The 121,841-nt window shown below is 41.2% G+C and overlaps 5 protein-coding genes and 1 long non-coding RNA gene across 8 annotated transcripts; 1 reads left to right on the top strand and 5 right to left on the bottom strand.

The window, feature by feature from the left end:
- The first annotated feature begins 4,820 nt into the window (after window positions 1–4,820).
- LOC308101215 (uncharacterized protein) lies at window positions 4,821–63,254 on the top strand. 3 transcript variants are annotated; one of them, XR_013934513.1, is made up of 17 exons: window positions 4,821–4,960; window positions 19,647–20,112; window positions 20,397–20,558; window positions 20,807–20,868; window positions 23,504–23,606; window positions 23,863–23,948; window positions 24,116–24,216; window positions 25,480–25,550; window positions 25,961–26,068; window positions 26,264–26,334; window positions 26,933–27,050; window positions 29,018–29,182; window positions 29,860–29,952; window positions 30,157–30,722; window positions 31,786–34,130; window positions 35,214–37,221; window positions 63,183–63,254. XR_013934513.1 is itself a non-coding variant. In XM_080450602.1 (17 exons), exons 3-17 carry the CDS (start codon window positions 19,846–19,848, stop codon window positions 35,858–35,860), a joined length of 4,965 nt encoding a protein of 1,654 aa, XP_080306728.1. In that variant the 5' UTR covers window positions 4,832–4,960; window positions 14,018–14,079; window positions 19,647–19,845; the 3' UTR covers window positions 35,861–38,950. The 3 variants fall into 3 exon arrangements, 2 of the variants coding, with proteins under 2 accessions (XP_080306727.1, XP_080306728.1); XM_080450602.1 differs by lacking the exon at window positions 63,183–63,254 and adding an exon at window positions 14,018–14,079 and having other exon boundaries at window positions 4,832–4,960; window positions 35,214–38,950; XM_080450601.1 differs by lacking the exon at window positions 63,183–63,254 and having other exon boundaries at window positions 35,214–38,950.
- Window positions 45,727–46,958, bottom strand: LOC308101930 (kelch-like ECH-associated protein 1; the record flags this gene model as incomplete). Its single annotated transcript, XM_080451480.1, has 3 exons — window positions 46,842–46,958; window positions 45,985–46,192; window positions 45,727–45,886 (listed from the first exon to the last, which is right to left on the bottom strand). Exons 1-3 carry the CDS (start codon window positions 46,900–46,902, stop codon window positions 45,727–45,729), a joined length of 429 nt encoding a protein of 142 aa, XP_080307606.1. The 5' UTR covers window positions 46,903–46,958.
- On the bottom strand, window positions 49,282–62,182 carry LOC308101502 (kelch-like protein 24; the record flags this gene model as incomplete). Its single annotated transcript, XM_080450921.1, has 11 exons — window positions 62,032–62,182; window positions 60,385–60,498; window positions 58,399–58,578; window positions 57,892–58,026; window positions 57,600–57,791; window positions 57,201–57,344; window positions 56,819–56,987; window positions 55,399–55,524; window positions 51,170–51,301; window positions 50,698–50,839; window positions 49,282–49,306 (listed from the first exon to the last, which is right to left on the bottom strand). Exons 2-11 carry the CDS (start codon window positions 60,463–60,465, stop codon window positions 49,282–49,284), a joined length of 1,326 nt encoding a protein of 441 aa, XP_080307047.1. The 5' UTR covers window positions 60,466–60,498; window positions 62,032–62,182.
- Window positions 63,255–64,196: 942 nt separating the features above from the next.
- Window positions 64,197–82,904, bottom strand: LOC308101216 (kelch-like protein 23). Its single transcript, XM_080450603.1, has 13 exons — window positions 82,824–82,904; window positions 81,513–81,626; window positions 80,708–80,887; window positions 80,191–80,325; window positions 79,899–80,090; window positions 79,497–79,640; window positions 79,119–79,287; window positions 77,769–77,897; window positions 75,916–76,044; window positions 75,404–75,592; window positions 66,106–66,252; window positions 65,243–65,459; window positions 64,197–65,144 (listed from the first exon to the last, which is right to left on the bottom strand). Exons 2-13 carry the CDS (start codon window positions 81,591–81,593, stop codon window positions 64,985–64,987), a joined length of 1,872 nt encoding a protein of 623 aa, XP_080306729.1. The 5' UTR covers window positions 81,594–81,626; window positions 82,824–82,904; the 3' UTR covers window positions 64,197–64,984.
- A 5,435-nt stretch (window positions 82,905–88,339) lies between these two features.
- On the bottom strand, window positions 88,340–90,904 carry LOC308101219. The gene is made up of 3 exons (XR_013934514.1): window positions 90,313–90,904; window positions 89,423–89,651; window positions 88,340–89,324 (listed from the first exon to the last, which is right to left on the bottom strand). It is a non-coding gene; the product is annotated as an uncharacterized lncRNA (long non-coding RNA).
- Window positions 90,905–90,974: 70 nt separating this feature from the next.
- On the bottom strand, window positions 90,975–118,372 carry LOC308101501 (kelch-like protein 36; the record flags this gene model as incomplete). The annotated part of the gene is made up of 21 exons (XM_080450920.1): window positions 118,280–118,372; window positions 117,657–117,770; window positions 116,841–117,020; window positions 116,322–116,456; window positions 116,048–116,239; window positions 115,157–115,300; window positions 114,775–114,943; window positions 113,108–113,236; window positions 111,244–111,375; window positions 110,716–110,913; window positions 108,162–108,308; window positions 107,315–107,546; window positions 98,328–98,441; window positions 97,534–97,738; window positions 97,026–97,160; window positions 96,734–96,925; window positions 96,337–96,480; window positions 95,964–96,132; window positions 93,814–93,945; window positions 91,570–91,704; window positions 90,975–91,237 (listed from the first exon to the last, which is right to left on the bottom strand). The coding sequence occupies exons 2-21, from the start codon at window positions 117,735–117,737 to the stop codon at window positions 90,975–90,977; spliced, it is 3,228 nt and encodes a 1,075-aa protein (XP_080307046.1). The 5' UTR covers window positions 117,738–117,770; window positions 118,280–118,372.
- Window positions 118,373–121,841: the final 3,469 nt, after the last annotated feature.

Raw genomic sequence — 121,841 nt, 5'->3', positions numbered from 1 at the left:
TGTTCCATTGGAAGACAGGTTATTTTTTCCATTTCCTGAAAAGTAACAGTTATGGACGTACAGTACAAGGTTTCCGCCCAACAGCGACAATATACACAAATAGATGTAAAGTATCTCGGTTTGTGCGTCCGGCACTAATCTCACAAACCGCTGGTGCCAAGCCTTTTGTGCACACTGCCAGCAGGCCAAAGACGTTTTATACCTTTTGAGATATTATTTAACTTTAATTTTTCAATGGAAGTTATTGGGCCTCTGTCTGGTTGGGCCTAGACCTTGCCCAAATACGTCATACGTCATAGATGCATCATAAATGACTGACACGTGAAGTCAGAGATCCACATTGGATCCACGCCGGTCCCAAGTGGATCTCGAGATCCATATAATTATATCCTATAATAATTGGTTATTACATCTATTATACTGTTGTATTAGGTGATAATGTCCATTTAGTTGATGGATTATAAATAATTTACCAAGAGAGGGACCAACATATGCAAATGAAATATGTCACAAATATGTCATGTCTATATCTATATACACAAAGATTGACTGTAGAAATAACATCCATAACTTCTGTGGTATCCAGCAGAGTGAAACGATATCAACATACCAGCTAGGGAACATGAATATATTATTTACTAAAGTGATGAAAGCAGATGGTAGAATAGTGATAGAAACATTGCAATATGACGTTACTAATGGAAATATGAGCCAACATGTAGATGGGAGAACACTCGTCTCCTTACAACAGCAGCGTAGATAAATGTTCGTTAAAATGCATCGTGGATTTGAGCTTTGTTTTCAGGTCTGGAAACATATTTTCCCATACTTATATATATATATTATAGATATTATCATCAGATCAAAATATGCTTCCTGCCATATTTCCTGTATATATGGACACATGAGTGGCTAGCAGGCTGTGGCTAGCAGGCTGTGGCAGGATCAGGCCTTTGTTCCCTCAGTTTAGCATTAGGGTTAGAGTTAGGGTAGAAACATAGACATGCTCCCACTGTGGCTGGCAGTAGCCAAGTGACCATTCAGTTCGCTAGCCCATCTCTATTCTTCTCCTCTGTCTCTCTCCTCTACTCCCTCCCTGTGCCCTACATATATGACATGACCTTCAACACACACACACACACACACACACACACACCCAACACACACCCAACACACACACACACCCCTACCTATCTTTTGTCCACAAATCACTTCTCATGTATCTAGCAGAGAAAGTGTGTGCGTGTGCACGTAGTTATGTGTCTACACATGCACACACCACGCATCCACATTTACATACACACATTTACAATTCACACACAGGTTTTGCTGTATAGTCCCCTGTGTGTGTGTGCGTGCTTGTGTGTTTGTACGTGCATGTGCAGGAGTAAAGTCATGTAATCCTCTGTAAAGGGCATTAAGCCTTTCTTTGAAGTTTAAAGCCTGAACTGCCATCAGCCACCTAACTGCTACTCCACCTAATGCCACATGAATGAAAAACAAATTTGAAAAGATACTTAACAAGTATCTTAGGAGTAAAACAAATGCTCAAAAGGTTATGCCATAAAATGTTCTCAACTGACAATGCATCTATGTCCAGATACACTGTAGAAACCCATAGGGTCATAATACATCTCTTCAGTGCAGTCCGGCATTAGGCCTTGGCGATATGACTGAAAAAAGTTTTTTTGCCTCGTTTACAATTAATGATTGAGGAGGCACGTCTGAAGCCTGTCCTGTACAGGAGTCTCCAGACATAAAAACGGCTGATGATGATTAAAAACGTCGTGAGCTTGTAGATTTTGCGCTGTTTTTGTATGCCACCATTATACAACAAATTAAAATGCAGGGTTAAGTGGTTAATCAGATGGGCCGATTTGTTTGTAAGACATTTTAAAAGAAAAAATAGCTATTTTTTGATTAACCTACATGAGCAAGATTAAGTCGGTTATTGGTTCAAAAACACTGCTGCATCATCAGACAGCCTTTATGAATGAATTTAATGAATCAGGTGTCATGTTCATGTAAACTCTTACGGTCTTGTAGGAGTACATGTCATGTGAGGAATGATTCTGAATGGCGTATTTTGAGATATTCTGTCCTCACACTACCAAAAAATTACTTTTCAGTCGAGAAATGCCAAAAACTAATCTAAAACAAATGTATTGCGTGGGTTCGGCTGTAACCACGGATAGGACCAAAGATGTTGCATTTTTGCGTCACATTTAAGCTGTTTATGATCAAAGGGGTTATTTCATGTTTTCGTTGCCATAGTTAAGTCCGTGAATTTGTCATGGGAGCTTCACTGCAATGACAGCTTGTCATATTTATGTTTATGCACTTTTATTGATGTTAAAAAGTTTTTGCCCCAAATCGCAACTGCACCATAAAATCCTTAAGTTAATGTTTTAATTTGTAACTGAGAGTAGTCTCTGAGAGTAGTCAGATTTGTCCACGCTCAGAGTTAAAGTGCGTGATATGCTTCTGTTCAAAAGTTAAAGCTATATTCTGATAGAAATCATTGCTATAGAGTGTTCAGTAACAGGGGTCTCCCCATCTCTCTAGCTCTTTAATAAACAGAAAATACATTTTCAGGGGGGATGCAATTGTTCAGCCAATCAGGAGAGAGTGCTCATTTACCAGCTTTAAATGTATACTGTTCCACTTCCAATTTTGTCTGCTCATTTCTTCCAATTTCCCGAAAATGCCGTTTCTGTTTGCTAAAGAGCTGGAGAGACATGAGACCCCCATTACTGAACAAACACACTATAGCAATGAGGACTATCAAATATAGAGCTATTTAATACTTATTTTAACAAAAAAAAGCACTTACCCTACCTTTTAATAAACATTCAGTTCAATACATCTTCAGGTCGGGATACCAATTGCATCCAGTCAAGAGAGAGAACCCATTTGTCAGCTTCAATTTTATAATAATCTAGTTCTTTTGTCTCCCTGTTCTTTTTTGTTTTTGTTTCATCACTTCCAATTTCACTTGTTTATCCTGTATCCTCATCCCTGATTGGATTAAATCGGTATCCCAATCTGAAAATGTATTTCCTGTTTACTAAAGAGCTGGAGAGACGGGGAGACCCCTGTTACTGAACAAACACTATACAGTAGTGGTGATTATCAGAATATAAAACTATTAACTAATACGTTCTGACTGAGGTAATGTTTTGTCACGTACACAGCAAAATCCTCTGTGTTTACTTAACCCTGTGAGTAACATTGGCCTATATATTTTACACTCTCAAGGTTTAATTAACACCATGCACCAACATTCGTCGCACACAGACATTTAGCGACCATCCCCATGTTTGGAAAGTGTGATTAAAAGCTACAATGTGTATGTTTTATAATTATTTCTCTGCCAACGAAGAGTAATTGCTACAATGTCTGAATTACCATAAAGATGGTGCCACCTCGCATCTAGTGTCCAATCCAGTGCACCTTCTGCTTCACATAACTTTTAAATTGTCCAGCAGTAGATGTCCTACCTGACACCAGGGTCTAAATGTAGGGAGACCACCTCCAACCACTGCAGATGTACTGGTTATATTGTAATAATATGCTTTATCATACAGATTGGTTAAAATAATGTTTATCCTTTAAAGCCCAGGATCGTAACTTTTGCGGGTATAATAATGTGATCATTTTGACTAATAATTTGACTTGTGATTAGTTTTGGGGGGCCGAGATGAGTGTGAATAAAGAATACTGTACAGCATACTGTTTTATTGTGTAATGAATGTCCACTCAGCTTGATGAGCAAAATAAATGTGTTGAAATGTGTGCATTGGTTTATTAAACGTATTGGAATAAAACCAATGAAACGAAGAAAGAAATGTATTCTTGTTTGAGAAAAACAGAGTCAGGCGCTACATCTGTAGACTGACGTCCTATTTGTTTATTTGCATTTACTGTAGGCTATCTTGTGTGTGTGGCCAAGATAAGAGCTGCTGCCAGCCCCTCCCTTGGCATGAATATGCCAAGGGAGGCCCCCCCCCACACACACACACACACACACACACACACACACACACACACACACACACACACACACACACACACACACACACACACACACAAACTCACTCATATTCCTTCACTTCAGTGAACTAACATTCACTCTTCTCCCTCCACTCATCACATGTAATATTCATAACCTCCCCATTCAATCCGTGTGTGTGTGTGTGTGTGTGTGTGTGTGTGTGTGTGTGTGTGTGTGTGTGTGTGTGTGTGTGTGTGTGATGACAGGTGGGCGGATCCTAAAGGAAGAGCCTTTATTTCCACCTGAACGATCACGCATGCGCAGGCTGGTGGCTCCCCACTGTCCCTCTCACGCCTATGTTGCCATGTCCGCTTATTATAAGCGACCTTGGGCTTATTTTTCTGTGAAGTTTACTTGTAAATATTTGTTAGCTGCGGCCGGGTTGCGGGTTTTCGGTTTTGGGCTTGTTTCTAAAGTGTAGTTGCTTATTTGGGCTTGTTTCCAATTCCTAATGTTGTTTAAACCAGTGGTTCTCAAACATTTTTTTTTTTTTTAATAAGTCCACGTATCACCATCTGAAAACATTTTGTGCCAGGGACCCCCGTACCAGATTTGTGTTGTTAAATTAGCAGATCTACAAGCTCACAACGCGTTGCATGCATTCGCGACGCGTTGTGAGCTTGTAGGTCTGCTATTTTCAAATAGACGCTTCTCTTAGGCGTGTTTTCATAGACCTGGTTGCATATTTCTCTCACTAACCTGGCAACACTATCCATGAGTCGCTTTGCCTTTTACACCAGCAGACAGCAGTGAGTGAGTCGGTGCGTGTGTGTGGATGGATGGTGTATATTTGTGCGTGTGATGTTTATGTGTGTGGTGGTGATGTTGTTGCGTGTTTATTTAGATTTGAGATGTTAAACGGGCTGATAGAAGCTGGAAGTAGGCCTAACTGACAGTCTTCTAACGGTAAGTTTGTCTATTAAAACGGTAACAGGATAGGTGGGCTCTTAATAGGGACATCTGGGCGCCTCTATGTAAAATTGGCTATTTTGTCCAAAATGTTAAAAGATAAAATATTTGGAAAATGTTTTTTAAGTAAAGTATAGTAGGCTATACACAGTGGTGGAAAGTAACTAAGTACATTTACTTAAATACTGTACTGTGGAAATAAGAAAAAATTAAAAAAAAAATTAACATTGCAAAAAAATTTAACATTGCAAAAAAATTAACATTGCAAATTACACCATGATGAGTCATCACAGTGTAATTTGCAATGTTAATTTTTTTGCAATGTTACATTTTTTTGCAATGTTAATTTTTTTTTTAATTTTTTCTTATTTCCACACAACTCCTTTATGCTATATTAATGACATAGTTAAATATTGAAAATGGGTGGATTTCCCCTTTAAGTACAATTTTGAGGTATTTGTACTTTACTTGAGTATTTCCAATTTCCAATATTTTTACTTCTACTCCACTACATCTCAGAGGCAAATGTTGTACTTTTACTCCACTACAATTATTTGAAAACTTTAGTTACTAGTTACTTTTCAGATATAAACTATGATATTATGAAAGCCCTATTTTATACATAGGCTATTTGAAAATAGCAGATCTACAAGCTCACAATGCGTCGCATCGCGACGCGTTGTGAGCTTGTAGATCGGCTATTTTCAAATATTTAGTACTTTTACTTTTGGTACTTTAACTACATTTTTATGCCAATACCTTTGTACTTTTACTCAAGTACATTTTTTATTCTGGACTTTTACTTGTAACAGAGTATTTTTATATTGCAGTATTGGTACTTTTACTTGAATTTGAGTACTTTTTCCACCACTATACATGATTAGAACAGGCGACAAATTAAGGTCTAATATTTCTTCAATTGCTACAAATGGCTACAAAACCTGTATATCCAGTCATTTTTGGGGCATAGACAAGAAGTTGAAGGATAACATTGTCTGATAATGATGTACCGTGCATGTTCACATCATGTATAGCCTACTTTACATTACTTATTTTTTTTACATTTTGGACAGAATAGCCAATTTTACATAGAGGTTCCCAGATGTCCACAGTCCATCTATCCTGTTACCGTTAAAACATCTTTAAGCTTTATTATGTGTGTATTCTGTCTGGTCTGAAACCAGAGAGCAAGGAGAGAGAAAGGGAGACCAAAGGAGAGAGAAAGGGAGACCAGTGGTCTCCCTTTCTCTCTTCTAAGATTCATAAAACTTTGGAAAAAAAATTCCATTGTGGTCCTATATTTTCATGTCATTTTAGACATGATGTGAAACGGGACATTCTTCATAATGAGTATTGAGTACTTTTACTTTTGGTACTCAAAAAAAGGTAAGGGTATTTTGATTACTTTTACTCATATATCTTTTTAATGCATGACTTTTACTTAAACAGAGTACTTAATTTCTATATTGCAGTATACTCTTACATATTATGTACTATTTCCACCACTGATTAGACACAGACAGTCTGTTGCTGTTGCAGTCCTTGCATAATATATGACAGTGTAGTCCTTGCATGAGACACAGACAGACTGTAGTCCTTGCATGGGACACAGTCTGTAGTCCTTGCATGGGACACACAGTCTGTAGTCCTTGCATGGGACACAGTCTGTAGTCCTTGCATGGGACACAGTCTGTAGTCCTTGCATGGGACACACAGTCTGTAGTCCTTGCATGGGACACAGTCTGTAGTCCTTGCATGGGACACATTCTGTAGTCCTTGCATGGGACACAGTCTGTAGTCCTTGCATGGGACACAGACCCAGCCATAGAAAGTCTCTTGGTGATGAAATGGTAAAAAAAACTTTCCTTGTGAACTCTCACCTTGTAAACATTTAAATAATTGCAGGCAAGGCAAGTTTTATTTGTATAGCTGAAAGTTTTATATACACAAAGACAAATACTAAGTGCTTCAGGCACACAAAAGCAATAATAGACATAACACAGGCATTTAAAAACACAATAGAACAAAGGTACCGTTACCGTACCTCACAATCTGTCTTCCTTCCTACAATGTCAAGGAACCAAAACCTAAGGACTGTATACTCTTGCATACTGTAACAAATTCAATCTAGAAGGAATAAATAGAGCAAAAAAATTAATAAACATGAAATAGAATTGTTAGGTAAACTTACATGAGAGGGTGGTGTTTGTAGAACAGTATTATATGTGTCGGTTTGGACGCTTACAGGTCCAACGCTGAGAGGGTACAAATAGAACCAAATGGACCCTTATGAACCTCATTTGAATCTGAAAATAGCAGATCTACAAGCTCACAACGCGTCGCGACGCGTTGTGAGCCTTGTGAGCTTATGTACTATTTTCAAATAGCCTAAGCATAAAACAGGGCTAACGTGGTTAATATATGTTTTGTAATGTAATCATTGATATCTACAAAGTAACTCAAGTTTTCAAATAATTGTAGTGGAGTAAAAGTACAATATTTGCCTCTGAGATGTACTGTAGTGGAGTAGTAAAAGTATACAGTACTTAGTTACTTTACAACACTGCATAAGAGCAATACAAAAATGGAAATAGAATAAAGGCAAAATTACCTGAATGGGTGTTTGTGAACAACAGCATTATTTAGTGATGTACCAGGTTTTGTAGGTTCGACCTCCTGACCTTTCACTCAACATTATAAATCCGTCACTCCCAGCTGCATCCTGGGTAGAAATACATGGCGTGCTTTTAAAAAAACGCAAGAGAGGAAAGATCATTCAGGTGTTCATGGAGGTTTCTGGTGAGAGGGCCGGGACCACCCCTGACCTTCTCTGTTATTCCTGCATGTTGTGGTCTGACATTTACCTCTCTCTCTCTCTCTCTCTCTCTCTCTCTCTCTCTCTCTCTCTCTCTCTCTCTCTCTCTCTCTCTCTCTCTCTCTCTCTCTCTCTCTCTCTCTCTTTCTCTTGCTTTACTCCACGTATACCTGTCTCATCCTATTTCTCATTTTCTCCCCCCCCCCCTTCCTCACTCTCTCCTCATCCTCAGCTCTTCCCGCTGTCTGTTAGTGATGGGTCGTTCATGATCGATTTGTTCAAAAGAACTAGTTCATTGCCGCGAACGTGAACTAGCTCGTTCACGTTCTGAAACTGTTACGTTCACACTATCGTTCATGCCCCCCATCCCCTCCCCCCGTACACAGGACGTAATAATAACGCTCCCGCGATAGTGTTTTTCACTAGAAAATAGCTCTACTGAACGAGAACGTGAACGAATAATTTGAACGAATCATTGCCGTGAACGAAATCGTTTGTTCACTGAAATTAACGTTTTTTCCCACCACACCACTACTGTCTGTCTGTCTGTCTCCCTCCCTTCCTCTAACCCCCTAACCTGACTCTGTCAAATGGAAGAAGCTTTGCGACACATTTTGTTTCACTCAAATGCAAATGAGATTTCCGGAGGGAGGGGGGTTTACCAGGCTACTAACCCCCCCCCCCTCCTCCTCTCCCTTTCCCTCCATAAAGTTCAGGTCAGAGGAATAAGTCAGGGGGTATTGCCTGGGGGTCCTGTATCCATGGTGACCACAGAGATGACTTTTAGGGGTCTGAAATGTTGCCTTTTAAAACACACGTAATGGGACTCCCAGTTCCGATGAGCCGCCTTTAACTGCACAACGACAGCTGTAAAAGTTTATTTCTTTACCTTACTTGATTGAAAGGGGACATTTACTTGTAGATTAGCCCTGCTAGCTGCATTTATTGGTCCCCTGAATATACCACTGAGGATCAATAAAGTTTTCTCTCTTCTCTTCTCTTCTCTTCTCTTCTCTTCTCTTCTCTTCTCTTCTCTTCTCTTCTCTTCTCTTCTCTTCTCTTCACCAAAGTGCTTTTAGCCGACTACATATTGCCATTCTTAGAGCCTTGCACTCTCATATGTGGATTAAAACATTTATAAAAAAGGAAATAATAATAATAATAATTATGATGTATTTTGTTCCATTTGTTCACTCTCAGAGTTACAGACCTCTAAGGATCCATTTGGTTCCTAACTATCAATCATTTACATGGGGGACCCCCCGGACTCCCCTCAAAGACCCCTGGGGCTCCCCCAGCTAAAACATGGAGGTTCTAATGTTTTATTCAACAAGAACTGTGTGTGGCAGTTCATCAAGTTCAGCGAGACATTAGATCAAGTTCATTTAAATGCTCAATATTATTAAGCCGCTTTCAGCACTGTGAAACCTCAGTGTGTGTGAAACCTCAGTGTGGGGGGTCTGACACACACACACACACACACACACACACACACACACACACACACACACACACACACACACACACACACACACACACACACACACACACACACACACACACACACACACACACACACACACACACACACACACACACACACTGTTTATGGCTGTTTGTCTTGTAAATAGGGTTCAGGCCCCCTTTTCACCCTCGGTGCTCTTAAAGAGCTTCTTTAGTGTGTGTGTGTGTGTGTGTGTGTGTGTGTGTGTGTGTGTGTGTGTGTGTGTGTGTGTGTGTGTGTGTGTGTGTGTGTGTGTGTGATTAGATAGACCTGGTTGTTCTGCCAGTCTACACACGCACACACATCTTTTGAGATGAAGACTGGTGCTTTTACTGTGCACAGATCAGACCTCATTATCCTCGCTGTCAGGCAGAAACCTTGTATCTCCATGTATCATCTTTTCATGTTTTTCTTTTTCATAAATTAATGTCCTACTTCGTCGCACTGCGACTCGCACAAGAGCGTTGTGCAAAAGTAGCAAAAATAGCCGAACTACGCGTTGTGAGCTTGTAGATCCCATAGAGTTGTATAAAAACTAGAGGGCAGACGGCCCCGCCCCCACCTATTAATCTTCTTCCGGGATTTGCTGCAAGTAGGGATGCAAATTATCGATTAATTCTTTCATTGATAGTTGATAACCTATACCGATCGATTGACCGATTAATTGATAAGTGGCGTTTTTTAGGACCAAAAGGAAAATTTGTGTCCAAAACCGAAAACGAGTGCAGAAACACAATTGCCTTGATGTATATGACATTAACGAGCATCAACGAGCATCAGCTGGACAGAGACACACACACACCTCCCCTCTCCAGTGCTCTATGGAGTCTGTCTCATTTCTCTCCAAAAGCCCTTGAATATGATGATTACTGTGATTGTGGTAAGCTCACATTTGTTATATCACACACACCATGCCTGTGACTTTCACTAGCCCAAAATTGCTCTAGCTAATAGAGCAGGCGCACTATAGCGTTTCAGACGATAGAAGCATGCACAGTAGGCGTTCTAAACGCGGAAGTCTTGCAACACCGGATTTGGCCACCGGGCGTCTATGGCTTCAATAATTTCCATTTCCTCAAAAGTAACAGTTATTTGGACATACAAGGTTTCCACCCGACAGAGACGATATACAGACAGAGCCACCGACGCAGAGAGCACTGACTAGGTCAAAGGTCATGATGGGTAGGGTTCATTATGTGCCAACAGTTACGTCGTTGGGGACTGAAGTCATCTGATGATCTTCACGGATCATCTTCACAGACAGTCTAGTCAGTTGACCCGGGTTCAACTGCTCCACGTAAATCCTTTAATTGAGCAGTTCATCTGTGGAATTTGTGTTTTTGTTTTGTTTGTTTGTTTTGATCATTCACTTTAAAAGGACAATTACATGGTTGCAACACCAATGTAGAGTATGTGTGCAATTAAAAGTGCATGAAGGATAACGGTAAAACCCCCCGGGTCTTATTTCCATTGTGGTCCTTGTCAAAAGTGGATTTGAGTGCTTAGCGTTTAATAATGCCATGGACCAACTGTAACATCCTCATACCAACCGTATAAACCTGAGTTATGCTAGGCTAGTTATGCCGAAAACATCAGATCTACAAGGTCACAACGTGTCGCGCTGCGACACGTTGTGAGCTTGTAGATCTGATGTTTTTGGCGTGCGATACCGGTGCGCAACTAAATATGAAACGCCCTTGAACCCATCAGAATTCTGTTAAGTTGTGTATTACCACCAAACTGGCAAAACAATATCATCACAACGCATGGGTTATGATTCAAACGTGGCAATATATTGCAGTACTGTAAGCAAAGTCATATATTGCGAAAACACACCAAGCTGAATTCTACGTATTGAAAGTTGTACACAAATAAATATTAGTTTCATAATCTATACTGTAGAAACGTATCTAATAATAATAATAATAATAATAATAATAATAATAATAATAATATTAATATTAATATTAATATTAATATTAATAATAACAATAATATCACAGCCTCACCTGAATGATTCCATTGTAAGAGAGGTCTGTGTTTATGAGAATAGTTTTGGTATAGTTCTCAGATTAAACAACAGGCTATACATCACTCACTATAGTTAGTACTTAATTATCAGATTATTAATTATGATTCATATCGTTGGTGACACATAGCATGAGTCATCAATTTCACATTTTTCATCAGGGTGTGTGTGTGTGTGTGTGTGTGTGTGTGTGTGTGTGTGTGTGTGTGTGTGTGTGTGTGTGTGTGTGTGTGTGTGTGTGTGTGTGCGTGTCTGTCTGTGGGCTAATTTATGTAATGTTCCTATGTGTGTGTTGTGCCAGCAGGTGCATGCTGTACTGTGTGTGTGTGTGTGTGTGTGTGTGTGTGTGTGTGTGTGTGTGTGTGTGTGTGTGTGTGTGTGTGTGTGTGTGTGTGTGTGTAGGTCAAATGAATTTATAGTGTAAATATTTGCCTTTGCATTATTTCTCAAGCAGGTTTGGAATATTGCGTGTGTGTGTGTGTGTGTGTGTGTGTGTGTGTGTGTGTGTGTACGTGTGCACGCACATGTGCATGTGTGTGTGCGTAATTTTTTTTGTCAAAGAATGCAAAACATTTTTCATTGGTTGCCACAGTCCTGCTTCATTGAGGTCGCTAAGCAACCGGCTCCATAGCTCACTGTTCCTCAACGTCCAAATGTACCCTTATGGGTCTGTAACTCTGAGAGTGTAGACATGGGACCATTTGTTTTTTCCATTTTTGGGACCCCAGTCTACACTGTAAAATTCTCAGTGTTAATTTAGCTCTCTGAGTTACAGACCCGCAAGGGTCCATTTGGACCCCCTGGTGGTCGCCGGACCGCACATTGCTAATGGCTGGTGTTTATAATGCTGTTTCCCTGTCACCATGGCGACGGGGTGGGGGACACTATGAAGGACATGGTTCCATATTTACAGCCAACACTTCTCAGAGTGAGTCCCTGGTGGTCACACGGAGCAACGTCACTACACAAAACACCTTGACACGAGGTCTTCATGGGGCGAGAGGCCACCTGGGAAACAGAAGGTCCCAGGTTTGATTCCTGGGCCCGGCAATGTGTCGAGGTGTCCCTGAGCAAGACACTTAACCCCTAACGACCCCCCCCCCCCCCCTGCGTTCACTTGGGCAGCAATCAGCTGGGTGAAGCTGAAAACTGAATTCCTCCCGTGAGATGAGAAATTAGATTAATTTCATACTTTCACCAGCGACAACACAAAAGCTACAAAACCGCCTGGTCAGCTACACTGTCGTCAAGTCGCTGTTGAAGTGTTGCACAACACGCTCGTTGACGTGGGCAAGAATTCCCCCAGGAAATGTGTGGAGAGAGACGAGGTGAAATGATGAAACAAAGACATACAGTATGAATGATTGACACTTTACCCCGTCACTGAAGCACTGACAAAGGTTGAAGCCTGCTCAACGTCTTTTGATGTAGCTTGTGTAGCTCGTCACGTAGCGACAAATGTCAGGCGTCAAGTTTGTAGCCTCAGGTCGCTGGCTTTGAAGTGGCTTCCATTGAAAATAACTTAGTAGTTATAAACCATATACAGTAATGTCATATAATGCACAAGACAAGTACACCCCAAGTACAAGTACACCCATGTGGACATGTCACAGGGACTTAGCCCCAATCCGTCCCTTGATGCCGACTTCCGAGTGCCATGCAGGGAGGCATTGGGTCCCGTTTTCATAGTTTTTGGTATGACTCAGTCGGGGACTGAACCCCCGACCTCCCATTCTCCACTGAGGTTGTCCTTGAAAATGCTTGTAGCCTGCCACTTTGTTGCTAGTGTGAATGCAGCATGAGATCACAAACATGACCACAAGGTAAATGAGGTGATAAAGCAGGCTGATAGAACCTTGCCTAGTCTCGCTGTCTGGTCCTACTGTAGTGGGACATTGGCACGCGGTGCTGACTTAATGCCTTGGCTTGCAGCCAAAAAACCTGTAGCAATATTTACGGGCCTTGAACATGCAAGCAGGTATTACATTTTCCTTTCTTCTCGTCGATTACAGTGCTTGAAGAGAAGAAGGGCAGTCTCATCAAGTGTACACGTATTGTTGTCTAGCCAGCACCTGTGCCAACTTATTTTTGGATGTGCGTGCTTCGCCTTGGACTCTATTTCTGATTTACAGCTCTTCTCAGGGCTGTGTTGAGCGTGCTCAAATAGGTTTGATTGACAGCTCCCTCACACTGTTGTTAGTTTTGTTGGACCTCGAAGGACAGGACACTTTACCTTGTTATCATTCATTTTGCCCCGGGGGGGATGGTGACATCATAAAAGTGTCCTCATAGCTCCACCCAGCTTCAATCTGACTACTAGAGGTGTAATCAGCAAGATTAACTGAAGACACCTGTATGAGGATGTTTTTAACTTTTATGTTCACCTACAAATCGGCTGAAAAACACGAAACATGTCACGCTTTTCACTGTGATTCCTGTGTGAAGGCCACTTTTCCTCAAATACACATTGTTTGCATAATTTATAGGGGGAAAAATTTTAAACATATAGAGGTTATATTTAAAAACAGCAAATCTTGTATGAAGATTGTTATTACTAGGCTATATTTCATCTTGGAACAAAGAGAGGGAGAGGAGGAATGAAAAAAGGAGAAGTCGAGAAGTTGTCATGTTTCTCTAGCTCCTCCTGTCACATCATTTCATTTCATTTCAGTTTTCACTGTTACTCCTCTCCTCTCCTCTTGTTAGTATTTAGGTCAGGACCCAAATATGCAGAGATAGATGGCTGACAACTGGGTCAGTAAATGGAGGTAAACTAACAAGAGTGTGATCAGTTCAGAAAGAATGTCACTTCACAGCAACGTCTCACACACACACACACACACACACACACACACACACACACACACACACACACACACACACACACACACACACACACACACACACACACACACACACACACAGTGCCAATGCTGGGGTGCGGGGGCTTCATTTCAGTGCTTGTTGAAGTTGAGTTGTCTGCTGTGTTCGCATCAATGATTTTCCCAGCATGCAACTGAGACTGGGGCTTGGTACTTCCTGTACTGTGTTCTACTGACCCACCACAGTTCCCATGTTTACGACACCGAGCTGAAGAATAAAAGAGTTTTTAGCACTCGTAGCTGCCGATGCCAAAAATGTATTGTGGACACAGAGTTTTAAAAACACGCCAACGTGTCCACAACACATTTTTGGCATAGCTACGAGTGTGCGGCAACTCTTTTATTCTTCAGTGTTTATTTTGTTGGCTGGCACCTCGCGGAGGACTGGTGTGCGTTGCACTCTTGGTAACTGTGTACAACACCGAGCTAAAAGCATCAACAAGATAATGATGTAACTAGTCTGCTAACTAAGTAACACAACTTGTCTCGGGGTGCAATGGTTAATCGAACACATTTATTTAACCCGTAACACTTTGAGCATGTCAATATAGGAGAAAACTAAGTGGAAAAAAATCTGAATATGTACAAATTGTGAAAATAGCATGACACAATATTGTGTTGCGAATCAAAAAAGATTTAAAAAACTAGTCTTTATCAGATTATAACAAGACGTAGTGTAGTCTCATATGTTGGCTTTAAAAGGGGTGCAAGTGATATTTGTTTGTAAGTGTTCAGTAACAGGAGTTTCCCCGTTTCTCAAGATCTCAGGTCAGGATATCAATTGTACCCATGAGGAGAGAGAACTCATACAGGATAAACAAGTGAAATTGGAAGTGATGAAACAAATGAAAGAGTAAACTAAATCTGAACTGGAACACAAGCTTTGTGGGGGTGCTCTCTCCTGATTGGCTGAAATTGGCAACCTACCTGAATATTTTTTTGGTTTATGTTTATTAAAGAGCTGGAGAGATGGGGAGACCCCTGTTACTGAACAAACACTCTAACTGGGGTCTGGGACCTTCGGGGTTAATTGATGGGTTTCCAAATGGACCTCAGAGTGTATAAATGGAACCAAATGCACCCTTACCAGTCCATTTGGTTCCATTTGTACGCTCTCAGAGTTATGGGAATCCTCGAAATTAAAAAGCTTGAGAACCACTGCACTATCAAAAACCTTTTGTTTTGACCAAAATCACTGATCATAACACCTTTTAATGTGTCTGTCATTTGAGTCTATCATGTGACATGTACACAGTGACAGCGTGTGAAACCCTGAGATCCGGTCAGCCAATCAGGGCACCGCGTGTGAACGGGGTCACCGGGTTGGGTCTATTTTAGCATATTATTGCTGTGTAATTGGATGATGTCATCACCGCTCTGGAGTCCCCTTTTAAAAGCTTTTACACACACACACACACACACACACACACACACACACGCACACGCACACGCACACACGCACACGCACACGCACACGCACACACACACACACACAATTGTGTTGTGTTATACTTGTGAGGACATCAACATTTTAAGATGGCGACATTATGAATGTAATTTTTACTATTTCGTTGCCATTTTTATCCCTAACCCAAAAGCCAATAATAGCAGATCTACAAGCTCACATCTGCTATTTTCGGTGTGTAGCACCAACTAAACGATACAAAAAAGCGAAGCGATTATTTCACATCAAACTTTTATTGCCTCTTTCATGCAGGTTGATGATTGTATTTGTGCTTAAAACTAAAGTCAACCTTGTTTCGAAATGTCGCTTCATCGCCTCGTCATTTAAATCAATGCGAATGAGTTGCTCCCAGTGTGTACGGATCTTAACTCTAAATATCATTGTTCAACTATGAAACAACTATTTCTCTTGTGAGGACCAGGAAATCTATTTCTCAACTTCTACAGGGACATTTGAGCCCTCACAAGTATAGTAATACAAATACAAATATACACACACACACACACACACACACACACACACACACACACACACACACACACACACACACACACACACACACACACACACACACACACACACACACACACACACACACACACACACACACACACACACACACACACACACACACACTGACCCCAATACAATCTATTTCCTAGTAAACAAACTGGCATTGTGTGGAATGCAGCCTGTTGCTCAGTGCTGAGAACAGTTGCCACGGCAGCGCATGGCATTTCCAGCCCGGGCATCTGACAGACACACACACACGCACACACACACACACACACACACACACACACACTAACGCCCAGTTCTCACCAACAGCGATAGTGTTCTTCCATTAATTATGTTTACAAAATCATTAAATCAATAAAAAAAAAGATTAGATTAATGTTTCTATTGGAGAACATTAAAACGCAAGTATGAGGTCTTAAACTTCATTAAACTCTACGATTTTTTTAAGTCAGTGAGTCACTGTACTTTATTCAGTGTGATATCAAACTTCCTCAAGCTTCCTCTTTCTATGTCTGAATCTCTCTCCTATATGTCTGCTCTCTCCCTTTCTCTCTCTCTCACTCACACGCACACACGCACACGTACGCACACACACACACACACACACACACACACACACACACACACACACACACACACACACACACACACTTGTGCGCGCGCACACGCACACACACACACACACATGCACACGAGTACATACACGCACACGCACACACACATACACACACACAGTGAGGAAGGATGGGTAGTTAGTACGATTACTTCGAAACTTTGACTGAAGAAACCAGATTCACACAGACCTGTGGTTATGTAACATGCACACACACACACACACACACACACACACACAGTGTATACACACACACATTCCTTCATTTTTAATTCATTGTTATGAAGTTTATATCGTTGGTGACGCATCCATTATCCTCACGCCAGGGACTGTGTGTTTCTGTCTGTCTGTCTGTCTGTCTGTCTGTCTGTCTGTCTGTCTGTCTGTCTGTCTGTCTGTCTGTCTGTCTGTCTGTCTGTCTGTCTGTCTGTCTGTCTGTCTGTCTCTCTTTGTCTGTTTGCCCCTCTTTATGCTTCATTCTCTTTCTCTATAACTTCCTGTCATTTCATCCAGCCTGCGTGAGATAGATAGATAGATAGATAAATACATAATGAATCAGGTGAATTAAAATATATATTAATATTCTCTGTCCAACAATAGTTTGTTTGTTCAGCAAATTCACTCTGCTGTACAAATACTGGCTTTGAATGTCCATAAGGCACAGCAAATAGTAACACACACACACACACACACACGCGCGTGTGTGTGTAATGTGTGTGTAATAAATCATTTCGTTGAATTTAAGGTACGTTCAAAGACACCGCGCTTGTGAAACACACAATGCTAGGCTAGTACAACCTACAGTACATCTACATAGTAAAACTAGTATCTATCAGAATATGCAACAAGTGATAGAACCAACGAGGAACGGATCATGTCCTGAAGGTCCCACAACCTTAATTGCCTTGTAGGCAAACATCAGTGTTTTGTACTGGGAGCGGACAGCAGCCAGAAGCCAATGAAGGGAACGCGAAAGAGGAAAATGTATAGAGGTTGAAGGTAGGGGTGGGACGATATATCGATATATCGATATATCGCGATACTTTCTCCCGCGATAAATAATCGATACACTGCCGAAAAATATCGATATTAAAAAAAAAATTGTGATACGTTGTTTTTCCTACTCTGTATTTGTGTAATGATGATTTTGAACTGTTTGGTGCTATTTTATGTGTTTATGAATTGAATACAATGGCTATCGTGATATATCGTTGGTGAATTTTCATGCAATATATCGTGATATCGCAATATATCGATATTTTCAGATATCGTGATATATCGTTGGTGAAATTTCTTGCAATATATATCGAATATCGTGATATCGCAATATATCGAACATCGTCGAATATCGTGATATATATTGTTATCGTGGGCCTAATATCGTGATATATATCGTATCGTGAGGTACCCATATCGTCCCACCCCTAGTTGAAGGCATGCTGCAGCATTGTGGATGGGGCTTAACCAAGCCCCCAGAACCCAGTGGTTGCATTGAAGCGAAATGGACATGCTGGCCATTCGTACGTACTGCAGCTTAAACGGACGGGGCCACTGCACAATGTACGAGCGAAAACTGTTTCGACCAATGGGCTCGACTCACGAGCTTGCGCACAAGCTTGCGCACAAGCTTGCGCACGGGGCCGCGCACCTCTGTGACGTAAAACACGTCACTTCTGTGAAGCAGAACGTATCACAGTGGCCCCAAATAGGCTACGCCCATCACACTTTCCAACCCGGAAGAAGGGGTGAATTCGCTTCATGCGCTGGGTGAGCAACTCAATGCAAGTGGATGGGAGGGGATTTCGGGTGCCCTCTCTATTATTTTTAACTCTATGGGCTTAACCCATTAAAGACCGGGAAAGCATCTGTCATTTTTGATTTTAACCACTTTAACCATTATCTTATACTTTGGCTATTCAAAAACAGCAGATAATACAGTATGTATGAGCTTGTAGATCTGATTCTTTTTTGCAAATCTTTGAATATAGGATCTCTTTAAGTGAGCATGCAAGTTGTCCAGTAAGGAGGGAGTTACTGTTGTCAAGCTTTGAGATGACCGAGGCCTGGATAAGGTGGACACACTCCTTGGTGAGGACAGGTCTGATCCTCTGGATGTTGTGTAAACCTACTGAATGGATTGGTCACTGCAATGTGTGACTGGAAGGACAGCTATTATTAACCACTTAAGCCCTGTATACTTTGCTGTAGTACAGTTTGAAAAAAATTAAAATACTTTCAAAAGACTATATTTCGTGTCATACTGTACCTTTGGACCATCACAAAGTCACTTTACAAACTATTTTATTTAACTACAGTGCAATATCAATTGTGTTTTGTTGGCAGTGTAGCCAAATGTAAGAACAAAACAAAAATGTTGTGCCTTTTTTCATATGCATGCAGATCCACATGAGGAGAATGAAACAACACAAGGAAGTAGTTAGAAAACTGAAAAATAGCCAATCTGCCATGGTTAATTTTGAAACACTGTGAAACAGCAATGTATGAATTTCACATGATTAGATATACTGGCGGTATTTTAGGAAAGAAAAACCTGCCATATAAAATCTGCCCTCGTGCTACGATTGGCCCCCGAGCCGGACTTTGGACATGTCTGCCATATGATGAACAGTGAAAAGAGCAGATCTAACTATTTGTACTATGTTTGAATCATTTTGTTTTATTTTATTGCATTATCTTTTATTTTTGAAAAGTTTTGGATTGTGTAAATATATTTACAATTTATATTTAATATTTTCACTATTATTTTATATTATTATTATAATAGTAATAAAAGGAACGGTTTTGGACATACAAGGTTATCAAACATTAACCTGTTTGTTTGTGTATTATTTTCAGATCTCTTTTCCTTGACCTCTCACCCCTGAGTCCTGGCTTTGACCTTTGATCCCTCAGATGTAACCGTGGCGATGACCACTCTCTGCACCAGTCGTCATCATCTCCATCACAACCATCGTCATCATCATCATAATCATCATCATCCACACTCTGGTCACCGTGGCAACCCCGTAGCGCTCTCGTCCAATCAGCGGCAGCAATGCACGTGATGGGCAGCGTCTCGCCGGCCAATGAGATCGAAAGCTTCAGGGAAGTGGGCGCGGCTGTCGATGTCCCCGTGTCTCCGCCCACTCCTCCCTCCAACCCCCCCGCTATCGTGGAGGGTAACCCTGCCCCCCCGCCACCCCCTCCCCCTCCTCCTCCCCCCCCTCTGCCCCTGGGCCTGGGCCTGGGAAACCCTGTATTTACAGAGAAGAAGAAGAGGAGGGTGAGGAGTTTCTTCTGGAAGACCATTCCAGAGGAACAGGTGAGACACGTTTAGGTCATATTTACGCTACATCTGTCGGCTGGAAACCTTGTATCTCCAGTTTTCAACTTTTTATGTTTTGTTTTAGTTTTTTCCCGCAAATGAACGCCCTACTTTGTTTGAATAACCTGTTCCAATGGATCCAGTGTAGTTATTATTAAGTCACAAGAACTTGTGACTTAATAATAACTACATTGGATCCATTGGAACAGGTTATTCTTTCCATTTCCTGAAAAGTACCGGTCAAAAAATCTAACATAATGTAATGTGTGTGTGTCTCCTAGGTGAAGGGGCGGTCCAACCTGTGGACAATGGGGCGTGGCCAGCAGCAGCAGTACCAGATAGATGTGAGGAGTGTTGAGGAGCTGTTTGGTCACAATGACTGTCAATCACACGCTGTGGCCACGCCCATCAGGGGGCTCAAAGTTAGAACGTCCGTCAGAGAGGTGAGATGTGTGTGTGTGTGTGTGTGTGTGTGTGTGTGTGTGTGTGTGTGTGTGTGTGTGTGTGTGTGTGTGTGTGTGTGTGTGTGTGTGTGTGTGTGTGTGTGTGTGTGTGTGTGTGTGTGTGTGTGTGGTGTACCTCTGATACTCAACTCCTTCTGTCTCTCCATCTCTCTGTCTGTCTGTCTCTCTCTCTCTATGTGCCTCTCTGTCTGTCTGTCTCTCTCTCTCTCTCTATGTGTCTCTCTCAGATCTCCATCTTGGACTCAAAGCGAGGGATGAACGTGGGGATCTTCCTCAAACAGTTCAAGAGGTAAGACCCCCCCCCCACTCTCTCTCTCTCACACATACACACACACACACACACACACACACACACACACGCACACGCACACGCACACGCACACGCACACGCACACGCACACGCACACACTGCCATATACATTAGACATACCATCGCCACACGTAGCTCTCTCAATTCCAGTCCGCTTAAGGAAGGAATTTCAATAAACAGGTCAACTTTGTGACAGCGTAGCTACTCTCCACCTGCAGCAAGAACCCTCTTCGCCATGGTTACCTAATAGGCATCATGTGCTATTTAGGAGTTTACACCAGTTTTACAGTTTTATCTTCACATTCAGTGGTTTCATTTAAAGCCACTATGAAATGATATTTGTGACATTTGTCACAGTTTATGAGCCTGTAAAAAGTATTTGACAAACTGTGTGCGTGCGTATGGGCTAAGTTTACAGAATATTCAAGGTTCAAGTTTGTGCTTTATTGTTACATCTTGTGTACCGGTACATAAGAGTAAAACTTATTTTTGTTTGGCTTCCTTCAGACAATGCAGCAGCATAGGTAATAATAATAACAATAATAACAATAAAACCGTTAAAAGATTTTAAAAGAAAGAGAGAGAGTACAAAACAAAAGCATATGTACACGTGCATATACACCAACAGCATTTTTTCAACTTTCTAACTTTATGTAAACCTCACAGTTTCTTCTATATATAGCAGATTAGGTAGGAACAGTTCAAGCATATAAGAGTGCAAGAAAAGGATAGGAGAGGGGAGAGGTGGATGGGGGGGGGGGTGTGTTAGCGTTTCCCTTTGTCCTGGTTCATTCTAGTTCTTGTCAGTTCGTTCATGTGCCTGATTGTACGGGGAAAGAAGCTTTTTTCGCAGTCTGTTGCCAATGGCTCTGATACCGCGTAGCCGTTTTCCATGAGGCAACATCTCAAACGGTCTGTGGTTGGGATGGCTTGGATCCTTGATGATTCCGCGAGCTTTGCATACACAGTGTCCGTCGTACAGGGCTTGGATGGGAGGGGGGGGGGGGGTCACATCCACTGATGCGGTTGGTGCAGCTGCCATACCAGCCAGTGAAGCAGCCAGTCAGGATGCTCTCGGTGGTGCCTCTATAGAAAGCTCTTAGGACTTTGGGACCCATGCCAGCTTTCTTCAGTCGTCTGAGAAAGCAGAGGCGTTGTTGTGCTTTCTTCACCACCCGCTCTGTCTGCACATCCCAGCTGAGGTCCTCAGTGATGTGCACCGATGGGGATGCTAGGGTTCATGTGGCTAATGACTTGTTGCCACGCACATGCTGCGTTCATAGAGGTGTCATGTTGAATAACAGCCTTATTTCACCCTCTAAAATCGCCCTGATAATTGCTAGTGAGAAAGTCTAGATACTGTATGCAGATCCACAGGTGTCTGGTGAAATTATGTAAATCATAATTAATTTCATATTGTAATACATAGTGTAAAAAACGAAAGAATATTGCAGTGTCATTGTTTTCCAATAAAGTTCAGCTGTTAGTATTATGTGTAAACAGAGTGGATGATGGTGGCGTCTGGCGTTGGAATGTTACAGACAGACAGAATCCTGGTAGAGTAACACAATCTGTCATGTCACATGACTCCCACATTATGGTTAAAAACGACTGTTTATCACTTTAAACACAGTTTGAACTGGTGTTTTTTTAACTGTTGCAACTTGTAATGTATGGGATGCAAAATGGTTTTGCCTTGATACAGTATAATGAAATGTTTCTTGAGTATATTTTAACATTGGAATGTGTCCTGCAGTCTTGAATATACCTTCATGTAATACTTTGTAAACACACTGACAGAGGGGTGTGTACAGTATACTAGAGGTTCGGGTCGATACGAGTCAGAGTGACGTGGTCGCGGTCCGTCCGCCCGCCCATTAGCTAATTTGAATATAATATACACACACACACACACACACACACACACACACACACACACACACACACACACACACACACACACACACACACACACACACACACACACACACACACGTTACATACTGTACAGAAGCACATGAATGTATGTACAAGAATGTTCTCTCTCTCTCTCTCTCATTACTTTATAATCTTGTACTTTCTGTACTGAACCTCCGGTCTCTTAAATGGATTATCAGTTGGGAGCCTTCCAGTGTGTGTGTGTGTGTGTGTGTGTGTGTGTGTGTGTGTGTGTGTGTGTGTGTGTGTGTGTGTGTGTGTGTGTGTGTGTGTGTGTGTGTGTGTGTGTGTGTGTGTGTGTGTGTGTGTGTGTGTGTGTGTGTGCGCGTGTGTGCGTGTGTGCATGTGTGTATGTGTATGTGTTTGATTGTTGATCCAGCCAAATGAAGAATTTAGAATATCATTAATAAAAACTGACAGAGTTACATAAGACAGAGTGAGTAACAGAGCGCGCGCACACACACACACACACACACACACACACACACACACACACACACACACACACACACACACACACACACACACACACACACACACACACACACACACACACACACACACACACACACACACACACACAGAGGGAGGGGGAAAAGCCACTCCTGTGGGTTTTGGGTTCCGTCCATCCATCCATCCATCCATCCATCCACTCTTTCTCTTACTCCATCCTCAGGTCCAACCAGACCATAATAGATGACATTCGTCATGGCAACAGTGAGCACTACGGGGCGGAGCCACTTAGAGAACTCCTTAAACTGCTTCCTGACACAGAGGAGGTAATACACACACACACACACACACACACACACACACACACACACACACACACACACACACACATCACGGTCACGGCCTGAAAGGGTGGAGAACCACTGCTCTACGTCATTGAAGTCGCTGACCCCTTGTTTAAGCGGTTAACAATATTAGAATGATTAATATTAGTATATTAAGTAAAGTCACTGCGTGCAGTGTTGTGACAGCTGTATGGTGGTCATGTGACGATAAAACCTCTTTGTTCCCATCATGCCTCAGGTGAAGAAGCTGAGGTCATTCCGTGGTGACACCGCTAAGCTCTCATTGGCTGATTCCTTCATGTACCTGCTGACTCAGCTGCCCAGGTGAGAGGTCATGACATCAGGCTCACATAATGTGACCTTTCTCACTTGTTCTTATGTCACATCATATTTAATTCTATCCCTCTGTCTGTCTGTCTGTCTGTCTGTCTGTCTGTCTGTCTGTCTGTCTGTCTGTCTGTCTGTCTGTCTGTCTGTCTGTCTCTCTCTAGTTATCCAGTACGTATAGAGTCGATGTTGTTAAAAGAGGAGTTTCCTTCGGCTTCTGAGTCCATGAAACGAGACATCCGCACTCTACACACTGCTGCCACAGGTGACACACACACACACACGCACACACACGCACACACACACACACACACACACACACGCACACGCACACGCACACGCACACGCACACGCACACGCACACACACACACACACACACACTGACTGACTTGTAAGTCCAAACAAGACAGGGTCTAACAACGGCTATCTGTATCTGTGGATAGCATGAAGTTAGGTGACCTCATCCTTACATCAGTCTTGCCCAAATATGGAGGACAGACATTCTGTACTAGTGTACTAGTCTCCAAGTACGACTCCAGACTGGTTATAGCCCGGAGGGACAGTGGTTCTGAGTTTATATATTCACACACACACACACACACACGCACACACACACACACACACACACACACACACACACACACACACACACACACAAATGTTGTCGTCGATGGAATTTAGAAATATTGGTGTATTGAGTTCCTTGGCAGCGTGCACAAAATGGTAATTGGTAAATGGTGCATTTATATAGCATCTTTATCCAAAACGCCTTACAATAAGCATTACATTCACCCATTCACACACATTTACACCAACGGCGATGGAAACCATGCAAGACACCAACCTCTCTCTCCTCTGTTTATAGTACAGTTGTTCTGATACTATACTCTCTCTCTCTCTCTCTCTCTCTCTCTCTCTCTCTCTCTCTCTCTCTCTCTCTCTCTCTCTCTCTCTCTCTCTCTCTCTCTTTATTATGGACCATCACCCCCCTGATTTGACTGTCTTTCTTGCACACACGCACACACACACACGCGCACACACACACACCACTCTTTCACACCACTGTCTATCTTTATCTGAGCTGTTAACTTCATGCATGTTACAGTAATTGGGTTTCACACTTATATTGCTGCACACAAGCTCTCGCACACACACACACACACACACACACACACACACACACACACACACACACACACACACACACACACACACACACACACACACACACACACACACACACACACACACACACACACAGAGGGATTAAAGCTGCAATCCAGTATGTTAATACAATATAAACTAGCACATCTGGAGTGGTTGGAGGGGCTCTCCCTACTCACCCACTCTGGTTGAGTAGTAGTACTGGTTGCCTTAAGCTCATAAGCCCAATATCCTCCCAGGCCAAGCAGGGATTCCCTCTTCTCCACGCAGGCCCGGGGTTTGAATCCTTACAGTTACATAAAACTTATGGATTTCAGCTTTAAGGTTTATGAGAGATGTGATTTTCTTCTCTTGTCTCTTCAGAGCTGTTAACGTGTGAAGAGCTGCATGCTGTTTTACATCTGGTGCTGCAGGCTGGAAACATACTGAATGATGTGAGTCTCACACACACACACACGCACACACACACACACACACACACACACACACACACACACACACACCCACGAAGACCTGAGGCCGATTTTACAAATGTCATCTAGATCCTAACAGTTTTCTGAAACACTTATGTTGTTATAATATCAGTGATTCTCAAACTTGTTCATGTCAAGGACCCCTAAAATTATATGTGTTTGGCCGCGGAGACCCATCTCAAAATATGTAGTTCCAGGGAACCCCAGAAGCAAAGATCTGTGTATGACTCTGTGTGTGTGTGTGTGTGTGTGTGTGTGTGTGTGTGTGTGTGTGTGTGTGTGTGTGTGTGTGTGTGTGTGTGTGTGTGTGTGTGTGTGTGTGTGTGTGTGTGTGTGTGTGTGTGTGTGTGTGTGTGTGTGTGTGTGTTCAGGGTGGTTATTCAGGCAACGCTGCAGGTTTCAAACTCGCATCTCTGCTCTCTTTGGCCGACACCAAATCCAACAAGCCGGGAATGAACCTGCTGCACTTCGTAGCTCTGGTAAGTTGTGTGTGTGTGCTTACGTGAGTGTGTGTGTGTGCGTGCGTGCGTACAGTATGTGCATGCATGTGTGTAGTTCATCCATTTAACCGAAGAGTGAACATTTCTCTCTCTCTCTCTCTCTCTCTCTCTCTCTCTCTCTCTCTCTCTCTCTCTCTCTCTCTCTCTCTCTCTCTCTCTCCCTCTCTCCTACAGGAGGCTCAGAAGAAGGATCAGAGGTTGTTAGAATTTTCAACCCGGCTGCAACACGTCCAGACTGCTGCCCGGTCAGACCATATTTATATTTATATTATACAGTACATTACTATTCATAACTTTAACATGTCTTATGAATTATTCATCTTTTTTTTTGTTGTCGGGTGGAAACTTTACTTACTTTCCAGGAAATAGAAAAAAATCCAATGTAGTTGTTTTTTTAGTCACAAGCTCCTGTTAATACTTTTCATTAGTTTGATATTTATAAAACCCACAGACACTCTTAACCACTGTAGCTTTAAAAAAAAATCTAAACTATAAATGGCAGATCTACACACTCTCACCACACGTTGCGTTGGCAGCGTTTATAGATTGGCTTGTAGAACGACAACATGTATTTACCAAAAAACAAAGTTTCAATATGGCAATACAAGGTTTCTGCCCGACAGCGCCAGTATAATATATTGCATGATTATAACTTTAATAAAATTATGTTAAGTACTGTATCTGATTTATTGATTAGATGTAATTTATTATATGATTATTATATTATTATATTTAATAATTTCCAGTGATTTGAATCCTTAGAACTAAAATAATAAGTTAAACTTTGACTTTCATTGTGTTTGTTGATGTAGTTTGACGTGTTGTTACTTCCTGTTCCTGTAGAATCTCCATGGAAACGCTGGATGCTGAACTTAATTCGCTGACATCTCGCACACGCTCAGTAGAGAAGAGCATCAAGTGGGACACTGAACTACTGACGCAACTAGACACCTTTCTGCAGGTAAAATACACACACACACACACACACACACACACACACACACACACACACACACACACACACACACACTATGGGTGGGTCGTTCAAACAGTTAATGTGTACATGAAAGAAATCACCAATCGTGTAGGAATAATTAACAGAAAATCTTCTTTATATTAAAATTGCCTTGTGGGTGGGTGGACAGTAGGCGGGCATCACGTAAACATCCTGATTTGATTGGCCAAGAGGAGATGACAAACGTAACATCCAGATTCGACTGGCCCAGCAGAGGTCACAGAACATAATATCCGGATTCGATTGGCCAAGCTTAGTTTAGCGCGAAGTGGCCTGAAAATCTAGTAATATAAATTATTCAAATACTGTATATAAATAAACGCTTGTTCTGTTCAAAGTGGCCGTCAGCAGTTCTCACAATGGATTTAACACATGAATTAGTTACTGCAAGTGCTTCTTTCTAGTGACACAGCGTCTACACAGTGCGGTGGCCGTTGTGCACGAAATGCAGCTTTGTATTCTACTTAAAAAACCCACGTCATGTTTCACTTTTGTCAATGGCTTGTCTTTTAAAAGGCTTAACGGAATGCTTCACCAGGTGTCCGTTGCGGTAGGAGACCAAAATTGGTCTCTTACCGCAACAGACACCCTGTGAAGTATTCCTTTAATTCAGGGGTCTTCAACGTTTTTCAGGTCAAGGACCCCTTTGCTGAGAGAGAGATGAAGCAGGGACCCCCACTAGATATTGCATAACATTATGTTGCAGATTAAAGTTTTTCACAGATAGCTTCATAGACTTGTTTCACAGCAGTTTCATCAATGTTGTGTGAATTGATGTGTTTTGTGTTTTTTTTTTTACACATTAGCTTCTCTATTAATTCATGTTAATGTGTATTTTCAGACTTTATTTAACCACTTAAAGCCTCAATACTTTGTAAACTTGACCGTTGGCTCTGTACTCTGGGTCTGCTCTTTCCCTCTATACCTCTTTGGTATAGAGGGATGGCGTTGTGAGCTTGTAGATCTGCTATTTTTGGCTAATGTTCCCCTCAGAATAGGGATGCTAGGGTTGAAGGGGTTAATGTAAAAAAATTAAAAGTGGGAGAAAAAAAGTTCCTATCACAAAAGATTTAGCGGCCCTCCTGTAGTAACTCTGAGGACCCCCTAGGGGTCCCGGACCCCCGTTTGAAGACACCTGCTTTAGTTTACTTAAACAGTAGCTTATAAAGAGACATCTGGGAAGCCACACGGCAGTGGAAAACATTTCCATGAAGACATGTGACTGTTTATGTTTATTTGAACGATGTTCACCCTGTATGCTCACAATTAGATTGCTTCGCTGTGTTCAAGTACTGACACTGTCAGCTGCTACATCAGTATACGGTATGATGCAGCATGCTATGTCTAACACTTATGATGTGCCCTGCTATGTTCATTTGTATAAATATGACGTCAGGCTAAGTTTAATTTGTGTAAATATGACGTTGGGCTACGTTTAACCATGTTTAACCGCTAACACTCCCAAGTGCACACGTTTACAAAAGCCCATCCCTAACACACAGGGTCTCATTTCCTAGATCTACAATCAGAAGTAGGGCTGCACGATATTAGGAAAACATACAACGATATGCGATAATGTTGTTGAATATTGCAATGGCGATATGACTCACGATAACTAAACAAATACTGAAGTGTATAGTTTGCCTTAGGTTTGCTGCAAACATAGAACCCGGCCAATGTATAGCCTACTACTGTATGCACACACAAGAAAAAGAAGAAATAAATGAATTATATTATATTTCCATTCCAATAACATGGTTTTACTGAAAACATTGCACCTGGCTACAGCTGCTATTTATTGTGTTGAGGATACATTTTCGATATATTTCCATTAGTCAGAAGTAATAATACATAAGGAATTCTCCTTATATTTGTGTGTGATCGTGTGTGTGTGTGCATGTGTTGTGTCCCAGCGTGCGGTGTCGTGTGTGTGTGTGTTGCGTGTGAACAGAGAGCAGCTGAGCGGTGTGGTGGGAGAGTTGACGGACTTCTTCTGTGAAGACGCACTGACCTTCAGACTGGACGAGTGCTTCAACATCTTCAAAGACTTCTGCACCAAGTTTAACACTGCTGCTAAGGTATACACACGCACGCACGCACGCACGCACGCACGCACGCACGCACGCACGCACGCACGCACGCACGCACGCACGCACGCACACGCGCACACACACACACACACACACACACACACACACACACACACACACACACACACACACACACACACACACACACACACACACACACACACACACACACACACACACACACACACACACACACACACACACACACACACCCCTCATTCATACAGGTATGAATTCAGTTACACAACTCCAGTGTGAAGACAATGTGAACTGTTGGTGCCATCTTCTGGTCAGATGGTGAAAATGCAAAGCACACCTTATCTCTCAATTCATTTGAATTTAATACAATTCAAAGGGTCTTTATCAACATGGGAAACGTACATTTTTATTGCCAAAGCAAGTGTGAGGATGGTGACGATTCTGTCCTTATCGGGACGTAACTTGAACAGTGCTGAGTCGGTTGAAGCAGACTTCACCACATTCAGAACAGCGACTCAGTGAGTCAAGTATGTGTATCAGAGACAAGTATCAGAGACAAGTATGTGTCTCTGATGTCTTGGTACACTGGGCAATTAAAAAGTACAACTCTCTGTCTGTCTGTCTGTCTGTCTGTCTGTCTGTCTGTGTCTCTCTCTCTCTATCTCTCTGTCTGTCTCTCTCTCTAGGAAAACATCGAGAGGGAGGCGAAGGAGGGGGCTCGTCGCCGTCGGTTACGTGAGCTGGAGGAGAAAAGACACTCCTGGTCTGGAGGAGAAGAGGTGACACACACACACACACACACACACACACACACACACACACACACACACACACACACACACACACACACACACACACACACACACACACACACACACACACACACACACACACACACACACACGCAGATCTTACACTAGTGTAAAGAACAGCCACATTCTCACCATTTGACTATTTCATTGCTCTGCCTCCTTTGTTTCTAGGTGGGCGGTGCTTTTGGGATGCGCTGCAGCAGTGAGGCGGACCTTGAATCCGCCCTATCACGGCACGACGAGGCGGGGCTCCTCGTGCCCCGCTCGCCTCTCGCCAACCCCACCTTCAACTCCCACAATCCTCTGGGGCGTTCGGTTAGCTTGCGGCGTTCGCGGAACTCTCCGTCCGGCTCTCCCTCCGCAGCCACCGAGCGCCAACTGAGCGCGCTCCTGGGCATGACCCCGCCCCCCGAGCCCAAGACCAGTGCCGGCAGCGAGGCGTCGCTGAGTCCCGCACATGCTCTGTGGAGATCAGGAAGCCCCGCCTCCTCGCCTGAAGCAGGGCCCAGGAGTCCTGGGGTTTCCCCTTGGATGAGGCCGATGAGCCCGGGACTCGCCCTGCGCCTCAAACACCACACCCTGCTGCCTGCTCTGTGGCCTCCGCCGCAGACTCCGCCTACAGCAGCCACGCCTCTTCAGACCTCGCCTCCGCAGGCCCCGCCTCCACAGACCACGCCTCCTCCAGAGACCAGGCCTCCACAGACTCCGCCTCCACAGACCATGCCTCCAACACTCAAGTAAGCCTGTCACAATTATTACATAATCGTAATTATATGAGCTATAAGCAAAATTCCAATTGTTTCCATTCATCAGTATAAAAACTGCAGGATAAGATGAACATAATTATTTACCATATTTCATCATTATTTAGTTGTCATCCACACTCTTTTAGCAACTCTCACTGGCCTCCCTATTCTCGGGGACCCCAGCTTACTATTTAAAGATGGGGTGCCATGATATTTTTCAACCCTAAAACCTGATCATAAGGTATTATTATTATGTAAGGATTTAAAAAAAAAAAAAAGTGTACAGTAAGTGTTAAAATGTTGTTTTTATGTGGACACGCCTCCAGTTCATTAAGTATACCTGGTTCTCACCTTAGCACCTCCTCCACCACCTTAGCACCACCCACCTGTCCTAGTCCCTCCTCCTCCTCATGCCCACACCTGTTGTGTTATGATAATGAGGGGGAGGGTATGGCTTTGTGATGTCACTAAAGCGCTGTTTCTCTATTGGCACGTTTGACCCTCAAGGTTTCAGCCTCCAGGAAGAAACTCCAAATAGTCAGAGAAGATATAAAACACCATAAAAACACCACCGGGGGGCTTAATGAAGTTCTATCAACCTCATAGACACATGAAAAACAGAAAAAGTGCAAAAACATGGCACCAGCTCTTTAACAATGTTCATACATTTTTGAACATTTTGAAAACAAAACAAAACATTAAAAAAAATATCTGATCTGGATCTTTTCAAAAATAGCTGATCTTCATGCTCAACAATGAATGTAGATTAGCTCATTTTGAAACATTTTTTAAAGTATAAAATTATTATCTATTCGGCCTGTTTTGAGTTGACCATAGTACGTTATTTATTTTGATTATTCATGTTGGTCATTGTCAGTAATTTATTTTGATATTTTATGTTATTTTTCATATCTGTCCTGTGCAAACTGAAATGTTATTTTTATATAATACTGTACATGTTCCAATGTTCAATGCCAAAAACACAATTAAATCATAAATCGCAATTAATTGTATGACAATTAATTGTCAACTAACATGTCATGATCATGTACAGCCCTACCTCCGAGACGTGCAGAAGTCCGACAGGGACCCCCGCACAGCCTGAAGCAGAGACCAGCCCTTCTACCTCAGAATCCAACCAGCCGTGTTCGGAAGCGTGGACAACGACACAGCATGACGCTAGCTCTCACACCACGGGTCAGACAGAGAACAATGACAGACTGACCCCAGAACAGGCCATGTCTGTCACTTTAGAGAGACACACGCTGGTCCCCGAGCTACAGGCCTTTGACGACGTCGACACCCCCGGCGAGGAGCTTCTCCGCCGCCACCCCTGTGACGACGGCCACGACCGTCTCCACGAAAACTGCCAGGACGATGTAGAGGTCGTAGAGCGAGAAGGGGAGGCGGGAGGTTCCAGATCCCAGATCAGCGATGGGGAGAAACGTTCTGAACCCGAGTCAGACATCTCTTCCGCCATCCCTCCATCACACAGAGAAGGAGAGGGGCATGAAGAGGAGGAGGGAGAGGAGGAGAGGAAAGAGGAGGAGAACAAGGTGGTTGTTTGGTGTGTGACGGGTGTGCGTGAGACGGAGGGAGAGAGAGCGGACACACACACACCCGCACACACTCCAACACAACCTGAGGACTCACACACACCCGCACACACTCCAACACACCCTGAAGACTCACACACACCCGCGCACACTCCAACACAACCTGAGGACTCACACACACACGCACACACTCCAACACAACCTGAGGACTCACACACACCCGCACACACTCCAACACAACCTGAGGACTCACACACACCCGCGCACACTCCAACACAACCTGAAGACTCACACACACCCGCGCACACTCCAACACAACCTGAAGACTCACACACACCCGCGCACACTACAACACAACCTGAAGACTCACACACACCCGTGCACACTCCAACACAACCTGATCAGGACTCACACACACACGCGCACACTCCAACACAACCTGAAGACTCACACACACCCGCGCACACTACAACACAACCTGAAGACTCACACACACCCGTGCACACTCCAACACAACCTGATCAGGACTCACACACACACGCGCACACTCCAACACAACCTGAAGACTCACACACACCCGCGCACACTCCAACACAACCTGATCAGGACTCACACACACACGCGCACACTCCAACACAACCTGAAGACTCACACACACCCGCACACACTCCAACACAACCTGAAGACTCACACACACCCGCGCACACTCCAACACAACCTGAAGACTCACACACACCCGCGCACACTACAACACAACCTGAAGACTCACACACACCCGTGCACACTCCAACACAACCTGATCAGGACTCACACACACACGCGCACACTCCAACACAACCTGAAGACTCACACACACCCGCGCACACTCCAACACAACCTGAAGACTCACACACACCCACGCACACTCCAACACAACCTGAAGACTCACACACACCCGCACACACTCCAACACAACCTGAAGACTCACACACACCCGCGCACACTCCAACACAAACGGAGGACACACACTCAACCGCACACACTCCAACACAACCTGAGGACTCACACTCAACCCCCCACACACCTGTTAATGATTGTCAGAGTCCCTCCCACTACCAGGAACTCGTGAAGGACACTTCCTGTATTCCTGCCAATCACACGCCTCCCGAGCCTCATCTGGACGCTGAGCAGCCAATCCCTGTAGCCACACAGTCACTTCCTGCGCCTTTCACCGATCAGACAACAGCCGAGTCCGCGGAGTCCACCAATGAAATGTCTGCTCCCACTACCGAGGGAACGAAACAGTCGGCCAATGAGAAGGAAGAGAAAGAGGTGTCAGCCAATGAAAAGAGAGTGTTGGTGACTGCTCCGGAACACCTGACCAATGAGACGAAACAGACAGAGGGCTCCACCATTGTAAGGCGAGAAACAGAGCGCCCTCCCCTCCTCCTGGCCAATGAGAAGCAAGAATCCCGTTCCTCCTCCAATGAAAACACAGCATCTGAGACCTCACCCAAGCCCTCCTCTAAAACCCCGCCCTCCAAATCTCGCCCCACCGGCAAATCCTCAACCTCCAGCTCTGCGATGACTCCCAACCCCAAGTCCGTCCGCACCCTGAACAGCTCAGAGAACCAGGGCATGAGGAGGGTGGTCCCAATCTCCAGGCCCAGCCGGGGTGCCTCTTCCCTGGGCAAACGTCCCACCAAACCAGCCGGGCACCTCCAGAGCACCTCCGGCAGTCTGAGCCCCTTGAACCCCAACAGCCCCTCGCTCCGACGGGGAGAGAAGACCACGAGTTCCCCCTCTTCCTCCTGGAAGTCCAGCGTTCACAAGCAGGAGCCCTCCAAGGACCCCAAGGTTTCAAGTAAGCGGGTCACAATTATTGCATAATCGTCTGATCGTAATTATTTGAGCTAATCGCAATTATTTTGCATAATGTCTAGAATCATTTCCATTCATCTGTATAAAAAAAGTGGATGAAATTAACAGAAATGTCATATTTCCATAATTATGTCCATGTTATCCACGGCCTTGACTTTCAACCTGGCGTCCCTATTTTGGGCATTTAGGGAAAAACCTTTAAAAGATTTTCAAAAAGAGTGAAAATAGACGATCAACAAGCTGACAACAGATCACGATGCGACATTTTGTGAGATCGTTTATTTTTGCTAAAAAAAAAAAAAAAAAGTATACAATGATTAAGTTTATTACCTTATTATTTATTTTCATTATTGTGACTGTTAGTCATTTCTTTGCCTATATTGTAGCCTATATTTAAAGGTAGGGTAAGTGATATTTTTGGGTTAAAACAAAAAGTATTTTTTTAAAAGGTTTAAGCACTATATTCTGATAGTAATCATTGCTAGAGAGTGTTTGTTCAGTAACAAGAGTCTCCCCGTCTCTCCAGCTCTTTAATAAACAGAAAATACATTTTCTGGTAGGTGTCAAAATCTCAGCCAATCAGGAGAAAGTACCAATTTTTAAGCTTTATTTTTATAGTGTTCCAGTTCAAATTTTGCCTGCTCATTTCTTAGTGTCATCACTTCCAATTTCACTTGTTTAATCTATATCCTGATTGAGTTCTCTATCCTGATTGGATAAAATTCGAAATGAAACTGAAACTGAAACGAAAATGCATTTTCTGTTTTATATAGAGCTGGAGAGATATGGAGACTCCTTATATGGACAGGACACTCTATAGTAACGAGCACTATCAGAACATAGATGCATTTTGCAATTATTTGAATAATTGCAAATCACTTACCCTAGCTTTAAGTATTTAAGCATTTTTTGTTTACAGAAATGTAATTTGTATATTATATGTTCGAATGTTCAATGCCCAAAACTTTAATTAAATTAAACTAAAACTAAAATGTTATCATTAATCACAGTCATCTGTATATGATCATTAATGGTCAACTAAAATGTGATGATGCCCTGGTTTCAGGCACCCAGAGCCCCGCCCGCGACCCGGGCGTCCAGCAGCAGCTCCAGAAATGGCCGTCCGTACGCAAGCCTGTCCAGAAACCCCGGGCGGCGGAGGAGAAGATGTGCCGCTCCACGCTGCGGGCGCTCGCTGCCCAGGCTGGGGAGGGAGGAGGAGGAGGAGGAGGAGGAGGAGGAGGAGGCGGGAGCGTCAGCGCTCCTGCGACCCCCTCCCACAAGGTGGCCCGTTTCGCCCGAAACACCGCCTCCTCCTCGTTCAGACGGACGCACGCCGCCCTCGCTCCTACTCCCACTCCTCTCGAGGAGGCGGGCTCCCCAAAGGCTGCCACGCCCGCCTCCCCTTTCCCCCGATTGGGCTCCCTGCGACTCCCCTCCTCCGCCTCCAGACCTCCTTACTCCTCCTCCTCCTCTTCCTCCTCTGTGCTCCCGAACAGCGACGAACCGTCCTTCTCGCCCCTGAGGAGGTCTCAGAGCATCCATGTGCCGCCTCCTCCTCCTCCTCCTCCTCCTCCTAGCAGCCCTCCTTGTACCCCTCCTCATGACTCACTGGCTCCGCCTAAAGGCCACAGGAGGAACAACAGTGGGGATTTCTCCGACAAGTCGTCTCACTCCAGGGACTCCAAGACCCACAAGCCCACCTGGCGGTAGAGCGGGAGGAAACATTCCAACAGGAAATACACACTGTCCTCGCTACTTCCAAGGGTAGAGAGGCCGTGTTCCATTAATAAAGCTGCAATCCATCACTTTTTTATGTTTATAAAATATAATTTTGACCAATCTGTATGGTACAGTGTATGTTAATACAATATAATTAATAACACAATACTGGTTGACAAGTGGTACTGCCTGAAGGTCAAAATTCAATTTGTCCCCTTCTCTATTAGGTCAGTGGTTCCAATTTCGGTTACATTTAAGTACGGATTGCAGCTTTAACACATTCCATTATGAGGTGTGCACATGTCTCTTGTTCAGCGAGATCAAGGGCTGCATTCCAAAAGGAAGTTTGAAAAGGCTCCTTCTGCCGTTGGCTCCTGTCTAGGAGTGTGTTCTTCCGGGTTGAAGCAGGCAAAATTCCAAATTCCAAACTTTTAATAAGCAAAGGGTCTGCTTTGTTTGAGACAATACTGTGATTACAGTAAAGTTGCCACATTCCATTATGAATCTCACAGACTGACTGTCGAGATGCAAAGGGACACACACACGTCTCCTATCTATGGAGATTGAAGAAAGAAAAGGAAACAAGCTACGTGTTCCAATATAATATTTACAGTCTCTTGTTTTTTGAGAGAAGGGAGACTGCGGCTACATTCCAATATTTACCATAAACACTTTGATAATGATAATATATCCATTATTTATTGCTATAATATGATTTATGTTTTATGTTTTATTTCATTTTATTTTATTTTATTTTATTTTATTTTATTTTATTTTATTTTATTTTATTTTATTTTATTTTATTTTGTTTTATTTTATGATGACTTAATTTGACAAAATGCTAAAACGTCTAAAGAGAATGAAATCTTCAGCATTCCGTAATAATGATTGAGTGGATGAATGAATGACAGCTGTAAACCTGCTGATTTTGGTGTTTGAATGCTTAAAGTCATACTGTGTGACATCATTCATTTTAATAGTCTTTTTGGTGACCTCTGTGGTATGTAGCTCCAAAACCGTACATGTGTTCACTTTAAAATGCATAAATCGATACATTTCCGATATATTGCCAATGTCAGGAGCAGACACTTCTATGTTTAGAGAAGTTGTCAAAAAACACATTTCAGTGGATTGGTTATTGTGGAAAATATACCAGTGAAAGATTATATCAAAACTAACTTTTGTGTAATTGAAAAGGTTACACAGTATGACTTTAATAACCTTTGCTTTGATCTTCAGTTTTGATCTTAATAAGTCAGTACTTTAGGTGTTGTGGTACCTTTCCTAGAAAGGAAGGAAGGAAGGAAGGAAGGAAGGAAGGAAGGAAGGAATTAATTAATGAAGGAAGGAATGTTGGCCGGATAGGAAGGTTAACAAGAGAAGAGTCCCGTTCAACCTGAACTTATTGTAAAATATTATAGTAACTAATCTGTATGGTAGAGCAGAGGTTCTCAACAGTGCATGGGGTCCTTGATGATGGGGTCCCTGGGGGGCCTCTAGCTCAGTGTTTAGCAGATATTCAATCTCACATCTTATCGTGACCCGTTGTGAGCTTGTAGATCTACATCTACATCTATACAATACTGTATATTGGGTGCTATATTCACTAATTTAGCTCGGGAGTCGGGACCACCTGGAACTCCTTCAAGGACCCCTGGGTGTCCCTGGACCCCACTTTGAAAACCACTGCTCTAGCTAGCTGATTGATAGTTAAAGGAGTAGTTCACCCCGAAAATGTATTTTCCATCAATTACACAACACATGAAGCCTTGCATTTGTGGAGATTTTTTAGTTTTTGTCACATTCCTGAGCCAATAGTTTGATGACCAGCAGAGTCTCAATTGAGTCTCCTACTGAGTCAACTACTGACGAATGACCCGGTCATCGAATTAGTGGTGTAAGAATCCGACAAAAACAAAAGAATCTCCATGAAATAGAGAACGTACTAGGATGTTTTGATCAGAGTTTAACTATTATTATCTCTATACAGTACAGTACAGTGAAGGATTTCTGGACCAAATGACAGACTGTCACCACATCAGACCAAATCACATCTAACAAGAAAGAGGTCCCAGAGAGAGAAAGAAATTGATATTAAAAAGGTTCAGAATCACTAGTATCGTAGTATGTTAATACAATGTAACTAGTGGTTAGAGGTGGTCTCTTCCATTGAGACATTTAGACCGTACTGTTTGACAATGTCAATAACGTTAAATGAAGCAGACGGCACACCGGATTGGACACTAGATATTGCAGTTCAGACAGACATCTTTGCAAGACCTTTGGATTGTTTCTTTAAGGAAGGATGTGTGAGGAAAGGAATGGAGGAAAGAGGAGACACCCAATCTCTCCTAGTCTTAATACTGAAGTTACCACTAATTAACACAAATATGTTTCCCGGGGTTGGAAATGCCTTTATTTTTCAGACATAGCCTAAAACATAAATAAAAACATAATATATACATGCTTTGGAGAACAAGGGCAAAAGCAAAGGAGAGAAGGAAGTAGGGAAGGGAAGCAGTTTTCTGTTTTTGAATACATACCATGTTTTTATTTTCCTTTTTTACATAACCATTAAAAATAAACTGACAGTTCCTACATATCTGATCGAATGTAAATAGCCTATTGGAAATTCATCTCAATGAATCCAATTTTGTGATTTTTCCTAATTCAAGGGGAAATATAAAGGAATGAGAGGAATAATAATATATTATAATATATAATAGCACACAGATGTTTGTCTCCTTCCTACAAAAGAATGGCTTTATTTTTTATTAAACGTGATTCTGCACTATTATCTTTTAGTCCACGCTAACATGATGTCTATATCTTTCCTGATTGAACTATAAATTGTATTATCTTATTAACATTATTTTATTTACGATGGAAGAAAATCATGGGCGAAAAAATAATTGTAATGACAAAATTCTCCACTTCCAATGCCTGATTTCAGTACAGTTTTAAGTGCCAAGTATGTTTGATACAGTTATATATAAAGTATATTTGTATGTTTATAAATATGTATGTATTTAGTCTTTGATATGTAAGCTATCTAGTCATTAATAAAGTTGTATTCCTCTATTGTACCACAATTTGTGGTGATGCTTTTATTGTAGTCATTTTATATCTCTATCCATTTATGTCTTACAGGACATTATTGTGTACATAGTAGAACTCTTTCTAAATGAATAAAGGCCTACATTTCTTTCAGGGGGGTTGATGCTTAATATAAAAATGAGCACAATAATTAGTCTTGGTGATATATTAGAGACAGAATGAAAATACAGCTTAGTCAAAATAACATCCCGTGACCATCACATGACTACATGTAATCCTAAAAAGTATTCAGTGAAAAGTACTTTATACCAGAAATCCCACCCCCTGTAACGGTTTCTCACGGTTTTGAAAAAAGTAAATCAGGCCGTAAAAGTCACGTGACAACATTTAGTAACAGCAACATTAGTTCCATTGTATCAAACTAAAGGTTGAATAGAAATAAAAGCATGTGACATCATTCAGTAACAGTAACACTACTCTGTTTCAAGTACGGTGGATGATGAAACACATGTGATGACTCCCCAAAGCCCCAGAGTGACGGCCAGGCTGGTCGAGCGTTCGTCACCCACACCCATGGCTACCCAACTAAACCACCTCACTGTCTGCTAGCAGGACTGGGACCCCCACCTGTCCCCTGGTCCAATTCAAAAGTATCAATGATCCTGTTATATCATTGTTGGCGGTCAGTCTGCGGCGCCAACATTTCACTGCTTCTATGAGTTAGAGACAAATAAGCCCAGAAGAGTCAACACAGTGAACCCCAGTGGCTAATATGTCGAGTAATAGTTTTCACAATGCTTGCCTCTTACATAAGACAATTTGGTATTAAAAAGGTCTTAAGGTAGGGTAAGTGATTTGCGTTGGTTAAAATAATTGTTAAATAGCTCTATATTCTGATAGTACTCATTGCTATAGAGTGTTTGTTCAGTATTAGGAGTCTCCTTGTCTCTCCACCTCTTTATTAAACAGAAAATGCATTTTCGTTTCAGTTTCATTTCCAATTTTATCCAACCAGGACAGAGAACTCAATCAGGATACAGATTAAACAAGTGAAATTGGAAGTGATGACACTAAGAAATGAGCATGCAAAATTGGAACTGGAACACTATACAAATTAAGCTTAAAAATGGGTACTTTCTCCTGATTGGCTGAGATTTTGACACCTACCGAAAAATGTATTTTCTGTTTATTAAAGAGCTGGAGAGACAGGGAGACATCTGTTACTGAAAAAACACTCCATAGCAATGATTACTATCAGAATATAGTATTTTAACCTTTTAACAAAATACTTTTTGTTTTAACCAAAAAATATCACTTACCCTACCTTTAAAAGCCCTTAAATTGTCACTTTAGAAATGTGCAGATAGTATACACTTATACTGTATGTTGGTTTGTTTACTGTTGAGTGAGAAAACAATGTTGCACATTAAGCTAATCATCAAAATAATTTGGGGACCCCCTGGGCGTGCCGACTGGTGCAAACCCCAGTTTGGGAACCCTTGGTGTAATGGGAGCAGCTGGTGGGGGGTATGCAAGGTGGTCCTCCAACGAGATGGCATCGTACCAGCCTCTCGCCAATGCCGATGACAACCAGTGGGGGGGATATCCCTCCATACCAGACGCATCTCCCTGGGAGACACCAGAGACCCAAGGATGGGAGAAAAGACCCCCCAGTAAAGTATCATTCATAGTCGGACGTAAGGATACGTAACTAGCGCCAGCGCTCCTTGCGTCGTCGTTTTTGTCTCCCCCTCCGTCACTTACGGCTCCAGGATTTCCGTCCGTCCAGTCGACATTCACCGTCAGGCCGACGTACGTTCGTTTGTACGTTGGCTGTAGTACCAGTGGAACCCGTTGGCAGTATAAGGAAAAAAAGTTTTCCTCGGGCCCTCTTTCTCCAAAAAAAGACCCACGTTGGTTGGTGGAAGTACTTGAGTAAATGTACTTAGACCCGTCGATCCACGGTCTGTGACAATATAATATAGCATATATAGCACAGTGCAGTAGGGGTCGAAACTCACGTTTTGTAGACAACCATTGTTTTTGTCTAGTTTGTGGATTAGTTTGTGTCTTTTATTGCGTTGTTTTGGCTAGATGCTACAATGGTAGCTTCATGTTGTTAGCTGCGCTGATGCTGTTGCCAGGTTTTGTGAGAGAAATAAGCAACCAGGTCTATAGGGCTGTAGTCGAGACCACCTAAAGCGAGTCCAAGTCAGTACCAAGTCCGAGGGGGGGCGAGTCCGAGTCAAGACCGAGTCCGAGAGGCCAGGGAGGGGGTCGAGTCCGAGTCAAGACCGAGTCCGACGGGAGGCGAGACCGAGTCGAGGCCGAGACCGACCGGAGGCGAGACCGAGTCGAGACCGAGACCAGATTTTTTTTTCTTTTTTTTTTTTTTATAGAAAATGTTCAAATCAGCCTCATGGTGGCGCTATGACAGGCCACAGGAAACTTTACACACTCCCTAGAGGCCAAGGAAAAACCCTTGCCCTGCATTTTTCACATCTGCCTGTTAGAGCGCCACCAGGAGGCTGACCTTTGTAAAACAAATTTGTTGCTATTAGTCCTTCAGATTCTATCCAAAAATCACGCAAATCAGTACACAGTATCTCTATAGTCATGTGATCAAGACGGATGTGTCCGATATTTCATATTGCATCCTAATTTGCTAACATTAGCTTCCAAAGTTTGCAGGATAGATCAGTTTGGAACAAAATGCCTCAAATCATGAACGCAGCATGCGATTTCCGTGAAATTTTCCACACACATTCCCACTAGAGAGGAAGAAATGCCGCCCTTTTCACATTGGCCTGTTATAGTGCCACCAGGAAGCAACAATAACCTACCTGACCTGGCGGAGACCTGTGCTCCGAGGAGCACTTTTTCTAGTTTTGTTTTGTTTTTATTTTGACATTTAAAACATTCTTTGCATCTTTTAATGAATGGCAGAGCAATTAGCTATTTAGATATTTTTACTGAATTAATTACATCTCAATGGTAAACCTAGACCAAACAACAATGACCAAATTGACCAATGAGCCATTATCATCATTACACATTAATGTTCCTTACAGACAGAACAATGAAAACTACTCCCCTTTAATGACAAGGAGCCATCATTACATAGCACATCGATATGTGCTACTTTAATGACTGAATTACATGTGAATGGTAAAGTTATTGACCAACCAAGTCTCACACAATGAATCAGTGTTTCAAACACTGGTGAGACATTCGATTTAAACGCACTGTCATTCAATATGCGTTTGCATCTTCAGTTTTAAAATATGTAAACGTCATAATAACAGGCTACAGTAGTTATATATATATATTTTTTTTAAAGCAGATCTACAAGCTCACAATGCGTCCCATGATGCATTGTGACCAGGCCTGGAATTTCATCATTTTAGGCCAGGGGCAAGGCCACTTGGCCTTTTGTCATTTTCTAGGGCACAAAGGCCAAATGCCAGGGCATTTTTTTTTAAAGTCCACGGACATAATGAATTTAATTTGAAGGTTAAGGATGATTTTATTTTAATATAGTACAAGAATAGTATAACTATCTGTGTAATATAACCCATATTGGCAAATGACCAATATTTGTACTAAGTTATATTGGTCTCAATATTTGTCACATTCAGCCCTGGACTTCACTGACTGAAGTAGGGGTCATATGAATCACATTAGATTCACAGATTTTATGTATTTTCCCCACAAATTATTTTCATTCAAATTAAATGTGATTGAACTTGCACTAACAATGACTTTAGTTGATTTTGCACTATTTAAAATATAATATTTCTTAATTATTAATAATTGAAGCTTGTAGATTGGCTATTTTCACCAGTTTTTAAATAATAATAAAAAAAAGGAACATACAAGGTTTCCACCCAACAGCGACGGTACTGTATCAGTACATGAGTCAGTTTTAGCATATTTCATTCTAATTGGCTACGATGACTGCCTATGAATTTCATGGCCTGGGTAGGTAAACCTGGCCTGGCGGAGATATGCCCTGTTGCGCACAGCAGAACAACAGGTGAAGGCAATGAACTTAAACAAGGACTGTCACATAGCTGAAATAAACTTTCCATTTAGATCATTGTTGACAAACAAACAGAACATGGATGTTGTTTGCAAAAGGATTATTTATTTCTTGTCCATTTGTTTGTGAGGTGAGATCACAGCTTCTCTCTACTTTTGTGTGATATTGATAGCCTATAACTTTGAATTTGTTTGCAGTTCATTTCTATTGCTTACTGGATATTAAGACTAATAATTTTGGGATTTCGCTGTATTTTGTCAAATGTATTAATCTATATTTTTCTGTTGATCAAGCCTCGGGTTTTGTGATTAGATGCGCACACGCGCTGTCAGCCACTGGCAATCAATAATGTGCGCAAGGAAACCTTACTGAAAGCCGTCTCTAATCATCTTTAGAGAATCTCGTTTATTAAAACAACCACAGGCTACACAGTGAACACACAATAAATAAATAAATAAACACCTGGAAAGCTTGCGCTGTTAGTGGAAATAATTTCAAAAAATAAAATAAACTAGAGGGACATGGCAGAGTGTGTTCTGCTGCTGCTGCTGCTGCTGCGCTGTCAACCACGAGATGATGCGCTCCAAGACAGCTGTCCATAAGCGCCAGACAGCTCTCTTAGAATGTTAATGTGAATAGGCTCCTCATAATATGGGTATAATAAAATATTTTTTTGCATTGTAGTGACTTGGTCTTGGACTCGAGTGGACTCGGTGGGGGCAGAGTCCCGAGTCCCTTAGTCCGAGTCCGAGTCAAGACCGAGTGAAATTATGGGCGAGACCGAGACAAGACCGAGTCAAATTATGGGCGAGACCGAGACAAGACCGAGTAAATCAAAAAGCGGTCTCGAGACCGGTCTCGAGACCGAGACCGGTCTCGAGTACTACAGCCCTACAGGTCTATGAAAACAAGCCCAAAAGAATCGACTAGGATATAGCAGATCTACAATATATGTTTGAGAATCACTGGTTTAAATAATAATTGGCCCAAATAAGCAACTACACTTTAGAAACAAGCCCAAATAAAACCGCAACCACCAATACAAAATTGCTTGTTTACAAGCAACTTTACAGAAAGATAAGCCCAAAGTCGCTTATAATAAGTAGACATGGCAACATTATGGGTACGGCGGTACATACTAGTGGCCATCTAGTGGATGGATATGTGTATTACGCCTGTACACTTTAAAATAAATAAAATAACCCCTAAATAACGTGAGCGACTATGCATGCGTCCGTAAAGAACGGACAGAATCCCTCACCCCCTGACGCACGTTTTAGACCCATCTAGGGACTATGAACGGGCCTTTAGTCGTTACACCATAGAGCATCGCAGTTCCCGCCCACTTCCTGGTTTTTCGTGGTGCCGGAAGGAACAACTCAATGCATTTTTCCCATTGACATTTCCAAATATATTTATATCTATTAATTTAAGCCTCGAATCAAGCCATCATGACATGACATGAATCATGACCATAAAAAAAAAAATTCTGTGATTTTTTAAATTTTATATTTAATTATATGATATACTATATTTAATAAATACCCTTTGTTTTGCCGTTTTAAAAAATAAAATAATCACAGAATCAAACGTTTTATGGTCATGATTCATGTCATGACATGATGGCTTGATTCGAGGCTTAAATTAATAGATACAAATATTTTTGGAAATGTCAATGGGAAAAATGCATTGAGTTGTTCCTTCCGGCACCACGAAAAACCAGGAAGTGGGCGGGAACTGCGATGCTCTATTGGGTGAGTGGGTTACTGAGGACACTGAGGGGCTGTATCGAGCGTGTAGTTCGGGCCACTCTGCTGCATGTAGGCAGGGATATCAATTAATCAATGATAGGAAGGGAATGCATACAAAAAAAAAACATTCATGACAAGTCTTTATTGATCCCCGTGTGGAATTCAGGTGTCATAGCAGCACTACAGAAGGCAAGAAACAACAGAATTACAACCAAGGTTCAAATAATAGTTTTTCAAAATGTAAAAGGAAAACTCACACCTAGCACTTGGACTGACCATGATAGCAGTCACTGTGCCATAGTGTATGAATGAACAATTTCTAAATATAGGTAAATATATAAGTATAAGGTTATCTCCAAAATATGAACAAACCGTATATCTACATAACAAAAAACAGTGGGTGCTCTTGAGATAACTTACTCTCTCAGTCAATAGATATTCTTGAAGAATTCTTAAACTTTTATAATTGGGCCTCCTGGCCATTATGTGTATAAATAAGGACTGAACCTAGGGTGACTAGGGTGACCTGAGGAATACCGCCAGTTGGCATCCCTATATGGCTTTTTAACTTTTTTTAAGTTACATTATGCCCAAGAAGACTAGAGACATTCAAGGCTTTTTAACTACATCATCGGTTCATTGAGTGTGCTTTAAGTTAACCTGAGGGCTTCTCGGTCTTCATATACGGTATCTGTGAACAGACTGTCAGCAGTGAACGCGAGTCTGATATATGCACAGTGTCAGCCAGCCTACACAGTAGGTATACGAATCATACATTATGTACAGTCAATAAACAGTGACTTTAATGTGCAATATACAAATCTATTGACAGTGAAACATTAAGAGCAGTTAATCTAAGCAGGAAACTGTACTTCCATGATATCTACTCTATCGAAAGCACAAATACCTACTGAAGATGATGGTTTCATAGGCAGGTTTGACACCCCACATTCTACTAGAACATATTGCCCCAGTAGAGCCATCTGCCATTTTCATCGTCATTTACATCATAATGATCCATCTTCATCAACCGCTGGCGTATGACCAATCCTCAGCCTGAGAGACACGCAGCCGTGACTGTAGATATGACCAGCAGCCATCTTCTCCACAGTTTCCCACATGTCCGTCTTTTCACAGTAGCGCTCGATGTTCTCGAGAGGCCCACCCCTACATGAAGAGAGACCAATAGCCATGAGAGAAATGATCTGGTGTGGACAAGAAGCCACCTTTTCCCATGCATTCCTGAAGCAGCAGCAGTGTCTTACCTGCTGTTGAAACCATCGTCGCTATCTTCGTCATCATCACCTGCTTCTTCCCCTCCTAGAATGTAGATCTTTTCATCCGCTGCAACCACGTAATGTGAGAAGCGTCTCACTTTCATGGGGGCGCACATGGTCCAATGGTTGGATGTGGGGTTGTAGCACTCCATTGTGTTTTCCTTTATCCGATGATTTTCATTATAATGCACACCACCTATGGATAAACAAGAATTAACAGTATAGCGGCTGTTAGTGGGCACCCTCATGTGCCCAAACTACAGTGAAATTTAAGTGAGTCTATAATGGAACTAATAGCAGTGGTGGATACATTTAATAAAGTACTTTTACTTACTGTAAGTACAATTAAGAAATACTTTACTTTCCTTGAGTATAAAAATATATATTAGTACTGTTTTACTTCTACTCCACTAGAGGCAAATATTTCACAACAATTATTTGACAGCTTTATTTCATGGTAACTAGCGGATTTAATTGCAGATTTAGATTAATACAAACCAAACATTAACTGATAAATGATGTATTATTATAGGTTAAGCTATTCAGCAGCACACAAAGTAATTGGAATCAGCCCCACCTTTTACCAGCTACAACATCTGAGGTACTTAAAACATTAATGCATTAGTAATTACAATCCAATGTTTGTGAAGTGGGCCAGTCTGCATAATAAGTACTTCTGTTTGATACTGAAAGCATAATCTTTATTCCAAAACTTTTTTACTGGAGTAAAATGTAGAACAAAGTATTTCTACATTCTAGTATTGCAACTTCATGTATAAAATAAGTAAAAACACAGAGTACTTCTTCCACCACTGACTAAGAGCCTTTAGAAACAGATATGATACCTGTGACGTATATCTTTCCATTGAGAGTACAGGCAGCTGCTCGATCCCGCGGAATCTGCATTGGAGCGATTTCTGTCCATTCAGAGGTTTCAGGGTTGAACTTGGCCGACCTGGTTGGTTGGAACTCAGAATCAGAAGGTGGGGGGGCGCTACCTGAGGGGGGGGGGGGGGGGGGGAGAGAGAGAGAGAGAGAGAGTGAGAGTGAGAGTGAGAGAGAGAGAGAGACTTATTCATGTCAACAGGAGGGAGAAGATTGAATGTATAACATTTACAGTTAACCATTATCATGGTTGTTGGTGAGAAAACAAGATTTTTTTTGATGGTGCAAATTATTTTTTTTGACCGTACTCCTACATATTTTATCCAAACATCACGCAAATCAGTACACAGTGGCCCTCATCTATCAACGCGGTGCAGCCCAAATAATAGGCGTACGGCGAGATCACCGCACCTTTCGGCATTTATCAATATATCCTGACGTGGGCTTCATCCTACCGTAGGCTGAGATCTCACGTCTGGTGGAGACCAGTTGTTGACGTTGGCTGCACCCGTTTATTCCATCCTAGACCTGCGGATCAGCATTGTCTGACTATCTGACAGGCATCTGGACACATAATCCACTCCTAAATGTATATCTACACTAATAAATAATCCCTGTGAAAATATAACATTTTATAAAGTAATTTAAACAAACTGCTTTTGCTTTAACAGTCATTCAGATAAGATTGTAGATCTGGCTGCATTGAAAATAGCAGATATACAAGCTCACAAGCCAGCGTCGCATCGCAACGCGTTGTGATCTTGTAGGTCTGCTATTTTCAAAATATACGAGCGCTCGGGAGTTTAGACCGGTGCAGCGGCGCTGCTGTTATATTTTCATGGCCATCGGGAGATCAGATATTTAACCCATGGTCCAACACACACCAGCCTTCATCCATTAATGTTCTCTCCAGGCTATCACTCATTAATGCGGAGCGGTACGGGACTCGCCCGTCTGACGGTCCGAGTCTCACTGGGAAATGGGAATAGCCTACTTGACGGCTTTATTTTAGTGTAACTCGAACGCGCACTGCTCGGTATGGGTTAAATAAATTAATTAATATACAAACGTATTCCATTCATGGCGATGTGATTGGTATCATAATATGTCATTCATGTAGGCTACAAGCCTACGTGACAAAGATTGTACCGCTACGGTACGGATTACATGAAAAACACAGCTGGGCGGGCGTGTGTGTGTGTGTGTGTGAGAGAGAGGGGCGTGTGCGGCGAGGCGATCGGGGGAAACTCTCTTATTGGCTTTTGATGTCTTTGGTCGTATTCTGGTTCTTCTTCATGTCATAAAATCGGGGCGTTTTGAGAATATTTAAGGGCGTGTTATTTAAATTACGCTCGTTTTCAGACGTCAGATTTATCAAAGCTCCGACCTGATGTACGCCAGGATTGGCTGTGTAAGATTCGTTGATAAATGTGACTTCGACGTTGGTGTACGGCCGAATATATGGAAAAATATAAGCCGGTTTGTACACTCCGTTGATAAATGAGGGCCAGTATCTCTATAGTCATGTGATCAACACGGATTTGTCCAATTTTCCATATTCCATCCTGATTGGCTAAGGTTGGCTTCCAAAGTTTGCAGGATTGCTCCGTTTTCAACAAAATGCCTTAAATCATGAACGCAGCTTGCAATATCCGTGAGATTTCACACGCATATTCCCACTAGGCCGAGAAAGAAATGCCACTTGAACATTTTCAAATCAGCCTCATGGTGGCGCTATAAAAAGCCGATTTGCGTTTTTAACAAGAACTGCACCGATCTGCGTGAAACTTTGCACGCACACTCCCTAGAGGCCAAGGAAAAACAACTGCCCTGCATTTTTCACATTTGTCTTTCATAGCGCCACCAGGAGGCCGACATATGTAAAACAATTTTTTTGATATTGAGCCTTCAGAATTTATAAAAATTTCACGCAAATCGGTACACATGATCTCTAGTCATGTGATCAAGATGGGTCTTTTTAATTTTTCATAATCCATCCCGATTGGCTAACATTGACATCTAAAGTTTGCAGGAGTGGCCCGTTTTGAACAAAATGCCACAAATCATGAGCACTTTTTCTAGTTGGATTTGATATACTCTGTTTATTTTTCTTCCAATGACTTGGCCTTGTAGATTGAAATGTGCGCACTTTAGAATTTTATTTTCAGTGTTGGGCATAACGGCGTTTAAATAAACGGCGTTACCTAACGCCGTAATTTTTTTCAGTAACGAGTAATCTAATTAATTACAATTTCCATCGTGACAACGCCGTTACCGTTACTGACAATGAAATGTGCTCCATTACTATGTCAAGCGTCCCCAAGCTTTCTGTTACGACGGGCCGGCTGACAGTGTGTGTGTGTGTGTGTCTGTGTGTGCGCGCAGCGCAGCGCAGAGCTACTACAGGCTGGGCTGCTGCTCCTCGCTGCAAACATGACACGGTTAGAAAAAATACCAAGGATACGACAGTGATGTCTCTTACTTTTTGCTGTTACGCGACCAGGAAGTAACACGGACTCGACGCTGTTTAAGCAGTGACATGTGACATGACATCACTGACGAACCCTTGGTATTTATATCTTCATGGGTATTTGTTTTACACACAAACCCAGTGTGGCGCACACACAAACAAACTAACTTTAACAACCAGACCAGTAGAGAAGAGATGGCGAGTCACGAGCAATCCGACAAGATGGCTTTCACAAATTGGCGGTACAAGCACTACTTTACCTTTATTGAAAGGATAGGAAAGAATGTACACGTGAAGTGCACGTTGTGTGCCGGGGGGAAGCGTCTGTCCACGTCTGTCCAAAGCAACTCCAATTTAGTGTGTGTGTGTGTGTGACAAGTTGTCTTAAGTTCTGAGCCAGTTTGTGTCTTTAATTCACACTAGTGTTAAAAGCACTTTGTTGTTTAACTGTTTACTTCTGCTCAAAGAAAATACTTGAAGTAGGCTACAGTATTGTCTACCTACCAGTACCATACCAGTTGTCTTGTCTGAAGTTGTAACTAAGACAGTTTTTCTTTAATTTACACTAAAAGCACTGTAGTGTAGTCCAGTGTTTTTCTTTATAGTTGACAAATGTATGTGAACATGTTGCTCTGTAAAGCTTTAAACCAAATTAAGGAAGAATTTTGACTAGCACAACTGTCACTGAATGGAAAATAGGTTACTTTTAAAAAAAAACTTATTTCAACATATTGAAAAAAAAAAAAACTGGACTTTAAAAAAGTTTGAGAACCACTGGTGTAGGCAATTACACCTGTTTTACTGTTGTTATCTACCAGTTGCTGTGCGTTGAGGTGCAATAAATATTATATTGAAGTGCAATACATATATTGAAGTTTATTTCTCCCTCATGGCAAAGGTTATTATGTGTAAGTAGTAAGTACCTGTCTATGCTGTTCTACTCTATGCACCTGGCTTGTGAAACCTGCTCCCAAAAACAATCCAAATTCTTTGACATATTACAACTTTTTCACGCAAATAGTTACTTTTCCTAGTAACTAGTTACTTTTACAATAGAGTAATTCAGTTACTAACTCAGTTACTTTTTTGGTGAAGTAACTAGTAACTATAACTAATTACTTTTTTAAAGTAACGCGCCCAACACTGTTTATTTTAGACTAATCGATTAAACCATAACAAATACATTGTTTAACCGCCTCTCCAAATAGTCGCAAATTAGTCACTATGCAAAAAAAAAAACATGTAGCCAGCAGGCTGAACCTGCAGGTGCATAAATCTGTTCCATACCAAGGCAATAGAGATGTCCATCTAGTGCCACCACAGTACCGCCAACAGAATCGTAATACTCTGTCACATTGACAGACATGAGCTGCCAGGTGTTGGTTTTTGGGTCGTATCGCTCGATTGAGTCATCATTGTTCTCAAAAGTCTCCCAGTCCCTCACATCGCCACCCACTGCAAACACATATCCATCTAGCATCACCAGACCTAGGGACCATGTGGGGTTGTACAAGGAAAGAATATGAATAGAATTGATCAGTAGAAGTGATGACCCTGGCCATATGTGTAACCAAGGCAACAACACTTAGTGGTTATTCCAAAACAAGCACACATCATTTTAAATTCAACTTGAATTTCAAATTGTAATTCAACTAATATGAGCTGATATAATTATGCATTCTCATAAATGATGCAACAAATAAATAAATATATATATTCTTTTTTTTACAAATTTGCCTATGATTATCCCAAGATTAATGGATTAATGGATTAAGGATTAATGCGGCTACATTGAATGTCATAATTTGACAATCTTACTGAAGTTATAGCGTGCCTTATTCATGGGAGCCATCTTCGACCAGTTATGGTGAACATCATAGCGCCACATCTCTCTACCTTCCTCATACGGAGCACATACATCCTCTCCTCCGGCCAAATACAGAGTAGAGCCTATAGGGGGCAGAATTAAAGCGGGTTGTGCCTTGATCGTTAATAAATAAAGATTTGAATATGCATACACAACTTGAAATGCCTTCATATTATCTTCTATATTATTTTGATGGTTCACTTATCAAGCCAAGAAATTCACAGAAATAAATAGTTCCAGTGTGTCCTGACATAAGCTGCCATGTGGACTGTATACCAACCTTACCACTGGCTGCAGTAGGTAACGTTCTTGTAGAAAAATGTAGACCAGTGGTTCCAAACCTTTTTAGATCGGTGAAAACACTAGTGAAAAGTAGTGAAAAAAGCCGATCTAGAAGCTCACAACGCGATGCATCATGATATGACACGTTGCGAGGTTGTAGATTGCCCATTTTCACTACTTATTAAGTTATTTAAAAATATATATGTTATTTATTAAATTATTTTGAAAAATCTTTGACACTTTTTATTTTCTGAATTATAATTTTTTGAACATCTGTTGAAATAAACAAATTGTAGGAAACAAAAAAAAAGAGACATTTACTTGCACCCCATAAAAGTGGGTCTGCGACACGCACCGTCACTGCGGCCCCAGGCCAAAGTCCAAAAAAAAAAATCTTTTTTTTTTTCAACTTTTGAAATCACAAAGAAAAACAAAGTAATCTAAACATATCCGAAATGGTGAACTATGGCCTTCAGCTGTTCCAAACATGCAACTTTCCATGAACCATTTTAATTACAACAGTCCACCAGTAGAGCGTGCTCTCGTTTATTTTAATAGAAGCCTTATTAACTATAATTCTAGTGTACATTTTTGTATATTTTTAAGCCAAGTTTACAGCAATACTCTGAAAGGCATACTCAGGAATGTGAAGTTTTGTTTAACAGTACAGCTGTAGTAAGTTGATAGAAGCATTACTAAATGCTAAATAAAAACAAAGTTATAACAAATAATAGTTAATATACCTTATTTATCACATATGTGACTATTATGGGCTTTTTGAGTAATGGGGTACTACTGGCGAGAGTGCCGATAAACAGGGGCGGGCTGGGACCAAAATTCAGCCCCGGGTCCGGGTCGGAGCCGGTACAGTCCGTCTCGGGTCTCGGTTCTCCGACTGTGAAATGGACGGTTCCACTAATACCCGAGTTGACCCGGCGAGCGGGTTTCTCGGGGCTCAGACTGTGAAATGCACGGTTCCACTAATACCCGAGTGGACCCGGCGAGCGGGGGGTCTCGGGGCTCAGACTGTGAAATGGACGGTTCCATTAATACCCGGGTGGAGGGAGGGACCTCGGTCGCTCAGAAGAATGACTGGCTGCTATATATATTATCATATCACTACATAATATTATATCATTGACCTAAATGGCGATATATTAACAAGGATAGGATGATTAAAACATATTTATGTCTGTATTAGCCTTGATGATCGTCTTTCTTGACCGAAGGCTCCGTCTGTATTAGGAACAACTTTGGACAGGTGGAAAACTTTAGTTAAACTTGCAGAGTGGCGCATTACTTTACCTGAGTTACAGCTTCTGATACTTGTACTTGAATGTTGACATGAAATAATAATCCTGTTAAGTGTTTCACTACCACGAGCAAAGACTACAGGGCATATTAACGGCGCTGATCAACACAAACGTTGAAAGGCTAGGACAAAGATACCAAGGATTCGACAGTGATGTCACTATGGAACAAGGAAGTAGTAGTAAAAAAAATCACGGGTCCATTTGGGTTTGGGTATTTATATTTGACCCGTGAAGACCTCTAGTGCACGCTAATCACTGGCTGTAGTGGTTTGGGATTCTGTGCATCACTACGTCTTACTATGTTTACGACGGCCCGGCCGTAAAGCTTGATCAGACATATTAAGAATGTTACTTAGATAGCATGTTGTTTGAGAAAACATATGTTAAATTTGATGTTTACCTGGTATCCTAGTTTCTTAAAAGGACTAGATTGTTCTCTTTGCACTCTATTTATGGTATGTGACCATTTACCCCTGTTCATTACATGTACTCAGATTTAGCTCTGAATAAAAGCATCTGCTAAAGATTGTAAATCGTACCCTTAAAAGAATTCCACTTGACTTTCCAGCACAACAATTCCAACAATTCAGAGGTAAAACAGAGTAGGATCCATTACAGGTCCTGATAGGGTTGCCAGCTACCTGAAATTCAAATAAGGGTCACCTGGTTGGGCGTCCTTTATTTCCAAGAAAATTAAGGGACGCCAGAAAAAGTATAGTAAATCTCACTGTATAAATGTACAGTTGTACATTAGGCCCTACTAGCAGTTGCATATTATATATTAACCACTTGAACCCCAGCATCCATATTCTGGGGGGGGGGGGGGGACATTAGCCAAAAATAGCAGATCAACAAGCTCACAATGCAGCGTTGTGAGCTTTTAGCTACTTTTTGGTGTATGCAGAAAAAAAATCTGTCCAAGCTCAGTGGCAACTCAGCTCCAGTTTACTAAGTCTAGAGGGTTGAACTTGTAAGATGTGTGTCATTGATCGATTCCCAAAAATAAGGGTCAAAGTGTGTCGCTTATCAGTTCAATAAGGGACACATCTTTCAGTTGTATTGTTATTATTGAACTTTTAATGTATGCTATTTAATTACCTCTTCCATTAAAGGTAGGGTAAGTGATATTTTTTGGTATTATAATTATTTTGTTAAAAAGGTTAAAGTACTATATTCTGATCAATCATTGCTGCAGAGCGTTTGTTCGGTCACAGGGGTCTCTCCAGCTCTTTAGTAAACAGAATATAGTACATTTTCGGGTAGGTGACAGAATTTAAACCAATCAGGAAAGTAGGGGTGGGACGATATACCAATATCGCGATATATCGCGATACTTTCTCCCGCGATAAATAATCGATATACTGCCGAAAAATATCGATATTAAAAAAATTATTGTATCTGTTTGGTGCTATTTTATGCGTTTATGAATTGAATACAAGGACTATCGTGATATATCGTTGGTGAAATTTCATGCAATATATCGTGATATCGCAATATATCGAATTTCGTGATTTTATTGTTATCGAGGGCCTAATATCGCCACAGATATCGTATCGTGAGATACCCATATCGTCCCCCAGGCGAGAGCACTGAAAAAGCATTTTCTGTTTAATAAAGAGTTGGAGACATTGGAGACTCCTTTTACTGAACAAACACTCTATAGCAATGAGTACTATCAGAATATAGAGCTATTTAACACTTATTTTACCAAAAGTAAACCACTTACCCTACCTTTAAGGAAAGGATTCCAAATAGGCTTCTTTGTTTTCTTGCACAATAACTTACTTTCTTTTGATATGTACTGTATCCAGGGGTGAGCTCTAGCGGGTGCTCAGGGGGTCGGCGACCCCTTAGCTCTGACACTATGGGGGCTGGGGGCTCACGCATGCTCCACATGCACTCGCGAGCAAGCACTCGCGAGCAAGCACCGTCAGCGGCGGTCTTTAAACACCTTAAAGTTTAAACAATAGCCTCTCAAGGTTCGCGCCGTCAGCGGCGAGCCGTTCTCAATAGCCTCTACCTGGCTGCTTTGCATAACATTAGGCTACTCGAGAAAAGCCATGGACTTCAATTGAATGTGTTACATTCCTCTCACAATGAGAGACAACAGTCTCTGCACTGCAGAGTGTGAAGGGGATCGCTTAGCAGAGGACCCTGTTCTCTGAGACAAGACAAAGACAAGTTGTCTGATTATTTTAACTACTTATGTGTGGGTGAGTCTATGTAAAGGGCTTTTATATAAAACTAAAAGGAAAATAAAATAATTAATTAATTGAAATAAATAAAAACAACAAATTAACAATGCAACAAAATAATAAGAAATATAATTACATTAATAATCACATGTTGAATACAGTATTTCAACTAGCACTGAGCTGAGTGGCTATGTGCACATGCCCGCGAGCGTGCGTGCGCCGTCATAAAATAGAGCCCCCATAGCTCAAAAATCCACAGCTCACCACTGACTGTATCTATTTTATTTAAAATGTGATAACAAAACTTAACTAGTTCCCAAATAAAGAACGATTCCGGATTTCATGGGACAGTTGGCAACCCAAGGTTAATAGACTGTTGGTAATCCTCACCTGACGAAACCACAGCATACAATTCTCTTTTCACAGGCAGGAGTCCCAGAGTCATCCACTGACTGGTCAGGGGATCAAAGCTCTCAACTTTGTGAAAATCTTCTTGTGATCCCAGCACCACGATCACTTCAACAAGCGGGGGAGAAGGAGCAAGTCAGACAGAGTAGATTGAAGAGTTCAAGCTGAAACCAAATGTATTTAATAAAAACGGGACCGTCTCACAGGCATGCTGGCCTTTGGACAGATATTGAGTTTCAGTTTTCCACCTTTAATCCACCAAGATTCCCCACATTTTACAAAATAGCAGATCTACAAGCTCACAACACAAAGTATTGTGAGCTTGTAGATCTGCTTTTTCCACAATTAGTCGTAAGTATACAGGGCTTAAGTGGTTAATATGCGACCGGGCATTTCCCACCTGATCTCAGTAACTTCTGTGTTACGCCCCCTTCTGTGACGCACGCGGAACTGCTTCGCCCCTAGTCATGCTTCACATTCCAGGAGAACAGCACTGCACTGCCCGGCTTTCCTCTGTGGTGGAAAATAGTGCTCGGCGCTAGCATTGCCTAGGGGGCGGGGGGGGGGGATAATTTAATATTCTGTCCCTATCGGTACTTAACTTGAACAGCGCTGAGTCGGCTCTGGCGGACTTGAGCAACGAGAGGCACCGTGCCTCACCGTGCCGAACGTTGCACCCCTCAACTACTTCCTAATGTAATATTAGGGGCTGTAGTCCGTTCTCACCAAACGTAACAAGTAGTCCGCCTCGCTGGGGGCGACAAAAACTTTGCCTAAACATAATAAAATAATTTGCGAAGCGTATTATATGATAAATAAACAGTGCGATGAGAAGGATTCGATCCCGAGCCGCAGGGATTGATAGGCTAATGTATAGCGTTGACGCCACGATGCCATCTGGTATTGCAGGGGTTTTGGGAGTTATTTAAAGCGGTCCGCTCATGTGAGAGAAAGTTCCACGTACGTCAAAGAAGGGGGCGTCACCAATTGTTACTCAGATCGGGTGGGAAATGCCTGTTCGCGGTTAATATAGAGAAATAGAACATGAACACAGCACCAGGCACGTACATGAAGAGACTACATTGCAGTCTCAGTAGTCTCTACATTAGTGAAAGCCCAGATTAGCAGTCACTGAATGAATCCAGGAGAACATTGGGCATTGGCATATATATCTATAAAAGTGCAAAAAATGTAAATTAAAGCTTGAATTGTAAATTTGAAATAATTAAATCATAACGCAATAACCATTGTGAAGCCTGAATAGAAAACTGATGTCAAAGCTTTCTTGACATTTATGCTTGCACATTGGAGGTATTTGTATTTGCACAAACTAGTAAAAATCTTGATGTATTTTTTCCAGCATCATCAGTTGCAACATGCATGCACGTGTGAGGCAGTGTACCCGTGGTCATGCGTGTCCGTGCTGTGTTACGGTTGGGCACGAGAAGCCACTCCTTGGCCTCAGAGATGAACCTCTGGCAGCCTTGGTGTTCTTTCAGCACATCCAGAGACTCAACCACAGTGTGGAGGTAGGAGGGACTGATGAGAGGCAGACGGATTTGCTCTAGCACCTTAAAGAACACATAGAACACTCATTATTTACCTGCCCCTCTGGATATTGAGTAAAAAACGTTATATAATCCTGCATAAAATCTGCTAGTACTATATACTGAACAGGCATGTAGTGGACAGTGGGTGCTGTTCTACCAAGTAAACAATCTTGCATTTACAAGACCCTACACGTATGGATAGAGGGATACCTCTGACCGTCTGAAATTACTGACCTTATCAAAGCTCTGCTTGCGTGTAGCACACTTGTCTAACCACAACATGGTAGCCTCAAACACCATGTCCTCCTTGGGCACATTAAGATGGTCACTGGCCAGAATCTGAGTCAGTCTTTCCACAGACAGGGAGAGGAACTCTTCCTATTAGTAGAAAGAAAAAAACTGTTCTCCTCTGAAGTGCTCACTGGTGATAGATGGTTTGTTTAGTGAAATGGACATGTGACTGTACTGTAGCTTAATATATATATTCAATCAAAGACCAATGACTGTTTCAATGTTTCTACCCAGGACTGGGTCAGTTGTGGTGCTGGCAGGTTGAGTAATGGTAAGTTAGAGGAGAAAAAGCCAACAACAGACAAACAACTTGGTTAAATGTATGATCCCTCAATCACTGACCTGCTGGTAGATGACACTGAAATGTTCCACAATGTAATCCATGCTGTGTTTCTCCAACATTTTACAGGAGTGCGCCTCAGCAATGCAGTAAATCCCTACACAGTTATTTATATTCATGTGACGCTCCATATAGTCACAGCAGGCCTCTCGAACAGCCGTGACTTCCAGCAAGTTTGATGCTGCTAGTAGGGCCTAGATCAAATCAATAAATTATCTTTATTAAGCACTGACGTAGGACAAAACTGGAGACTATGAATAAGGTTCATGAATCATCATGACGGTATGACATTACCTGCACATTTGCAGCAGAGATGGAGACCGTTGAAGTGTAGGCATAGTTCACCAACAAACCAATCATCTGAGGTTCCACTCCACCGATGGTCACCCGTTCCTGTGTGGACTCCACCATGCCGGATGTAAACATCGCCTGTGCAGGTTGAAAAGCTGAATGACTGGCTTGGAGTGTTCATGGTTTAGAATAATTCTAACGTTTAAAAAAAAAAAACATCAGAAATAAAACTATATATAATAACAACTTTAGAAATAGTGAAAATATTTAGAAACAAATATTATGATCTACAACTTCACAACATGTTGTAGATCTGCTATTAGCTTAAATGGTTCATTTTTAATGTTTGTTTTTCTTTTTTTGTTTGGGTCCGAGGAAAACAACAAATGTCTTTTGGGTCTCAACTGAATACGTTTGGGAATCAATGATATGGAATGATGCTAGGTTCATGTGAAAGCAAAGGTAAACATTTTAATGACATTCCCTTAACAACAGCATGTGTTTATTTACCTGAAAGTAAGAGCTAAAGGAGGCCAGCAGGTAACGATGGCAGGGGAACTCCTGTCCCTCACAGCACAGGATCACATCGCACAAGACACTGTTGATCCGCAGCCTGTTGAGGCCCTCCAAGACCTTGTTGGGATGGTTGGAATCCACAAACATCTCAGGAGGTACACTGGTGCTGTCCTCCTGAAGTGCGACGACAACATCCATACTCAGACTGAGATTTATAAAACAGACAAATAACCAACTGTTCATCTGTGCATATTGTTGCTGATCTGGTAATGTTGCTTTAAAAGGGTAGGCGAAATAAGCTATGGCTTCAGCCTATACCTTTTTGGTCTGTTTTTTTTTGTATTACTTTTTAACCACAAAATGTACTGAAATAAACTTTAAAAAAAATGTCCTTGTGTGTACCTTGTTAAATGTCATTTTCCCTTGTATATTAGTCCCTCAGTCAAAGTTTAATGAGTCAACACATAGGTTTCCTTTCCTTTTGTTGTTATCTTGGTATTCCAGTTAGCGTGTTGACCTGGCTGGGTAATCTAGACTGCAGTGAATATCAACCCTGGCAAACGTCCCAATTTTGGTCCGCGAGTACTGCTGAGGTGTTCCGCGCCGTTTGAAGTAAGTGTGAACTCAGCCCCTCGAGAACAATAGCGAGCGGCGATCGTCCGTCAATCGTTACGGCCATCATCCGTTTCACACTCAGCCACGCCCGAGCCGAGTCCATTCAGTGTAGCGACCATCACCCATAGGAATGCAAATATGTTGGCCTACCTGGTACTGTATAAAAATGGCACAGGGTATATGCTTTGGCACTCAGTATTACTACATTGTGGGTCGGAACGGGCCGATACGGCGGCCAAGAGCCAAGAGGGGCTGTCATATTATAACCTGTCATGATGATGAATGTCCGACAATAAAACACTAACTAACTAACTGTACTAACTTTAAATCAACATAAGTGTTAGATTTCTTATAAAGTGCTTCTAAATCGCTCCAGGGTGTTAGTGTGAACGTAATCCATGTAGTTTTAGTGTTTAATTACTCCACGGAGATCGGGAGATGGTCTGTTCACTCGCAGCTGCGGTAACTGAAAGTCTCGCCCCAAAGCACGCTACCCCCATTTGTTTTCGCGGACCAGCGGTTCTTGTATTTGTTTTACTGAGGATAAGGTTAGAAATAAGTTTAGTATTAGGCATAGTTTTACTTATGTTACGTTTAGGAATAAGGTTAGGTTTAGACATAGTTTACTGAGGTTACGTTTAGGAATACCAGGTGGGCGACTGTGTTTTGGGGCGAGTGTTTTGGTAACCGTCTGTAGTGGGTAACTGCGCATGCGTCCGCAATAATGCTTTCACTTTTTACTCTGGTAAGGTGAAATCAGACTCCTCCAGTCAGCACTGACCCACATTTGTATATTTGTAGGCCAAAGACATTTTGTAATGTTTGTAAGGTTTCTTTATTACATCTTGAGTACGAGAGTAAATATTTTGTAGCAGCAATAAAATTATTGGGGGGGCATTTATATATAATATATATATATATATATATATATATATATATATTTTATATTATATTATATTATATATTATATTATATATTATATTATATTATATATATATTATATATATATATGTATACACACACACCGTATATCTAGGTGTGCCCTGGGATATTTTGGCTATGCCAGGTGTGCCTTGGCACCAAAAAGGTTGATATACACTGATCTAGAGCAGTAGTTTGGTTTTTAAGTCTTTTATGACAAGGACCCCACATTAATATGTATTTGGCCACAGAGTGGACCCCCATCTGAACATATTTTGTACCAGGGACCCCCTTGCAAGATTTGTGTTTATATATATTTTAAATCTTTAAAAAAAAAGACCAAAAAAAAGACATGAAAAATCTACAAGATTTGTTAACAGTTGACATACAGCAGCGCTCACACATCAATGCAGTCCTCCAACAGCTATTTGAACACACACTCACACAATAAGTGTCCAGTCTCCTTGTCTTGGCAGCCTGTCGTGATTCACTCTGGCAGACAGAAGCCAGGATGTTGTCAGCCATGGCTGAGCTGAGGTGTGGTTGAGAGGGTGGCGTCTGCAGAGAGAGAACACACAACATTACATCAGTGACAGTGCATTAAAGGTAGGGTAAGTGATATTTTTTGGTTAAAACAAAAAGTATTTTGTTAAAAGGTTAAAATACTATATTCTGATAGTAATCATTGCTATAGAGTGTTTTTTCAGTAACCGATGTCTCCCTGTCTCTCCAGCTCTTTAATAAACAGAAAATACATTTTTCGGTAGGTGTCACAATCTCAGCCAATCAGGAGAAAGTACCCATTTTTAAGCTTAATTTGTATAGTGTTCCAGTTCTAATTTTGCCTGCTCATTTCTTAGTGTCATCACTTCCAATTTCACTTGTTTAATCTGTATCCTGATTGAGTTCTCTGTCCTGGTTGGATAAAATTGGAAATGAAACTGAAACTGAAACGAAAATGCATTTTCTGTTTAATAAAGAGGTGGAGAGACCAGGAGACTCCTAATACTGAACAAACACTCTATAGCAATGAGTACTATCAGAATATAGAGCTATTTAACAATTATTTTAACCAACGCAAATCACTTACCCTACCTTTAACTCTGAGAGGGTAAAAAAGCAACGTTGATGGAATCATCACAATGATTACAGTGATTTAATTCCATTCAGACTGAGCATAGTGAAATGAGGTTGTATAATGTGATCAGATGTGATGGAAGTGTAATAACAATTATATCTAACCAACATAGTAACAGTGTGATCAAATAATGAATGTCGGGGGAAATGTATTCAAGCAGAAGTTGAGTCTTGGTTCTAATATCAAACTCTGCTCTGCATTTGTCTTTGTCCCATCGTTCCTTCCTTTCACATCGCCCATCACTCTCCAGGCAAAAACACTCACTTGTTCTTTCTTTATTGAGCCAGCCTCAATCCAACCATAAACGAGCGCATAATAAATGATAGAAACATAAACATGTGTATTCTTCTGCCCATACATACGCCATGTCCTAGAACATTGGTTCTAAAAGTGGTCCGGGGACCCCCAGGGGTACTTGAGGGGAAACCAGGGGGTCCCCAGCTAAATGATTTATAGGAACCAAATGGACCCTTATGGTATGGGTCTGTAACTCTGAGAGTGTACAAATGGAACCAAATGGACCCTAACGGGTCCATTTGGTTCCATTTGTACACTCTCAGAGTTAAATTAACATTGATTTTACAAAATGAATTGAGGTCCCAGAGATAGAAATGCCATTAAATGGGGGTCCGCAGCCCTAATGCATGTCAAACTGGGGGGGGTCCTTAAATTACAGTGATTGAAAATCACTGCTAGAGCCGTAAAAATCTTCTCTTATGGGGGTCCCTGGCATATCTTTTCAAATGGGGGTCCGCGGGCTAAAAGTTTGAGAACCACTGTCCTAGAATGAGCGAAGAGGGGAAAGGGATCAACGTCACGTGACGCCTTTGTTTGGCCCCGAGAAGCATCAGCTGTCCCGAATCCGGGTCAAACAAGGGTGCTTATTGGTCAAAAACCCGGATATGTGTCTCATAGAATTGCGCTACAAACGTAATAAACCAAAATAAACATACCTCGTTGTCTGCGCTCAAATCCAAAGGGAATCGAGTCCAACCAAGTAGCCACAACAGACAGCCTCACACAAACAGCAATGGAATTAGTCCGTCTATAAATGTTCATTCATTAAACAATGAAATGTTCACTTTTAGAGTTTTTAAACGTAGAACAAACTTTCCTCTTGCTGCTAAAGAGAGTAAGTGACTGTGTTACCACTAGTGTCCTCCTGACAACACACACACTACAGTACATAAGCAGTTCCGGACACAAAGGTAGCAGCGTTGCCAGATTTTGTGAGAAAAATAAGCAACCAGGTCTAGGAAAACAAGCCCAAAAGAAGCGACTATTAGGCCACATGACTCATGAGCCCTTTAAAGTTTAATTTGAAAGCTAATTTGAAAATAGCCGATCTACAAGCTAGCTCACAACACGTCGCGATACGAGGCGTTGTGAGCAGTTCCTATCTATTGTATCTGATCATATGTAAGTATGGAAAATACGTGTTCCAATACAATATTTACAGTCTCTTGTTCTCTTGTTTATATTGTTTTATAATATTTACCATAAACTTTTGATAATAATAATATACCCATTATTTATTAGATTATTGCTATAATATGAAACATGTTTTGTTTTGTTTTATTTTATTTTATTTTATTTTATTTTATGATGACTTCATTCACTTCCAAAATAATTTGACAAAATGCTGAAACATCTAAAGAGAATGAAATCTTCAGCATTCCGCAATAATGGATGAGTGGATGAATGAATGACATCTGTAAACCTGCTGATTTTGGTGTTTGAATGCTTACAGTCATACTGTGTGACATCATTCATTTTAATAGTCTTTTTGGTGACAGCTGTGGTAGCTCCAAAACCGTACATGTATTAACTTTAAAATGCATAAATCGATACATTTCCGATATATTGCCGATGAGCAGACACTTCTATGTTTAGAGAAGTTGTCAAAAAACACATTTCAGTGGAATGGTTATTGTGGAAAATATACCAGTGAAAGATTATATCAAAACTAACTTTTGTGTAATTGAAAAGGTTACACAGTATGACTTTAATAACCTTTGCTTTGATCTTCAGTTTTGATTGATCTTAATAAGTACTATAGGTGTTGTGGTACCTTTCCTAGAAAGGAAGGAAAGAAGGAAGGAAGGAAGGAATTAATGAAGGAAGGAATGTAGGCCGGATAGGAAGGTTAACAAAAGAAGAGTCCCGTTCAACCAGAACTTATTGTAAAATATGATTGTAACTAATCTGTATGGTAGAGCAGAGGTTCTCAACAGTGAATGGGGTCCTTGATGGGGTCCCTGGGGGGCCTCAAGCTCAGTGTTTAGCAGATATACAATCTCACATCGCATCGTGACCCGTTGTGAGCTTGTAGATCTATATAGGGTGCTATGATTGTTGGCGGTCAGTCTGCGGCGCCAACATTTCACTGCTTGTATGAAATAGAGACAAATAAGCCCAGAAGAGTCAACACAGTGAACCCCAGTGGCTAATATGTCGAGAAATAGTTTTCACAATGCTTTACATAATTTGGTATTAAAAAGGTCTTAAAAGTCCTTAAATTGTCACTTTAGAAATGTGCAGATAGTATACAGTACACTTATACTGTATGTTGGTTTGTTTACTGTTGAGTGAGAAAACAATGTTGCATATTAAGCTAATCATCAAAATAATTTGGGGACCCCCTGGGCGTACCAACTGGTGCAAACCCCAGTTTGGGAACCCTTGGTGCAATGGGAGCAGCTGGTGGGGGGTATGCAAGGTGGTCCTCCAACGAGACCGAATGGCATCGTACCAGCCTCTCGCCAACGCCGATGACAACCAGTGGGGGGGGATATATCCCTCCATACCAGACGCATCTCCCTGGGAGACACCAGAGACCCAAGGAGAAGAGACCCCCCAGTTAGTCGTTACACCATTGGGTGAGTGGGTTACTGAGGACATTTGAACCCCTTGGGTGAGGTGCTGTATCGAGTGTGTAGTTCGGGCCACTCTGCTGCATGTAGGCAGGGATATCAATTAATCAATGATAGGAAGGGCATGCATACAAAAAAAACCAAGTCTTTATTGATCCCCGTGGGGAATTCAGGTGTCATAGCAGCACTTTACAGCTACTTTAATTACAACCAAGGTTCAAATAATAAAGTTTTTAAAAATGTAAAAGGAAGACTCACACCTAGCACTTGGACTGACTATGATAGCAGTCACTGTGCAATAGTGTATGAATGAACAATTTCTAAATATAGGTAAATATATAAGTATAAGGCTATCTCTCATGAACATAAAGTATATCTACATATCAAAAAACTGGGGGTGCTCTTGAGATAACTTGATCCAGGTGGATGTGTGGTTCTCACAGTCAATATATATTCTTGAAGAATTCTTTTTTGCTGTGGTAAACTTTTATAATTGGGCCTCCTGATCATTGTGTGTGTAAATAAGGACTGAAGCTAGGGTGACTAATCCTTCTAAACACACCCTGAGGAATACGGACAGTTGGCATCCTTATAAGACTTTTTAACTTTTTAAGTTACATTATGCCCTAGAAGACTAGAGACATTCAAGGCTTTTTAACTACATCATCGGCTCATTGAGTGTGCTTTAAATTAACCTGAGGGCTTCCCTGTCTTCATATAAGGTATCTGTGAACAGACTGTCAGCAGTGAACGCGAGTCTGATATATGCACAGTGTCAGCCAGCCTACACAGTAGGTATAAGGATCATACATTATGTACAGTCAATCAACAGTGACTTTAATGTGCGATATACAAATCTATTGACAGTGAAACATTAAGAGCAGTTAATCTAAGCAGGCAACTGTACTTCCATCTACTCTATCGAAAGCACAAATACCTACTGAAGATGATGGTTGCACAGGCAGGTTTGACACCCCACTTTGTACTAGAATATATTGCCCCAGTAGAGCCATCTGCCATTTTAATCGTCATATCATAATGCTCCATCTTCATCAACCGCGGGTGTATGACCACTCCTCAGCCTGAGAGACACGCAGCCGTGACTGGAGATATGAGCAGCAGCCATCTTCTCCACAGTTTCCCACATGTCCGTCTTTTCACAGTAGCGCTCGATGTTCTCGAGAGGCCCACCCCTACATGAAGAGAGACCAATAGCCATGAGAGAAATGATCCGGTGTGGACAAGAAGCCACCTTTTCCCAGGCATTCCTGAAGCAGCAGCAGTGTCTTACCTGCTGTTGAAATTGTCCTTGTCGTAAGCAACACCATCGTCATCATCACCTTCTTCCCCTCCTAAAATGTAGATCTTTTCATCCGCTGCAACCACGTAATGTGAGAAGCGTCTCACTTTCATGGGGGCGCACATGGTCCACTGGTTGGACGTGGGGTTGTAGCACTCCATTGTGTTTTCCTTTATCTGATGATCATTTTCATTATAATGCACACCACCTATGGATAAAAAAGAATTAACAGTAAAGTGGCTGTTAGTGGGCTCCATCATGTGCCCAAACTACATTGAAATTTGAGTGAGTCTATTATGGAACTAATAGCAGTGGTGGATACATTTAATAAAGTACTTTTACTTACTGTAAGTACAATTATGAAATACTTTCCTTTCCTTGAGTATAAAAATATATCTAAGTACTGTTTTACTTCTACTCCACTATAGAGGCTAATATTTCACAACAATTATTTGACAGCTTTATTTCATGGTAACTAGCGGATTTAATTGCAGATTTAGATTAATACAAACCAAACATTAACTGATAAATGATGCATTATTATAGGTTAAGCTATTCAGCAGCACACAAAGTAATTGAAATGAGCCCCACCTTTTACCAGCTACAACATCTGAGGTGCTTAAAACATTAATGCATTAGTAATTACAATCCAATGTTTGTGAAGTGGGCCAGTCTGCATAATGAGTACTTCTGTTTGATACTGAAAGCATAATCTTTATTCCAAAACTTAAGCATTTTTACTGGAGTAAAATGTAGAACAAAGTATTTCTACCTTCTAGTATTGCAACTTTATGTTAAAAATAAGTACGAACACAGAGTACTTCTTCCACCACTGACTAAAACAGATATGATACCTGTGACGTATATCTTTCCATTGAGAGTACAAGCAGCTGCTCGATCCCGCGGAATCTGCATTGGAGCGATTTCTGTCCATTCAGAGGTTTCAGGGTTGAACTTGGCCGACCTGGTTGGTTGGAACTCATCAGAAGGTGGGGCGCTACCTAGGGCCCAGGGACAAACAAACTGTTCATTTTTATAGTTAATCGTAGTTTCTGCTTTGTGCAGAGTTAAGCTACGGTTACTAGGCCCAATGAAAGGGTAGGTCAGAGTGTGGAGGGTCTAAGCAAATTACTCAAACTGGTGTCTTTTAAGGTATTTTATTACTAATCACAATTACAAACATATAACTCTATTCTAATACTTAGGTTGTTAGTTAGTTAGACCTTTAGGTCAGTTAGTAGCCTTTAGATCAGTTAGGTAATTAAACCTTAGAGAGAAAACAAGCACAGAACATTTACAGTATTAAGGATATGACATTACACAATCATGAACCCATCAAACATACAATCATTACAATGTTCAATACTCACTATTAATCTCACACTCTTTCCAAATGATTCAGTGAGTCACTCCAGAACCCATATCCTAGAACGACCCACGGTTCAGTCACTTATCCGAATCTGAATGCTTGCCCCAAGGCAGCCTTATTTATCAGCTTCCAGCTTAAGGCCCTCCTCCAGAGAGTTCCAGCTAACCCGGAAGTTGTTATTACCCACAAAGCCCAGCGATCTCTCCCATTTCCTGCCACAGTGGGCCAGACTGCATCTTTGCTATCTGTCCAGTCAACCATTTGGCTTTGTTCTCACACAAAGCCCTTGTCCCTTGTCTACAACCCTACCCCCGCCGGAATGTAGGGCTTCTTTGTTTAGAACCCCCAACTGGTAGTGGGGGTAGGAATTTATGACTTACAGAGACAGTGGCCTGCAACTGTCTACTTGGTTCCATCTAGACTTGACTTAATTAGAATATTTTGGTATATCCTAAAGAATTATAAAAGCACATTACTATGAACAATAATAATTCACTTTTCTCTAGCCCTATGGCTTGGATAATTGAACACCTCCCACCTGAGATAACTGAACCATGTTCAGTTCTCTCACAACCAACCTCTACTCACCATTTTTCGGTGAGCTTTTTTGGCTTCTTAAATCATGGCTTTGGGAAGTTCGATTTCATCTATGTAAACTGCTCTGATCCCACACTCATACAGGTTACATTCTCAACACAGTTTTCACTCATTGTCATTAAGTGGCTCTAAACCCATATTTTGGAATAATTTACAGTTCAACTTAACTTTCTCAATTTGTAATTTTTAAACTTTTTTAATAATCCAAATTGATTTTGGAAACCTTTCCTCCTCCCACTGTTTCCCTAGTAAGTCAATGTCCTATTTAGGGCATGTTGCCATGGCAATTGACATAGTAACTTGGGTAAAGGGTTTAAAAGATTTTAAAAATGGCTGATCTACAATCTTACCTTTAAGAAACTTCACTCTGCATTTAAACCCACATCCCAAAATGCTTTTTATACAATCAACAAATAATATTCAAAAAGGCCTGATTACTCAGATCATGAGTTAACATCAGTTAAGAATAATTTTGTTGCATGGAAGAACCTTCCAAATTATTGTTGCATTTTGACTTAGTGGCATATTGTCGGCAGTAAATTAATACATTTCATTATGCAAGTTATTTCTTCTGGTAATATCGTAAACACTACAAATGATACATTCATTTACACAATATCTCTCGAAATTCCTAAGTAAACAGTCGCTCAAATAAGACATTTCGATTTTTTAGACACCACGTTGGCATCTTTTTCGCTTATTGTCCGCACCGCGTACCACTGTTCACAGCTACTAACTGGATAGACCTGTTAGTCAAGCCTGTTCGTTTGTCAGTGTCACTTTGCTGGCACCACCAGCCACCAGTGGAACTGCAATCCCACCACCAGCCCGCGCTGATGACTGTGGTGGGACAGTGACTTTCTGCTTCAACTTTTCCTTCTTCCCTCGCAATTTCCCCACGACCCACCGGGCTGGTGCGAAGGGTTTACGTGGCTTGCAGGTTTCACATTTGCATTTTTTCAGGAGGTCAAGAGGCTTGCAGTTTGCACAATCGCATTTGACTGGTCTGGCTCTTGTCGCTACTGACCTCCCACCTTGGCCCAACAGGGCTTTAGGCTCGGGGCAAGGGCCACCCTTCTTAGGTGGTGCCACGCCGCTCTGCAGTGGTGTGATGTCGATGTGTGAATTGGTGTCGGTCTTCCCCTCGGCTGTCTCTACTTCGACCGTCACGTCCCCCGCGGCGCCCTCTGGATGGATATCCCCTGCAGCTGTCTCCGCAGCAGCAGCAATACCGTCTGATGGCACTCTTCTGGCCGCCAGTGGGACTGCAACCCCACCAACCCCCTTCTGGGGGCTTCTCTCAGCCGCCGCCGAGAAAGAGCGTGGAGCTCTGCTCCACCCAGCCCCCCCCGCAGGGGGGTGGAGAAGGGATAGTTTATCTTTAATCTTCACCTTCTTTTTTCTAGTTACAGCCCCACCAGGACGACGCATTCTCTTTGCCTGGATCCTGGTGGTTGGTACTGAAATGACCTGACGTAGCACCCCGCCCCTCTCTTTCCGAGCGGGCGCACGGATGCCAGTATTTACCCACTCAGACTTCTTTCTGAGGGGTTCTGGGGGAGCTGGTTTGGCGCCCAGTCCCCGTTTTCGGACAGACCCGACTGGTCTGTCTTCGGCGGCTCCCTTCTTGAACGCCACCGGTCCGCTGGTAGCTGGTCTCCTCCCACCTTTGTGAGACAGGCGCTTGGATGGACCCCCCGGTTGGCTGGTCCTTCGCCCTGGTGTGGTAGCGTCGACGTGCTTCTCCTCTGCGTTGAGTGGATTGGTGAAGACTTTCACCGCCGTGGCGACGTCCATTGAAGCGGCCTCCCTGGCGGTCTGCTCATCTGCGACGTTGGCTCCCTCTGGAACCTCCCCGGCGTGGTCTCCTCCCTCTTCAGCGTGGAATGGGGTCTCCCCTGCAGCTTCTCTCGCTTCTCTCGCGATCTCCAGTGGCACCTCCCCCGCCGCCGATGGCTCCTCTCCGCCGGCCGTCACGACCTCCTCGGCGCCTTCCCTGCGTGTCGTGATGAGGAGATATCCCTCCGCCGCGTTGTCCATCGAAGCTGCCTTCCTGGCGGTCTGCTCATCTGCGACGTTGGTTCCCTCTGGAACCTCCCTCTCGGCCTCCGCGTTCCCGGCGGCCTCCGCAGGAGCAGCTCTTTCGATCGCCAGTGGCACCTTTGCAGCTGCTCTCTCGATCGCAGCGTGGAATGGGGTCTCTCCTGGTTCAGTGACCTCCAGTCGCTGGCACCCCTCTGTGTTGAGTGGGTCCGTGGAGACCTCCGTCGTTGTAGCGGCTCCCTCTGGTCGATCCCCCTCGGCTTCCTCCGCAGGCGTCTCGTCCCCAGGTTCAGCTTTTCTAGTGGCTCCCTCTGGAACCTCCGTCGTGAAGAGTGGGTTGGAAGTGACGTCCTCTGGAACCTCCGTCGTGAAGAGTGGGTTGGAAGCGACGTCCTCTGCGCTTTCCCAGCGTGTCGTCATGAGGAGATATCCCTCCGCCGCGTTGTCCCTTGCAGTAGTGATGCCATCTGGTTTCACTCTGAGGACTGCTGGCCCAGCTGATCCATCTGTAGGTGTGACATACCTACCCCCCTCCCTCACAGCAGGGAGTTCACTCACTTTGGGATGTGTGAAGCGGGACCCATATTCTTCCTGGGCCGCTTCAAACCAGACCTGCCTCAATGTTTCGTCATACTCTTGGCAACAGTCATACTGCATCCTGCAGATCTCAGATGAACTTTCTTCATCAATTTCTAGTATGGCGATAGAATATGTAACAACCCTAAGGAATCTAGCTAATTCGGCTCTTAGCTCCCTTACCGCCCTTTCTTTTGGTAAATCCAGCAGGACAATAAACTTTACTTCCCTCCTAAAAACTGCTTGAGCTGCTTCACACTTCCCTATTAACTCAGCTAACACTTCCATCTCCCTTGTTTGGGTATAAGGTCTGTTAGTTAGTCTTAATTCAATGGGCTGTGACAGTAATCGTCAGTTATTTTTAGCAAGTAACAGTGTTGTTTCAGCCTTTAGCTATATAACAACAATAATTAATTAACACTGTGTTTAACCTGTAAAATAGCACCCACCCTATCAGCATTCCACGCAAGAAGCCTTTTAATGGTCTACTTACATTAGTTAATTTTGTTAATTAATACTGGATAGGATATATTTTGCTCTACCAATGTACATTCTAGTATTTAACCCACAATGATTACCATTGATCCCCTGTTCTTGTACACTAATCATCTAGTTACTCACAGTATCAGTCTATCAAAGTCTGGTTAAACAGTGTATTACTGGTAGCCAATTCCCCACCCCCTCCCAGTGGCTGTTAGCTTAGCACTATGCTAGACAAAGGAAAAGTTAGCTGGTAGCAACCCCCACCCCCTCTGGTACGCTAATCAAACTTTTAACGGTAGCCTATAGCTACATAACCTGTGGTTAGCTTCTAGCTTCTCCCTCAGCTCCTTATCCTTAGCTCAGACAATAGAATCTGTTAGCACGCAGCATCCTCAAATCTACAGTCTTTTCTCCACAGTTTTCGCAACTGTAGGGCTTTGTTCATAGCACCTGGTTGAAGTCTCTTCCCGGTAGGCTTCTCGTAGGCCTGTACAGTATTCAATGCCTCGGTCCTTGCGTCACGCTGTAGGCCGCCGGCTCTGTGTCCTCTTCGCCTCCGTTCGACCCTCTGCAGGCTGTGTGAGTTCCTCCGCCCCACACCGACACCTTTGGTGCTGATAAAACCTATATTAAACCTGTCCCATAACCAGGCTAATAAGTATTTTATTTTGTTACAACTCACTTCTCATCTTAAAGAGACAGTGCGTCTTTACTCCTAAGGCTATAGGAGATTTTTATGCTATGTTATCTCACTAGATAACACACATTAAATCCAGCCTCTAATGGTTCCTTTTCACCATCAGACTATTGGCAGGATTATACAATTATGTGATCCGCTTACAGGACTGACCTAATACCTTTCTAGATTCACATAGGCTCCAAGGGTTCATAATTGTTTAATTACTCTGTAACACTCAATTACTATGTAATTAATACTTAAACTCTGAAGGCCTTATTAAAAGCCAGCATAGTTTAATAACTCTGTAATAAGCGGAGTTCAATCACTGTGTCATTCGCTTATTAACTCTGAGATGTCCCCCACGGGGACACTACAGTCTTATTACTGTGTAATAAGCAGAGTTCAATAACTGTGTTATACCTCTGTATAACACGGCTATTCTGCCTAAAACTCATAGATGCCTCCTCCGGGGGCATAAATAGTTTAATTACTGCGTAATTTAACGCTTAAACCCTAAAGAAATCCCCTCCGGGGATTACGATAACTGTGTTATCCCTATGATAACACGGTAATCAACTTAACTCATAGATGTCTCTCTTAAGAGACACTACAGTTTAATCTAGGTAATTCTACTTTGACTCAAAATGCCTCCTCCGGGGGCATAAGAATAGTTTAATTACTGTTCATTTTTATAGTTAATCGTAGTTTCTGCTTTGTGCAGAGTTAAGCTACGGTTACTAGGCCCAATGAAAGGGTAGGTCAGAGTGTGGAGGGTCTAAGCAAATTACTCAAACTGGTGTCTTTTAAGGTATTTTATTACTAATCACAATTACAAACATATAACTCTATTCTAATACTTAGGTTGTTAGTTAGTTAGACCTTTAGGTCAGTTAGTAGCCTTTAGATCAGTTAGGTAATTAAACCTTAGAGAGAAAACAAGCACAGAACATTTACAGTATTAAGGATATGACATTACACAATCATGAACCCATCAAACATACAATCATTACAATGTTCAATACTCACTATTAATCTCACACTCTTTCCAAATGATTCAGTGAGTCACTCCAGAACCCATATCCTAGAACGACCCACGGTTCAGTCACTTATCCGAATCTGAATGCTTGCCCCAAGGCAGCCTTATTTATCAGCTTCCAGCTTAAGGCCCTCCTCCAGAGAGTTCCAGCTAACCCGGAAGTTGTTATTACCCACAAAGCCCAGCGATCTCTCCCATTTCCTGCCACAGTGGGCCAGACTGCATCTTTGCTATCTGTCCAGTCAACCATTTGGCTTTGTTCTCACACAAAGCCCTTGTCCCTTGTCTACAACCCTACCCCCGCCGGAATGTAGGGCTTCTTTGTTTAGAACCCCCAACTGGTAGTGGGGGTAGGAATTTATGACTTACAGAGACAGTGGCCTGCAACTGTCTACTTGGTTCCATCTAGACTTGACTTAATTAGAATATTTTGGTATATCCTAAAGAATTATAAAAGCACATTACTATGAACAATAATAATTCACTTTTCTCTAGCCCTATGGCTTGGATAATTGAACACAAACAAACACACACACACAAAAACGTTTTTTTGATGGTGCAATTTATTGCTAGCCTGGGATCCAGCCTGCTTCGCTACGTTCGGCGGACTTTTTTTTCTCTCTTCGCTTCTCAGTCTGGAAAACCTCCCATTGGGAGGTTTTGCAGAACTACACTAGAACTACATATGTTACGTAGTCAACGTCGTTGCTGATTGGATGTCGTTCCAACGAATGAGAGTAGCGTTAGGCAACCTACGTCATCAGCCAGCGCCACCCTCCATGCTTTTCACACTGTTTTTCTGCGCATTGGAAGACGTCTCACTGGTGCTTTGTCCCGCCCCGCACCACAGACCAATCAGAAGCCACGGCAGGACTCAAGCCTTTTGGCATGTCCCGCCTCCCTTGGAGATAGGAGGCTTTCCAGACTGAGAAGCGAAGAGAGAAAAAAAAAGTCCGCCGAACGTAGCGAAGCAGGCTGGATACCAGGCTAATTTATTGCAACCTGACCATGATTTTGATTGGAGCTGAACAATGATCAAAAAGAATAATCAAGATTACTATACAAACTACTGCAAATTTCAGCATTGCATCAGTTATTTGAATATTACTTTTTTATTGGATTGGATATACTCGGTTTATTTTTCTTCCAATGACTTGGCCTTGTAGATTAAAATGTGCTCACTTTAGAATTTTATTTTAGACTAATCGATTAAGCCATAACAAATACATTGTTTAACACATTCCCTGCCATTGACATAGATCTACGTCATTTCAAATCCAACCGCTGACCGCCATTGATGTAGATCTACGTCAATTTAAACTTTTTTTTTTTTTTTTAATGAAGCTAGAGGGCGCTCTTTCAGTGGCGGCTGGTGGAATATTCCCCAGGTAGTGCTACACCAAAAAATTAAGCCACCAATAACATGTACTATATATATATATATATATATATGTACTATATATATATATATATATATATATATATATATATATATATATATATATATATATATATATATATATATAGTCATCACACTAGTTTATTTTGATAGGCCCTGCCCTAGTAGTAGTCATTCATTTGTCTTGTAGTAGTCATTCATTTGTGAAAGACATAATAACATAATTAATGGCATGAGAAATGTTTTAGATTAAGTACTACACATTTTTGGCTTATAATAAAATACTGCTGTATTATATAATTCATATCCATCAATGGTGTAAAGTAACTAAGTACATGTATTCCAGTACTGTACTTAATTACAATTTTGAGGTATTTTTACTTTACTGGAAAATTTCCAATTTTCAGTAATTCTACTCCACTACATCTCAGAGGCAAATATTATACTTTTACTCCACTACAATTATTTGAAAACCTTAGTTACTAGTTACTTTGTAGACTGATTATTATTACAAAACATACATAACCACTTCAGCTCTATATACATTTCGGCCATTTGAAAATAGCCGATCTACACGCTTGTAGATCTGCCATTTTCAAAGGATTTTTATACATTTCATACATTTGAAAACTTATGTATATTGCATACTTTTACTTTTGGTACTTTCAGTACAGTTTGATACCAATACTTTTGTAATTTTACTCAAGTAAATTTTGAATTCCGGACTTTCACTTGTAACGGAGTAGTACATTGCAGTATTGATACTTAAGTAAAACATTTGAGTACTTTTTCCACCACTGATATCCATTCACTGCAATAACAACAGACAAAAAGTTGTTTTGTTTTATAAGTTATACTATATTATGTTTACAATCTTATATTATGTTTACAATCTATGTAAGCATTTTGGTATGAAAGCCAGCATTCTTAATCCTGTATCATGCAAACCAAACCGTGTGTAAATCGGTTGAGAACTCAGTGAGTTGTGGTGCTTTTCATGCCTCAATAAGCTTGGTTTATACTTTGACACACGACGGTATCGCACATCGAAAATCGCTTATCTACAAACGCACTACAAGCCGCCTCCACGGCGCTTGTGGGCTTGTACCTCGACGATACCGTCGTGCGTCGAAGCATAACTCAGTCAGCATAGACATAACATGCATAGAAAGTGAAGCTCAGCAGTTGGAATGAGCAGCAGCAGTCAGTACAGTTCTATGTGTATAGATATCTATGCGCTAAAGGTGAAGCAAACCTGTGCCCAAAGAAGCCCCGTTCACTAGCATTGAAGAGTGAACTATACTCTGCGCGAACTAACATTGCGAAATATTTTTGGGCACACAGCATTACGTTTAGGCACAGAAGTTTTTATCTATATTTTATGGTAGATTATACATTTCACTCACTAACTATATAATATTGACCTTGTTGGTTTGATCATTTAAAACATGTACAGAATATATTTGAAAGTAATATTTATTCAAGGAGGTGGTGCGGCGCACTTTTTTGACGGGCCGCCACTGCGGCCCGTCAAAAATGATAATGACTACGAGAGAACGTTAGAAGCAGAAATGACGTCATCCCAAAATGACGTCACTCCATCTACTCCCATGTTATAAGATGTAGAAAAACATTTTTTTTTATGAAAACGAGCCATATTCAACTGCCGATAACAACAGAACGGACGATCGCGGTTAAAAAAAAATTGTTCCGGTGGATAAACGAGACCCTCCCCCTCCCCCCAGACAGCCTTTGTTTACATCCGTGTCCACATCGTGGCTTCCGTGGCTCTGCGTGGATCGTCAAAATAAGGTAAATAACGCTGGCAGTGCCGGATGAATTCATTAATTAATACCTGGCAGAGAATGTGTCAACCGCCTCTCCAAATAGTCGCAAATTAGTCACAGTGCAAAAAAAAACAACATGTGGCCAGCAGGCTGAACCTGCAGGTGCATAAATCTGTTCCATACCAAGGAAATAGAGATGTCCATCTAGTGCCACCACAGTACCGCCAACAGAATCGTAATACTCTGTCACAATGACAGACATGAGCTGCCAGGTGTTGGTTTTCGGGTCGTATCGCTCGATTGACTTCTCAGAAGGCTCCTCCCTCTCATCGCCACCAACTGCAAACACATATCCATCTAGCATCACCAGACCTAGGGACCATGTGGGGTTGTACAAGGAAAGAATATGAATAAAATTGATCAATAGACGTGATGACCATGGCCATATGACACCTCTCCTTGTGTAACCAAGGCAACAACACTTAGTGGTTATTCCAAAACAAGCATCATTTTAAATTCAACTTGAATTTCAAATTCTAATTCAACTAATATGATTGTGCTATAATTATGCAGTCTCATAAATGATACAACAAAGAAATATATATATTTTTTTACACATTTGCCTATGATTATCCCAAGATAGAGACGTCAGGATTAATGTGGTTACATTGAATGTCATAATTTGACAATCTTACTGAAGCTAGAGCGTGCCACATGCATGGGAGCCATCTTCAACCAGTTATGGTGAACATCATAGCGCCACATCTCTCTACCGTCCCACGGAGCACATGGATCCTCTCCTCCGGCCAAATACAGAGTAGAGCCTATAGGGTGGAAGAAGAGCAGAATTAAAGCTGGTTATGCCTTGATTGTTAATAAATAAAGATTTGAATATGCATACACAACTTGAAATGCCTTCATATTATCTTCTATATTATTTTGATGGTCACTTATCAAGCCAAGAAATTCACAGAAATTCACCAAAATTGTTCCAGTGTGTCGTGACATAAGCTGCCATGTGGGCTGTATACCAACCTTACCACTGGCTGCAGTAGGTAACGTTCTTGTAGCAAAATTTAGACCAGTGGTTCCAAACCTTTTTAGATCGACACCCAAAAGAGAAATTTGATGTCTCCCCGGGAATCAAACTAGTGAAAAAGGCCGATCTACAAGCTCACAACGCGGTGTATCATGATATGACACGTTGCGAGGTTGTAGATTGGTTATTTCCATTACTTATTGAGTTATTAAAAAAAATATGTTATTTATTCAATTCTTTTGAAAAATGCTTTTATTTTCTGAATTATTATATATTATCTATTGAAATAAACAAATCGTAGGAAACCAAAAAAAAAGAGACATTTACTCACGCCCCATAAAAGTGGGTCTGCGACACGAAAATGGGTCCTGACCCATTGTTTGGTAAACACTGATTTAGACTGTGAGCAAACGGTAATCAAATGGTAAAATATGACTGTTCCCAGTATCCCTCGACCAGTGACATTGCTCTATATCTAGTATATGAAGTGAATTGCCTACTGCCAGTGCCTGTCAATCATATGCACGCTAATCACTGGCTGTAGCGGTTTGGGATTCTGTGCATCACTACGTCTTACTATGTTTACGATGGCCCGGCCAATAAAGCTTGATCAGAAATATTAAGAATGTTACTTAAACAGCATGTTGTTTGAGAAGACAGATGTTAAATTTGATGTTTACCTGGTATCCTAGTCTCTTAAAAGGACTAGATTGTTCTCTTTGCACTCTTATTTATGGTATGTGACCATTTACCCTGTTTGTTTACTATGGTTCATTACATGTACTCAGATTTAGCTCTGAATAAAAGCATCTACTAAGCATCTACTTGTCTCCAACAATTCAGAGGTAAAACAGAGTAGGAGCCATTACAGGTCCTAATAGGGTTGCCAGCTACCTGAAGTTCAAATGCCTGTTCAAATGCCAGAAAAAGATAAAATCTCACTGTATAAATGTACAGTTGTATATTAGGCCCTACTAGCAGTTGTATATTATATATTAACCACTTGAACCCCAGCATCCATATTCTGGGGGGGAACATTAGGAAAATAAAGCAGATCAACAAGCTCACAATGCAGCGTTGTGAGCTTTTAGCTATTTTTGGTGTATGCAGAAAAAATCAGTCCAAGCTCAGTGGCAACTCAGCTCCAGTTTACTAAGTCTAGAGGGTTGAACTTGTAAGATGTGTGTCATTGATTGATTCCCAAAAATAAGGGTCAAAGTGTGTCGCTTATCAGTTCAATAAGGGACACATCTTTCAGTTGTATTCTTTTGTATTGTTCTTATTGAACTTTTAATGTATGCTATTTAATTACCTCTTCCATTAAGGAAAGGATTCCAAATAAGCTTCTTCCTTTTCTTTCACAATAACTTATTTTCTTTTGATATGTACCGTTTCTATTTTATATTACAATGTGATAATAAAACGGAACTAGTTCCCAGATAAAGAACGGTTCTGGATTTCAAGGGACAGTTGGCAACCCAAGGTTAATAGACTGTTGGTAATCCTCACCTGACGAAACCACAGCATACTCTGCTCTTTTCACAGGCAGGAGTCCCAGAGTCATCCACTGACTGGTCAGGGGATCAAAGCTTTCAAGTTTGTGAAAATCATCTTCTTCTAAATTCAGCACCACGATCACTTCAACAAGCGGGGGAGAAAGAGCAGGTCAGACAGAGTAGATTGAAGAGTTCAAGCTGAAACCAAATGTGTTTAATAAAAACGGGACCATCTCACAGGCATGCTGGCCTTTGGACAGATTTTAAGTTTCAGTTTTCCACCTTTAATCCACCAAGATTCCCCACATTTTACAAAATAGCAGATCTACAAGCTCACAACACCGGGCATTTCCCACCTTATCTCAGTAACTTCTGTATTACGCCCCCTTCTGTGACGCACGTGGAACTGCTTTGCCCCTAGTCATGCTTCACATTCCAGGAGAACAGCACTGCACTGCACTGCTTTCCTCTGTGGTGGAAAATAGTGCTCGGCGCTAGCATTGCCTAGGGGGGAGGGGGGGGACGATAATTTAATATTCTGTCCCTATCGGAACTTAACTTGAACAGCGCTGAGTCGGCTCTGGCGGACTTGAGCAACGAGAGGCACCGTGCCTCGCCGTGCCGAACGGCGCACCTCCAACGTTATAACTGTTTTTTCCCCAACTACTTCCTAATGTAATATTAGGGGCTCACCAAACATAACGAGTAGTCCGCCTCGCTGGGGGCGACAAAAACTTTGCCTAAACATAATACAATAATTTGCGAAGCGTATTATATTAAACAGTGCGATGAGAAGGATTCGAGCCCGAGCCGCAGGGATTGATAGGCTAATGTATAGCGTTGACGCCACGGTGCCATCTGTTATTGCAGGGGTTTTGGGAGTTATTTAAAGCGGTCCGCTCATGTGAGAGGCAGTTCCACGTGCGTCAAAGAAGGGGGCGTCACCAATTGTTACTGAGATCGGGTGGGAAATGCCAGTTCGCGGTTAATATAGATAAATAGAACATGAACACAGCACCAGGCACGTACATAAAGAGACTACATTGCAGTCTCAGTAGTCTCTACATTAGTGAAAGCCCAGATTAGCAGTCACTGAATGAATCCAGGAGAACATTGGGCATTGGCATATATATCTATAAAAGTGCAAAAAATGTAAATTAAAGCTTGAATTGTAAATTCTAAATAATTAAATCATAACGCAATAACCATTGTGAAGCCTGAATAGAAAACTTATGTCAAAACTTTCTTGACATTTATGCTTGCACATTGGAGGTATTTGTATTTGCACAAACTAGGAAAAATCTTGATGTATTTTTTCCAGCATCATCAGTTGCAACATGCATGCACGTGTGAGGCAGTGTACCTGTGGTCATGCGTGTCCGTGCTGTGTTACGGTTGGGCACGAGAAGCCACTCCTTGGCCTCAGAGATGAACCTCTGGCAGCCTTGGTGTTCTTTCAGCACATCCAGAGACTCAACCACAGTGTGGAGGTAGGAGGGACTGATGAGAGGCAGACGGATTTGCTCTAGCACCTTAAAAAACACATAGAACACCCATTATTTGCCCCTCTGGATATTGAGTAAAAAACGTTATATAATCCTGCATAGAATCTGCTAGTACTATATACTGAACAGGCATGTAGTGGACAGTGGGTGCTGTTCTACCAAGTAAACAATCTTGCATTTACAAGACCCTACACGTATGGATAGGCGGAGACCTCTGACCGTCTGAAATTACTGACCTTATCAAAGCTCTGCTTGCGCGTAGCACACTTGTCTAACCACAACATGGTAGCCTCAAACACCATGTCCTCCTTGGGCACATTAAGATGGTCACTGGCCAGAATCTGAGTCAGTCTTTCCACAGACAGGGAGAGGAACTCTTCCTATTAGTAGAAAGAAAAAAACTGTTCTCCTCTGAAGTGCTCACTGGTGATAGATGGTTTGTTTAGTGAAATGGACATGTGACTGTACTGTAGCTTATTCATAAATATATTCAATCATAGACCAATGACTGTTTCAATGTTTCTACCCAGGTCTGGGTCAGTTGTGGTGCTGGCAGGTTGAGTAATGGTAAGTTAGAGGAGAAAAAGCCAACAACAGACAAACAACTTGGTTAAATGTATGATCCCTCAATCACTGACCTGCTGGTAGATGACACTGAAGTGTTCCACAATGTAATCCATGCTGTGTTTCTCCAACATTTTACAGGAGTGCGCCTCAGCAATGCAGTAAATCCCTACACAGTTATTTATATTCATGTGACGCTCCATATAGTCACAGCAGGCCTCTCGAACAGCCGTGACTTCCAGCAAGTTTGATGCTGCTAGTAGGGCCTAGATCAAATCAATAAATTATCTTTATTAAGCACTGACGTAGGACAAAACTGGAGACTATGAATAAGGTTCATGAATCATCATGACGATATGACATTACCTGCACATTTGCAGCGGAGATGGAGACCGTTGAAGTGTAGGCATAGTTCACCAACAAACCAATCATCTGAGGTTCCACTCCACCGATGGTCACCCGTTCCTGTGTGGACTCCACCATGCCAGATGTAAACATCGCCTGTGCAGGTTGAAAAGCTGAATGACTGGCTTGGAGTGTTCATGGTTTAGAATAATTCTAACGTTTAAAAAAAAAAACACATCAGAAATAAAATAATAAATTCCATAAATGTAAACAACTTTAGAAATAGTGAAAATATTTAGAAACAAATATTATGATCTACAAGTTCACAACATGTTGTAGATCTGCTATTAGCTTAAATGGTTCATTTTTTATGTTTGTTTTTCTTTTTTTGTTTGGGTCCGAGGAAAACAACAAATGTCTTTTGGGTCTCAACTGAATACGTTTGGGAATCAATGATATGGAACGATGTTAGGTTCATGTGAAAGCAAAGGTAAACATTTTAATGACATTCCCTTAACAACAGCATGTGTTTATTTACCTGAAAGTAAGAGCTAAAGGAGGCCAGCAGGTAACGATGGCAGGGGAACTCCTGTCCCTCACAGCACAGGATCACATCGCAGAAGACACTGTTGATCCGCAGCCTGTTGAGGCCCTCCAAGACCTTGTTGGGATGGTTGGAATCCACAAACATCTCAGGAGGTACACTGGTGCTGTCCTCCTGAAGTGCAACGACAACATCCAGACTGAGATTTATAAAACAGACAAATAACCAACTGTTCATCTGTGCATATTGTTGCTGATCTGGTAATGTTGCTTTAAAAGGGTAGGCGAAAGAAGCTATGGCTTCAGCCTATACCTTTTTGGTCTGTTTTTTTTTGTATTACTTTTTAACCACAAAATGTACTGAAATAAACTAAAAAACCTGTCCTTGTGTGTACCTTGTTAAATGTCATTTTCCCTTGTATATTAGTCCCTCAGTCAAAGTTTAATGAGTCAACACATAGGTTTCCTTTCCTTTTGTTGTTATCTTGGTATTCCAGTTAGCGTGTTGACCTGGCTGGGTAATCTAGAGCAGTGGTTTGGTTTTTAAGTCTTTTATGACAAGGACCCCCACATTAATAAGTATTTGGCCACAGAGTGGACCCCCATCTGAAGATATTTTGAGCCAGGGACCCCCTTGCAAGATTTGTGTTGTTAAAATGTTTCAAAAATATAAAAAAAAGAAAAAAAGACAAGAAAAAAAAATATCTACAAGATTTGTTAACAGTCGACACACAGCAGCGCTCACACATCAATGCAGTCCACCAACAGCTATTTGAACACACACACACGCACACACTCACACAATAAGTGTCCAGTCTCCTTGTCTTGGCAGCCTGTCGTGATTCACTCTGGCAGACAGAAGCCAGGATGTTGTCAGCCATGGCTGAGCTGAGGTGTGGTTGAGAGGGTGGCGTCTGCAGAGAGAACACACAACATTACATCAGTGACAGTGCATTAAGACCTGAGGACGATTCTACAAATGCCTTCTAAATCAGTAGTTCTCACACTTTCAAGATGTTTAAAAAATGTTCAAAAATAGCAGATGTACAAGCTTGTGAGCTTGTATACTGAATAGCTAAAGCAAAAATCTAAAATGACACAGATGCTTTCCCAGTTTTAATGGGTTAACTCTGAGAGGGTACAAATAAAGCAACGTTGATGGAATCATCACGATGATTACAGTGATTTAATTCCATTCAGACTGAGCATAGTGAAATGAGGTTGTATAATGTGATCAGATGTGATGGAAGTGTAATAACAATTATATCTAACCAACATAGTAACAGTGTGATCAAATAATATATGTCGGGGGAAATGTATTCAAGCAGAAGTTGAGTCTTGGGTCTAATATCAAACTCTGCTCTGCATTTGTCTTTGTCCCATCGTTCCTTCCTTTCACATCACCCATCACTCTCCAGGAAAACACACTCACTTGTTCTTTCTTTATTGAGCCAGCCTCAATCCAACGATAAACGAGCGCATAATAAATGATAGAAACATAACATGTGTATTCTTCTGCCCACACATACGTCATGTCCTAGAACATTGGTTCTCAAAGTGGTCCGGGGACCCCCAGGGGTACTTGAGGGGAAACCAGGGGGTCCCCAGCTAAATGATTTATAGGAACCAAATGGACCCTTATGGGTCTGTAACTCTGAGAGTGTACAAATGGAACCAAATGGACCCCCATTTGTACACTCTCAGAGTTAAATTAACATTGATTTTACAAAATGAATTGAGGTCCCAGAGATAGAAATGCCATTAAATGGGGGTCCGTAGCCCTAATGCATGTCAAACTGGGGGGGGGGGGGGGGGTGTCCTTAAATTACAGTGATTGAAAATCACTGCTAGAGCCGTAAAAATCTTCTCTTATGGGGGTCCCTGGCATATCTTTTCAAATAGGGGTCCGCGGGCTAAAAGTTTGAGAACCACTGTCCTAGAATGAGCGAAGAGGGGAAAGGGATCAACGTCACGTGACGCCTTTGTTTGGCCCGGAGAAGCATCAGCTGTCCCGAATCCGGGTCGAACAAGGGTGCTTATTATTGGTCAAAAACCCGGATGTGTGTCTCAAAGAATTGCGCAACAAACGTAATAAACCGAAATAAACATACCTCGTTGTCTGCGCTCAAATCCAAAGGGAATCGAGTCCAAAAGTAGCCACAACAGACAGCCTCACACAAACAGCAATGGAATTAGTCCGTCTACAAATGTTCATTCATTAAACAATGAAATGTTCACTTTTAGACGTTTTAAACTTAGAACAAACTTTCCTCTTGCTGCTAAAGAGAGTAAGTGACTGTGTTACCACTAGTGTCGATCCTGACAACACACACACTACATAAGCAGTTCCGGACACAAAGGTAGCAGTGTTGCCAGATTTTGTGAGAAAAATAAGCAACCAGGTCTAGGAAAGCAAGCCCAAAAGAAGCGAATAATATTAGGCCACATAACATGACTCATGAGCCCTTTAAAGTTTAATTTGAAAGCTAATTTGAAAATAGCCGATCTACAAGCTAGCTCACAACACGTCGCGATACGAGGCGTTGTGAGCAGTTATATGTTTGTATCTGATTATATGTAAGTATGGAAAATGCATGATATACACACTGTATTGTTCCTACAAAATAATAGCTTTATGTGTTTGATTCTACACTATTATCTTTCTAGTCCAAGCAAACATGATAGCTACATCTTTCCTGATTGATCTCTTTATTATGATTATTATGATTACTATTGTATTTATGATGGAAGAAAATCATGGGTGAAAAATTATTCTCCACTTCCAATGCCTGATTTCAGAACAGCTTTAAGTGCCAAGTATGTTTAGGTATACCATATAAAGTATATTTGTATGTTTATAAATTCAATAATATGTATGTTTGTATTTAGTCTTTGATTTGATATGTACGCTATCTAGTCATTAATAAAGTTGTATACCTCTATTGCAAGGCCCTCATTGGAAACAAGTCCGCAAGGACTTTTATGAACGGACCTGTTAGACAAAGTATTTTAAATGTAACTGTGCTGTTTTACATTTTTTGCCTAATAAAATATTCAATTAATCAATAAGATGTCACAATTTGTTCTACTTTTTTTGTGTGTATTGTCATCAAATGCCCAACCCAGTGTCGTTTAGCCACGCCCTTGTCTCTGGTGGTCCCACTAGGAAGAGGCCAGCCTCTGCAGGTGGTCTGTACAGGGGACAGGTGTTGACTATGTGGTCGGCAGTCTGCTCAAGCTCCTTCTGCCGTTGGCTCCTGTCTAGGAGTGTAATCTTCCAGGTTGAAGCAGGCAAAATTCCAAATTTCAAACTTCTAATAAGCAAAGGGTCTGCTTTGTTTGAGACAATACTGTGATTACAGTAAAGTTGCCACATTCCATTATGAATCTCACAGACTGACTGTCAAGATGCAAAGGGACACACACATGTCTCCTATCTATGGAGATTGAAGAAAGAAAAGGATACAAGCTACGTGTTCCAATACGATATTTACAGTCTCTTGTTTTTTGAGAGAAGGGAGACTGCGGCTACATTCCAATATTTACCATAAACACTTTGATAATAATAATATATCCATTATTTATTGCTATAATATGAAACAATATGAAATATGTTTTATTTTATTTTATTATATTTTATTTTATTAAGACTTCATTCACTTCCTAAATTCAAACTAATTCAACAAAATGCTAAAACGTCTAAAGAGAATGAAATCTTCAGCATTCCGTAATAATGGATGAGTGGATGAATGAATGACAGCTGTAAACCTTCTTGGTGTTTGAATGCTTAAAGTCATACTGTGTGACATCATTCATTTTAATAGTCTTTTTGGTGACAGCTGTGGTAGCTCCAAAACCGTACATGTATTCACTTTAAAATGCATAAATCGATACATTTCCGATATATTGCTGATGTCAGGAGCAGACACTTATATGTTTAGAGAAGTTGTCAAAAAACACATTTCAGTGGAATGGTTATTGTGAAAAAATATACCAGTGAAAGATTATATCAAAACTAACTTGTGTAATTGAAAAGGTTACACAATATGACTTTAATAACCTTTGCTTTGATCTTCAGTTTTGATCTTAATAAGTCAGTACTTTAGGTGTTGTAAAATACGTCATTTTCGGCATGAACTACTCCTTTAACTATCAATCAGCTAGCTAGAGCAGTGGTTTTCAAAGTGGGGTCCGGGGACACCCAGGGGTCCTTGAAGGAGTTCCAGGTGGTCCCGAGCTAAATTAGTGAATATAGCACCCTATATAGATCTACAAGCTCACAACGGGTCACGATGTGATGTGAGATTGTATATCTGCTAAACACGGAGCTAGAGGCCCCCCAGGGACCCCATCAAGGACCCCATGCACTGTTGAGAACCTCTGCTCTACCATACAGATTAGTTACTATAATATTTTACAATAAGTTCTGGTTGAACGGGAATCTTCTCTTGTTAACCTTCCTATATTACAGGAAGGTATATTACATTCCTTCCTTCATTAATTCATTCCTTCTTTCCTTCCTTCCTTCCTTCCTTCCTTTCTAGGAAAGGTACCATCAATTACACAACACATGAAGCCTTGAATTTGTGGAGATTTTTTAGTTTTTGTCACATTCCTGAGCCAATAATTTGATGACCGGCGGAGTCTCAAATGAGTCTCCTACTGAGTCTCCTACTGACGAATGACCCGGTCATCGAATTAGTGGTATAAGAATCCGACAAAAACAAAAAAATCTCCATGAATTCAAGGCTTCATGGGGTGTGTAATTGATAGAAAATAAGTATTTTAATTGTTCACCATTAATTACATGTACAAGTAAACACAACTAGAGAACGTACTAGGATGTTTTGAGAGTTTAACTATTATCTCTATACAGTACAGTACAGTACAGTGAAGGATTTCAGGACCAAATGACAGACTGTCACCACATCAGACCAAATCACATCTAACAAGAAAGAGGTCAGAGAGAGAGAGAGAAAAAAGGTTCAGAATCACTAGTATTGTAGTATGTTAATACAATGTAACTAGTGGTTAGAGGTGGTCTCTTCCATTGAGACATTTAGACCGTACTGTTTGACAATGTCAATAACGTCAAATAAAGCAGACGGCACACCGGTTTGGACACTAGATATTGCAGTTCAGACAGACATCTTTGCAAGACCTTTGGATTGTTGCTTTAAGGAAGCATGTGTGAGGAAAGGAATAGAGGAAAGAGGAGACACCCAATCTCTCCTAGTCTTAATACTGAAGTTACCACTAATTAATACAAATATGTTTCCCGGGGTTGGAAATGCCTTTATTTTTCAGACATAGCCTAAAACACAAATAACAAACTAATATACACATGCTTTGGAGAACAAGGGCAAAAAGCAAAGGAGAGAAGGAAGTAGGGAAGCGAAGCAGTTCTTTTTCCTTTTTTACATAACCATTAAAAATAAACTGACAGTTCGTACATATCTGATCGAATGTAAATAGTCTATTGGAAATTCATCTCAATGAATCCAATTTTGTGATTTTTCCTAATTCAAGGGGAAATATAAAGGAATGAGAGGAATAATAATATATTATAATAGCACACAGATGTTTGTCTCCTTCCTACAAAAGAATGGCTTTATTTTTTATTAAACGTGATTCTGCACTATTATCTTTCAGTCCACGCTAACATGATGTCTATATCTTTCCTGATTGAACTATAAATCGTATCATTCTTATTACCATTATTGTATTTACGATGGTAGAAAATCATTGTAATGACAAAATTCTCCACTTCCAATGCCTGATTTCAGTACAGTTTTAAGTGCCAAGTATGTTTGATACGGTTATATATAAAGTATATTTGTATGTTTATAAATATGTACGTATTTAGTCTTTGATATGTAAGCTATCTAGTCATTAATAAAGTTGTATTCCTCTATTGTACCACAAATTGTGGTGATGCTTTTATTGTAGTTATTTTATATCTCTATCCATTTATGTCTTACAGGACATTATTGTGTACATAATAGAACTCTTTCTAAATGAATATAGGCCTACATTTCTTTCAGGGGGGTTGATGCTTAATATAACAATGAGCACAATAATTAGTCTTGGTGATATATTAGAGACAAAATGAAAATACAGCTTCAGTCAAAATAACATCCCGTGACCATTACATGACTACATGTAATCCTCAAAAGTATTCAGTGAAAAGTACTTTATACCAGAAATCCCACTCCCTGTAACGGTTTCTCACGGTTTTGAAAACAGTAAATCAGGCCGTAAAAGTCACGTGACAACATTAAGTAACAGCAACATTAGTTCCATTGTATCAAACTAAAGGTTGAATAGAAAAGCCTGTAACATCATTCAGTAACGGTAACACTACTCTGTTTCAAAGTACGGTGGATGACGAAACACATGTGATGACTCTCCAAAGCCCCAGAGTGACGGCCAGGCTGGTCGAGCGTTCGTCACCCATGGCTACCCAACTAAACCACCTCACTGTCTGCTAGCAGGACTGGGACCCCCACCTGTGCCCTGGTCCAATTCAAAAGTATCCATGATCCTGTTATATAATTGTTGGTGGTCAGTCTGCGGAGCCAACATTTCACTGCTTGTATGAGTTAAGAGACAAATAAGCCCAGAAGAGTCAACAAAGTGAACCCCAGTGGCTAATATGTTGGTGGCGAGCTGTGGACCCAGTGGAGAACCTTTTGTTGGGCCCACCACCTGAGCCAGAACTAAAGGAGAGGCAGGATTGGATAATTGTGCAAAGCTACGAGAGATACTGTGGGTAACACATGAACCGACGCAGGGGGTGCTTGCAGAGGCCGGAGCCTGGCAGAAGATTCCTGATGTGCGCTATGGACTTGGCTCTGGGGGCCGAGGTGTGGGTGTTCCCTCCTGGAAAAAGGGGGTGTTACTTCAGAACAAGTGGAATGGAACTGTACTGAACAAACTGTCAGATGTAGTGTAATGCAAGGGTTTGCAAACTTTTCAGGCTGCGACCCACCAAAATAATCATATTTGAACTGGGGACCCCCACCCTGACAAGCACTTGGAATTGTAGGAGTTGAGGCGTTACATTTAGTTTGACTCGGATCCAGAGATACCTATTGTAAAAATAGCCGATCTACAAGCTCACAACACCTCGTAGAGCTTGTAGATTGTCTATTTTCACAATGCTTGCCTCTTACATAATACAATTTGGCCAATTTGGTATTAAAAAGGTCTTAAAAGTCCTTAAATTGTCACTTTAGAAATGTGCAGATAGTATACACTTATACTGTATGTTGGTTTGTTTACTGTTGAGTGAGAAAACAATGTTGCACATTAAGCTAATCATCAAATAATTTGGGGACCCCCCTGGGCGTGCCGACTGGTGCAAACCCCAGTTTGGGAACCCTTGGTGTAATGGGAGCAGCTGGTGGGGGGTATGCAAGGTGGTCCTCCAACAAGACCGAATGGCATCGTACCAGCCTCTCGCCAACGCCGATGACAACCAGTGGGGGGGGATATCCCTCTATACCAGACGCATCTCCCTGGGAGACACCAGAAACCCAAGGAGAAGAGACCCCCCAGTTAGTCGTTACACCATTGGGTGAGTGGGTTACTAAGGACAGTTGAACCCCTTGGGTGAGGGCCTGTATCGAGCGTGTAGTTCGGGCCACTCTGCTGCATGTAGACAGGGATATCAATTAATCAATGATAGGAAGGGAATGCATACAAAAACATTTATGACAAGTCTTTATTGATCCCCGTGTGGAATTCAGGTGTCATAGCAGCACTGCAGAAGGCAAAAAACAACAGAATTACAACCACGGTTCAAATAATAAAGTTTTTCCAAATGTAAAAGGAAAACTCACACCTAGCACTTGGACTGACCATGATAGCAGTCACTGTGCCATAGTGTATGAATGAACAATTTCTAAATATAAGTATAAGGCTATCTCCAAAATATGAACATACAGTATATCTACATATCAAAAAACAGTGGGTGCTCTTGAGATAACTTGCTCCAGGTGGATGTGTGGTTCTCACAGTCAATATATATTCTTGAAGAATTCTTTTTTGCTGTGGTAAACTTTTATAATTGGGCCTCCTGGCCATTATGTGTGTAAATAAGGACCGAAGCTAGGGTGACTAATCCTTCTAAACACACCCTGAGGAATACGGACAGTTGGCATCCTTATAAGACTTTTTAAGTTACATTATGCCCAAGAAGACTAGAGACATTCAAGGCTTTTTAACTACATTCAAGGCTTTTTAACTACATCCTCGGCTCATTGAGTGTGCTTTAAGTTAACCTGAGGGCTTCTCTGTCTTCATATAAGGTATCTGTGAACAGACTGTCAGCAGTGAACGCGAGTCTGATATATGCACAGTGTCAGCCAGCCTACACAGTAGGTATACGAATCATACATTTTGTACAGTCAATCAACAGTGACTTTAATGTGCAATATACAAATCTATTGACAGTGAAACATCAAGAGCGGTTAATCTAAGTAAGACCACTCCTCAGCCTGAGAGACACGCAGCCTTGACTGTTGATATGACCAGCAGCCATCTTCTCCACAGTTTCCCACATGTCCGTCTTTTCACAGTAGCGCTCGATGTTCTGGAGAGGCCCACCCCTACATGAAGAGAGACCAATAGCCATGAGAGAAATGATCTGGTGTGGACAAGAAGCCACCTTTTCCCATGCATTCCTGAAGCAGCAGCAGTGTCTTACCTGCTGTAGTTAATGTCCTCGTAAGCAACACCATCGTCGCTATCTTCGTCATCATCACCTGCTTCTTCCCCTCCTAGAATGTAGATCTTTTCATCCACTGCAACCATGTAATGTGAGAAGCGTCTCACTTTCATGGGGGCGCACATGGTCCACTGGTTGGACGTGGGGTTGTAGCACTCCATTGTGTTTTCCTTTATCTGATGATAATTTTCATTATAATGCACACCACCTATGGATAAACAAGAATTAACATTATAGTGGCTGTTAGTGGGCTTCATCATGTGCCCAAACTACAGTGAAATTTAAGTGAGTCTAATATGGAACTAATAGCAGTGGTGGATACATTTAATAAAGTACTTTTACTTACTGTAAGTACAATTATGAAATACTTTACTTTCCTTGAGTATAAAAATATTTATAAGTACTGTTTTACTTCTACTCCACTATAGAAGCAAATATTTCACAACAATTATTTGACAGCTTTATTTCATGGTAACTAGCGGATTTAATTGCAGATTTAAATTAATACAAACCAAACATTAACTGATAAATGTATTATTATTATTATTATAGGTTAAGCTATTCAGCAGCACACAAAGTAATTGAAATCAGCCCCACCTTTTACCAGAACATCTTTACGTGCCTACAACATTAATGCATTAGTAATTTTACAATCCAATGTTTGTGAAGTGGGCCAATCTGCATAATGAGTACTTCTGTTTGATACTGAAAGCATATCTTTATACCAAAACTTTAGCATTTTTACTGGAGTAAAATGTAGAACAAAGTATTTCTACCTTCTAGTATTGCAACTTTATGTTAAAAATAAGTACAAACACAGAGTACTTCTTCCACCACTGACTAAGAGCCTTTAAAAACAGATATGATACCTGTGACATATATCTTTCCATTGAGAGTACAGGCAGCTGCTTGAAGCCGCGGAATCTGCATAGGAGCGATTTCTGTCCATTCAGAGGTTTCAGGGTTGAACTTGAACGACCTGGTCGGGGCTGGCCGATCAGGAGGTGGGGCTTCACCTAGGGCGGGCGGGCGGGCGGGCGGGCACACACACACACACACACAAACACACACACACACGTGTAATAATACCAAAGGCTTCGGACATTTACAGTTAACCATTATCATGGTTGTTGGTGAGAAAAACTTAATTTTTTTGATGGTGCAATTTTTTGCAACCTGACCATGATTTTTATTGGAGCTGAACAATAATCAAAAAGAATAATCAAGATCGCTATGCAAACTACTGCAAATTTCATCATTGCAAAATTGTTGATCTGCCATTTTTTTAAAGTGTTTTCAGAGAGTTGGACCTACTTTCATACAGTGTACACAACAATACGATTCAGTTATTTGAATATTACTTGCATTTTTATTGGATTTGATATTCTCTGTTTATTTTTCTTCCAATGACTTGGCCTTGTAGATTGAAATGTGCTCACTTTAGAATTTTAGACTAATCGATTAAACCATAACAAATACATTGTTTAACCGCCTCTCCAAATAGTCACAAATTAGTAACTGTGCAAAAAAACTAAAACTGTAGCCAGCAGGCTGAACCTGCAGGTGCATAAATCTGTTCCATACCAAGGAAATAGAGATGTCCATCTAGTGCCACGACAGAATCGTAATACTGTCGTGCCACGACAGAATCGTAATACTGTCGTGGCACATGGACAGACATGAGCTGCCAGGTGTTGGTTTTCGGGTCGTATCGCTCCACCCAGCCATCACTGTTCTCAGAAGTCTTCACATTCCCACCCACTGCAAACACATATCCATCTAGCATCACCAGACCTAGGGACCATGTGGGGTTATACAAGGAAAGAATATGAATAAAATTGATCAGTAGAAGTGATGACCATGGCCATATGAAGCCTCTCCTTGGGTAACCAAGGCAACAACACTTAGTGGTTATTCCAAAACAAGCACACATCATTTTAAATTCAACTTGAATTTCAAATTGTAATTCAACCAATATGATTGTGCTTATAATTATGAATTCTCATAAATGATGCAACAAAGAAATATATATATATTTGTTTTTACAAATTTGCCTATGATTATCCTAAGATAGAGACGTCAGGATTAATGCGGTTACATTGAATGTCATAATTTGAACATCTTACTGGTAGAGATAGAGCGTGCCATATTCATGGGAGCCATCTTCAACCAGTTATGGTGAACATCATAGCGCCACATCTCTCTACTTTCCTCATACGGAGCACATGGATTATCTCCTCCGGCCAAATACAGAGTAGAGCCTATAGGGTGGAAGAAGAGCAGAATTAAAGCGGGTTGTGCCTTGATTGTTAATAAATAAAGATTTGAATATGCATACACAACTTGAAATGCCTTCATATTATCTTCGATATTATTTTGATGGTTCACTTATCAAGCCAAGAAATTCACAAAAATAGTTCCAGTGTGTCGTGACATAAGCTGCCAGGTGGGCTGTATACCAACCTTACCACTGGCTGCAGTAGCAAAACTTTGACCAGTGGTTCCAAACCTTTTTAAATCGGTGAAGACACTAGTGAAAAAGGCCGATCTACAAGCTTACAACGCGGTGCATCATGATATGACACGTTGCGAGGTTGTAGATTGGCTATTTTCATTACTTATTAAGTTATTTAAAAAAAAAATATTTTCTGAATATTTTTTGAACATCTGTTGAAATAAACAAATTGTAGGAAACAAAAAAAATAGACATTTACTCGCGCCCCATAAAAGTGGGTCTGCGACACGAAAATGGGTCCTGACCCATTGTTTGGTAAAGACTGATTTAGACTGTGAGCAAACAGTAATCAAAATGGTAAAATATGACTGTTCCCAGTATCCCTCAAAGTGAGGTGAATTGCCTACTGCCAGTGCCTGTCAATCATATGTGCACACTATTCACTGGCTGTAGCGGTTTGGGATTCTGTGCAACACTGCGTCTTAAGAAATTCAAATACCTGGTTGGGCGTCCTTTATTTCCAAGAAAATTAAAGACCCCTACACACTGTACGATATTTGACACGATTTGGCTGTTCGCTGACAAAACCACCGATATCCGTCAAGATCGGGCATTCCTCGGCGAGGTGTTGATCGCACAGTGTGTAAGGTACTCAGAGAAGATACACCCCGATAAAGTGTGGTCGGCGACATGTTCCCGACAACTTTTAGAAATCCAACTTGCTAGATATTTGGGGCTATCGGCCCCAATAAGAGCCGTGCTACAGCCAATGCAACCGGTGTTATTAAAACATTAGAACACGTGCACTCCTTCTCTGATGCAGCCAGGTCATTATTTATTTTATAGGTTGCAGGTATGAGGGGATATCATTCCTTTGTCACTTACTGTAGGCCTATATAGAGTAGGTCTACATGTACATAAAGGTTCGTCATCATCAATGGAATACTTTTTATCACCGTGGCATGAACGTCCGAGGATTATGCTTCTGTTCTGATCAGTGTTGCCAGATTTTGCGAGAGAAATAAGCAACCAGGTCTATGAAAACAATCTCAAAAGAAGAGACTACACGAACACTTTAAAGTTTAAACCTATATAGAAATACATTGGATATTTGAAAATAGCCGATCTACAAGCTCTTTGTGAGCTCGTAGATCGGCTATTTTCAAATAAAAATCTTGAAAAAGAATGTTTTGAAAATGTTTGAATATTTTTCAAATCCACACAAATCTTGCATGGGGGTCTATATTTTCAGAAGTTGTTTGAGAACCACTGGTTTAAACAACATTAGGAAACAAGCCCAGATAAGCAACTACACTTTAGAAACAATTAAGCCCCAAAAAACGCTACCCGCAACTTTACAAAAAAACAAGGCCAAAGCCGCTTATAATACGCGGACATGGCAACACTGCTTGCTGCTCGCTTCATAGAGAGAGAGAGAGACACACACATAGAGAAATATTTAATGTCAATCATTAGCCATTTTCTGGGGGGGAACATTAGGCAAAAATAGCAGATCAACAAGGTCACAATGCAGCGTTGTGAGCTTTTAGCTATTTTTGGTGTATGCAGAAAAAATCAGTCCAAGCCCAGTGGCAACTCAGCTCCAGTTTACTAAGTCTAGAGGGTTGAACTTGTAAGGTGTGTCATTGATTGATTCCCAAAAATAAGGGACAAAGTGTGTCGCTTATCAGTTCAAATAAGCTTCTTCCTTTTCTTGCATAATAACTTCTTTTCTTTTGATATGTAAGGCAACTTTATTTATATAGCACTTTTCATACACCAGGACACCATGTACTGTTTCTATTTTATATTATAATGTGATAATAAAACTAAACTAGTTCACAAATAAATAACGATTCCGGATTTCAAGGGACAGTTGGCAACCCAAGGTTAATAGACTGTTGGTAATCCTCACCTGACGAAACCACAGCATACGTACATATTTTCACAGGCAGGAGTCCCAGAGTCATCCACTGACTGGTCAGGGGATCAAAGCTCTCAATTGTGTGAAAATCTTCAGTTTCACCCACTCCCAGCACCACGATCACTTCAACAAGCGGGGGAGAAGGAGCAAGTCAGACAGAGTAGATTGAAGAGCTCAAGCTGGCACGGGGACTCGCCTGCCCGACGGTCCGAGTCTCACTGGGAAATGGGAATAGCCTTCACTGCTTTATTTTTGTGTAACTCGAACGCGCACTGCTCGGAATGGGTTAAATACATTAATATGCAAACGTATTCCATTCATGGTGATGTGATTGGCATCATAATATGTCATTCATGTAGGCTACAAGCCTACGTGACAAAGATTGTACCGTAACGGATAACATGAAAGACACAGTTGGGCGTGTGTGTGTGTGTGTGTGTGTGTGTGTGTCGTGTGTGTGAGTGAGAGAGAGGCGTGTGCGCGTCTGTGTGTGTGTGTGTGTGTGTGTGACTTGACAGGCAGCGAGGCGAGGCGAGCCGGCGAAACTCTTTCTATTGGCTTGCCATGCTTTCTTTGGTCGTATTCTGGTTCTCCATGTCGTGAAATCAGGGCGTTTCGAGAATATTTAAGGGCGTGTTATTTAAATGACACTCGGTTTCAGCCGTGACATTTATCAAGACTCCGACCCAATGTACGCTAGGATCGGCTGTATAGGATTCGTTGATAAATGTGACTTCGACGTTGGTGTACGGCCGAATATATGGAAAAATATAAGCCGTTTTTTACGCTCCATTGATAAATGAGGGCCATTGTTTTCAACCTTTAATCCATCAATTAAGATTCCCCACATTTTACAAAATAGCAGATCTACAAGCTCACAACACAAAGTAGTGTGAGCTTGTAGATCTGCTTTTTTCCACAATTAGTCGTCAGTACACAAGGCTTAAGTGGTTAATATGCGACCGGGCATTTCCCACCTGATCTCAGTAACTTCTGTGTTACGCCCCCTTCTGTGACGCATGCGGAACTGCTTCGCCCCTAGTCATGCTTCACATTCCAGGAGAACAGCACTGCACTGCCCGGCTTTCCTCTGTGCCTCGCCGTGCCGAACGGCGCACCTCCAACGTTATAACAGTTTTTTCCCCCCAACTACTTCCTAATGTAATATTAGGGGCTGTAGTCTGTTCTCACCAAACGCAACGAGTAGTCGGCCTCGCTGGGGGGCGACAAAAACTTTGCCTAAACATAATAAAATAATTTGCGAAGCGCATTATATGATAAATAAACAGTGCGATGAGAAGGATTCGAGCCCGAGCCGCAGAGATTGATAGGCTAATGTAATAATGAATTGCATTTTTATAGCGCTTTTCCAAGTGCTCAAAGCGCTTTACAATGGTTCATTCATTCATACAGGTGGGGGACATTGGGAGGTGGAGCGGCGAACAGTCGACGCCAGCGTCCCCACTTTTCCCACATTCACACACCAATGGTGGCAAGCGAGCGCCGGCCGAATCATTGGAGGCAATGTAGGGTTCAGTGTCTTGCCCAGGGACACTTCGACGTGTGGTCAGGAGGAGCCGGGATTCGAACCGCCGACCCACGGATCATTGGACGACCTGCTCTACCTCCTGAGCCACAGCCGCCCTAAATGTATAGCGTTGACGCCACTGTGCCATTTGTTATTGCAGGGGTTTGGGAGTTATTTAAACTCGAAAATCTGGCAACTGTATCTGAGATCGGGTGGGAAATGCCTGTTCGCGGTTAATATAGAGAACTAGAACATGAACACAGCACCAGGCACGTACGTGAAGAGACTACATTGCAGTCTCAGTAGTTTCTACATGAGTGAAAGCCCAGATTAGCGGTCACTGAATGAATCCAGGAGAACATTGGGCATTGGCATATATATCTATAAAGGTGCAAAGAATTTAAATTAAAGCTTGAATTGTAAATTCTAAATAATTAATTTAGATAACGCAATAACCATTGTGAAGCCTGAATAGAAAACTGATGTCAAAACTTTCTTGACATTTATGCTTGCACATTGGAGGTATTTGTATTTGCACAAACTAGTAAAAATCTTGATGTATTTTTTCCAGCATCATCAGTTGCAACATGCATGCACGTGTGAGGCAGTGTACCTGTGGTCAAGCGTGTCTGTGCTGTGTTACGGTTGGGCACGAGAAGCCACTCCTTGGCCTCAGAGATGAACCTCTGGCAGCCCTGGTATTCTTTCAGCACATCCAGAGACTCAACCACAGTGTGGAGGTAGGAGGGACTGATGAGAGGCAGACGGATTTGCTCTAGCACCTTAAAGAACACATAGAACACCCATTATGTACCTGCCCCTCTGGATATTGAGTAAAAAACGTTATATAATCCTGCATAGAATCTGCTAGTACTATATACTGAACAGGCATGTAGTGGACAGTGGGTGCTGTTCTAGCAACTGAACAATCTTGCATTTACAAGACCCACACGTATGGATAGGCGGAGACCTCTGAAATTACTGACCTTATCAAAGCTCTGCTTGCGCGTAGCACACTTGTCTAACCACAACATGGTAGCCTCAAACACCATGTCCTCCTTGGGCACATTAAGATGGTCACTGGCCAGAATCTGAGTCAGTCTTTCCACAGACAGGGAGAGGAACTCTTCCTATTAGTAGAAAGAAAAAAACTGTTCTCCTCTGAAGTGCTCACTGGTGATAGATGGTTTGTTTAGTGAAATGGACATGTGACTGTAGCTTATTAATATATATATTCAATCATAGACCAATGACTGTTTCAATGTTTCTACCCAGGTCTGGGTCAGTTGTGGTGCTGGCAGGTTGAGTAATGGTAAGTTAGAGGAGAAAAAGCCAACAACAGACAAACAACTTGGTTAAATGTATGATCCCTCAATCACTGACCTGCTGGTAGATGACACTGAAGTGTTCCACAATGTAATCCATGCTGTGTTTCTCCAACATTTTACAGGAGTGCGCCTCAGCAATGCAGTAAATCCCTACACAGTTATTTATATTCATGTGACGCTCCATATAGTCACAGCAGGCCTCTCGAACAGCCGTGACTTCCAGCAAGTTTGATGCTGCCAGTAGGGCCTAGATCAAATCAATAAATTATCTTTATTAAGCACTGACGTAGGACAAAACTGGAGACTATGAATAAGGTTCATGAATCATCATGACGATATGACATTACCTGCACATTTGCAGCAGAGATGGAGACCGTTGAAGTGTAGGCATAGTTCACCAACAAACCAATCATCTGAGGTTCCACTCCACCGATGGTCACCCGTTCCTGTGTGGACTCCACCATGCCAGATGTAAACATCGCCTGTGCAGGTTGAAAAGCTGAATGACTGGCTTGGAGTGTTCATGGTTTAGAATAATTCTAACGTTTAAAAAAAAAACACATCGGAAATAAAAAATAAAATTCCATAATGTAAACAACTTTAGAAATACTGAAAATATTTAGAAACAAATATTATGATCTAAAAGTTCACAACATGTTGAAGATCTGCTATTAGCTTAAATGGTTCATTTTTAATGTTCTTTTTTTGTTTGGGTCCGAGGAAAACAACAAATGTCTTTTGGGTCTCAACTGAATAAGTTTGGGAATCAATGATATGGAATGATGTTAGGTTCATGTGAAAGCAAAGGTAAACATTTTAATGACATTCCCTTAACAACAGCATGTGTTTATTTACCTGAAAGTAAGAGCTAAAGGAGGCCAGCAGGTAACGATGGCAGGGGAACTCCTGTCCCTCACAGCACAGGATCACATCACACAAGACACTGTTGATCCGCAGCCTGTTGAGGCCCTCCAAGACCTTGTTGGGATGGTTGGAATCCACAAACATCTCAGGAGGTACACTGGTGCTGTCCTCCTGAAGTGCAACGACAACATCCAGACTGAGATTTATAAAACAGACAAATAACCAACTATTCATCTGTGCATATTGTTGCTGATCTGGTAATGTTGCTTTAAAAGGGTAGGCGAAAGAAGCTATGGCTTCAGCCTATACCGTTTTGGTCTGGTTTTTTTTGTATTACCTTTTAACCACAAAATGTACTGAAATAAACTAAAAAACCTGTCCTTGTGTGTACCTTGTGAAATGTCATTTTCCCTTGTATATGAGTCCCTCAGTCAAAGTTTAATGAGTCAACATAATAGGTTTCCTTTCCTTTTGTTGTTATCTTGGTATTCCAGTTAGCGTGTTGACCTGGCTGGGTAATCTAGAGCAGTTGTTTGGTTTTTTAGTCTTTTATGACAAGGACCCCCACATTAATATGCATTTGGCCGCAGAGTGGACCCCCATCTGAAGATATGTTGTGCCTTGCAAGATTTGTGTTGTTAAAATGTTTCAAAAATATTTTAAATCTTTAAAAGAAAAGACAAAAAAATAAAAAAGATCTACAAGATTTGTTAACAGTCGACACACAGCAGCGCTCACACATCAATGCAGTCCTCCAACAGCTATTTGAACACACACACACTCACACAATAAGTGTCCAGTCTCCTTGTCTTGGCAGCCTGTCGTGATTCACTCTGGCAGACAGAAGCCAGGATGTTGTCAGCCATGGCTGAGCTGAGGTGTGGTTGAGAGGGTGGCGTCTGCAGAGAGAACACGCAACATTACATCAGTGACAGTGCATTAAGACCTGAGGACGATTCTACAAATGCCTTCTAAATCAGTAGTTAGTAGTCAGTAGTAGCACACTTTCAAGATGTTTAAAAAATGTTCAAAAATAGCAGATGTACAAGCTTGTGAGCTTGTATACTGAATAGCTAAAGCAAAAATCTAAAATGACACAGATGCTTTCCCAGTTTTAATGGGTTAACTCTGAGAGGGTACAAATAAAGCAACGTTGATGGAATCATCACGATGATTACAGTGATTTAATTCCATTCAGACTGAGCATAGTGAAATGAGGTTGTATAATGTGATCAGATGTGATGGAAGTGTAATAACAATTATATCTAACCAACATAGTAACAGTGTGATCAAATAATGAATGTCGGGGGAAATGTATTCGAGCAGAAGTTGAGTCTTGGGTCTAATATCAAACTCTGCTCTGCATTTGTCTTTGTCCCATCGTTCCTTCCTTTCATATCGCCCATCACTCTCCAGGCAAAAACACTCACTTGTTCTTTCTTTATTGAGCCAGCCTCAATCCAACCATAAACGAGCGCATAATAAATGATAGAAACATAAACATGTGTATTCTTCTGCCCATACATACGCCATGTCCTAGAACATTGGTTCTAAAAGTGGTCCGGGGACCCCCAGGGGTACTTGAGGGGAAACCAGGGGGTCCCCAGCTAAATGATTTATAGGAACCAAATGGACCCTTATGGTATGGGTCTGTAACTCTGAGAGTGTACAAATGGAACCCCATTTGGTTCCATTTGTACACTCTCAGAGTTAAATTAACATTGATTTTACAAAATGAATTGAGGTCCCAGAGATAGAAATGCCATTAAATGGGGGTCCGCAGCCCTAATGCATGTCAAACTGGGGGGGGGGTCCTTAAATTACAGTGATTGAAAATCACTGCTAGAGCCGTAAAAATCTTCTCTTATGGGGCTCCCTGGCATATCTTTTCAAATGGGGGTCCGCGGGCTAAAAGTTTGAGAACCACGGTCATAGAATGAGCGAAGAGGGGAAAGGGATCAACGTCACGTGACGCCTTTGTTTGGCCCGGAGAAGCATCAGCTGTCCCGAATCCGGGTCAAACAAGGGTGCTTATTGGTCAAAAACCCGGATATGTGTCTCATAGAATTGCGCTACAAACGTAATAAACCAAAATAAACATACCTCGTTGTCTGCGCTCAAATCCAAAGGGAATCTAGTTCAACCAAGTAGCCACAACAGACAGCCTCACACAAACAGCAATGGAATTAGTCCGTCTATAAATGTTCATTCATTAAACAATGAAATGTTCACTTTTAGACGTTTTAAACTAGAACAAACTTTCCTCTTGCTGCTAAAGAGAGTAAGTGACTGTGTTACCACTAGTGTCCTCCTGACAACACACACTACATAAGCAGTTCCGGACACAAAGGTAGCAGTGTTGCCAGAATTTGTGAGAAAAATAAGCAACCAGGTCTAGGAAAACAAGCCCAAAAGAAGCGAATAATATTAGGCCACATGACTCATGAGCCCTTTAAAGTTTAATTTGAAAGCTAATTTGAAAATAGCCAATCTACAAGCTAGCTCACAACACGTCGCCATACGAGGCGTTGTGAGCAGTTATATGTATTGTATCTGATCATAATAATAGCTTTATGTGTTTGATTCTACACTATTATCTTTCTAGTCCAAGCAAACATGATAGCTACATCTTTCCTGATTGATCTCTTTATTATGATTATTATGATTACTATTGTATTTATGATGGAAGAAAATCATGGGTGAAAAATTATTCTCCACTTCCAATGCCTGATTTCAGAACAGCTTTAAGTGCCAAGTATGTTTAGGTATACCATATAAAGTATATTTGTATGTTTATAAATTCAATAATATGTATGTTTGTATTTAGTCTTTGATTTGATATGTACGCTATCTAGTCATTAATAAAGTTGTATACCTCTATTGCAAGGCCCTCATTGGAAACAAGTCCGCAAGGACTTTTATGAACGGACCTGTTAGACAAAGTATTTTAAATGTAACTGTGCTGTTTTACATTTTTTGCCTAATAAAATATTCAATTAATCAATAAGATGTCACAATTTGTTCTACTTTTTTGTGTGTATTGTCATCAAATGCCCAACCCAGTGTCGTTTAGCCACGCCCTTGTCTCTGGTGGTCCCACTAGGAAGAGGCCAGCCTCTGCAGGTGGTCTGTACAGGGGACAGGTGTTGACTATGTGGTCGGCAGTCTGCTCAAGCTCCTTCTGCCGTTGGCTCCTGTCTAGGAGTGTAATCTTCCAGGTTGAAGCAGGCAAAATTCCAAATTTCAAACTTCTAATAAGCAAAGGGTCTGCTTTGTTTGAGACAATACTGTGATTACAGTAAAGTTGCCACATTCCATTATGAATCTCACAGACTGACTGTCAAGATGCAAAGGGACACACACATGTCTCCTATCTATGGAGATTGAAGAAAGAAAAGGATACAAGCTACGTGTTCCAATACGATATTTACAGTCTCTTGTTTTTTGAGAGAAGGGAGACTGCGGCTACATTCCAATATTTACCATAAACACTTTGATAATAATATTATATCCATTATTTATTGCTATAATATGAAAGAATATGAAATTTGTTTTGTTTTGTTTTGTTTTATGATGACTTCATTCACTTCCAAACTAATTTGACAAATTGCTAAAACGTCTAAAGAGAATGAAATCTTCAGCATTCCGTAATAATGATTGAGTGGATGAATGAATGACAGCTGTAAACCTGCTGATTTTGGTGTTTGAATGCTTAAAGTCATACTGTGTGACATCATTCATTTTAATAGTCTTTTTGGTGACAGCTGTGGTAGCTCCAAAACCGTACATGTATTCACTTTAAAATGCATAAATCGATACATTTCCGATATATTGCCGATGTCAGGAGCAGACACTTCTATGTTTAGAGAAGTTGTCAAAAAACACATTTCAGTGGAATGGTTATTGTGGAAAATATACCAGTGAAAGATTATATCAAAACTAACTTTTGTGTAATTGAAAAGGTTACACAGTATGACTTTAATAACCTTTGCTTTGATCTTCAGTTTTGATTGATCTTAATAAGTCAGTACTTTAGGTGTTGTGGTACCTTTCCTAGAAAGGAAGGAAAGAAGGAAGGAAGGAAGGAAGGAATTAATGAAGGAAGGAATGTAGGCCGGATAGGAAGGTTAACAAAAGAAGAGTCCCGTTCAACCAGAACTTATTGTAAAATATGATTGTAACTAATCTGTATGGTAGAGCAGAGGTTCTCAACAGTGCATGGGGTCCTTGATGGGGTCCCTGGGGGGCCACTAGCTCAGTGTTTAGCAGATATACAATCTCACATCGCATCGTGACCCGTTGTGAGCTTGTAGATCTATATAGGGTGCTATATTCACTAATTTAGCTCGGGACCACCTGGAACTCTTTCAAGGACCCCTGGGTTGTCCCCGGACCCCACTTTGAAAACCACTGCTCTAGCTAGCTGATTGATAGTTAAAGGAGTAGTTCACCCCGAAAATGACGTATTTTCCATCAATTACACATCACATGAAGCCTTGAATTTGTGGAGATTTTTTGGTTTTTTTCACATTCCTGAGCCAATAATTTGATGACCGGCGGAGTCTCAATTGAGTCTCCTACTGAGTCTACTACTGACGAAGGACCCGGTCATCGAATTAGTGGTTTAAGAATCCGACAAAAACAAAAAAATCTCCATGAATTCAAGGCTTCATGGGGTGTGTAATTGATAGAAAATAAGTATTTTAATTGTTCACCATTAATTACATGTACAAGTAAACACAACTAGAGAACGTACTAGGATGTTTTGATCAGAGTTTAACTATTCGCCGCGCCTCCGACCAAGTGGAGCTTACTATGTAACCGTGCTCGGGTTGTGTGTGTGTCCGTGTGTGTCTCCGTGTGTGTCTCTGTGTGCGTGCACTGCCTCAGCTCTGTGTGCAGCCAAGTAAATGTCCAATATAGACGTACCCAGTGCCGCTTTAGACTCCACAGGGGCCCTAAGCATGATACAGGACACATGCACGCGCGCTGTCCTCCGTGTGTGCGTTTTTTTTTTTGTGTCCTCCGTGTGTGTGTTTTTTTTTTGCGGTTCTGGGCGGATTGGGTTCGTTTAAAAAAAAAAAAAAAAATATTTATTTTTTTTTTCCCGGCGGGTAGGGGCCCTGCGTGGGCCGGGGCCCCTCGCAGCCTGCGTAGTGTGCGTGTAGGGAGAAGCGGCCCTGGACGTACCATACATCAAATGAAAGGCCTTTGAAAACTGAACACACCTGTCAAGGTTGCGTTTAAGCCCGCCCCTTCCCCCGGAAGCCACGCCCCGGAGAAGGTTCCTAAAAACTCCCCATTGAAACCCCATGTTAAATGAAAAGTGCCCGAATCGCTCCGAAACCTTTTCTACCCCCCCTAAGTGGGGGTCTACGAACAAATACTTCGGGCTTGGATTTTGGCTCCGCCCCCCGGAAGTGGGTGAAACAGCCACTTCAAACACTTTGTTGAATTGTTCAAAAACATTCAAAGTTTTTTTTTTGTGAATTTGTATTTTTCTAAGATGCTCCTTTTAACGCAGATTTTTCTGTATTTTTTATATATTTTTTTATTGGTTACTTTTTTTTAGATGATTTCTTTTCATTATCATTTAATTTTGTTGGCGTTCGCTTCCCGCGTTCGCGCGTCTTACTTGTGATCTCTATACAGTACAGTACAGTACAGTACAGTGAAGGTTTTCTGGACCATCATCAGACCAAATCACATCTAACAAGAAAGAGGTCCCAGAGGGAGAAAAAATGTGATATTAAAATGGTTCAGAATCACTAGTATCATAGTATGTTAATACAATGCAACTAGTGGTTAGAGGTGGTCTCTTCCATTGAGACATTTAGACCGTACTGTTTGACAATGTCAATAACGTTAAATGAAGCAGACGGCACACCGGATTGGACACTAGATATTGCAGTTCAGACAGACATCTTTGCAAGACCTTTGGATTGTTGCTTTAAGGGAGGATGTGTGAGGAAAGGAATGGAGGATAGAGGAGACACCCAATCTCTCTTAGTCTTAATACTGAAGTTACCACTAATTAATACAAATATGTTTCCCGGGGTTGGAAATGCCTTTATTTTTCAGACATAGCCTAAAACATAAATAAGAAACTAATATATACATGCTTTGGAGAACAAGGGGAAAAGCAAAGGAGAGAAGTTAGTAGGGAAGGGAAGCAGTTTTCTGTTTTTAAATGCATTCCATGTTTTTATTTTTACTTTTTTTTTACATAACCATTACAAATAAACTGACAGTTCCTACATATCTGATCGAATGTAAATAGCCTATTGGAAATTCATCTCAATGAATCCAATTTTGTGTTTTTTTCCTAATTCAAGGAGAAATATAAAGGAATGAGAGGAATAATACTATATTATAATATATAATAGCACACAGATGTGTGTTTATAAATATGTATGTATTTAGTCTTTGATATGTAAGCTATCTAGTCATTAATAAAGTTGTATTCCTCTATTGTACCACAATTTGTGGTGATGCTTTTATTGTAGTTATTTTATATCTCTATCCATTTATGTCTTACAGGACATTATTGTGTACATAATAGAACTCTTTCTAAATGAATATAGGCCTACATTTCTTTCAGGGGGGTTGATGCTTAATATAACAATGAGCACAATAATTAGTCTTGGTGATATATTAGAGACAGAATGAAAATACAGCTTCAGTCAAAATAACATCCCGTGACCATTACATGACTAGACTACATGTAATCCTAAAAAGTATTCAGTGAAAAGTACTTTATACCAGAAATACCACTCCCTGTAACGGTTTCTCACGGTTTTGAAAAAAGTAAATCAGGCCGTAAAAGTCACGTGACAACATTAAGTAACAGCAACATTAGTTCCATTGTATCAAACTAAAGGTTGAATAGAAAAGCATGCGACATCATTCAGTAACAGTAACACTACTCTGTTTCAAAGTACGGTGGATGACGAAACACATGTGATGACTACCCAAAGCCCCAGAGTGACGGCCAGGCTGGTCGAGCGTTCGTCACCCATGGCTACCCAACTAAACCACCTCACTGTCTGCAAGCAGGACTGGGACCCCCACCTGTCCCCTGGTCCAATTCAAAAGTATCCATGATCCTGTTATATAATTGTTGGTGGTCAGTCTGCGGAGCCAACATTTCACTGCTTGTATGAGTTAGAGACAAATAAGCCCAGAAGAGTCAACAAAGTGGACCCCAGTGGCTAATATGTTGGTGGCGAGCTGTGGACCCCAGTGGAGAACCTTTTGTTGGGCCCACCACCTGAGCCAGAACAAAAGGAGAGGCAGGATTGGATAATTGTGCAAAGCTACGAGAGATACTGTGGGTAACACATGAACCGACGCAGGGGGTGCTTGCAGAGGCCGGAGCCTGGCAGAAGATTCCTGATGTGCGCTATGGACTTGGCTCTGGGGGCCGAGGTGTGGGTGTTCCCTCCTGGAGACAGGGGGTGTTACTTCATAACAAGTCGAATGGAACTGTACTTAACAAACTGTCAGATGTAGTGTAATGCAAGGGTTTGCAAACTTTTCAGGCTGCAACCCACCAAAATAATCATATTTGAACTGGGGACCCCCACCCTGACAAGCACTTGGAATTGTAGGAGTTGAGGCGTTACATTTAGTTTGACTTAGTTCCAGATACCTATTGTAAAAATAGCCGATCTACAAGCTCACAACACCTCGTAGAGCTTGTAGATCGTCTATTTTCACAATGCTTGCCTCTTACATAAGACAATTTGGCCAATTTGGTATTAAAAATCACAACCTGTGTGAAGTGGGCGGTGTCTTGCTAGCTAATCACAATACTGAATGGAGTCAACCAATCATGTACAAAAGATAAATACATTTAGTGAAACACTCTTTATGATGGACGAAACCATAACTTTACAAAAACAAATTTATTGTTTTTGTAAAGTTATGGTTGCTTATATAGGGCTATGCACATGTGTCATGTGACACTGGCCAATCACAGTCCTGAATAGATTGTGATTGGCCAATCACAGCGCAGGATAATTGTACACATTTCCAAACCTCACTTTTAGGGCCGGTTTCACTGCCCAAGATATTTGTACATTTTTCCAAATCTCACTTATAGGGGCGGTTTCACCGCCCAAAAAGGTCTTAAAAATCCTTAAATTGTCACTTTAGAAATGTGCAGATACCCTGTATACACTTATACTTTATGTTGGTTTGTTTACTGTTGAGTGAGAAAACAATGTTGCACATTAAGCTAATCATCAAAATAATTTGGGGACCCCCCTGGGGGTGCTGACTGGTGCAACCCCCAGTTTGGGAACCGTTGGTGTAATGGGAGCAGCTGGTGGGAGGTATGCAAGGTGGTCCTCCAACGAGACCGAATGGCACCAGCCTCTCGCCAATGCCGATGACAACCAGTGGGGGGGGATATCCCTCCATACCAGACGCATCTCCCTGGGAGACACCAGAGACCCAAGGATGGGAGAAGAGACCCCCCAGTTAGTCGTTACACCATTAGGTGAGTGGGTTACTGAGGACAGTTGAACCCCTTGGGTGAGGGGCTGTATCGAGCGTGTAGTTCGGGCCACTCTGCTGCATGTAGACAGGGATATCAATGAATCAATGAGGGCATGCATACAAAAAAAGTCTTTAATGATCCCTGTGGGGAATTCAGGTGTCATAGCAGCACTGCAGAAGGCAAGAAACAAATAATAAAGTTTTTAAACATGTAAAAGGAAAACTCACACCTAGCACTTGGACTGACCATGATAGCAGTCACTGTGCCATAGTGTATGAATGAACAATTTCTAAATATAGGTACAAATATAAGTATAAGGTTATCTCCAAAATATGAACAAACAGTATATCTACATATAAAAAAACAGTGGGTGCTCTTGAGATAACTTGCTCCAGGTGGATGTGTGGTTCTCACAGTCAATATATATTCTTGAAGAATATTTTTTGCTGTGGGAAACTTTTATAATTGGGCCTCCTGGCCATTATGTGTATAAATAAGGACTGAACCTAGAGTGACTAATGCTTCTTAACACACCCTGAGGAATACCGACAGTTGGCATCCTTATATGGCTTTTAAACTTTTTTTAAGTTACATTATGCCAAGAAGACTAGAGACATTCAAGGCTTTTTAACTACATCATCGGCTCATTGAGTGTGCTTTAAGTTAACCTGATGGCTTCCCTGTCTTCATATAAGGTATCTGTGAACAGACTATCAGCAGTGAACGCGAGTCTGATATATGCACAGTGTCAGCCAGCCTACACAGTAGGTATACGGATCATACATTATGTACAGTCAATCAACAGTGACTTTAATGTGCAATATACAAATCTATTGACAGTGAAACATTAAGAGCAGTTAATCTAAGCAGGAAACTGTACTTCTATCTACTCTATCGAAAGCACAAATACCTACTGAAGTGAAGATGATGGTTAAACAGGCAGGTTTGACACCCCACTTTGTACTAGAATATATTGCCCCAGTAGAGCCATCTGCCATTTTCATCGTCATATCATAATGATCCATCTTCATCAACCGCGGGTGTATGACCACTCCTCAGCCTGAGAGACACGCAGCCTTGACTGTTGATATGACCAGCAGCCATCTTCTCCACAGTTTCCCACATGTCCGTCTTTTCACAGTAGCGCTCGATGTTCTCGAGAGGCCCACCCCTACATGAAGAGAGACCAATAGCCATGAGAGAAATTATCTGGTGTGGACAAGAAGCCACCTTTTCCCAGGCATTCCTGAAGCAGCAGCAGTGTCTTACCTGCTGTTGACAATGTCCTCGTAAGCAACACCATCGTCGCTATCTTCTTCGTCATCATCACCTGCTTCTTCCCCTCCTATTATGTAGATCTTTTCATCCGCTGCAACCACGTAATGTGAGAAGCGTCTCACTTTCATGGGGGCGCACATGGTCCACTGGTTGGACGTGGGTTTGTAGCACTCCATTGTGTTTTCCTTTATCCGATGATCATTTTCATTATAATGCACACCACCTATGGATAAACAAGAATTAACAGTATAGCGGCTGTTAGTGGGCTTCATCATGTGCCCAAACTACAGTGAAATTTAAGTGAGTCTAACTAGTAGCAGTGGTGGATACATTTAATAAAGTACTTTTACTTACTGTAAGTACAATTATGAAATACTTTACTTTCCTTGAGTATACAAATATATATAAGTGCTGTTTTACAGTTATTTGATAGTTTTATTTCATGGTAACTAGCGGATTTAATTGCAGATTTAGATTAATACAAACCAAACATTAACTGATAAATGATGTATTATTATAGGTTAAGCTATTCAGCAGCACACAAAGTAATTGAAATCAGCCCTACCGTTTACCAGCTACAACATCTGAGGTGCTTAAAACATTAATGCATTAGTAATTACAATCCAATGTTTGTGAAGTGGGCCAGTCTGCATAATTTACTTCTGTTTGATACTGAAAGCATAATCTTTATTCGAAAACTTTAGCATTTTTACTGGAGTAAAATGTAGAACAAAGTATTTCTACCTTCTAGTATTGCAACTTTATGTAAAAAATAAGTAAAAACACAAGAGTACTTCTTCCACCACTGACTAAGAGCCTTTAAAAACAGATATGATACCTGTGACGTATATCTTTCCATTGAGAGTACAGGCAGCTGCTCGATCCCGCGGAATCTGCATAGGAGCAATTTCTGTCCATTCAGAGGTTTCAGGGTTGAACTTGGCCGACCTGGTCGGGGGTGGCGCATCAGGAGGTGGGGAGCTACCTAAGGCCCAGGAGGACACACACACACACACACAGCAAAACATTATTCATGTCAACAGGAGGGAGAAGATTGAATCTGTAATAATACCAAAGGCTTCTGACATTTACAGTTAACCATTATCATGGTTGCTGGTGAGAAAAACGCGATTTTTTTTGATGGTGAAATTTTTTTGACGGTGCAATTTTTTGCAACCTGACCATGATTTTTATTGGAGCTGAACAATGATCAAAAAGAATAATCAAGATCGCTATGCAAACTACTGCAAATTTCAGCATTGCAAAATTGTTGATCTGCTATTTTTGAAAAGTGTTTTCAAAAAGTTGGACCTACTTTCATACAGTGTACACAACAATACAATTCAGTTATTTATTTGAATATTACTTGCATTTTTATTGGATTTGATATACTCTGTTTATTTTTCTTCCAATGACTTGGCCTTGTAGATTGAAATGTGCTCACTTTAGAATTTTAGACTAATCGATTAAACCATAACCTTAACATTAACATTAACCATGCATTAACATTAACCTAGATCTACGTCATTTCAAATCCAACCGTTGACCACCATTGATGTAGATCTACGTCAATTTAAAAAGATCATTTAAAAAAGAATTAAGCTAAAGGGCGCGCTCTTCCAGTGGCGGCTGGTGGAATATTCCCCAGGTAGTGCTACACCAAAAATTAAGGCAACAATAACATGTACTATATATATGTATTGTCATCACACTAGTTTATTTTGATAGACCCTGCCCTAGTAGTAGTCATTCATTTGTCTTGTAGTAGTCATTCATTTGTGAAAGACAGACATAATTAATGGCATGAGAAATGTTTTAGATTAAGTACTACACCTTTTTGGCTACTAATAAAATACTGCTGTATTATATGATTCATATCCATCAATGGTTTAAAGTAACTAAATACATGTACTCAAGTACTGGACTTAATTACAATTTTGAGGTATTTTTACTTTACTGGAGAATTTCCAATTTTCAGTACTTTTACTTCTACTCCACTACATCTCAGAGGCACATATTATACTTTTACTCCACTACAATTATTTGAAAACCTTAGTTACTAGTTACTTTGTAGACTGTGATTATTATTACAAAACATACATAACCACTTCAGCCCTATATACATTTCGGCCATTTGAAAATAGCCGATCTACACGCTTGTAGATCTGCCATTTTCAAAGGATTTGTATACATGTCATACATTTGAAAACTTGGGACATTTGGGACATTCTGCATATTGAGTACTTTTACTTTTGGTACGTTACAGTTTGATACCAATACTTTTGTAATTTTACTCAAGTGAATTTTTAATTCCGGAATTTCACTTGTAACAGATTTCTACATTGCAGTATTGATACTTAAGTAAAACATTTGAGTACTTTTTCCACCACTGATATCCATTCACTGCAACAACAACAGACAAAAAGTGGTTTTGTTTTATAAGTTTATAACTATACTATATTATGTTTACAATCTATGTAAGCATTTTGAAAACCAGCATTCTTAATCCTGTATCATACAAACCAAACCGTGTGTAAATCGGTTGAGAACTTTTCATGCCTCAATAAGCTTGTGGGCTTGAACCTCGACGATACCGTCGTGCGTCGAAGCATAACTCAGTCAGCATAGACATAACATGCATAGAAAGTGAAGCTCAGCAGTTGGAATGAGCAGCAGCAGTCAGTACAGTTGTATACAGATGTGTATAGATATCTATGCGCTAGAGGCGTAGCAAACCTGCGCGCAAAGAAGCCCTGTTCACTAACATTGAAGAGTGAACTATACTCTGCGCGAACTAACATTGCGAAATATTTTTGGGCACACAGCATTACGTTTAGGCACAGTAGTTTTTATCTACATGTTATGGTAGATTATACAATTCACTCACTAACTATATAATATTTACCTTGTTGGTTTGATCATTTAAAACATATACAGAATATATTTTAAAGTAATATTTATTCAAGGAGGTGGTGACGGGCCACCACTGCGCTCTATCCCTAACCTATGAATGATGAGGACTACGAGAGAATGTTAGAAGCAGAAATGACGTCATCCCAAAAACAGTCACTCCATCCACTCCCATGTTATAAGATGTAGAAAAACATATATATATATTGCCGATAACAACAGAACGGACGATCGCGGTAAAAATGTTTTTGTTCCAGTGGATAAACGAGACCCTCCCCCTCCCCCCAGACAGCCTTTGTCTACATCCGTGGCTCTGCGTGGATCGTCAAAATAAGGTAAAAAAAGCTGGCAGTGCCGGATGAATTAATTAATTAATACCTGGCAGAGAATGTGTCAACTGCCTCTCCAAATAGTCGCAAATTAGTCACTGTTCAAAAAAAACCAACAGGCTGAACCTGCAGGTGCATAAATCTGTTCCATACCAAGCAAATAGAGATGTCCATCTAGTGCCACCACAGTACCGCCAACAGAATCGTAATACTCTTGCACAATGACAGACATGAGCTGCCAGGTGTTGGTTTTCGGGTCGTATCGCTCGATTGAGTTATCATTGTTCTCAGAAGTCTCCTGCCACCGATCGCCACCCACTGCAAACACATATCCATCTAGCATCACCAGACCTAGGGACCATGTGGGGTTGTACAAGGAAAGAATATGAAAACAATTGATCAGTAGAAGTGATGACCATGGCCATATGACGCCTCTCCTTGTGTAACCAAGGCAACAACACTTAGTGGTTATTCCAAAACAAGCACACATCATTTTAAATTCTACTTGAATTTCAAATTGTAATTCAACTAATATGATTGTGCTATAATTATGCATTCTCATAAATGATGCAACAAAGAAATAAATATATATTTTTTTTACAAATTTGCCTATGATTATCCCAAGATAGAGACGTCAGGATTAATGTGGTTACATTGAATGTCATAATTTTACAATCTTACTGAAGTTAGAGCGTGCCATATTCATGGGAGCCATCTTCGACCAATTATGGTGAACATCATAGCGCCACATCTCTCTACTGTCCTCATACGTAGAACAAATATCATCTCCTCCGGCCAAATACAGAGTAGAGCCTATAGGGGGCAGAATTAAAGCGGATTGTGCCTTGATTGTTAATAAATAAAGATTTGAATATGCCTACACAACTTGAAATGCCTTCATATTATCTTCTATATTATTTTGATGGTTCACTTATCAAGCCAAGAAATTCACAGAAATAAATAGTTCCAGTGTGTTGTGAGATAAGCTGCCATGTGGGCTGTATACCAACCTTACCACTGGCTGCAGTAGGTAACGTTCTTGTAGCAAAGTTTTGACCAGTGGTTCCAAACCTTTTTAGATGGGTGAAAACACTAGTGAAAAGTAGTGAAAAAAGCCGATCAACAAGCTCACAACGCGATGCATAATGATATGACACGTTGCGAGGTTGTAGATTGCCTATTTTCATTACTTAGAGTTATTTTAAAAAATATGTTATTTATTCAATTATTTTGAAAAATGTTTCACACTTTCTATTTTTTGAACATCTGTTGAAATAAACAAATCGTAGGAAACAAAAAAAAAATAGACATTTACTCGTGCCCCATAATAGTGGGTCTGCGACACGAAAATGGGTCCTGAGTCTGACCCATTGTTTGGTAAACACTGATTTAGACTTTGAGCAAACAGTAATCAAAATGGTAAAATATGACTGTTCCCAGTATCCCTCGACCAGTGACATTGCTCTAAATCTAGTATATGAAGTGAATAGCCTACTGCCAGTGCCTGTCAATCATACGTGCACGCTAATCACTGGCTGTAGTGGTTTGGGATTCTGTGCAACACTACGTCTTACTATGTTTACTATGGCCTGGCCATAAAGCTTGATCAGAAATATTAAGAATGTTACTTAGATAGCATGTTGTTTGAGAAGACAGATGTTAAATTTGATGTTTACCTGGTATCCTAGTTTCTTAAAAGGACTAGATTGTTCTCTTTGCACTCTATTTATGGTATGTGACCATTTACCCCTGTTCATTACATGTACTCAGATTTAGCTCTGAATAAAAGCATCTGCTAAAGGACAAATTTGTAAATCGTACCCTTAAAGAATTCCACTTGACTTTCCAGCACAACAATTCCAACAATTCAGAGGTAAAACAGAGTAGGATCCATTACAGGTCCTGATAGGGTTGCCAGCTACCTGAAATTCAAATACCTGGTTGGGCGTCCTTTATTTCCAAGAAAATTAAGGGACGCCAGAAAAAGTATAAATGTACAGTTGTATATTAGGCCCTACTAGCAGTTGTATATTATATATTAACCACTTGAACCCCAGCATCCATATTCTGGGGGGGAACATTAGCCAAAAAAAGCAGATCAACAAGCTCACAATGCAGCGTTGTGAGCTTTTAGCTATTTTTGGTGTATGCAGAAAAAAAATCAGTCCAAGCTCAGTGGCAACTCAGCTCCAGTTTACTAAGTCTAGAGGGTTGAACTTGTAAAATGTGTGTCATTGATTGATTCCCAAAAATAAGGGTCAAAGTGTGTCGCTTATCAGTTCAATAAGGGACACATCTTTCAGTTGTATTGTTCTTATTGAACTTTTAATGTATGCTATTTAATTACCTCTTCCATTAAAGGAAAGGATTCCAAATAAGCTTCTTCCTTTTCTTTCACAATAACTTCTTTTCTTTTGATATGTACTGTATCTATTTTATATTACAATGTGATAATAAAACTAAACTAGTTCCCAAATACAGAAAGATTCTGGATTTCAAGGGACAGTTGGCAACCCAAGGTTAATAGACTGTTGGTAATCCTCACCTGACGAAACCACAGCATACGTTATTCTTTTCACAGGCAGGAGTCCCAGAGTCATCCACTGACTGGTCAGGGGATCAAAGCTTTCAACTTTGTGAAAATCATCATCTTCTGCACCCAGCACCACGATCACTTCAACAAGCAGGGGAGAAGGAGCAAGTCAGACAGAGTAGATTGAAGAGTTCAAGCTGAAACCAAATGTATTTCATAAAAACTGGACCATCTCACATGTATGCTGGCCTTTGGACAGATATTGAGTTTCAGTTTTCCACCTTTAATCCACCAGGATTCCCCACATTTTACAAAATAGCAGATATACAAGCTCACAACACAAAGTATTGTGAGCTTGTAGATCTGCTTTTCAATAATTTAATATTCTGTCCCTATCGGTACTTAACTTGAACAGCGCTGAGTCGGCTCTGGCGGACTTGAGCAACGAGAGGCACCGTGCCTCGCTGTGCCGAACGATGCACCTCCAACGTTATAACAGTTTTTCCCCCCCAACTACTTCCTAATGTAATATTAGGGGCTGTAGTCTGTTCTCACCAAACGTAACAAGTAGTCGCCTCGCTGGGGGCGACAAAAACTTTGCCTAAACATAAAAAAATAATTTGCGAAGCGTATTATATGATAAATAAACAGTGCGATGAGAAGGATTCGATCCCGAGCTGCAGGGATTGATAGGCTAATGTATAGCGTTGACGCCACGATGCCATCTGGTATTGCAGGGGTTTTGGGAGTTATTTAAAGCGGTCCGCTCATGTGAGAGGCAGTTCCACGGGCGTCAAAGAAGGGGGCGTCACCAATTGTTACTGAGATCGGGTGGGAAATGCCTGTTCGCGGTTAATATAGAGAACTAGAACATGAACACAGCACCAGGCACGTACATGAAGAGACTACATTGCAGTCTCAGTCATAGATATATATAAAGGCTAGATGGCTCATGGGGGCGTTGCAAGCGTAGCTCAACCGCGGCCATCTTGCGACGGTCATTCATAACATTATGTCTATGGGGCATATACTTTGAAATAACCATAGCGTGCTCAATTTTCATCCAATTTTCAAACGGTTTGGTGTTTTCAAAAGATGTAGTTTTGATACTGCATACTTAATTTTATATATTAAAAAAATACATGATTATAATTATAAGTATGCAGTGTCATAACTACATCTTTGGTGTTTACAAAACACCAAACCGTTTGAAAATTGGATGAAAATTGAGCACGCTATGGTTATTTCAAAGTATATGCCCCATAGACATAATGTTATGAATGACCGTCCCAAGATGGCCGCCATGTGGCAACGTTGTACTCCATTGGCCAGCAGCGCGGGTGAGTCATCTAGCCTTTATATATATCTATGGTCTCAGTAGTCTCTACATTAGTGAAAGCCCAGATTAGCAGTCACTGAATGAATCCAGGAGAACATTGGCATATATATCTATAAAAGTGCAAAAAATGTAAATTAAAGCTTGAATTGTAAATTCTAAATAATTAAATCATAACGCAATAACCATTGTGAAGCCTGAATAGAAAACTGATGTCAAAGCTTTCTTGACATTTATGCTTGCACATTGGAGGTATTCGTATTTGCACAAACTAGTAAAAATCTTGATGTATTTTTCCCAGCATCATCAGTTGCAACATGCATGCACGTGTGAGGCAGTGTACCTGTGGTCATGCGTGTCCGTGCTGTGTTACGGTTGGGCACGAGAAGCCACTCCTTGGCCTCAGAGATGAACCTCTGGCAGCCTTGGTGTTCTTTCAGCACATCCAGAGACTCAACCACAGTGTGGAGGTAGGAGGGACTGATGAGAGGCAGACGGATTTGCTCTAGCACCTTAAAGAACACATAGAACACCCATTATTTACCTGCCCCTCTGGATATTGAGTAAAAAACTTTATATAATCCTGCATAGAATCTGCTAGTACTATATACTGAACAGGCATGCAGTGGACAGTGGGTGCTGTTCTAGCAACTGAACAATCTTGCATTTACAAGACCCTACACGTATGGATAGGCGGAGACCTCTGACCGTCTGAAACTACTGACCTTATCAAAGCTCTGCTTGCGTGTAGCACACTTGTCTAACCACAACATGGTAGCCTCAAACACCATGTCCTCCTTGGGCACATTAAGATGATCACTGGCCAGAATCGGAGTCAGTCTTTCCACAGACAGGGAGAGGAACTCTTCCTATTAAAGAAAAAAAGGAAGAATACAGTAGATTAGCTGATAGAAGGGGGCACGGTGGCGCAGTCGGTAGCGCTGTCGCCTCACAGCTAGGTCCTGGGTTCGATTCCCGCAGGGGACGCTGTGGGCGTGTTCTCTCCTCCGCGTCATCAGTGCCCATACCCTAGGTGGGGTTGGTGAAAGGGCCTTTCTGTGTGGAGTTTGCATGTTCTCCCCATGTTCCCTAGGGTAGGTACCCTCACAAAAACATGCAGTAACTCAGTAACTCAGTACTCAGACTCAGTAATCCTGGTCACTATACTGCCTCCCCCTGGCCAGCCGGGGCGCCTGATGGAGGGGAAAGGAACTGGTTGGAATAACGTGTTCCTTCCACGAGCTACGTCCAATCAGGGAAACTCTCCCCTGTCAGGTGACAAGAAGGTCAGTTGGCTCTCATGCATTGAAGGAGGCATGAGCTCGGCCCTGGCCTCCCTAAGTTTGCAGAGGGAAGGTAGTGCCCAGGATTACATAGACAATTGGCACTGGGTGTAAAAAATAGGGTTACAAAATCGTGGGATAAAATTTTGGGGAAAAAAAAAGATTAGCTGATAGATGAGTATGTTCCCATACTAGACCAATGACTGTTTCAATGCTTCTAGCCAGGTCTGGGTCAGTTGTGGTGCTGGCAGGTTGAGTAATGGTAAGTTAGAGGAGAAAAAGCCAACAACAGACAAACAACTTGGTTAAATGTATGATCCCTCAATCACTGACCTGCTGGTAGATGACACTGAAGTGTTCCACAATGTAATCCATGCTGTGTTTCTCCAACATTTTACAGGAGTGCGCCTCAGCAATGCAGTAAATCCCTACACAGTTATGTATATCCATGTGACGCTCCATATAGTCACAGCAGGCCTCTCGAACAGCCGTGACTTCCAGCAAGTTTGATGCTGCTAGTAGGGCCTAGATCAAATCAATAAATTATCTTTATTAAGCACTGACGTAGGACAAAACTGGAGACTATGAATAAGGTTCATGACATTACCTGCACATTTGCAGCAGAGATGGAGACCGTTGAAGTGTAGGCATAGTTCACCAACAAACCAATCATCTGAGGTTCCACTCCACCTATGGTCACCCGTTCCTGTGTGGACTCCACCATGCCAGATGTAAACATCGCCTGTGCCGGTTGAAAAGCTGAATGACTGGCTTGGAGTGCTCATGGTTTAGAATAATTCTAACGTTTAAAAAAAACAAACATCAGAAATAAAAAATCTAATTCCATAAATGTAAACTAGATATAGTGAAAATATTTAGAAACAAATATTATGATCTACAAGTTCACAACATGTTGTGAGCTTGTAGATCTGCTATTAGCTTAAATGGTTCATTTTTAATGTTTGTTTTTCTTTTTTTGTTTGGGGCCGAGGAAAACAACAAATGTCTTTTGGGTCTCAACTGAATACGTTTGGGAATCAATGATATGGAATGATGTTAGGTTCATGTGAAAGCAAAGGTAAAAAATTTAATGACATTGCCTTAACAACAGCATGTGTTTATTTACCTGAAAGTAAGAGCTAAAGGAGGCCAGCAGGTAACGATGGCAGGGGAACTCCTGTCCCTCACAGCACAGGATCACATCACACAAGACACTGTTGATCCGCAGCCTGTTGAGGCCCTCCAAGACCTTGTTGGGATGGTTGGAATCCACAAACATCTCAGGAGGTACACTGGTGCTGTCCTCCTGAAGTGCAACGACAACATCCAGACTGAGATTTATAAAACAGACAAATAACCAACTGTTCATCTGTGCATATTGTTGCTGATCTGGTAATGTTGCTTTAAAAGGGTAGGCGAAATAAGCTATGGCTTCAGCCTATACCTTTTTGGTCTGTTTTTTTTGTATTACCTTTTAACCACAAAATGTACTGAAATAAACTAAAAAACCTGTCCTTGTGTGTACCTTGTGAAATGTCATTTTCCCTTGTATATTAGTCCCTCAGTCAAAGTTTAATGAGTCAACACATAGGTTTCCTTTCCTTTTGTTGTTATCTTGGTATTCCAGTTAGCATGTTGACCTGGCTGGGTAATCTAGAGCAGTGGTTTGGTTTTTAAGTCTTTTATGACAAGGACCCCCACATTAATATGTATTTGGCCGCAGAGTGGACCCCCATCTGAAGATATTTTGTACCCCCTTGCAAGATTTGTGTTATATATATATATATATATATATATATATATATATATATGTTAATATTTTAAATATTAAAAAAAAAAGACAAAAAAAAAAAAAAGATCTGCAAGATTTGTTAACAGTCGACACACAGCAGCGCTCACACATCAATGCAGTCCTCCAACAGCTGTTTGAACACACACTCACACAATAAGTGTCCAGTCTCCTTGTCTTGGCAGCCTGTCGTGATTCACTCTGGCAGACAGAAGCCAGGATGTTGTCAGCCATGGCTGAGCTGAGGTGTGGTTGAGAGGGTGGCGTCTGCAGAGAGAGAACACACAACATTACATCAGTGACAGTGCATTAAGACCTGAGGACGATTCTACAAATGCCTTCTAAATCAGTAGTTTTCACACTTTCAAGATGTTTCGAAAATGTTCAAAAATAGCAGATGTACAAGCTTGTGAGCTTGTATACTGAATAGCCAACGCAAGAATCTAAAATGACACAGATGCTTTCCCAGTTTTAATGGGTTAACTCTGAGAGGGTACAAAAGCAACGTTGATGGAATCATCACGATGATTACAGTGATTTAATTCCATTCAGTAGTGAAATGAGGTTGTATAATGTGATCAGATGTGATGGAAGTGTAATAACGATTATATCTAACCAACATAGTAACCGTGTGATCAAATAATGAATGTCGGGGGAAATGTATTCAAGCAGAAGTTGAGTCTTGGGTCTAATATCAAACTCTGCTCTGGATTTATCTTTGTCCCATCGTTCCTTCCTTTCACATCGCCCATCACTCTCCAGGCAAAAACACTCACTTGTTCTTTCTTTATTGAGCCAGCCTCAATCCAACGATAAACAAGCGCATAATAAATGATAGAAACATAAACTTGTGTATTCTTCTGCCCACACATACGTCATCATGTCCTAGAATGAGCGAAGAGGGGAAGGGGATCAACGTCACGTGACGCCTTTGTTTGGCCCGGAGAAGCATCAGCTGTCCCGAATCCGGGTCAAACAAGGGTGCTTATTGGTCAAAAACCCGGATATGTGTCTCAAAAAATTGCGCAACAAACGTAATAAACAAAAAAGAAACATACCTCGTTGTCTGCGCTCAAATCCAAAGGGAATCGAGTCCAACCAAGTAGCCACAACAGACAGCCTCACACAAACAGCAATGGAATTAGTCCGTCTACAAATGTTCATTCATTCACTTTTAGACGTTTTAAACTTAGAACAAACTCTCCTCTCGCTGCTCCTCTTTAAAGAGAGTAAGTGACTGTGTTACCACTAGTGTCCTCCTGACAACACACACTACATAAGCAGTTCCGGACACAAAGGTAGCAGTGTTGCCAGATTTTGTGAGAAAAATAAGCAACCAGGTCTAGGAAAACAAGCCCAAAAGAAGCGACTATTAGGCCACATGACTCATGAGCCCTTTAAAGTTTAATTTGAAAGCTAATTTGAATTTTTGAAAATAGCCGATCTACAAGCTAGCTCACAACACGTCGCGATGCGAGGCGTTGTGAGCAGTTCCTATGTATTGTATCTGATCATAATAAGTATGGAAAATGCATGATAAAAACACACTGTAGTTTGTTCCTACAAAGGAATAGCTTTATTTTTTTATTAAATGTGTTTGATTCTGCACTATTATCTTTCTAGTCCAAGCAAACATGATAGCTACATCTTTCCTGATTGAACTCTTTATTATGATTATTATGATTACTATTGTATTTACGATGTTAGAAAATCATGGGTGAAAATGTATTCTCCACTTCCAGTGCCTGATTTCAGAACAGCTTTAAGTGCCAATATATGTATGTATACCTCTATTGTAAGATGTCACAATTTGTTCTACTTTTTTTGTGTGTATTGTCATCAAATGCCCAACCCAGTGTCGTTTAGCCACGCCCTTGTCTCTGGTGGTCCCACTAGGAAGAGGCCAGCCTCTGCAGGTGGTCTGTACAGGGGACAGGTGTTGACTATGTGGTCGGCAGTCTGCTCAAGCTCCTTCTGCCGTTGGCTCCTGTCTAGCAGTGAAATCTTCCAGGTTGAAGCAGGCAAAATTCCAAATTTCAAACTTTTAATAAGCAAAGGGTCTTCTTTGTTTGAGACAATACTGTGATTACAGTAAAGTTGCCACATTCCATTATGAATCTCACAGACTGACTGTCAAGATGCAAAGGGACACACACATGTCATTGTCTCCTATCTATGGAGATTGAAGAAAGAAAAGGAAACAAGCTACGTGTTCCAATACAATATTTACATTCTCTTGTTTTTTGGCTACATTCCAATATTTACCATAAACACTTTGATAATAATAATATATCCATTATTTATTGCTATAGTATGAAACAATATGAAATATGTTTTATTTTATTTTATTTTAGTAAGACTTCATTCACTTCCTAAATTCAAACTAATTCGACAAAATGATAAAACGTCTAAAGAGAATGACATCTTCAGCATTCCGTAATAATGGATGAGTGGATGAATGAATGACAGCTGTAAACCTTCTTGGTGTTTGAATGCTTAAAGTCATACTGTGTGACATCATTCATTTTAATAGTCTTTTTGGTGACAGCTGTGGTAGCTCCAAAACCGTACATGTATTCACTTGAAAATGCATAAATCGATACATTTCCGATATATTGCTGATGTCAGGAGCAGACACTTCTATGTTTAGAGAAGTTGTCAAAAAACACATTTCAGTGGAATGGTTATTGTGAAAAAAATATACCAGTGAAAGATTATATCAAAACTAACTTGTGTAATTGAAAAGGTTACACAGTATGACTTTAATAACCTTTGCTTTGATCTTCAGTTTTGATCTTAATAAGTCAATACTTTAGGTGTTGTAAAATACGTCATTTTCGGCATGAACTACTCCTTTAACTATCAATCAGCTAGCTAGAGCAGTGGTTTTCAAAGTGGGGTCCGGGGACACCCAGGGGTCCTTGAAGGAGTTCCAGGTGGTCCCGAGCTAAATTAGTGAATATAGCACCCTATATAGATCTACAAGCTCACAACGGGTCACGATGTGATGTGAGATTGTATATCTGCTAAACACGGAGCTAGAGGCCCCCCAGGGACCCCATCAAGGACCCATGCACTGTTGAGAACCTCTGCTCTACCATACAGATTAGTTACTATAATATTTTACAATAAGTTCTGGTTGAACGGGACTCTTCTCTTGTTAACCTTCCAATCCGGCCTACATTCCTTCCTTCATTAATTCCTTCCTTCTTTCCTTCCTTCCTTCATCCTTCCTTCCTTTCTAGGAAAGGTACCATCAATTACACAACACATGAAGCCTTGAATTTGTGGAGATTTTTTAGTTTTTGTCACATTCCTGAGCCAATAATTTGATGACCGGCGGAGTCTCAAATGAGTCTCCTACTGAGTCTCCTACTGACGAATGACCCGGTCATCGAATTAGTGGTATAAGAATCCGACAAAAACAAAAAAATCTCCATGAATTCAAGGCTTCATGGGGTGTGTAATTGATAGAAAATAAGTATTTTAATTGTTCACCATTAATTACATGTACAAGTAAACACAACTAGAGAACGTACTAGGATGTTTTGAGAGTTTAACTATTATCTCTATACAGTACAGTACAGTGAAGGATTTCAGGACCAAATGACACTGTCACCACATCAGACCAAATCACATCTAACAAGAAAGAGGTCCGAGAGAGAGAGAGAAATTGATATTAAAAAGGTTCCGAATCACTAGTATCGTAGTATGTTAATACAATGTAACTAGTGGTTAGAGGTGGTCTCTTCCATTGAGACATTTAGACCGTACTGTTTGACAATGTCAATAACGTCAAATAAAGCAGACGGCACACCGGTTTGGACACTAGATATTGCAGTTCAGACAGACATCTTTGCAAGACCTTTGGATTGTTGCTTTAAGGAAGGATGTGTGAGGAAAGGAATGGAGTAAAGAGGAGACACCCAATGGGGGCGGCCATAGCTGAGTGGTTAGTGAGCCCGCCTAGGGAGCCAGAGGCCCTGGTTGCTCCAGGTACGATTCCAGGCCACGCCAGCATATGTGTCGATGAAATTAAATTAGTCCCTGAGCAAGACTTTTAACCCCTAATTGCTTACAGGCCCCCATTGGAAACAAGCCCGCAAGGACTTTCATGAACGTCCTGTTAAAAGGAATTAATTAATCTCTCCTAGTCTTAATACTGAAGTTACCACTAATTAATACAAATATGTTTCCCGGGGTTGGAAATGCCTTTATTTTTCAGACATAGCCTAAAACATAAATAAACTAATATATACATGCTTTGGAGAACAAGGGCAAAAGCAAAGGACAGAAGGAAGTAGGGAAGCGAAGCAGTTCTTTTTCCTTTTTTACATA

The sequence above is a fragment of the Gymnoscopelus braueri genome, assembly GCF_963280865.1.
Source record: "Gymnoscopelus braueri genome assembly, chromosome: 15".
NCBI lineage: Eukaryota > Metazoa > Chordata > Actinopteri > Myctophiformes > Myctophidae > Gymnoscopelus > Gymnoscopelus braueri.
Note: the sequence above shows the minus strand (reverse complement) of the source record. Positions and strands in the feature narration are given on the sequence as shown.

What these genes read in the sequence shown, in the direction of transcription:
- LOC308101215 (XM_080450601.1), top strand. Translation starts at nt 19,846, where the DNA reads ATGCACGTGATGGGCAGCGTCTCGCCGGCCAATGAGATCGAAAGCTTC. An exon ending in AGACCATTCCAGAGGAACAG is followed by an intron (nt 20,113 to 20,396) that starts GTGAGACACGTT and finishes TGTGTCTCCTAG; the next exon opens with GTGAAGGGGCGGTCCAACCT. An exon ending in AACTAGACACCTTTCTGCAG is followed by an intron (nt 27,051 to 29,017) that starts GTAAAATACACA and finishes GTTGTGTCCCAG; the next exon opens with CGTGCGGTGTCGTGTGTGTG.
- LOC308101216 (XM_080450603.1), bottom strand. Translation starts at nt 81,593, where the DNA reads ATGGCTGACAACATCCTGGCTTCTGTCTGCCAGAGTGAATCACGACAG. An exon ending in CCTTTAGCTCTTACTTTCAG is followed by an intron (nt 80,326 to 80,707) that starts GTAAATAAACAC and finishes CAACCTGCACAG; the next exon opens with GCGATGTTTACATCTGGCAT. An exon ending in GTATGCTGTGGTTTCGTCAG is followed by an intron (nt 76,045 to 77,768) that starts GTGAGGATTACC and finishes TCCACCCTATAG; the next exon opens with GCTCTACTCTGTATTTGGCC.